A 115,660-nucleotide genomic window follows, 5' to 3' on the forward strand; every position below is an offset into this window, starting at 1 on the left:
CCTCGCCACCCCAGAGCTGTCCACACCAGAAAAGGTGGAGGGAGGGAGGGAGAGAGGAACAGGTCTTGAAGGATGCACACTATTCTCCACCCCAACTTCGGGTGCCCGAGGCAGGGTGTCCTCACACCCGCCGTGGAAAATGAGAACCCAGAACCAGACCCTCCCCCACACCTTCCGCCGCCCCCCCCCCTCCGCTGCGGCTTCCCCAGTGAGGCCCCCTCCCCCCGCCTGCCCCCCCTCCCCATGACAGCATCGCCCTGGGAGCCAAGGCGGATGCCAGCCAGGGACTGCTGCAGCCCGCTCTCCTCCGCCCCTCCCGCTCCCGCAGCCCGTGCCCCGGCTCCGCAGCCTCGGGAGCGTCCCCTTTCCCCCTCCGCCCGGCTCCTGGCGCGGGGCCTGGCGGCGGGCGGGCGCCGTGGGGACAGGTGGGGCCCGGCAGAGCCCGCAGGTAGAGCGGGGCTCTCCCTCCCCATCGGGGATGCCTGGGCCGTGAGGGCTGTGGGTGGGGGACGCCTGCCAGCGGCTCCGAGGCCGGCACAGCGCCCCGCACCGGCCGGGGCTGGAGCCGGGGAAGAGGGCTCCCGGACCCGAGGCCAGGCAGGCACCCAAGTCCGAGGCAGCTGGCCGGGAACCCCGGAGGGAGACCATGCCGGGGTGTGGGGGTGGGGGGTTTGGGGGGGGGGTTGTGTGTGACATTCAGGGTGCGCCTGCCTCGATGGGGCGCGAGGCCGTGTCTGTGACACTGCGTGGCCGTCTCCCCGGCGGCCCGCCTCCGGGCTCCGGTCGCCGCGCCTAGGTGGGCTGTGCCCGGCCCCGGGTCCGTCCCCGCGGGCCCTCCCCCGGGGGTCCACGGCGGGGCCTCCCCGGCGCCGTCCCCGGCGGGGCGTGCGCTCCTCGGAGACCCGGGCAGCCGCCCGCCCCCGGCGGCGACCTCGGCCGCCCGGGTCCGGGCGGGGGCGGGGACGCGGTCCGCTCCCCTCTCCGGGCTCCTCGGGCTCCTCCGGGCTCGGGCTCGGCAGCCCTGCGCGGGGGCGGGGGCGGCGGGGGCGGAGCGCGCGGGCGGGATCCCCCCGCCTCCCCGTCCTGGTCCCGGGAAATCCAGCCTCCGCGGCTTGGCCGCCTCCCGCCCGGCGCCCGCCGCCGCTCCTCCGCGCTCGCTCGCTCGCTCGCTCGCTCGGGGCTCCGCAGCCGGCGCGGCCCCTCCGCCGGGGGCTCCGCAGTGCCGGGCGCGTCCCTGCCCGCCCGCCGCCGCCGCCGCAGCGCCCCCGGCCCAGGCGCCGGCACCATGTAACCCGGCCGGAGCCCGAGCCGGGCCAGGTAAGCCGCGGGCGGGGTGGGGACGGGCGGGCTCGCCGCGCCCTCCGCAGCGCCCCCAGCCTCGGCCTGGCTGCGGCCCGGCGCCGCCCACGCCCCGGGCTCCCGCGGGCTCCCGCGGCCTCGGCTCCGGGCTCCCGGCTCCCGGAGGTGCGAAGGCTGGGCCTCCTCCGCGGCCCCCACCCCCCACCTCGCCCCGGCCTGGCGGCCCGCGGGCCTGACCCAAAGGCGGCGGGGGCACCGTGCGGAGCGAGGACCCGCTCTCCCGGGCAGCGCCGCGGGGGTTGGCCGGCCCCTGCCCGGCTTGGCCGGGGATGGAAGCCCGGGTCTGGGAGGGAGTAGCCCGCCGGGTTGTGGGGGGAAGTGGCGGTGTTGGGGAGATCCGGAGAGAAGTTTCCTCTGCAGGTGTGTGAGTGTGAGTGCATGTCACTGTGTCTGTGATGAGCGGGTGAGTGTGTCACCGTGTGGATCTGTGGGTGCATGTGTGTGCGTGTCAGTGAGTGTGTGCAGTGAGTGTGTGTGTGCGCGTGTCAGTGAGTGTGTGCAGTGTGGCTGTGGAGGGTGTTACTGTGCATATATCGGTGGACATGTGTGCGAATGAGTGTGTGCCTGTGTATGTCTCTGTGAGTGTGTGTGTGTGTGTGTGCCGGTGTGACTGTGTCTCTGTGAGTAGCTCCTGGTATCTGTGGCCTGTATGAGTGAGTGTGTGTGTGTGTGTGTGTGTGTGTGTTGGCTGTGTGAGACTGTATCTGAGGAGAGTTCACTCTGAGTCGCCCACATCTGGGCTTCCTTCTCTCCCCCCCCCCTCTCCCAGGGGATTTCAGAGGTCAGAGCTTCCCCTCTCTCCAGGGAGTCTTTCTCCCCTCTCTCCTCAGGCAAGAGCTGAATCGCATTTGACCCCACCTTCCCCTACCTCAGGGGTGCTTTCGGGATGCTCTGGTTGTGTCCTTGCTGCGTGCTGGGGCCCCTGGCGGTAGTGGGGCCTCGGTTGAGCTAGAGGATGTGGGCTTCTCCTTGGGGCTCGGGAACTAGTGTTGTCTCCATCCTGTTCCCCAAAGGGCCTTTAGAAGCGGGAGCGGAGGAGCCAGGTAGAAGCGTCTGCCCTGCTCCTAGTCGCCGGAGCAGGTGGATGGCCACCAGGCTTGGAAGCCCTAAATTTACAAGTTCTAGGTCATTGGGTCAGTCTACAGGCTCGAGGTGGGTCTGTCCTGAAGCTCTTTGAAGTAGTAGTGGTAGAAGCAAATAAATAAATAAATAATAAATAAATAAATAAATAAATAAAAACAGCGCCTTTACCTCAGTCCAGGACTTTTGAAAAAATGCTCCCCTCTCAAGTCTTTCTTTTTATCTCCCCAACAGCTCTCTGAACCAGAACCAGGTTAAGCCATGTGAAATTGCAAATATTCAACTGCTCTTGTTTTTTATTTATAAAAACAGCCATTTCATATAGCTCAGCCTAATAGAATGCCAATTTATAGATGAAGATGTTGAGGCTCAGAGGTAGAGTGTACGTTCTACAATCCATAGTCAGTGGTAGAGAATGGCTCCAACCGAGGCCTTTTGGTGACCAAAGGAGCTGTGTTGGGCTAGAGAGTACTCTCTTAATCCTGGGGGCACTGACCTCTGCCCAGCATTTCATGAGTGCTGGGGCTTCTTCTGCACCCAGTTGCCAAGGCCTAAAAGAGAGAAAGGGGGAGATGAGAGGAGAGAGGGGAGGGAGAGGATTCGTGAGCTTGCAGTGAGTCAGGGTCTAAAAAAGGGAGTTGGGAGGGCTAGAGTGAATGTTTCTAAAAAGAACATGAACATAGGATGAATATCCTTCCATACTACCCATGCATGTCCGACCCCCCACTGACCCACTCCTCTGACAGGCAGTGCCCACTGCATTGTATGCCAGGGAGCTCATGTCCAAGGAATGAGCTTGGATGTCACTATAAAATGATGGTTAGGGGAGGGAGCTTAGCATGAACCTGTCCAACCTCTTCATTAGAAAGTGAGGATGCTGAAACCCAGAGAAGGGAGGGGATTTGCCCAAGGTCACGTGTGGGTTCCTGGCCAGTCTTAGCCCAGGAACTTTATAACCCTCCACGTTGCTTTCTGTTCCCGGAAACCCTTTCCCTTCCCCATGCCCATCAGAACTGAGCAGAGATTTGGGGCGAAGCATGAAAGACTCAATAAACCTAAGACTGTAGGTCCTTCAACCTGGGACCCCTTTCCAAAGAGAGGGAGCTACAGATGTTTCCAGAGACGGGGATTCCTAGCCATACCCACCGTCAGTGTAGACTAGGGGTGTCGAACTCAATCAGAGAAGGGGCCAAAATCTAAAATCCAGCCTAAATCGCGGGCCGAATGGTTTACTGAACAGTCATAAACTGTCATTGTGATGGAAACGCAGAGGAGTGCAGTGATGACAGCGCGGTGCGGGCCACATTGCAAGGCCTGGCGGGACGGATTTGGCCCGCGGGCCTTGTGTTTGACACATGTGGTGTAGACCATAGGCTTGTCTTGATTCCTGCTGGTGAGGGGCGGGAGCTGCTGCGGGCCAGACTCCCAGACTTCATTCTGTGACAGCACCTGCTTTCTGCTGCTGCCTGGCACCTCACATCATCCCTCTCCTGCTGATGTTGATGCTTGAGCTGGCTGCTCTACGATTTCTTTCATCCCACCCAATTCCGGATGCAGTTTGCGTCTAGCTGGCCTGACAGTTCCTTACTTTCTGGGTTCCTGTTGGGTAGAGGAACTTCTGGGGCTTGTTTGATTTCTGAAAGTTCTGATGTTACCCTTCGCCTTTCCAATGAAGCCTCCCAGGAGTCTAGGGTAAATTAGAAGGGCAGTTGTTCCCATTTTACAGATGGGAAGACCGAAATTCAGAGAGGGGCCTCTTGTTCGCTTGGTTTTCTCTTATTCTACGAAGATCAGTAGTCGAAGAGGTTCCTGGAGCAAATGACAGCAGTAGCTTTTGTCTAGAGGAGCACCTACCGACAGAGACCCCTTCCAGTGTTTTACCATTCCCGAGGCCGGGAAACCTTTCCGGGATCTGATGTCTTTCCCACTTGGTGGGTTCAAAGCTTTGTCTCTAAGTGGGGGGTTGGAAGAACAGCGGTGAACCCTCCACTCTACAAGCATTTGTCTCAATTCCCCCTTTTCCCACCCTCCCTCCAGTCTGAAGGCTGCTGGCTCAGCGGGCCTTCTGCTGTCTGGGGAGTCTGGGTTTGAGCTGGGGTGAGGCACTGGCACCATTGTTATGGTAACAGGCCTGCCAGCTCATCGTTGCTAATAACTTGTCAAGTCCCTGGGGTCAAATGCAGCGCGCCTTCCCACCAGCCCTTCTCCCCATGTCACAGAAAGAAAAAGTGAGGCTGTGAGGGAGAGGTCTGTGAATAAGGGAGTCTGGGGAGGTGGGTGGCCTTGTTCTTGGGGTTTTAGCTGAAGAAACGGGGAGGTCACTTGGGGGCTGGTTTATGCATATGATTACATAATTTGCATACGTAATCGGCTGTTACATGTCACTACACTCAGAACATACTCGGATAAAGCAAGATGACATGTTCATTTGCTTTTACACAGCAGCCCCCATGCACACATGTTTCCAAGCATCAGAACATGCTTGTGTATGAATCCTGCCTCTGCCATCTGCACATAAGGCACCCGAGGAATCTGGGTTTGTGGGGGTGTCCAGGTATGTGGGCTGGGATCTGATCTTTTTCTGATGCAGCTTCAAAGTGTCTTGTTAACAAAAGGACAGAATAGTCCCAGGGTTTCTTCTTCCTTCTTTCCAGTCAGGAGCTCAAATGGGAGTGGGCTGGGGATGGTGCGAGGGCCCCAGCCTCGCTGCTCCCAAAGGCCCCAGCCTTTGTGCCCTTTGAGCTCAGGTCTCCTCTGCCCCCTCACTCTCTATTCTTTCTCATCCTCTCCTCTTCCTGTGTGTAAATATTAAAGAGCTGAGCCTGCAGAGCTGATGTAGACATGGGGAGAGGATGAAATTAAAAAGGATTCCCTCACCCCCATCCCAACACCCCCACCCTGCAGTCCCCCGCTCCTGCCTCCTTCCCTCTCCTTTTTCCTCTCCCCATCACTCAGTGCTTCCACATGTCTCTCCTCCCCCCAGTCCAGATGGGAGCTGGCTCCTTCAGAAAGGGGGCTTAGAACTGGGGTGTGGGGAGCTACCTTCTCTCTGACTCTCCTCACTGCATCTGCCTGCGGGGCTGGGAGCCCCCACGTGAGTATTTCTTTTATTTTGGGGGGTGGTGGCTAGGAAGGAAAGTGGTGTTTAGAACCAGCTGTGAGTGGCGTTAAAGAGGCTCAGGGCTGAAAGGAGGTGGGTGGGGTCCTGTCTCGAGGCTCCCTCAGGAAAGCCTCGTGTCTGGGTTTCTGTTCTCTCTTTGGACAGAGACTGAAGGGAGAGCTACCAGATGCCTCCGGTGGGTGGGAGCGAGTGTGGGAGGGGCTGGAGGAGAGGGGCTTCTGTTCTAAAGAGGTGTGTGCTAGGGCAAGGCTGTTCCTTTCTGGCAGGCTGGGTGTCTGGCTGGGAGTCCTGCGATCCTCGGGAGCTGTCCCGAGTGCTGAAAGGGACTCGGAGCGGGGTTTGCTTATTCGGAACTGTCCTGGGTCCTGAATAGCGCTGCGTTGGGTCCCGATGGTGGAAAGGCAGTGCTGAGGGCTCACTAGAAAAATTCTCCCGGATGACCCACTTTTCAAGGGCAGAATTCCTGGATGGGAACACAGATTTGGGGGTCCTCCCTCTGGCGTGAGGCCTCACCGTTATCAGTGGCATTGGGGAAAGGGACTCTTCTTTCCCTGGTTCAGTTCCCCCTCCCCTTTCCAAAATTACCCTACTGTTACTGTGGGGGTAGGGATGGAGGATGATATCGTGGCTGTGAGCAGTCTTCTCATAGAGAGTTTTAGTACAATAATCTTGGGGGTACTGGCACCAGCCTCTCTCCTACTGGGTCCCAGAAATTCAGGCTCAAGGCAGTTTTGGATTAGGAGAGCTTAGGTTTTGCTGGTTAGGCCTGGGGTGGTTAGAGGTCGAAAGTTTAGGATAATTTGATTGACTGTGTGACATCCCCCTGCCCACCATACTTTTGAATTTGGGACAGGGTACAGTAAATTATCCTGCAAGCCTGTCTTACCCTCTGCCCACCCCAACCACAGCTCAGAGTAGCATTTGGGGAGGCTTATCTTGGGGAGGGAGATTTCCAAGCAAAGGATTCAAGGAGTGGGTGGGTTAGTTCAGTGCCATGGAGCAGAGAAGGAGGAGGCTACTGGTGATGGGGCAATGGAAAAGAGGAAGAGCTGGCAGAGAAGGAAAAAAAAAATCAAATTTGGAGACAGGGTCTGGATTTTAATCCTAAATTCCCTTGTAAATCTTTCCCCCACCAGCCTAGGGTCAAGGTTATCTCAATTTTCTGGGGGTTTTATACACTGTCTTTGTAACTCTAAAGGGAATAGAGCAAGGACATTTCTCCAGGCCCCTTCCCTTGTCATCCCAGGGGGATGAGAGCCAAATGTCAGGACATGCAGATGAGACTGTGGGGGAACAACAGGCAGGATGGGTTGATGGCAGCTTTGCCTCCCATCATCATGAGCACAATCAAATATTCAAATGGGATCCTTCTTGAGGGGAGAGGAACGAGAGGGTTTCCAGATGATGCTGGGCACAATTAGGCGTGGCAGGAAGTTCAAGAAAGAGGTGTCTGGGGACCATCAACTGAACCAATTCATACCTTCCCAGATGTGACTTCTAGGTAATAAGGAACCCTTCATCCATCGTGCTTTTGATGCAACTCATCAAGTTAATTCCTTCCATTCTGTAGCTGCTTGGGAGGAGCTGAGCTTTCCTGTGCTGTGGGTGCTGGGAGGTGGTGGGCGTGGGTGTGGGTGCCTGTTTGGGGAGGGGAGGTGTTTGTGCTTCACTCAGCTCCCTTGGTTACGTAACAGCTCTGATAAGACTTTACTTTGGAGCTGCTGCTACTGCCTGAAGCAGTCACCCCTACACCCCCACGTGGAATGCTGGACGTCCACCCCCTTCTCCCTGGCCTCTCGGAGAGTCCTGCTATTCATAATCCAGTATTCCAGCAGCAGACTTCCTGCTGGGAGACGTCTTCTGCTTGCCTCCCCTCTCCCTACCCAGCTCCTGTTTTTTCTTTTTAAATACTTGCTTCTTTTGTTATCTTGAGCTCAGGTCATCCCCTTTACATTTTTAAGCTTCTCTTTCCTACCCTCTCCTTGGCAGGGCCCTTTGGGCTGGGCTGGGAGGGGTTCACTGAAAATCACGAAGCTGCCCTCTAGGGAAGAAGGAGGCATCCTAGGAGGTTTTAGGGCCCAGGGATAATTTTCTTACTGTTTCTTCCTTGTGCCCAGTTCCAATAACTGCTTTGGAGTCTGGGAGCAGTAGATCATACCCAGAGGGAGGAAGAACTCTGGCCTGCATATTTTCTCTTTTGGAATAAAAGAGTTGTGTATATAGGGGGTGGGGACTGCCTCTTGGGCACATTCTATTGATAATAGAAACGACTTTCCGGGTGGAGCAGTGGGAGACTGGCAAGAATAGAGAGCAAATGCAACTTGTGGTGTCACTGGAGAGAATATGGACTCCTGGCTGCATGCACAGGATGGAAGTCAGAGAGGGGCTGGGTATCTCTGCTATTCCAGTGCATGTGCATATGTATTTCTGCCTGTGAGTGGGTTTGCCACTGTGTATATACACATACATATGTATGAGGATGCTATATGAATGTGTACCAAAATACTTATATGTATGTATGGCTTATGTATGCATCCATGCACATATGTGATTGTGGAAGCAATTATTTAATTAAACCTATGTGTGTGGTGCTCACCCAGTGATGCATATATGTGAGTATAAGTATGCATGTGAACACACATGGGAACACATTTATGCACACATGAATATGTGCACCTAAGTTGAGCCATACATGTGAATTAATATGACAGAAAAAGAATGAGAGAGAGAGACAGAGACAGAGAAAGAGAGAGAGGTTGATTCTGACTGAACATTGAGGCTGTCCAAAAGTTGTTTCCCACAAGCTTGAACTTGATCTACTCTGAGCCTGTAGCTCTTCTTCAGAAAGCAGGTTCCTTGAGGCCTCTCAAAGTCTCTTGTCACAGGGACCCAGTTGTTCCCCACCACCATCTAATGAAGAGAGTTTACAGGGGAGAAACCTGTACAGCCTGGGGGACATCTGGGAAAGGAGCTGAGACTAAGACTGATCAGATATTGGGGTGCTCAGGGTTGTATATGGGGAAAGAGTTTGGGAGCTTAAACATTCACATCACTACAGAGGTGTTAAGAATCAAGCAGAACCAGTTGGGTTTAGTGGATGAAAGGGGCAGGCATAGTAGGTAGGCCCAAGTAGGTGCATAATCCTCACACATACAGGGCATGTGGCAATATGTGTGTACATATATGTGTATATTATTTATCAGTGCCTTAGTATGCATATCTCAAAGTAAATATACTTTCTAACATGTAAACACACGGAAAATCTATAAGATATGTTAACATGTACACATATGCTAGCACATATATCTGTTTGAAGAAAGTATGCAGAAATATGTGGGCATATGCTAACACTGGCCTGATTGTAACCTGTGACTGCAGACACCTGCACCTCACTCACCCTGCTTAATCACAGCTTGTAAATAGTCCTGTTTCCATCACATGTGGCTCACCCAGTGCGCCAATGTTTATTTTATGCCTGTGATGTGCCACATACCGTGCTGGACTCTGGGGATGGTCCTTCATCTCGGGTAACTTACAGTGCAGTGAGTGTAAAATACCTGGAACCAATAAGGAAGGTAGGAGGACATGTGTTCATCAGGGGCAGTGGGGACTGCTGAGGAATCGGTCAGTTCTGGAGTGGAGGCGGGCGGGGTTTGGTAAAGGATCTAGAGGAGAGGAGGTCTTTGAACCTAGGCTGGAAGGTTCAACAGGTGTTCTTCAGGTGAGCAACTGTAGGAAAAGGTGTTTCAGTGACAGGAAATGTCCCAAGTGGTCTCCCTACTTCCACCTTTGCCAGCCCCTCCTCCACAGATTCTCCCGAAGAGCAGCCAGAGTAAGATGAGGTAATGCCTTTCCATCTCACTAAGAGAGAAATACAAAGTGCTCAGTGGGGCCCAAAAGACGTACGTGCTGTGTGTAAAATGCCCCCAGTGACCTTCCTGGGCGCAGGTGCCATCCCGACACTGGCTGTCATTGGGTTCTACAAAGATGCTGAGCATAGTCCCACCTGAGGCCATGGCACTGGCTTCTCCCTCAGCCTGAAATGCTCTTCCTCCAGATACCCATGTGACTTGCTCCCTCACTTTATTCAACTTTTTGCTCAGAAGTGATTTTTTTGAGAGGCCAAAGTCTACCTCAATAGCACCTTATGCCACTTTAAAAAACATTTATTTTTAGCACCACCTCCATTATTTCATATATTTGTTTATCATCTTTTCCCACTAGAACATAAATTTCATGAGAACGGGAGCTTCAGTCGTTTTGTGTATTGCTGTGTCCATTGTGTCCAGAGGAGCGCCTGGCTTAGAGTAGGCGCTCAGTACACACTTACCGAGGATACACCAGTTTTAGGTACTGTACTTTCCGGCGTATAAGACGACCCCCTAATTTTTACAGTTAAAACATAGGTTTAGGCCTATATTCGCTGTATAAGACTACCCCCCCACTTCCGAGGCAACACCAGTTCTTTTTTTAATAGACCGCCTCTCTGACTCTGGCCAATCTGAGCAGGCTTTTCACTAGAACACAGTGTCGTCTTATACGCCGGAAAATACGGTAGATCACGCTGGTAGATCACACTGGTAGCCAGCGAAGAGAGCAGGTGGCGCTGGGCCAAGGTGTGACTGTGTTCTCCCTTTTGGATCTTGTCATCACCACCCCACATATGCTTACTCCTGCCAGCCAGGTGCAGAGGGCTGCCATGCCAGCTCCCTCTGGCTCTAGTCAGTTAATGATACAGGGCTTCCCACATAGGGAGCAGGGAACAGGGTCCTGAACAGTGGAAAGGTTTTAGGAAGTTAGAGCCACAGAGGCTTAGAGACGCACGGGCAGAGGCGTGCAGACCCTGAGAAGAGTGCTCAAAGTCAAGGCCCAGACTTCAGGGCCCAGAATTCTTGAGGCCAGACGCGGTGGGAGACAGGGCAGCATCCTCAGACAGCACCTGCAGTCTAGCCTCCATCTCCTTCGCCCCTCTGTTCCTCTCCCTGCCCCACGCCTGCTCCTCTCTCCTGATGGCGTGGGTGCCTTGGCCAAGTATGGGCTTAGTAGGGAGGGTGTGGTCCCCCTAGTCTGTGATGTGATGGGGGACACTCAGAGAAAGGGGACCCAATTTCTAGAGGGTAGCTTAGGAGTTTGGTGGTAGGGAAGGAATCTCTCTGAGTCTCAAATTTGGCTCTTTTCCTCTCTCCCAAGAGAACCTGCAGAATTGAACCTGTGTTTCAGAAGGAAGAACTGAGTTTAGATCCCAGGCAGGACCAGTCAGCTGAAGGAACTGAGCCTTAGAACGTGGGGAAAGCTAAGAGCAGAGTTGACAAGAAATGGAAGAGATGGGAATGATGGATCAGCCCCTCGCGCTGCCATTCCCTGACCTCTGGGGGATGGGGGACGCCACGACCTCAGATCCTCTTGGAGAGCTCCTTTCCCAGACCTCTAAGCCCGAGCCTGCTTTGCCTCGTCCCAAGAGTCCAGTGCGGGAGCCCCCCTTGCAGGTTCTGAGGTGTATGGGGGCCTTCTGCCAGTTTCTCTCATCCGGACTGGGGGCGGGGGCGCTGCAGCCGCTCCCCTCCCACCTGGGCTCTGAGCGTGGGGGTTGGGACCAAACAGCCGCCAGAGCCGCCCACCTGCCCGCGGTGTCATGGCAACGACTCTGTTCACGTGGACGATGGGGAAAGGGAGGAGAAGAGAGGAGAGGAGACATCAAGGCAGACGTGGAGATGGGAGGGGGCTCCTCAGGGGTCCTGCTTGCCGATCCCCCATCCCTCCAGCTTGGCCCGACCTAGCTCCTTTTCTACCCCAATACCCCAGGGCCTGGTGGGACGTGTGCTCCGTCCTGTGCTGGCCTCAGCGTGTGCGTGTCCTTGGGTGTCCTGAGGATGATGACCTTGGTCTCCTGTGCTTGGGGCCAGCAGAGTTCTGGGGGGAGATGGGGCTTCAGCCTGTGCAGACCTCTCCTCCTTTCCCCACCCGGCAAGTTCTGGATGGTGCCTGGGGCTGAGGGGACGAGAGCCCGACCTACTTCTCCATTTCCTCACTATTTTTCAAAAGGAAAACGACCCACTTTTCAGCCAATCGGACTGGAGCCCGTTCCCAGGCTGATTGCCTTAGCCCCCCTGCCCAGGCCTCTACCCCATCCTCAGCCCATGAGCCACGTGCTGGACCTTCCTGAGGGAAGCAGGTGCACTTATGTGGAAGGGCCCTTCCCTGCCACCTGCACCAGGCTGCAGAGGGGTCTGCTCTGACTGGAGCAGGCGTGGGCTAGGGCCGACTGATCCGACGCTCAGCTCCATTTGGGCAGATCCCTTTGAAGGCCACAGTCCTGGGCACTTTGAGTGTCCTGTCCAGCATCTCCATACTCTCCCAGGTCTGACTTTCTGGAGGGGCAGGCTGGGCCCCGGGTATGGTGGGAGGACTGTAGCCAGCCTTCCTCCCTCTCTCTTAGTGGATAGTCGTGGACTGTTCTCCCAGACTGCTCTGTTTCCACCTGGAAAAGGAGAGCCTGCAGCACTGGAGAACCAAGTGTGTCTGTCTGTCTGCCTGCCTGTCAGGGCTTCTCCCCAAGGGCCCTCCTGGAGGGTTCTGTCTGTGCTTCTTTTTCCAAGCCCCTCCCCCCTCTCTACGATATTGGTCTGGGCCTCAGAGCCCCCTCCCTCCCTCGGCTATATTGGCCTGGCTGGCTTGGGGGGTGATTAGGGATTTAATTATTTAGTTTCTCCAGCTCAGTAGATTAATTCCATCCATCACAGGCAGGCTGAGCCTTCTTTCTACCCCTCTCAGGGCTGCCTGGCTAGCCCCAGAGGGAGGGAGCATCATTGCTCACCTGGGCCTAGTATTGGATCTGGGAACAATGGATAAAGTTCTTGTTGGGGGTGGATTTGGTGTTGTGATATTGAGGAGATCTGAGTGCCTATGTGATGTGAAATGGAAATGTAGATGTGTTTCATGGGTATCCACATGTGGACATGTATATAAGGGTCTGTATCAACATGCGGACATGTATATAAAGTTCTGTAGCTGTGCAGTTCCTGTGTGCTCAAGCTTCAGTGTCCATTGGATGACAATGCACATGCATGGGAACCCCTTGGGAAGGTTTGCATTATGTGATGATGACTGTGTACGCGAGGGCAGATACCACGTGAGTTGTGTTGGGTAACTCGGCAAGGCTTTGTAATTGGCCTCTGGGTGAACACATGTGTTGGACTGAGAAGGAGCGGTTTGGGGAATATGTATGCCCATGGGTGAGGGAGGGATGGCAGGGGTGGAGGTTTCCAGAGGCTGAGTAATGAGTCAGGGCTCCCGGGGTGTCCATCTGGTGGCCTTTCAGACCAATTTGGTCAGACAGACACATTACTTTAGACCTCCAGGACTTGGTCTCTTAGTGCTGAGAGTGCCAGGGCCTATACTCAGACCCAGATTTAAATTCCTCTTCCATCACCTGTTGTAACCTGGGGCAATTTTCTTTACATTTCAAAGCCTCAATTTTCTCATCTATAATGTGGGAGTAATAATGGTATTTAATGATAGTTTGCAAGGATTTCACGAAAGAAGTGCATCTAAAGCATTGAGCATAATGCCTGCTCAGTTGTAGCCACTCTGAACCTTAGACTTCAGAGGTTGTCTGGTCTGAAATGTGCCCAATGCTTGAATCCATCCTATACCAACTTCCAAAGTGGTCTTCCAACCTCTGCTCCCATGCCTTCCTGGACAGGACACTCCCAGCTCTATGGGGAGCCCACATCACACTGGATCAGCTCTGCCTGTGAGGAGTTCTGGTTTAGCTGCAGGAAGTTATTTCCCTCCTGCTTTCTCCTATTTCTCCCCTTCTCCCTATGAGCCAGTTGAGGGGTACTGCTTCCTGATGGCTCAATCACTGATCCTGAAGGTATTGAGCCCCTACTATATGCCAGTCTTGTCCATACAGAGATAGATCAGATGAATACTAGTTTCCAAGGAGCTCATGACCTGCAAATATTTACCCGACTGTGTTGAAGAATGGGACCCAAGATGAGGTAGCAACTGCTGTGCCCTGGGGTTGATGGGGAGGGCACTGGTAGGGAAGCTTTTTTGGAAGAGAGAAAACCTGAACTGCATCAGAGGGCAAAGTTGGGAGGACAGGCTTGTCATTTGGAAGGATCTCACAGTCTGTGCTGCCTCCTCTCACCATGCTCTCTCCCATTGTGGTCCTGGCTACTGCTAAGCCTAGAATCCAGAGAGGAGAGCAGTGGCTAAGGTACACTGAAGGCTGGAGCAGGATCAGGCAATGCCAAGGGGTGGAAGTGCCACCACATAAACCTATCAGTCAGCCAACTCACTAGCTCCAACGAGTCCTGTGAGGCTTATCCATGTGCTTGATTCCTCTATGAGAGAAGCCCAGAGGAGGTGACAGGCCCTGGTGTAGGCAGCCTCTGTCCCAGGTCAGAAAGAGCTTATAGGAGAGTTGCTAACCCAGGAGGCAGTCTCTAAGCTCTGGACTCCACAGGGGAACCCCACATTTGGACCAGAGAATAGGAAAGGCCAGTGGCGTAGTCTGGATGAGAAGCTGCTGCCCAGTGGACCTTGCTGTTGACTTTGGACCTTACCTGTTTTTTTCTGATGATCCTGGCAGGTCTGGCAGCATCCTGGAAGCCAGGGCAGCATCAGCCCAAATATCATAAAATACATTCAAATGAAAGAAGGCACCAGGATGCTAAAGTCAGGAGATGTCAACATATGGAGATACGTGTGCTAGTTGCCTTGGGTAGATCAGTTTATTTACTCATTGCCACAAACTTAGGAGGTAGGTATTGTTATCCAAATTTTACAGATGTGAAAATTGAGGTTTAGACAGATTAAGCAAATTGTTCATGGTCATACAGGTAGACTGCAATGTCATGGTTGGAGGCAGATGATTGTCTTTCCAACACTCAGCAATAAGGTTGCTGGGCTTTTCCTTCTAGATCCCTGGAGATGTAAGAGGAACCACCAGCCCTGGCTGAAGGGGTTGGTGGGGTCTGCACATCAAGTTCTCTCAGATGCCACCATCTTTGGCCACCAGAGCCACTATGCAGTCTCTGGCATGCTCAAGGAGTGGGAGGTCTTAAAAGGAGTCCAGGCGAACAGAAACCTAGGCTGGATTCCCAATACGGAATCCTCCAGGGACTCTCTGTAGCCTCTAGACCAGTGTTTCCCAAAGTGTGGTACGCATACCCCGAGGGGTACGGGAAGAGTTTGGTGGGGATATGCACTTCGCCGTGCTTAGCTGCGCCTAATTCTACGTTCTCATGAGCACGAGGGGTATTCAGCGTTACGAAAATTATAGAAGGGGTGCATGCACATATGTCAGAAGTTTGGGAAACACTGCAGAGGAAAAGGAGTGGAGGTCCTTTCCGTGGGCCGTTGGGCACAGGAGGAGAGTAAATGAAGACAGCAAGCGAAGACTTTCATTCATGCAGTAGGTAGTTTTTAAGCACCTGTTCATGCCAGGCATTGTTCTATAATAGATACTGAGAACATACTACAGGCATGAGGCAGACATAGTTCCTGCCCTCCTGGGGCTTATATGCTGCCATGGGAGACACGTCAGAGATGAAGAAAATAATTTTAAAGAGCAGTCAGTGTTATGCAGGCAGCGGAACGGGTGAGGTAGAGAGTACATGGGGGATGGGGCTCGACTTTAGTGAGTGGTCAGGGAAGGCCTCTCTGTGCCGAGACCCAGAAGATGAGACAAAACGCCGCCATGGGAATATCTGGGGCAGAGTGTTCCAGCAGAGAGAACATCAAGTGCAAAGCCCCCTGAGGTGGGATTTTCAAAGAGATTATAGGTGGTGTGGGTTATTCACAGTCTGGGCGCTGTCCAATGGGTTCAGGAGATAGATTTAGATTTGGGTCTGCCTGAATTTCTTAAGTGTTTTGGAGCAGTAAGTCCATTTTCTGTGACGTTCTTACCCTAAACCCTTAGAAAGAATTGATTCAATACGGTAAAAGGATGGGTGAAAAAGACCTCATGACTCCCTCCTGTTTTGTTTCTCCTTCCTTCTCCATTTTCTGGGTGCAGTGAGAGTAGAAGGAGGTTTTCCTTTGGGGTCTTAGGGATTGGGGTTGGGAACAAGACATATAGAGTCTGCAGCAACAGGGCTGGATAGGGGAGTTGAGAGAGGCCAGGGGTCTCTGTAGCTAGCATGCCAGCTACAGAGATCCTGCCAAAGGCAGCTGGACAAAGCCAGTGTTGAAATGGTCAAGGGGGCTCAGGCAGAAGTGGATGCAGGAAGAAGAGGGGCTAGGGAAGGAGGATAACCCATGGGCTTAGGAGTGTGGGCTGCAGGTCAGAGGCTCTGTGTTCAGGCTCCCCAGTCACTAGCCCTTTCACGGTGGACATTCAGCCTCAGCCACTCCAGCTGCGTCAGGGTGGCCGGGGGTGGAGGGTAGAGGACTGGACAGAGAAACGGCAACAGAATCCTGACCATTCTGGTTAAGCCAACACAGTGAAAGGGGATGGATAGGCAAAGCCTGAAACTTTGGGGTCCCAAGGGCACACATGGCTCACCCACAGGCATGGAAGAGCCCAGGCCTGCAGCAGCCAGATGAGTTCCAGGCCTCACCTGCTCTAAGTTCTGCTATGTTGGAACTGGTATGGGGATGACCTCATAGGCTCCAGTGTGAAGGGACTAGATGGACTGATACCCAGCAAGAGAGCAACTGTACCCCTTTGCTGCCATCTGGACTATCATGTTCAGCTTATAGCTCTCCAGGCAGCTTCCTGAAGGAGAGTAAATCAGTTAATATCTCACATTTAAAATCTTTATCTCTGCCCAAGGCATCACTTTGCGTCAACCACTAAGATGCTAGCATTTGTCAAACACACCTTTGGTCTTATATGGCTGCCCAAAAGAGATTAAGTGATCTACCTGAAGACACACTATAAACCAATGGAAATCATAAACATGAAGTACAAATAATGATTGCTACCTTGATTGAGTATTCAGCATGGCACAGTACTAAGGGATTTATATATTTTACCTTGTTAACCCTCAGATCATTAGTACCTTTTTGATGGCTCTATTATTATCCCAATTTTATTTATTTTTATTAAATTGATTGGGGTGGCATTGGTCGACATGAACATAGAGGTTTCAGGATGTGGGTTTCTATGTTACAAGATCTGTGTATTGCACCATGTGCCCACCACCCAAAGTGAAATCTTGTCACCATATATTAGTGCCCTCTTTTCCTCCACCCCCTTCTCTCTGGAAGCCACCACACTGCTGTTTGTGTTCACAAGTTTCAGTTTTATATCCCACATATGAGTGAAATCATATGGTTCTTAGCTTTTTCTGACTGATTTATTTTGCTTAGCAGTGTTCTCAAGGTCCATCCATGTTATTGCAAATGGCGCTATTTCATCCTTTTTATGGTTTAATAGTATTCCATTGTGCATATGTTCCACATCTTCTTTATTTAGTCCTCTATCTCGAGACCCTTTTGTTGTTTCCATGTCTTGGCCACTGCAAATAATGCTGCAATGAACATAGAGGTGCATATATCTTTGTGAAGAAATAATTTTGAGGTTTTAGGGTATATACCCAGGAGAGGAATTGCTGGGTCATATGGTAGCTTTATTCTCAATTTTCTGAGGAATCACTAGACTGCTTTCCGGAGTGGTTGTGCCAGTCTACATTCCCCCAGCACTGGCTGAGGGTTCCTTTTTTCCCACAACCTCTTCAACACTTGCTGTTGCTTGTCTTGTTGATAACGGCCACTCTAACAGTGGTATCTCCGTGCACTTTTGATTTATATTTCCCTAATTGCCAGTGAGGTTGAATATCTTTTCATATATCTATTGGCTGTTTGCACGTCTTCTTGGGAGAGGTGTATTTTCAGGTCCTCTGCCCACATTTTGACTGGGTTGTTTGTTTGGTGTTGAGTTTTATGAATTCTTGGTATGTTTTGGAAATGAAACCTTTGTTGGAGCTACTGTTTGCAAATAACAGCTTCCATCTGGTTGGCTATTCCCATTTTACAGATGAGGAAATAGGCTAAGGGAGATGAATCATCCGCCCAAGTAAGTACACATAGCTAGTAAGTGAGTGGACAGGGACTTGACCCAGAGAGTCTACACCAATAACTGCTTTGATCCAGGGAGTTCGTGAGTCACCTAGGTCTCAACAAAGGAACATCAACTGATCTGGCTGGGCACGGGCCCCCGGGGGAGGAAACCGCCCTGACTCCTTCCTCTACAGCCCTTTTCCTTCTCTCATTTTCCATTCTTTTTCTGGAAGGTAATTGCTTGGGGCAGTGACAACCTCCTGGTGAATTACACAGCTGGTTTCCCAGCGAGATTTGTAACAACAACCCCGCCAGCTTGGCAGCCCCCAGCAAGTTCCGGTTTAGGAAATAATTGCTGGATTGTGTAGTTGGTGCTAAATTGGGTAATTTCTTGGTGACGGCATGTGTGCCACTTCTTCCATTCCCAGATAGATTCGAGCTGCATCAGATAATTTGTCACATGCGGCACCCTCCCAGGCGCCTTCACTCCCCACTCACCAGCCAGCCACCGACCGGCAATTACAGACGTGACTGCTTCCCTGGCCCAGAGGTTCACCATGTGGGCAGCGCTCTGTGTCCTGGGATGGTAGAGAGATGACTTGGAGCAGTAAAATGGGAAACATAACACCAGCACCCAGAGTTGTCACAGGGCTGCAGAGAGCTTCTTTTACTCTGTACTTACCTGACCTTGGACTTGGAACAAACTCAGTACTCACCACACAGGGGAAAAGGCTAAACCACACTCTGGTTAGCTCTAGAGTATGTGGTATGTGAGAGGTTTTTTTAAATTTTTTATTTGTTATTTGTTTCCTTTTCTTATAATTCATTTTCATTACTGTGTTTACTTCAGAATGGTGTTTAAATCGTCTGGCTTCTCTGGGCTGGCATCCCAGGTGAGAGAAAAGCTAAGGCGTGGGAGAGGCAACACTGGCTTTGCCCGCAACTCTGTGACCTTAGCCTCTTCAAGCCTCAGTTTCTTCTTCGGTAAATTGGGGAGGGGAGTAATACCTTTCCCTTGGAACAGTTGTGGGAATGAAATAAGTGTCGTAAGTGAGAGGATCTTGTTCTTGGTAGGCTCACGTTCACTCCACAAACACCTGCCACATGCCAGGCATTGTTCTAGTGGTTGGGGATGACGCAGTGAAGAAGATGGATGAAATTCCGGCACTTTCATGGAGCTTACATTCTAGTGGGAGAGACAGACAATCTCTGCATCACTCAAATTGAAAATGGTAATGATTTAAGAGCTATCCAGGCCCAGAGTGCCTTGAGAGCAAACAGCAGGAGGATCTGACCTAGTCAGGGAGGCCAGAGAAAGCTTCCCTGAGCAAGCAACAACTGGGCTGAGATCTGAAGCGTGTGTAGGAGTCAGCAAAGGCAGAGGTGGGCAGGCAAAGCTTTCCGGACAGGGGGAACAGGCCCCATGATGGGAGGGATCCTGGGACTGCAAAAGACTGGCCTGGCTGGAGCAGAGGAAGTAAGGGGGAGCATGTTGTGAGAGGAGGTGGAAAAGTAGGAAGGGCCAGACCCGCGGGCCTTGTTGGACAGGTTAGGGTGTTTTATCTTAAGAACATCAATAAGCCAACGAAGAGTTTTAAGCAGGGAAGTGACATGATCAGATTTGTGTTATCAAATGACCATTTGGATTGGATCAGGCCAAGAGCAGCAGCAGGGACAGCCATTTGGAGCTTTTGCAGACGTGCAGGCAGGAGGTGATGTTTCGGAGGTGGTTGGATTAGTTAGCAGTGCTTTCTGCTGCAACTACAGAAAACCTGGCCAACGTGATTTAAATAAAGAGGAGTTTGTTTCTTACCACATTTAGGCCAGGAGGAAGGGAACTGCTTGTGTTGGTTCCCAGGCTCAATGACTCCAAGACTAGCATTTCTGCTATTCTCTAGGCTTTTCTCTCCTGTTGTCAAGACAGCTGCCCTAGCTCTGGCATTGTGGTTGTATTCAAGCCAAGAAGAAAGGGGGATGAGCAAGCTTCACCCTTCTTATAACAAAGGCCAAATCTTCCTTAGAAAGACTTATTCAATTTTTATATACATATTATTAGGCAAATGTGAATGGTTCGTCCTCTGGTTCCAAGGGAGGCTGGGAAAGGAGGTTGAGAGTGAGTTTTAGCTACTCAGCTAACCAAGAATTGGTGGATAAGGAAATCAGTGGGCAGATCTATTGTTAGGAAGCAAAATCCAGAGGACTTGGTGATGGATCACATTATTAATCTCCTCTTTGTTTTTCCTTCTTATTGATTATGTTTAGTAATAAGATGGCATCAGAAGGAATGTGATTGTAAAACATAATACAAAGGAGAAAGCCTATATAATTAAATCTATATCATTTCAGTCTTTTTTTCTGTGAGTGTGTTAATTCTCACTCGAGGATATTTTTTTCATTGGTTTTGAGAGAGAGACAGAGACCAAGAGAAACATCAATGTGAGACACATTGATCGCACATGACCTCATCAGGGAATCTAACCTGAGACCCTTTGGGCTGACGCTCTAACCACTTAGCAACACCAGCAAGGGCTCTTCCACTACTATTAATCATGCCCAAAAAGCTAGCTCTTCTCCCTGATATCCCTGTGTCTAATAATGGCATCATTAGTCTTCCAGTCACGGCTGTTGCAAAATTTAGAGTCGTCTTTCTTTCTGAGTCTCTCTCTCCCACCTCTTGAAAGTATTTGCCATACCTTAAATATCTGCTGGAACCCTCCTACCCCATTCCTCAGAATTCCTTACTTGGCCTCCTCTTCTGCCTTTGTGCCTGTTGTTTCCACCAGTGGGAGTTCTGTCTTCCTGCCCCACCTATGTCTGTGGAACACACAGCCATCTGAGACTGAAGCTGGGAGAACCATCTTGTTCCCATATCAAACACAGTCTGCTGTGGGAAGTCTTCCTCAATTTCCCTCTACTGCATCCGGTCTTGCTCTCATCTGAACTATCCTAGCATCTTGGTACCTCTTTCCAGCACAGTCATTTATTCATCTACATAGTGAATGTTTATTAAGGACCTGCTCCAGGAAAAGCCCTGAATTAGGTGCTAGCGATCCAGAGATAAATAGCATTTGGTTCCTACCCTGCAGAAGACCACATTCTAGTTGGTGGGAGGGGGAGACAGAAATGGAAGCAGACAATTTCAATGTAGTATGATAGCTGCTTTCATGGGGAACCCGGGGTGTTATAAAAGCCCAATAGAGAGGCATAACCCAGAATAAGAGTACAGAAAGTCTTTGAGAGAAGGTGGGGCTTAATATGAGCAAGTGGGAATGGGGAAGGGTTGGGGGAGGGAGGTGGATGAAAGGAAATTCTAGGATGAGGGACCAGTTTGTGTGAAAATACAACGAACTAAAGTAACCCTGTTATGTAAGAGGTTGTTCCCCTGTTAGACTCTAAGCCCCTTGATGACAGGGATCACACTTACATCACCTTTATACACTTCTCACTCAGAATTTTGTTAATGGTAGCTGCTGAACAAAATTTAGTGGAATGGAATCATACTAGAGGGCAATGAAAATGCAATGGCTCAGCACCATGGACAGATCACTAAGGCACCTGCAGTTGGAGGTAGTCCAACCTGTAAGCTCATTTCCATGTATTTGCATAATGAAGCCAACCACATTTCCCTAAGGGTCCAAAGGCTCTGCATCATGGGGGATACAAGCAGTCCTGGTTTGGGGGGTTGGAAATGGAAATGGGCAAAGCCAGAGGCTGACTCTCTGAGGACTCTGGGAGACTCTCTCTCCTTTGCTCTCTTCACCATCCTTTTCTTCTTCATCAGGAGCCAGAGGTCCTGAGCCTTCTGAAGTTAGGATTCTGCCTGGTGGTGGGGATCCTGACACCAAGGATGGGACACCCAGGATGGTGAGTCTGGTGGGAGAGTCTGGGATATGGGGATTAGATTGAGGTTCTCAAATCAGAATTAACTTGAGTTTGAATCTTGATTTAAAGTGACTCACCCACTCACTGGCTTTGTGACTTACCTTTTGAGCTCAGTCTTCTCACCGATAGATGTGGATTTCAGTGGGATTAGAGAATATTATTATGCACAGCACCTGGTACATAGCAAGTGCTTGGGAAATAGTAGGAGATGAGCTATAAGTAGGATCTGGAGGAAGGCTTGAAACACGATGGATATTAGGAGGTGGTGGGTGGGGAGCAAGGGAGGATGAGTCTTGAAGGGGCTGTTGTCTGGAGTCTTTGATGCTGTCATCCCCTCCTGGTCAGCAGATGGCCCAGGAGCCTGGTCTGGGATGAGGGAGGGCGCCTTCTGCCAGCATCTCAGTCCCCATTCCTCCTGCTGTCACCCCCTCCTGCCATAGCTCCTGTCCTGGCAGCTCTGGAGTCCTGATTGGAGGCAGTTCTTGCTGAGAGTTGACCTCTCTGTCCTGTAGCTGTGGCAAGCCTGGGATGGGGGCCAGAGGCACTGCTTTCAACATTTTCTCTCCATCACTCCCTGCCCCACAAGCCCGCTGTTCCTGGGAGGCAGAACTCCTGGGTTCCAATCCCAGTTTAGGATTCAGATGTTGCCTTGTACAGCCAGCGTTCCTCCCACTTATGGCCTCTCTACCCTTCATGATTCCCCTTTAGTGGAATGGGGGTGGCAGATAGGGGTAACAGGCCAGAGGGGAAATTCCAGTGGGGAATATTTGAAATCCGGAGAAAAAAAGGAGTCATCTTAGGTTATTTCTTCCTACCTCAGTCTTGGGGAGAGGGAGAATGAGCCTGCAGCCAGATGGAAGAACCTGGGTGTGAAAGGAAGGGGAGGGGCTTTCTTGCATAATCAGGCTGGCTATTTAGATTTGGGTCTGTATTCTCTTTGGTTATTGCTGCTGGGCGTTGTGACCCTGGGGCCGGGCTCTTCACGGCATGGAAGTGGGTAGGGATGGGTTAGAGGGTGTGTCTCTGGATCAATTTACCTAAAATCAGCTTGTTAAAAGCCAGTTCACTTAATGACTGGTTTCTTTGAATGTTTTGTACATCTGTGTGGGTATCCTTTTATTTCTGGTAACCCTGGGATTAAAAAAAAAAAGCCACACACAGCCATTTGGCTGCAGGCATTTCCTTTTGTGAATAAATATTTATCAGATTTGCAGCATTTGATGAATGACAGTATTATTTTGTGCCCTTGTGAGTGTCTTTGTCTAGCATGGTTTTTTTAAAGGACTTTAAGCCCATTTGTGGAAAGATAGTACAATTAATCACCATAAATTGATATGCATTACCTAAAGGGATACCAGAATCCTAATAAAAGATAGTTTTAGGTAAAGTGGCCTATTGTTCAATCTGAATCCCTTCTCTCCCTGTCTCCCAGGAGGTTCTTGGGGCCTGGCCCCCAACACTATGAAGAGCCCTTGCTGAGGCCATGAGGGGTTACCATGGCGACCGAGGCAGCCATCCCCGCCCAACCCGCTTTGCTGACCAGCAGCATATGGACGTGGGCCCAGCTGCCAGGGCCGCATACCTGCTGGGCTCCGGGGAGACCTTCTCCACCGAGCCCCGCTTCTGTGCTCCGAGAGCTGGCCTGGGACACCTTTCTCCGGAAGGGCCCCTGAGCCTGAGTGAGGGGCCATCAGTAGGCCCTGAGGGAGGGCCAGGGGGGACTGGAATTGGGGGGGGTAGCAGCACCTTCCCCAGGATGTACCCCGGCCAGGGCCCCTTCGACACCTGCGAAGACTGTGTGGGCCACCCACAGGGCAAGGGTGCCCCCCGCCTGCCTCCTACACTCCTGGACCAGTTTGAAAAGCAATTGCCAGTTCAGCAAGATGGCTTCCACACGCTACCTTACCAGCGAGGTCCAGCAGGGGCTGGGCCCGGGCCTGGGCCGGGATCTGGCTCTGCCCCAGAGGCCCGCAGCGAGAGCCCCAGCCGCATCCGGCACCTCGTTCACTCCGTGCAGAAGCTCTTTGCCAAGTCCCACTCTCTGGAGGCCCCGGGGAAGCGGGACTACAACGGGCCCAAGGCTGATGGAAGAGGTGGCTCTGGGGGAGACAGCTACCCTGGCCCAGGCTCTGGAGGCCCCCACACCTCCCACCACCACCACCACCACCACCACCACCACCACCACCAGTCCAGGCATGGCAAGAGGAGCAAGAGCAAGGACCGCAAGGGCGATGGGCGGCACCAGGCCAAGGCTGGGGGCTGGTGGAGCTCTGACGACAACTTGGACAGTGATAGCGGCTTCCTAGCGGGTGGGCGGCCTCCTGGGGAGCCAGGTGGTCCCTTTTGCTTGGAGGCTCCAGATGGGTCCTACCGGGACTTGAGCTTCAAGGGGCGCTCAGGAGTGTCGGAAGGCCGCTGTCTGGCCTGCACTGGCATGTCCATGTCGCTGGATGGACAATCGGTTAAGCGAAATGCCTGGCATACCATGATGGTCAGCCAGGGCCGGGATGGATACCCAGGGGCCGGACCAGGCAAGGGGCTCCTGGGTCCAGAGGCCAAGGCTAAAACCAGGACTTATCATTACCTGCAGGTGAGGCTTGGTGGGGGTGGAGAACAGGGCATTAGCCCTCGTAGTGCTGTCACCCAGTAAGTTCTGGAAAGGGATGGATGGCAGCCAGCTGTTGCCATGATAGAGGGTTTAGATGGAGGGAGATTCTTCCCTGCATTGTTCTGTAAGACTCCGAGCCATTTTTGGGACCTTGGTTTCCCCATTTGTGCAATGAAGGGGCCCTTTGATTCTGACATTGTGTGGCAGTGCCAGGAGGGCTTCCCCTTGACTTGCTGTTTTGGACAAGCTGTGCCGGCCTGTCTTGTAAGGTTGGAGGCAGAATGAAGTTGAGGGAAGGCAGTGGACAGGACAGCATGGTGCTCCCTGGCTGTAACTTCCTTTAAGATTGAAGGTCAATAGTTGGAAATCAGCTCTCCTTCCCCAGGCCTTCTCCAGACCTCTTTCTTCTCAAATCTGGGTGGTCCAGATATTGTTTGAATATGAAGGTCAGTTCTAGAATGTCCCTCTGTGGAGTTTGTCATTCTGGGGTGCCTGTGGTAGGATACGCGTGAGGCTGGGGAAGAGCCCTGGGAGCCTGTCTCCTGGGTTTTCCTAGACTGGGGGCCACACTGGAGTCTGAGCTCCCTGGGATTGGAATGGTGTAGCTAATAGCTGGCTTGCTATCCCCATCCGGTCTCACCATTGTCCATGGTCTCTGCAGATGAGACTAAAAGCTCTGACATCTTCTTCTTATGGGGTCTTCATCCATCCCACACTGACCACTCCCCATATTCTTACTGAGATGGGGTCAGGGGCTCATCTCACCATCAACTTTCCTCTTTTCTGTCTCAGACACCCCTTACATATCCCTTGAGCTGTTTTCTTCAGCCTTCCCATAGTGTTAGGAGGAAAAGTCAATACAAATTCTGGAGTCTAGCAGACTTAGGGTTACCTCCCAAACCCACATTCCATATAGTTAATCCACAGTCATTCAGTCAGTGAGCATTTCCCGGATGCTGTGGGTACAAAGATGAAAACACAGATGCTGCTTGCAAGGAGCTGTTTAGAGGTGGGACAGATAAGGAAGCAGATAGTGTGCAGCGAAAGAAAGCTGTGATAGGAGAGAGCGGTGGGCACCATGGGAGCACAGAGGAGGCATCTCACCTGCCCCAGGATGATGGTGGCCAACCATCTTCTGGGAAGAATGTCCTCTAAGCTGAATCTCAGTGCAGAAGTGGATTGAGGGAGTTTCAGGAAGAAGCCACAGCACGTCCAGAGGGATGGGAATTGAGCTTGCATGTGTCTCTTGGGTGTCACTGGTCTTACTGGTAAGTTGTTCACACGTTAGGACTCTCCTGGGTGGGGACCTCATGAAAGCTCAAGGGGACAAATGGGTCACAGTGGGAGCAAGAAGGGGTGGGAGACAGAAGGGAGATTGGAGACTGCTAGGATTCAGGATTTCTGGGTTGGCCTTGGATTGCCCCCTCCCTGGGTAGAGAGGTTCTCTAAGCTGCAGTGGAAGGGGCCAACAAAAAGGGCTGAGGAGGGAGTACCGACCTTTCTCCCATAACCGAGCCCTGGTCGCTTCTGGAGCCTCACCGCCACTCCGCTGCTCCCTGCTGCTACTCCAGGGCTGCCCCAACCTCCCTGGGGGCTTCCTTGTTAATATGCACCTCACAGTGTCCTGCAGCAGCAGCTACGGAGTGGGAACCCTGCAGTGTGGCAGAGCGTGCCCTGGCTTTCCCATCTGCTAGCCTGCCTCTCTCTGCCTGCCTGTGGCTCGTCTCTGTAGAGTATGGAGAAGGGGGAAGGATCCATCAGGGTCTGGGGTTCTAGGGCATCTTAGGACTAGGAGGTCTGAACCCATTTTGGGGAGAACAAGGGGATGCAGGGACCCTTCAGACAGCTTGGTGTTCCCCTGACACAAAAACGGGAACCTGACCCCACCAGAGTAGGGGGTGTCTTTGATGGATTGATTCTCAATCCTTTTACTGAGACCCTGTTCCTCTCACCAGTCTCCAGCTCTCCCTCAACTCTGTCTCTGTGTGGGTTTCTTCATGGGGTCCCATCCCATCCCTGGTCTCTATCCCCTCACCTAGCTTCATCCCAGAGTCTGTGTCCCTCCCCTGAACCCTGACCCCTCAGACCTCCAGTCCCGCCCCAATTTAACCTGGTTTTTTTCTTCTTTTTAAAAATAATAACAGGTGTTTTAAATCTTCCCTCCCTGCCCCAGTTGTCTCCTCCATACCTTCATTTACACTAGTAATTCTTTACAGTGTAAACCAACCGGCATGGACGCCCTCACTTTTCTGTCAGCCCACTCATGTAGATCCCGAGCCACTCTCATCCCTTTCCTTCTTGGCTCAAGAGACGCCAGGACCACCCATCCCAGGCTGATACCTCTGGTGGGTTTAAGCCAGTCTCCCCAGGTTCCCCTCCATCCTTGAACTGTCTGTACACCGCCCCCCCCCTCACCCCCCAATTTAAAGACTATCTTTATGGGCTTTCTTACTGGTCCTGAAAACATGTCAAGTCTCTCATCCAAAGAAGAAATTTTCCATCAACATTATTCCCCCTTCCATCTCCTAACTTCCCTTCATATCCAGGTTCTTAGACCATATACCCCGTTTCTTCACTTCCTTTCATCCTTCCTTTGCTAGAGTCTGGCGAGGAATCCACTGACATCTAAAAAAGGAATTTAAATGTCCCTTTTGCCAGCCTTCCTTGAAAGGTACCTTCCAATGCTTATAATAATAATAGTTAACACATATTGAGCACTTACTAGGTGCTGGCATTCTATACGGCTCATTTATCCTTCCCACCAACCCTGCGATGTAGGCATAATTGTCATTACCAATCACGAATGAGGAAACTGAGGTCTAGAGATGGATCCATTTTGCTCAACGTCACCTACTCGGCAAGTCACGGGCCCAAAAATTTGAACATAGATCTAACTCCTGAGCTTGAATTACTAACCTCTGAATGCACTTGACATTTGACATTATCAGCTCCTTTTATTCTTGAAATGTCTCCTGTTTCCATGACATGTCATTCTCCTGACTTCCCTCCTACCCCTCTGCCCACTCCTTCTCAGGTGACTTCACAGGCTCCTCTTCCCTTCTTCGCAGCCCCCTTTTAAATGTCAGCGATTCCTCCCCAGCTCTCTCTTTTCCCCTCTGGGTACTTCCATTCACTCCTGTGGATTCAGCTGCTGCCCACAACTCCCACACGTCTGCCTCCATTCCAGATCTCCCCACGGAATTGCAGAACCAAACAGCCAACCACCTGTTCGACAGTCCTCGCCAAACTCACCATGCCCAAACCTGAGCTTTCACCTCCCCCCACCTGTTTCTCTGGGGTTCTGTGGCTCAGTGAGCAGCGGCACCATCCTCCAGATCCTCAGCCAGCAGCCTCCAGTCATCCCCGACTCTTCCCTGCCCCCTCACCCCCACATCTAATCAGGCTCACTGATGCTCCTCAGCACCTCTCATTTCCATCTCCTCTTCCCCTCACTGTCACTGTCTTAATTTAGGCCTCATCATCTCTTGCCTGGAGAACAGCATCAGCCTCCTAATTGGTCTCTTCTGCCACTTCCGCCCCTGCCCTGCTTCTGGCCCTCACAATTCATCCTCTGTTTGGACTGTTAAAATGTTCTTTCTGAAACACAAATCTGATGTCACTCCTCCCGCCCCCCCCCCCCCCCCCCCCTAAAACCCTCTATGGCTTCTCACAGAGGAAAGGAAGGAGAGGTGGAGATTTGGGGATATAAGCAGCTTATGAGGATGAAGGATGAGGAAGGGTGAAAGGTGACCGAGGTCAGGTGACACGTCCGCTGATGAGGGCAGGTTGACAGAGGTCACTTTGGCCTCTGATCTTTGACCTTTTGGCACCTACATGTCACTGCCCACCCAGACTCTCCAGGGCAGCGGTCGCCAACCTTTTGAACCTCATGCAGGCCACCTGTTGGCCACCGCTGCTCTAGCTTGCCCTCAGTTAGGTAGCACCAGGTCCATACAGGATAATGAGGCATCTCCTGGAAGGGAGGGTACGGTCCAAGCCCTGCCTCCAGCTCAATCTGCATGCTCCTGAGTGTGGCCCGTCCAAGCCAGGGTAGAGCGCCTCCCACTGGCAGTGGAGAAGAGGGTCCTGGCCTCAGGTTCAGTAGGGATGTGTCTGAGAGACAGAGGCCCCCTGTTCCTGCAGGTGCCGCAAGATGATTGGGGGGGTTACCCCACTGGGGGTAAGGATGGAGAGATCCCCTGTCGCAGGATGCGGAGCGGCAGCTACATCAAAGCCATGGGGGATGAGGAGAGTGGAGACTCAGATGGCAGTCCCAAGACATCTCCCAAGGCGCTGGCCCGGCGCTTTGCCTCCCGCCGCTCCTCCAGTGTGGACCAGGCCCGGATCAAGTAAGGACTGGGAGGGGAGTGTGGGGTGGAGGGCAGGGGGAATGGGAAGCTGATACCTGGTCCCTGTAGGAGGTGTGTGTGGAGTGAGGACCAGTCTGCTCCCAGCTTAAAGTTCAACTGGGGAGTATCAGTCCGCTTCATAAAAAAAAAAAAAAAAAAAAAAAAAAGGCCCTTCTAAGGAGACTTATATAATACTTTAAATAATAAAGAATTTAAATTAAATATATATATAATTATACTAAAAAAAGAAAGAAGAAGTCCTTCTGATAACTCCTATCTGAGTGCCTTTTTGGGAGAGTCCTTCTCCCCAGGAGTCTTTTGTGGGATCTTATCTGGGGGTCCTGAGGGGTAGAACCTGCTCAGGGTGCCCAATCCTCTCATTCCCCTCCCCTGCCTCCTCACAGACCCCCATTCTGAATCTGGAATTTTGACCTTTCTCAGCTGCTGCGTCCCACCCCGGATCCATCCCCGGAGTTCCATCCCTGGCTACAGCCGTTCCCTCACCACCGGACAGGTAGGGGGAGGCCCAGCAGCATGCCTGGAGGAAAGGGTGGGAAGGGGATTCAGTCCGTGCTCAGCCTTGGCCTTAAAATCAAAGGTCTGGCCAGGGAGAGTGTGCAGGTCTGATTCTGGGGGAACTGGGAAGCCGGCCTTGGGACTCCTGGAACTGACTGGGATCGGGGATCTCAGAGTCATTCTTAGAAACCAAGTGTCCTCAACGTGATGAGCATGTAAGGGCACCCTCAGTTCTCTCAGTTCTCCAGCACTGCCCTGGCCTGGTTGCTCCAAGCTCCCCCCCATAAGAGGCAGGATTGGCTGTACAGATGGGACAGGCAGAGCTGCAGTCTCAGATGGTCTGGTCTTGAGTTCTTTCCCCACTACCAGGCCCCCGTTTTCTCATCAGTAAAACGACAAGTGTAGTGGTATTTCTCTCGCAGGGGTTTTGTGAGTATTCGGTGAGGATATGTATGCAAACCCAAGGTACCTGGCCCCAAATTGCTATTGTATAATTTTGAGTTCTATATCTAAGTGGAGACTTTCCCTTGACTAAGGCAGTTTAGTAATTAAATGCATGAGATGGGTTTGAATTCCAGCTCAGCTACTTACCAAGCTGAGTGACCTGGGGCAAGTTAGTTGACTTTTTTGAGCCCTATTTTTCCTATTTAAAAATAGGCAGCATAATAGTGTTCTTGGCACAGAGCCAACAGCCCATAAAGGCCGGCTATTTCTACTGTTTGCTGGGGGGAAGCAATGCAAAGGCAATGCCAAAGGCTGTCCCATTGGCTCCTATTGTCGGCTGCTGCAGCCTCTCAGCGTCTCTTTGTTACATTTCCTGAATCAGGGAATCTGACTGGCACAGCTGTCTTTTCACATCCGACCAGCCTCTGTGGCTAAAGCCACTGGTTATTGCGCAGTTCTTGTTTCACTGACCCATCAGCAGCATCTAACACAGCTGATGGCTCTCTCCTTTCCCAAACACCTTACTCAGTTGGCTTTGAGGACACCACACCGTTTAGGTTCTTCTCAGCCTGTGCCTGCAACTCTCCAGGATCTGAACGTTGGAGTTTTTCAGGCCTTAGTTCTCTCTACACTTACTTCTTAGGGGAGCTCATCTCATCAGGCTCATGGCTTTGATTATTATCGAGAGCCTGATAGCTCAAACCCTCCCATAAATGCCAGGCATGTATGTCTAGTGGTATATTAAAATCTCATCTGGGTATTTAGTAGACATCTCAAATCAAGATGACTAAAACTAAACTGCTGATACTCTTTCCCCAAAATTTCCTGCTCCACCCAATGTCTTCTCCATTTCAGGTATTGGCAACTTTATCCTTGCAGGAGCTCTGGTCTGAAAGCTCGAGTCAGTCTTGACTTCCTTCTCTTTCTCCCATCCCACATCCCATCTTTCAGGGAATCCTTTTGGTACCACTCTCAAAGTGCATCCAGGATCCCACCACTCCCCACTGCCTCCACTGTCATCATGCCGGTCCAGGCCATCATATATTTTTTTTTGTCTGGACTGTTGGACTGCCTTCTAGTGTGTCTCTTGTACTTGTTCATTCTCTCTCAATATAGTCAGAACAATCACTTCAAAATAGAATTATACTCTCTCAAACCCTCATCTTACTTAGAGGAAAATTCAGGGACTTTACTATGATATATAAGGCCCTGCATAATCTGGCCCTTGCCACCTCTGAGTTCTTCTCTCACACTGTTCCCTCCCCTCCCCCACTCCAACCATACTGATCCCCTTGTTGCTCTTCTGACACCAGTCTTAGAGCTTTTGCATCTACTGCTCCTTCTGCCTGGATCGCTCCTTTCTAGACTCCCATGGATCTCTCTCTCAGTTCTTTCAAGTATTTCTTCAAATGTAAAATCTAAATTTTAGTTTTCTCCTACCCCAAAATTTCCTATTCTTCTTCTCTGTTTTTTATTTTCTTTTTCTTAGCACTTTGTGTATACATTTCATATTTCTTCTGGGAGGTATATCTTATAATCTTTGCTTTACAGAAGAAGAAACAGGTTTAACACACTAGAGATGTCATTCTATTATCTATAATAATTTTTTTTGCCCTTAAGTCTATGTTTTGGTTTAGTATTTTCCCAGAACATTCTTTTTTCATGTTTCAAAAGAATTTTGTCTTCTTATGTTTTATGTATATTTTTTGTAAATAGTTTATAGCTAGATTTTATTTTATCTACATTCTGACAATTGCTTGGGAGTGTAGTACATTTATATTTATTGTGATTTACTGATATGCTTGGATTTATTTCTGTCGTTTTACCTTGTGGCTTCTATGTATCCTGCTATTGGGCAATGCTTCTTTTTATTTTTAATATACTTTTATTGATTTCAGAGAGAAAGGGAGAGGGAGAGATAGAAACATCAATGAAGAGAGAGAATCGTTGATCGCCTGCCTCCTGCACGCCCTCTACTGGGGATCGAGCCCACAATCCTGGGCATGAGCCCTGACCTAGAATCCAACCTTGACTTCCTGGTTCATAGGTTGATGCTCAATTGCTGAGCCACACGGGCCAGCCGGCTGGTCTGGGCAATTCTTCTTTGCTCCTTTGCTGCCTTCTTTTGGGTCAATTTGAGTTTTCTTCATTTTTCTTCCCACCAAATATCACACTGGCTGGCAGTTATTATTCTATATCGATTTGGTAATGTATTTTTACTTCATTTTTAGAAGATAGTTTGCTGATATAGAATTACTGGATGACAGTTTTTTTTCTTTCTTTCTTTAAGCACTTGGAATGTACTATTCTACTGCCTTCAGAGGTCATAGCTTTTGATGAAAAGCAAGTTGCTAATCATATTGTTTTTCTGTATGTGATGAATTGTTTTTCTCTTGGCTGCTATTAATGTCTTCAACTTTCAACATTTTGAATGTAACGTTACTGGATATAGATTGCTATGTTTAACCCACTTTGGGTTCATTGAACTTCTTTGGCCATTATTTTTTCAGATATTTTTTCTTCCCCATTTATCTCTTTCTTTATCTAAAGTTCTCATTACATGTACACTGGTGTAATATTGTCTCATAGGTCTCTGAGTCTGTTCATTTCTAGTGTTTTTCCCCTCTATTCTTCAGATTGGATAACTTACACTGACCAAGCTTCCAGTTTACTGATTATTTATTATTCTGAGCCCTCCTAGTAAATTATTTTATTTCTGTTATTGTACTTTTAAGCTTCTGAATTTTTGGTTCTTTTTTTCTTCCTTTCAAAATAAGTTCTAGCTTTTTGTTAGGATTTTCTGTTCATTAAATCATTGTTGCAGTGCTTTCCTTTAAGTCTTCTTTACTTCTTCGGACATATTTATAATAGCTACTTTGTAGTCTTTGACCAGTCAAACATTTGGGCAAATTTTCTTATTTATTTGAATATTTCATATTTTTTTGTTGAATACTAAACATTTTAGGTAATATGTTGTAGCAACTCTAGATTCTTACTGTACCTCTTGAAGGTTGTTATTATTTTGTTTATTTGTTAATCTCAAGACTAAATATCTAAAATCCATCTTCCCTGCCAAATGCAAACTCTCCTGTCTCCATCAGTTTTATTCTTTCCTGTTTTTATTTTTAAGCCTGGCTTTCCAGGGGTTGCCCTTGTGTCTGCATAGCTTACTGTTCAACCAGAAATTGGCGAGAGGCTACAAAACCACAAGCCAGTAGGACTTCTCTCTGCTATGATTCTACATATGGCCTGGGAAGTATAATCCTCAGACTGTTTTCAGGTCTGCCCTGGCTTTTACTTTCCACCAGGCTCTCTTGTGTTTCCTTTGCCCATGTGCACAGACTCCATCGACTCAGGGCCTCTCTGGTTTCTGTTGTGTATGCACCCAGCCTCTAGTTAACCCAGGATATGTGCAGAGCTTATCAAACTGCTTTTGGCTATCTCACCCCACACCTGGAACTCCCCCTTAAATTCCTGGTTGGTCTGCCAGTCCATAGTCTGCCCCAAACATGCCAAAACCTCAGCCTCCCAATGCTGCTGTCTATGTTTTTGACACTCCAGTCTACAGACGATGCTCCAATTAGGTGAGGTCCCTTTGCCATTGGCACTGAAGCAGCTAGTTTTCACAGCCTGCTCCACCCTTGTTGAACTATTGCTACTAATAGAGCTGGGAGCTGGGGGTAATGGTGCAGCTCCAGGCAAGGCTACCACAGACTCATGCTGTTCTTACCCAAAGTTCAGCACTTTTCATTAATAAATGCTTCTTTGATTTTCAGGGTGATGAAATAATTGTTTTTTGGCAGTTTTGTCCATCTTTATAGTTGTCTTGGTGGGATAAGATTTGGTTTTCTCCTTTTCCTGTCATGCCTGAGACTGGAAATCTAGAAATTTCTCAACTACCACCATTATCTCTTCAAATATTGCCTCTTCCAAATTCTATCTAGTTTCTCCTCTGAAACTCCTACTAGCTTTATGTGGGACTTTTTTTTTTTTTAAATATATTTTATTGATTTTGTACAGAGAGGAAGGGAGAGAGATAGAGAGTTAGAAACATCGATGAAAGAGAGTCATCAATCAGCTGCCTCTCGCACACCCACTACTGGGGATATGCCCGCAACCAAGGTACATGCCCTTGACCGGAATCGAACCCGGGACCCTTCAGTCCCCAAGCCGACGCTCTATCCATTGAGCCAAACCGGTCTCGGCTATGTGGGACTTCTTATTCTTCCCTCCATGGGTCTTAACCTCTCTTTCATTTTCCCACCTCTTTACCTCTCTATGCTCCCATCGGGTAAGTTTCTCAGAGGTATGTTCTGGTACCCTAAATTTTTCATCTACTGTTTAACTCATTAACTGAGTTTTTAATTTCATTGACTTTTTTTTCTTCTTCTTCATTTCTAGAAATCTGATTTGGTTCCTTTTTTACATCTTCATAGTTTCCCCCCCAAAGCTTTTATTCTCTTCTTATATTTTCAGTTTTATCTTTTAACATGTTAAGCGCCCAGTCAGTCACCGGTGACTGGCACTCTACTTTCTGTCTGGAAGACAAAACAGGCTGGGCGCTTAATGTGTGAAGTTTTATAAATGTTAAGCATCGTTTAAAAGCTAATCTGTTTGAGCGAAGGTAACATTAGCTGATGTGACGGGTAAACCTTGAATTCGCAGGAAGTTTAGTTCTTGTTTGTGTCATAGTTTGTATTAGTTACCTCTTGCTATATAACGAGTTACCCCATGCATCGTGTCTTAGAACAACAAACACTTATTAGCTCACAGTTTCTCTGGGCTAGGAAGCTGAGCACAACATAGCTGGGTGTCCCCTGGGTCAGTGACTCACAGGCTTCAGTCAAGGTGTGAGCAAGGCTGCACTCATTCAGGGCTTGACTGGAAGAAGATCTGCTGTCAACAGGCCTCAGACCTTGCAGGCTGTTGGTCAGAGGCGTCGGTCGGTTTCTTGACCTGTGGGACTCACCATGCAGTTACTCACAACGTAACAGCTTACTTCTCTCAGAGCCTTTGCTCGAGAGAAGGTATCCAACATGAAAGCCACTATCTTTTTGTAATCAAGTCTTTGAAGCGACATCCCATTGTATCTGCCATATTCTATTAATTAGTAGTCGGCCAATAAGTCTGGTCCACACTCACTGGGAGGGGATGGACAAGCGTGTGAATGCCAGTAGTTGGAAATCATTCGGGGCCATGTCTGAGATCGTCTCTCAGTTTAATATTAGCTCATCTTTAGAAGAAAAAAAAAATTAGCTCATCTTCAGTGGAGCTTTATCTGTGAGAATCCTGAGCCTGGGTTAGAAGTAGTTGCCCCAGAAAATATTTTGGACTTCTATTTGACAAGTAGACAATGCTATGGGACCATCTTAATGTTTAAAAAAAAAATTTTTTTTAAAGGTCTTCCCACTGGAGAATTTTTTTTTCCCTTTAAATATGTTTTATTGATTTTGTACAGAGAAGAAGGGAGAGAGATAAAGAGTTAGAAACATCAATGAGAGTCATCGATCAGCTGCCTCTTACACACCCCCTACTGGGGATATGCCTGCAACCAAGGTACATGCCCTTGACCGGAATCGAACCCGGGACCCTTCAGTCCCCAAGCCCACACTCTATCCATTGATCCAAACTGGTTTCGGCTTATGTTAAAATTTAGTGTAGGTGGGTCTGGCCCCTGCAGGCCCAAGCAGACACAAAAGCCTGTGTCTGTGAGATTAGCGTATAGGTATAAATTCTTAAAAGGTTTGCTTCCTTTCCCTTTTCCACAGTGCCTAGACTATGGGCTAGCTTCCGTACTATCAGTCTGTGCTGATAATATCTTCCCCTAGTTTACTTTTCATCAAAGGTTTTCTCCTTTCCTACTTTTGTGCAGGTTCTCATTTGGTTTCGCGCTTCCTGTGGGCCTAGAGCCTTACAGCTGCCCCCAAGTGGGTGCTAAAACCTAAGCCCTTTGATTACTGAGACCAGCCACCTCTCCCACCCCTTCCACCTCCACTAGGCTGTTTGCAACAGTGGCTCACACAGTTAACATTCTGAATTTCCAGTTTCCTCTCTGCCTTTGTCCCCTGGGGACTTAGCTTGCTTTCTTGCGAGCTCAGCTATGCATATAAAGCAACGTTTGTTATATTTTATCCGGTGTTTTGAAATGGGAGGGTTTTTCAAGGTTATCTAAACTCTATGCCATATATAAAGCATACAGCCTAGCCCCCAGTTGGACAATCCACCACGGACAATTTCCAACAAGCCCCAACAAAATATTTTCTTCTAAATATCCTACACCCTTGGAAGTATGAATATTGAGTCTGAATCTGGGTTGGAGAAAAGCTCAGGTCCTTACTTCCCAAGAGGTTTTCTTTTGGCTTTGACTCCTCTGAAAGTGGGAGCTAAGGAGCAGGTTGGGAGGAAGGCAGCCCGGGAATAGTAGGAGAATTCAAAGTATAACATTACAATTTCGTAATCGTGATACAGTAAAGAGCAACTTGAGGTACAATAGTCCTCTGAGAGTCTGTAGGATTTTGTATTTCCCTCGGGTCCTGGTCTCCTGCTCAACTCCAGAAACTCCTCTTGGCCTGTGGAGACGGGAGGTGTGTGGCCCCAGGGAGCTTCTCACCCTTTCTGTCTCTGCCTTGCTATAGAGTTCATTGCGGGGGTAACATATGGTTGGGATTTCAAGAGCTTCAGAACCCCTGGGAAAGAGAGGTCTCCGAGAGGTATTTCCATTGCGATTTAAGAACCTCTTGCTACTAATAATAGTAGCTGATGTTCACTGAGCATCTGCTGCATGCCAGATATCATGCCTCGTGCTTTACACACGGAAGAGGGCTGGAGGCACAGAGATAAGCTTCTGAGTGAGAGTTCTTCCATTCCTGACCGGAGACCAGATTGCTCTCTGCTCCACGAAGGAGCCCTCTGGGCTGGGTCGGTTCTCGTGGGGGAGTATTCTGAGCCTGGCCAAGAAGTAGCAGGAGTTAGATCAGCTCCCGAGCCTCAGGAAATACCGTGCCACTGCTGGTCCTTGGTACCCTCTGAGGCCCACAGATAGGAAACTGAGAGGGAGACTCATAAGAGTCGTGGTGAAGCCACAGCTGCCCAGGGGCGGGGCTTAGGCCAGTCAAATGTGGGCGAACTTCCCAGGATCTTGGATTGATTTTTCCATGGCCTATGACTTCTGTACACTTGTAATAAAGTTCCTTCAGAAAAAAGCTGCCAAAAGAAGCCCAGACAGTCCTTTTTTAAATGACTGGCCCCATGTTGGAACCACTGAGCTTTGGATCTCCAGTTAATTTGGCTCTGAGCTCCAAAGCAGCCAAAGCGGAGATGCAGAGAGGTGAAGAGCCCTGGGCTCAGATCCTTGAGGTGCGGGCCTGAGTTCATGTCAGTTTAACAAGCTCTCCGGAAGATTCTGAGGTTCAGTCACCCTGGCATGAGAACCAGGAAACCTGGCATTTTACTGGGTTTTACCACGTACAAGTTGGGCATCCTTAGCTAATTCATCTGCCCTCTCTGGGCCTTAGTTTGTCCATTGGTAGAATGGGATAAAAAAAATGCCCCCTCCATTTGATCCTGTGGTACCATATTATGCTTTTGAGGCTCAGTTATGGAAACATTGAGCTGTATTTTACACATGAATCGAGCCACTCCTTTGGGCCTCTGTGGGCTGCACATAAATATGATGCCACGAGTCCGAGAGATGTCACAAGTCACAGCCATGGGATACTTGCTGTCACACTCACCGTGTGGGTGCTGCTGAGGCTCTGGTCCATGACTTCATTGCAGGGCCTCTGCATAATCACTCGTGGGGGGATTTCTCTTGGGCTCATGACAGGAAGAGTTGTGGTTCTCATGAACATTGGCCTGTGTTTACCAGATAGGCCCTGAGACCTTCGCCTGCCACTGACTGAGTGCTGACTGTCTGCCAGTATCTGCACATAGTGCCTCACAGGGTTTTTTGTTTTTTTTTTATCCTTCAAATAGACCATGAAGATAGTCCCATTATCATTCCCATTTGACAGAGGCCCCAAAACTTTAAGCAACTTTCTCTGGCCACACTGCTAAGAGGTAGGGGGGCCAGCATTAGAATTCAGCTGGTCTCCCACTTCATAGCTCGTGTGGGCAAACCATAGGCTATCCCCCTCGATGCTTTGGCTGCTCTGAAGCTCAAGGTCAAATGTGCACCCATCCTGTGCTCTGGGTGTAGAGCTTACCACTGGATCACTTCCTTTTCCTACTTTTATTTTATTTTTAAAAAAAATATTTTTTATTGATTTCCCACAGAGTGAAAGAGAGAGGGATAGAGAGCTAGAAACGTCGATGAGAGAGAAACACTGACCAGCTGCCTCCTGCATACCTCCTACTGGGGATGTGCATGCAACCAAGGTACATGCCCCTGACCGGAATTGAACCTGGGACCTTTCAGTCTGCAGGTCGACACTCTATCCACTGAGCCAAACTTGTTTCAGCTCTACCTTTATTTTTTTCCTTTGCTTTCAGTTTGCTTGTATAACGCAAACGAAGCTGCAGCCTCTGTGGTATATTTAGTCTTAGCGCAGTGTTGTGTGATAGGATTCTGTGAACAAAATTTTTGTTTTGCTCTTTTCTTAGTTGCATTAATTTTTTTTTTTGTAACACTATGGATTCTGCATTACAAAATATCAGAAGTAAAAGCAAGAACAATGCTCAGTGGATAGAGCATTGGCCTGCGAACCGAAGGGTCCCCGGCTGGATTCTGGTCAAGGGCTCATACTTCAGATGCAGGATTCTCCCTGGCCTGGGCCCTGGTTGGGGTTTGTGCAGGAGGCAACCAATCAATGTGTTTCTCTCACATCGCTATTTCTTTCTGTTTTTCCCTCTCTCTAAAAATCAATGAAAAAAAAAAAATCCTCAGATGCGGATTAAAAAAGTAAAAATAAAAACAAGAACCTCACCCAGCAATGGCTGAACTTCCCTTCGAGGTGGAGGGCAGGGAAGGAACCAATAGGCCAAACCAGAGCCCTAGTTCATGGGCAGAAGGTGGGGGAGTCCTGGAAACTTGAAAGTTAATAATTTTTGCTCCATCACTTACCAGGTATTTCTGTCCTGCCACGTGGTGTATATCTCTGTAAGTTGCTTTCAGTCAGTTTCACAATGGAGTGGATCATAAATAATAAAACAAAAGCTAGCCTTCCCTGCAGCCCGGCACCCCGATAGTGGGCAAGAGGGTGTGCCTGTCAAGTCAGGGTCAGGTGAGAGAAACGGGAAGGGCTAGCGCTACACCCAGAGCACAGGTGGAGAGGAAGATGGGGTGGTCTGGAGGCTGAGGTACAGCTCAGACATCTGGGAGAGGCATAGATGGGGCGCAGGGAGGAGTCTTGAGAGGAAAGACTGGCTCCCTAAGTCTGGCCTTAAGGTGTTTTGGGGGAGCAGCCCAGGGCAGAGATGCCTTCCTCTTTCTTTGCAGAGAATGAGGGTTTCTTTTAGTCCGAATGCAGAGGAGTCGCGCAGAGACGCCGCCTCTGCAGATCTAGACATAGCCCTATGGCAGAGTGCCTGAGAAGCACCCCCGCCCCACCACCACCCCAGTAACGGCCCTCTCGGTCCCTGTCCCCTCAGCTCAGCGAGGAGCTGAGCCAGCAACTGGAGGCTGTGTGCGGGTCTGTGTTCGGGGAGCTTGAGTCCCAAGCCGTGGACGCCCTGGACCTGCCCGGCTGTTTCCGCATGCGGAGCCACAGCTACCTCCGGGCCATCCAGGCCGGCTGCTCTCAAGACGACGACTGCCTGCCCCTCCTTGCTGCCCCTGCCTCTGTCTCAGGGAGGCCCGGCTCCTGTGAGTACGCTTCCCTGGCCCCTCCCCCAACCCCCCTTCTTCCCCCCCCCCCCCCCCCCCCCCCGCGCTGGGCCCTAGGTCGGAGGTGCTGGTTCTGACTTCCCCCTCCTCCCTCCCCCTCCAGCTGTGCGTTGTGACCTTGGGCAGGTCGCTGCCCCTCTGGGGCGGATGATAGGCAGCACGTGGAGTCCTGGGCGCCGGGTGGGTGTGTGGGGTGGGTTGGCGGGACACGGATGGATGCTAGCCGGGACGCATTTCTCACCCTGCTGCGTCTCTCTCGGTGTCCCTGGCCACAGCCTTCAACTTCAGAAAGGCTCCGCCCCCCATCCCGCCGGGGAGCCAGGCCCCGCCCCGCATCTCCATCACCGCCCAGAGCAGCACCGACTCTGCCCACGAGAGCTACACGGCGGCCGAGGGCCCCGCCCGGCGCTGCAGCTCCGCCGACGGGCTGGACGGCCCCGCCATGGGCGCGCGCACCCTGGAGCTGGCGCCTGTGCCGTCGCGGGCCGGCCCCAAGCCCCCGACGCTCATCATCAAGACCATCCCCGGCCGGGAGGAGCTGCGGAGCCTGGCGCGGCAGCGCAAGTGGCGGCCGTCCATCGGGGTGCAGGTACGGAAGGCGGATGGCAGGCAGACGAAAACTCGGGGGCCGGGTCGGTTGGGGATGGGTGGAGTGGGCCCTCAGGGCCTTCTGGGCACGTAGACCTTTCCCTTGGCTTACTCTGAGCTGCAGGTGGCCCCTAGGCCTGGTCACAGACAGGGCTGCTCCAGTCAGCCCCAGCCCACACCTTTGTCCTTCTTCCTGGCACCATCATCCACCCCTACTGGCGCGTGGAGAGTGGTTCCCGAAATTTGCCTCCTTGATGCCGCTGATTCCCGAGCCTCTCATCTTGTTCAGGCCGATTGTCTTTGCAGGACCTGCCAGTTGGCTTGGGGTGTGTGTGTGTGTGTGTGTGTGTGTGAGAGAGAGAAACATTGCTGGCCTTTCTCCCTGAGACGGGCTTGCGTCCCTGGTCTAGCCCCAAGCCACTGACTCCCCCACTTTGCCACCAGGTGGAGACTATCTCAGACTCGGACACGGAGAACAGGAGTCGAAGAGAGTTCCACTCCATAGGCGTCCAGGTGGAGGAGGACAAGAGGTAGGTCTGCACGGGGCCACCCTAAGCTGCCTTGGGGGAGAAGAGGAGAGAAGGCTGCCTATGGGCTTCCTTGGCCTGGTCTCCCTGGGCGCTCTCTCTTCCTGGCTGAGGCCAAGCCCCTGGTCATGGGGAGGAGTCAGAGCAGCCACTGGGGTTATCCACAGATACAGGCAGTCATCAAACCTAAAGGGAGTCCTCCTTATACTCGTGCCTGTCCCCGGTGGTCTGAGGTGGACAGGAGCTATACAGGGGTTGAGGGCAGAGAGTGGGAGGGAGAGGCAAGAGGTAGGTGCCAAGCAGGTCTCTAACAAATTGTCCTTTACAAGGGATAATAGGATTTTGCCAATTCCTTGTTAATTTCCTGTGGTGTCCAAGTATGTGAGCTCAGAGAAAAACAAATAAATATGAAGATGGCCTTTCGGGCGCCCCTGGCACACATAGCACTCCTCTTCTCTTGGCTCACACAGCCTTTGACCAGTTGGGGGTACCTATGATATATGTCTGAGTCATTGGTGTACCCGAGTCGGTGGCATTACTGACAGCCAGCCTTCTGGCATGAGGTGGCCTCAGAAACATTGCTTCCTTAATTTCTCATGGGAAAACTAGCATTGTGAGCTCTGGAGGGAATCCTGGGAGAAGTCCCTCTGTTGTTGAGCTCCTGTGGGGAAGATGCTTTCTTTGATGGCCAGGTGGCAGTGTCCATGTGGCCCATCGGCCCTCCGGGCTACAGTGCTACCAGGCCGGTGGCCCTAAGTATGGTTTCTGGGAATCTGCCTGAGGCTGGCTGTCAGAGTTACATGGTGATCCATGTTGCTCAAGCCATACCCACTGGAGGAATAAAACTAGAGTCCCAGTAGCAGTCCCTTGTAGGGCTATTCCAGTTGCCATTGTTGGGCCTCCCCTAAAGTTCCCCCAACTGTTTCTGGGAACTCCTGGAGTGCCCTGTGTGTGTGCCTGATCAAATGTTTTTCTCTACTCTTACTCTAGCTCTTCCTGCAGCTCGACATGCTCTTGAGGCTGTACATGCCATTCTCAAGGATGGCAAACATTTGTTTTCGTTGCCCCTGATCACTCCCGAAAGCTATTATCCTCCAAACCCTTATTATTGCAGAAAGATCTCAGAAAAGTAGCACTTTCTGGCCAACTTTATGGCCTGTGACTTGAGTTTCTTGAGAGGTGTGTGAGGAGGTATGGACGGGTGCAGCCCCCCTCTAATGCTGCCCCATGATCATAAACTAAGCCCGTGTGCTCCTCACTCCCTCCCAATGAGGCTTCTTGGTCCCTCATCCAGATCCACCTCTGGGGTCCTCCTACTCCTCCTAGCAAGCCTGAGTCCTAAGAAGAGTGCAGTAGGCATTCTACTGAGACTCTGGCTAAACCAGCAAATTCTGTCATTCATTCATTGAGTCATTCATTCAGAAAATACTTATTAAATAAATGACAGCTCCTGTTAACTGCTCAGGGAAATATCAAAGACCTGACTCTTGACCTCATTGAAGTTATGGTCTAGAGAGGAATCAAAGCAATGAATAAATCATCCATGAATAAAAATATGATTACTCATTGCAGCATAACAAATAATGGGGTATTATTTCACATTATGGTGGGAGTATGAAAGAACAAAAAGCAGGAGATGAGAGAGAAAGGACCTTATTTAAGTTCAGCAGGAGACATTGAAGCTGAGACTTGTGGATTGACTAGAAACACTCAGGTGATGAGGAGTGGTGGTGGTGGGGATCTTTCCTGGAAGAGGGAATAGCATCTGTGAAGGTGCTGGGGCAGAAAAGAATTTGACCTGCATCAGGAATTAAAAGGAGGTTTACGTGGCCGGTGTGGAATGGGGCAGTGGCAGGGGCCAGGTCATGCCAAGCATGGGTATGATAAAGAAGTAGAATTTAATTATAACTAATGAGTAGCTATTAAGAGGTTAAAGGAGTGTGACATGGTCTAATTTATGTTTATAAAAGATCACTAGCTGCTGAGCAGAGAATGAATTTGAGGGAAGTAATAGTAGATATGGAGGAGAAAGGTGATGGTCTTTTGCCTTATGGGAGAGCTTGTGTTGGGGATTTTTTTTTCTATTGTACTTTATAATTGGGCACTGCTAATGTATGGGGACACTGTTAAGTTCTTAAAAATATATTTTATTGATTTTTTACAGAGAGGAAGGGAGAGAGATAGAGAGTTAGAAACATCGATGAGAGAGAAACATCGACCAGCTGCCTCCTGCACGCCCCCCTATTGGGGATGTGCCCGCAACCAAGGTATATGCCCTTGACCAGAATCCAACCCGGGACCCTTCAGTTTGCAGGCTGATGCTCTATCCACTGAACCAAACCGGTTTTGGCAAGTTTTATATATTGGTTTTATATTTAGCAACTTCGCTGCTCTCTTTTATTAGGACTTTTAGTTTATCTGACAACCATGATAGATTCTCCATATGGTCAGTTATTTCCCCCCCCCCCTACAAATAAGGACATTTGTTAACATCTGTTTTTTGTTTTTTTTTTGTAATAGTGCATTGAATAGAACTTTTAGTTCGCTGTTGATTGTACCACACCTGTCCCAATCCTGATGTTAGTGGATATCTTCTCAGTTCCCACTCATAAGTATGATGATGTTTGCTAAAGATTTTGATGAATACTACTTACCAGGTTGAGGAAATTCCCTTCTGTTCCTAGTTAGCTAAGAGTTTTCATTTAATTTTTAAAAAGATATAAAATGAGAGTGGAATTTTATTGAATGCTTTTTTTTCAGAAACTACATAGATGATCATATATTTTTCTCTTTTCATTTGTAACATGGTGAATTATATCAAATGGATTTTTCCATGTTGACCCATTCTTTCATTCCTGGATAAATCCTAGTTGGTACTAGTATCAGTTGGGATTAAGTTTGGCTGTGAGTAATAGGGCCTCAATAATGTCTTAATGTTTTTCCCTGTCATAAAAAAAGAAGCCCAGCCTGGGCAGTGTTGCTCAGTGGTTGAGTGTTTGACCAATGAAGGTTGAGGGTTGATTCCCTATTAGGGCACACGCCTGGGTTTTGGGCTTGATCGCCATGTGGGACGTGCAGGAGGTAGACGATCAATGATTCTTTCTCATCGTTGATGTTTCTCTCTCTTTCTTTCCCTTCCTCTCTGAAATCAATAAAAAATATATATTTTAATAAGCCTGGATATAAAAGTGAAGTGTCAGACCTGAGGCTGCTTCTATCTTATGCGTTCCCACCCTTTGTGTATCATCTCATATCCAAGCAGCTATAGGTCCTGCTCTAGCCATGCTCTGCATTCTGAGCAGTAGGAGGGAAGAAGAGAGAAGGGGTGCAGTCTTTCCTTTAAAAAAAATAAAAATATTTTATTGATTTTTTTACAGAGAGGAAGGGAGAGAGATAGAGAGCTAGAAACGTCGATGGGAGAGAAACATCGACCAGCTGCCTCCTGCACACCCCCTACCAGGGATGTGCCCACAACCAAGGTACATGCCCTTGACCGGAATCAAACCCGGGACCTTTCAGTCGGCAGACCGACGCTCTACCACTGAGCCAAACCAGTTTCAGTCAGTCTTTCCTTTTTAATAAGACTTCCTAACAGTTACACATAGCACTTTCACCTACATCACATTGAAACCTCATCACCTGGTGGTATCTAGCTGCAAGGGAGGCTGTGGAATAGACAAAGAGAAGAATGGATATATTGAACTCCAGCAGTTTTGGTCACAGACTTGCTGGATTATTTTTATATACCTTGTTGCATTTTTGAATAGCTATTACTTTACTTAAGATTTTTATATCTGTGTTCATAGCTGACATTGGCCTATTATTTTGGTTTTATTGTTGTTAGTTCAGGTATTAAGGTTATGCTAGATTCCTAAAATGAGTTTGACAGCACTCTCTGTGTTTTGTTCTTTGGAACAATTTGTGTAAAGTAGGAATTATCTATTCCTTAAAGGTTTGGTAAAGGTTGCCCATAAAACTACCTCAGCCTGATGTCTTTAGGGGATAAGAAAACCATTAAAAAATACATTTTATTGATTTCAGATAGAGGAAGAGTGAGAGAGATAGAAACATTCACTGGCTGCTTCCTACTAGGGATTGAACCTATAAACCAGGCATGTGCCCTGACCAGGGAATTGAACCCGCAACCTCCTGGAGCATGAGGTGACGCTCAACTAACCCAGCCACACAGGCCAGCCAGGAGAAACTTTTTGAACTACAGCTTCATTTAAAAAAAATTTTTTTTGTGGTTATTGATCTGTTCTGGTTTCATTTTCCTTATTGCGTTAATTTTGGTGATTTATATTTTTCTAAAAAAATGGGCCAATTTTACAAAAATTGACAATTTCCAAAAATTTTGGCACAAATATTCTGTTATAGTATTACAATTTTATAAACATTTACTGTATCTAAAGGTTATGCCCCTTTTCATTCCTTCCTTCCTTTCTTGATTAATCTTGTCTGAGGTTTGTATATTTTATCATCCTATATAATAAAAGTCTAATATGCAAACGACTGAATTCTGGAACGACCAGTGGAACAACTGGTCGTTGTGACTTGCACTAACCACCAGAGGGGCAGACACTCAACACAGGAGCTGCACCCAGCCTGTAGGCCCCAGGCCAGCCAAGGCAGGTGCTAGTGAGGCCCCCTGATCACCCCGAAGAGGGAGGTGACTGGCGGCAGCGGAGAGCTGGGCTGGCCAGTGAGTGGAGCAGGTGGTGCCAGGCTGGCCAAGGCAGGTGTCAGCGGGGGCCTCCCAATCGTAGATGGGCCTTGATTGCCAGCCAGGCCTAGGGACCCTAGCCATGCACGAATTTTGCGCACCAGGCCACTAGTATAAATATATTTATTAAGTTATATTTTAGTAATCTTAAAAAAACTAGCTTTTGGTTTCAGTGAGCATCTCTATTGTTTGTTTCTATTTTGTCATTAATATTTCCTGCCATCTAGTATTTTTGTGTTATTATATTCTTTCTTCTACCTTCTTTGTCTTTTTTTCAGCCTTTTGAACATAATTTCTTATTTTCTAACATGTGCTTTTAAAGCTATACATTCCCTTGTAACTAACTGTTACAGCTGCTGTTCACAGGTTTTGAGATGCACTGTTTTCATCGTTTAATTTGAAATGGTTTGTAACTTTCATTATAATTTCCTTTTTAACTTGTGAATTATTTAGACTTTTTTTTTAGTTTTCAAATGTATTTTGGGGGGAGAGGGTCTACCTTTTCACTCTTGATTTCTAAATTTGCTACATTGTGGTCATAGTATGCCTTCTGTATGATATTTATTCTGTAGAGTTTGGCAAGGCTTCATCCCTCATATGCACATATGAGTACATATGATCAGACATGTAAACATTTTTCAAATGTTTATCCTCAAATTTTTTTGGTTTCTTTATTTTCAATTTTTTTTTTGTTTGATCTATCATTTCTAAGAAAGGTGTATTAAAATGTCTCCCCATTACTTTTCATGTTCCCTGGTAATTTTTAAAATATTTTTAGTTTGATAAAGGCTATTTAGAAGTGTTCAGGCTTATGATTGTTGTATCTTCTTGGTAGGTTGGCCCTTTTATTATGAAACTAGAGGCCTGGTACATGAAATTCATGCATGGGTAGGGTTCCCAGGCCTGGCTGGCAATCAGGGCTGATTGGGGCCTTCCGCCTGCTGGCTGGGGCCTTCCTTCATTCCGCGTCACCCCCTAGCGGTCAGGCATATGTCATAGCGAGCGATCAAACTCCCAGTATCCCTGTTTAACTCCAAAGGGGACAATTTGCATATTAAGCTTTTATATATATAGATAGGCTGCTTTTCATCTTTACTAATGGCTTTTGCCTAGAATTATGTTTTATCTGATTTTATTGCTTTGGCTGCTTTCTTTTGTTTAATTTTCCAATTTATCTTTTTCATCTTTTATTTTCAACCTCCCCCTGTCCTCCTGTTTAGATGTGCTGCTTGTAAGCAGTATGGACCTAGAGTTTAGTAGACATATTTCATCCACTTATATGTATTTTGATTACTGATTTGATTTATTTCTGCCATCTCTTTTAAAATTTTACTTTTGATATGTTTTTTTTCTTTTTTTCTTTTTCTTTTTTTTGCTGTGTCCCTCTCCTACTTTTCTGCCTCCTATTGAACTGATCAAATTTATTTTATCTCTCTTTTTTCCTCCTCCACTGGCTGGCAAGTACATTTTAGTGATAATTTTAATCAAAATTTTAACAAATATACTTAATTTATATTTTTCTAATAGTCTAAAATTTGCCATTATTTCTATCCTTCTTAGGTACAAAACAAGTACTTTGAACACTTTAATTTCCTTTTTAGCTCCCTCCTCCCATCTTCCATGTGATATATTTATCTAGCATTTTGATTATACCTCTTTTTAAAAAACTCTTCTAAATCAGTTGTTATATCTTTTATGGTTTAAGGTTTAGTTTTACAAACATGTTTTAACGATTTATGTGTTCACTATTGTTTGTTACTGCCCACTCCTTCCTCATGGGTTCGATTTCCTTTATGCTGAAGTACTTCTTGAGCTTGAGACCAGATTTAGAGTTAATATCTCAGCTTGAGATTTCTATATTTCACTGGTAGTACTCATTTGAATCTCACACCCCCACAAAATGCAGCCTTGATGTTTTGTTTTCTCAGCATCTTACGTCTTAGCCATTTTCCTGAATCATGATGTGAGTTTTCAAGTCCAAGTTTGTAAATGAAATGACCATTCTTGGCTGCTGGCTTTATTATCAGGGTCGCCTTCCAGCTCACCAGATGCACAGGTTTGGGGGTCTCTCCTCTTATTCTTCCTGGATGTCATCTTCCAGCCTCTGGCCTGTGTCTGGCCTGATATTCCTGTGGCTCATTTGGCTTAGATCCCCTCTCATTGCTCGTGTTTTTAATTTCCTTTTTGTTTCTAGTACCTGAAGATTTCTCTTTTCTATTTCAGGATTGGCATTATAGCAAACACAAATCTCCCACTTTATGTTAGCCAGCATTTCTAAATGTTTAAGGGGTGAGTGGGAGCTTCCTAAGTTGGTTCAATCTACATTATTGATCAGTTGTCTGGACTAGGCTATCAGCAGCAGATACAAGGAGAAGTGGACCAATGTGAGAAGCATTTGGAGTGAAGTCAGGAAGGGCAGGGACTGGCAGACCATGGTCTTCTTTGCTCTTGTGTAGATATTCAGGGAGCTCTTGGCCGTGTGGGCTGGTGTGATGGTGTTGGGTAAATGTGTAAAGAACTCAATTACTTGGGATGGTCATATTGGAAACTCAGAGGGGGTGACAGGTGGGGAGAGAAGAAATCTGGCACATCTTTCTGGCCAGGCTCCCTTGCTTGTTGGCTGAAGGCATCCTTAGTTATACACCTGCACTCTCCTTTCTGTCCTTCATTTCCCTGACACTTTCAGTCTGACTTACCACACACCATGTCCCAACTGGCACATAAAAGTGAACCATGAATACCAACAGCCTTTCTAGGCAAATATTGAAGACTAGCTGCCCCGCTCCCTGCACCCACTGCCACCCCATTTTCTTGGACTTTCTTGTTTTTGTTCTTATCTCACTGGTCCCAGCCTCCCTCCCTCTCTCTCTCTCTCTCTCTCTCTCTCTCTCTCTCTCTCTCTCCTACTCCTCTCTCTCTGTCCCCTTTGGTTTTAAAACTTTCCAGGGAGGCCGAAACCAGTTTGGCTCAGTGGATAGAGAGTCGGCTTGCGGACTGAAGGGTCCCAGGTTCGATTTCGGTCAGGGGCATGTACGTTGGTTGCGGGCACATCCCCGGTAGGGGGTGTGCAAGAGGCAGTTGATCAATGATTCTCTCATCGATGTTTCTAACTCTCTATCCTTCTCTCTTCCTCTCTGTAAAAAATCAATAAAATATGTTTAAAAAAACTCAAACTTTCCAGGGAGGAAAGATCTCTATTTCTGTCTTTCAGACTGTTCTTGCTAACCTATTGGGTAGGAGTTCAGAGTTATTGCCTCTGATACCTGGGAGTCCAACATTAGTGTTGACTTGGCTTAGAAATACACAGGGGTGGGAGCTGGTGCTCCTTCAGTTCCACCTCCACCCAAATATTTATTTTAACCCTATTATGTGTCAATTACTCTGCTGGGCACTGAGTATACAAAGGTGAGCAGAACACACAGCCCCTACCCTGTGAAGCTTATGGCCATGTTCACCTAAGAACCTCATAGATGAAGTAGGAAAAAATATTATGTTATTTATTGAAACTGAAATTTAACTGAAGTCCTGTATTTATTCTGACAACTCTATTTTACTGTACCTAGTCAGGGCTGTCTGGAGAGCTCTGTTTAGGAAAGCCATTCTACACCCATGATCTTTCCTTAGGATCATGGTCATTTCTGGCTTTGGGACCTTGAGAAAGGAATATGCTGAAAGAACAGAGCCCTTTGAGCGTTGGGGAGGAAGCTTGCATCCTCATGAAGCTACACTGATTGGCCAGATTATTATGATCTCTGAATGCATAATAATCTGGCCACTCAGTGTATATCCTATATAATAAAAGGCTAATATGCAAATTGTCCCTTCGACCAGGTGTTCGACCAGCAAGCAGGCCAGCCAGTCGCTCATGTTCCCTTACCCTGGCCAGGCTGGCTGCACTCCACTCATGCATGAATTCATGCACTGGGCCTCTAATATATATATATATATATATATATATATATATATATATATACACACACACACACACACACACACACACACACACACACACATTCTGAGTGGGCCAGATTACCATGCATTTAGAGATCATAATAATCTGGCCACTCACTGTATATTTCAATAATAGTCCTGCAGAAACAATGAGCTGCTAACTGACCACAAGCCCTGATAGCTGAAGAACGGACACTGCCTCCCTTCTTCAGCTATGAACTGCAAGATGGTTTCAGACTGACCATTACGGCTCTACTCAAATCTCCCACCCTATCATAGCCCCATAGGATGGAGTGGGGGGACTCAGGGGCCCCAATTGATTCTATGTTTAAGTTCCTAGATGCTTTCTCAAAGCAGGAGCCAGCACAATGGCTGAGCCTTGCTGAAATATCCCTGTGCTTACTCTCCCCCCTCCCTTCCCCGCCCCCCCAGCCTCTGCCCACTCCCTCACATCTCCTGTCAACCTGCTGCCAAGTACTCTTGGCAAAAGCTCTTGACAACTCCTGGATGTTAAGCATTCCTTAGACACTGTGTCTCCTGGGATGAACCAGTTCTTTCCCAGAGCCTCTTGTGCTTTCCCCTAGAGAATCACAGTAGAGATGTCTCCCTGAAGTAACCACAATAACAACTTTCAGAATAATCAGAAATGTGATCATCGTGGCCCTAAAGAACTTGAGGGGAAGAAGCCTCCTCAACTTTGTCAAAAAGCTTGGGGAGAAAATATTGGAAAAGGCATTGTTCTAAGTTAGTGACAATTCGTAACTGAAGCCAGGTTTTATTCTATGTTTACAGCATTGGTGAGGACCACAGTGGATACTGCCAAACTAAATAGGGACATAAGCCCTGAACTTCACTACCCTGAAAATGCATCTATTATAGTTAGGATTAGATTTGGCTGTGAATTACAGAAAACCCCCAAATGGCAGTGACTTAAATATAATGCAAGTTTATTTCTCTCTTGCTTAGAAGAAGTCTGGAGAGAGAGTCAACTGAGGGGCTGTTTGGTGCTCTACAGTATCAGAACCCAGGCTTCCGCTATTTTATTGCTCCTCCATCTTGATTTCCATCTCATGTCCTAAGATGGCTGCTTGAGGTCCAGCCAACATGTCTGTATTCTGGTCCAGCCAACATGTCTGTATTCCAGGAGGGAGGAGGAAGGAACAAAGAAGGGCATTTTCTCCTTTTAAGAACATTTCCTGGCCCAACCAGCATGGCTTAGTGGTTGAGTGTCGACCTAGGAACTAGGTCACGGTTCAATTCCCAGTCAGGACACATGCCTAGGTTGCAGGCTTGATCTCCAGTGTGGAGGGTGCAAAAGGCAGCTAATCAGTGATTCTCTCTCATCATTGATGTTTCTATCTCTCTCTCCTTCTCAATAAAAAAAAAATATCTATCTATCTATCTATCTATCTATATATATATATATAGATATATATATATATAGATATTTTTTTTAAAGAGGAACATTTCCTGGAAGTTGCACACACAATTTCTGCTAATATCCTACCTAGAACTTAGCCATACATGGTTACATCTAGCTGCAAGGGAGATTGGTAAACAAATCTTTATTAGAAGTGGCCCTGTGTCCATCCTAAAATCGTGGGATTTTATTTACTTAGGAAGAATGGATGGTGGAGCTTATTAGTGTCCTCTACCATCCTTTCTTCCAGCCAACCAGTCATTGAACATTTAAGGATGAGTAAGTGCCCTATTTAGTAAGGGAGATAAATATGCAAATAACTTACTGCAATACAATGTGATATGGAGTATAAAAGAGGTTTTATTCAGAGTGCTGTGGGAGAACAGATGGAAATGATCAACAGCAATCATAATAATGAACAACGACAATGCCCTTGTTGGGTTCTCAGTGCTACATTCCCATGATTTCCTTCCTTTTCAGCAAGAGCTACAATCCTCTCTGTCTCTCCATATAGCAGCTAACATTTACAATGGGCAGCCCAGGTGCTGCTCTGAGTTTCTTACAAGTATCGTCTCATAACAATCCTAGGAGCAGGTACTATTCTTCTTCTTTAAAAAAAAAAAAAAATTATTGATTTTTTACCGAGAGAAAGAGAGAGGGATAGAGAGTCAGAAACATTGATGAGAGAGAATCATCGATCAGCTGCCTCTTGCACATCCTCTACTGGGGATGTGCCCGCAACCAAAGTACATGCCCTTCACCAGAATCGAACCTGGGACCCTTGAGTCCGCAGACCTACGCTCTATCCACTGAGCCAAACCGGTTTCGGCATCTTCTTCTTCTTTATATGTGAGGAAACTGAGGCTAAAATCAAGGACTGATCCCCCTGGAGATGCAGTGAAGAATTCACTTAGTCACCTTTTCCAGTTTATAGAGATTGTTTGTGTTCCTTGGCTTGTAGCCCACTTCTGTCTTCAAAGCCAGCAATGGCAGGCTGTCCTCACATGGCATCCTTGATTCCATTGTCCCAACTTTTTCTCTGATTCCGACTTTCCTGTTTCCCTCTTTCATTTATAAGGACCTTTATGATTAAATTAGGCACACCTGGATAATCCAGTCTCTTTTCATCTCAAGATCCTTAAATTAATCTACATAGTCCCTTTGTGTAACATCCATAGCTTCTGGGAATTAGGGCATAAACCTCTTTGGACAGCCATTATTCTTCTTATTACCCCCCCCCCCCAAAAAAAAAAAATCTCCCCCCTTGAGATATGGCTTGTGAGAACCATCCTAAACAAAATACCTCTCTCTTCTTTTACCCAGATTTTTGAGACATAATTGACAAATAAAAAAATATTTCTCCTTTAAAGGTACACTGTCACCCTAGCCGGTTTGGCTTAGTGGATAGAGCATCAGTCTGTGGATTGAAGGGTCCCAGGTTTGATTCCGGTCAAGGGCATATGCCAGATTGTGGGTTCAATCCCCAGTAGGGATGTGCAAGAGGCAGCCGGTCATTGATTATTTCTCATCATTGATATCTCTCTCTCTCTCTCTCTCTCTCTCAAATCAATAAGAATGTATATATATATATATACACACACATATATATTTAAAAAGGTACACTGTCCTCTTTTCCTCCCTTTTCAACAAGCTATTTTCAAGAGCTGTATTGCTAGTTTTCTCCACCTCCTGACAACCTGCTATCTGTGTCTGCCCCCATACTCCACCAGACCGACTTGCCCTTATCACCATTGGCTTCTATATTGCCAAATTAATGGACACCTTTTATTCTTAACCGGCTGCATTTTCCATGTTGGTTGCTCACTCCTTCTTGAGACCCATCTGTTCCCTATCTGACTTTAAGTGTCTTTGTCCTGATTTTCTTCCTTGTTCTTTCTGACTTAGGCACCTTAGGTGGTACACTCTCTCCACCTACCCATGAAATGTCCTTCTTCCCTGGGGTTTTGGATCTTTGCTCCATTGCTCTTCCCTTGGGTGATCTTGTACCACACTTCTGGCTGAAAATGCCACTTGCACAAGGATGATTGACCCCTGCCTGTGCTGTGAAAATCTCTAGCTGGAAGTGTTGATGAAGTTTGTGCTTCCAGTAATCCCATAAACTCCTCAACTTTGTTGGTCTTTCTTGAAGTAGACCCAGTGAGAGAGCTCCTTGAGGTGGGTGCTGACTTGAGAACCATGAAGCCTGGGGTGCTTAGGCTTTTGTTCTAGACTATGTGGCCCATTCCGTCAAGAATGTGTGGTCCGCCGAAACTGGTTTGGCTCAGTGGATAGAGTGTCGGTCTGTGGTCTGAAAGGTCCCAGGTTCGATTCCGGTCAAGGGCATGTACCTTGGTTGCAGGCACATCCCCAGTAGGGGGTGTGCAGGAGGCAGCTGATCGATGATTTTCTCTCATTGATGTTTCTAACTCTCTCTTCCTCTCTGTAAAAAATCAATAAAAAAAATCAATAAAAGAACAACCATTATATATATATAAAAAAAGAATGTGTGGTCCTTTCAGGATGACCTGAGAGGACAGGTGAGAGTCAGCAAACCCAGTGGTGCCGAAGGACAGGCCCATGTTTCATGGGAGTAACAGGGAAGCAAACAGGGAAGGCATGTCTTCCATACTGTGTTTATGAGGGCAAACCCCACCTTTATCTGTGTGGTTTGCAACTGCTGGAGCTCTGAAGGAGCCAAAGGCTACCCGGAGCTCAAAGGCACAGAAATAGTCAAAGGGAGCCAAAGTGCATGCTAACAGTTCAGTTAGCTAAGACTCTCACCAGAAACAGAGAACAATGGGGATGCCTCCAAATGCAAGAAGATTGCTGAGGGAGGTACAGTACAGAGGATGGGCTTGGAGGCAGTCTGGAGGTTCACAGAGGAAGAGGAGACTTGGGCAGAGAACGGAAAGGGAGCAAGGAAGAGGAAGCCATTTTAGGCAGGGAAATAGCATGGGCAAAGGCTTAGAGTCAGGGCCAGTATAACCTACTTGGGGAACAAGGAGAATGCAGGGGAGATGAGGTTGGAGAGAACTGCATCCAGAGGAAGATGCTAACATAGGAAGCTTGAACTATATCTGGTTGGCATGAAGAGCTATGGAAAATGAATTGAACCGAGGTCAATTTTAGGAAGACTACTCCAGTCCTGGGTGGATTGATGAGGGGAGGGTTGAGTACCAGATCTTAAAATATGCAAGATGTAATCTTAGAGAGAAGAGGAATCTTGGCAATTACTGGTCCATTCCTATCATTTTATATAGTGTGGGTATATTTATATATCATATATAATCATGCTTTATGTATGCACACATGTATATATTAAATGGCCTCACTAGAGGGCGAGTGACTTCCCAAAGGCACATAGCAACAAGACCAGCATTAGTACTCAGGTCAGACTCCTCATGCAGTGCTCTTCCATGCCCTACTCAGTAGAGGCAGAGATGTATGAAAGGAGGCTGATCCACCAGTCAAGGCAGAGAGTGATGTCAGTCTTGACCAGGGCAGACACCAAGGTGAAGACCATGTGCGAGGCAAAGTGATATATTCTCTTTCTCTTTCTCTCTGGGTGGGGGGTTGGGACATAGGGCTTGTTGGAGACCGCACATGAGCGCATCTCTTTTTCCTGGGTCCTGCAGCATCCTTCTGGGCCTGGTTTCTATGGCAACAGCTTCCAGCAGGCAGCCTGCCAGCTGGAGGGAAGCAGGCAGGCAAGGCAGGCAGGGAGAGAAGGCCTGGGCAGCAAGAGGAAGGCTGGAGTTGTGGGGGTTGGGGAAACCTCCTGGGAAGCTGGAGGGGCCCCCAGAGCTGGTCCCCAGCCCCTCTTTTCTGATAATATGCTTAGAGTTTGCTTAGGACACAAGTGCCTTTCTTTTGGGATCCTTGAAATTCCAGACCTCAAACTTCTGTTCACCTCTTCCCCCACCCCTACATCTCCTGACTCCCACCTCAGGTATTGTCTGACCCCAGCCTCGTGCACTTCAGGGACCACTGATTTCTTCCTAGAACCCTGAGAGGAAAAAGAACAAGGCCAACCGACTTTCTGTTTTGCATATGATTTGCTTATCATTAACTCAAAGAAGAAATTTCCAGGCCTCGTGCCATTCCTGCCAACAACTTAATTCAACTCCGTTGGCACCGGCTGACTGCGTCTGGCCAGGCTCTGGGCTGAGCCACGGGGTCCCTAAAGGAGGAGAAGTCCTCCCAGCTGCTTCCACCTCCCCTCTCCCCAGCTGCTCCACGGCAGTTCTTCCTGATGCTCCGGCTGCTGGTGCCTTGGGAAGTCCTTGGGCTGTGGAGCAAGCAGCAGCCCTCAGTCCAAGTGCTGGCTCTGCTTCTTGAGAGCTGGGGACCCGTGGGCCTCTCTGGGCCTTAATTTATTCATCTCTGTGGGGCTGAGGACCTACCTGCACAGCTGGTGCAAATAAGCAGACACAGCATTTGGGAAAGTGCTGAAACACCTCTGTACTCACTGGCAAATACCTTCTGGTACCCCACCCCCAACCCAGCTTCTGCAGGGAGATGCTCTAGCACTTGGGCTGTGTCTGTTGGCATTGACCTATGCCAGCAGCTGTCCTGTACAGATTAACTGTTGTAAGACTCACCCTGTGCAGACGCGATGCAACAGGTAAGTATATGAAGTACCCCCCTGTTACAAGGACTCATATAGTTAAGGTCACGCAGGTTTCCTTTCTCATCCCTTTTCCTTTTAGCCTGGGGTGGGGGGTGGGGGTGAAGGCTGGGGTGATACTCAGTAAGGGCAGAGATAACAGCCATCTCTCTCACCAGGCGGGCGAGGTTCAAGCGCTCCAACAGCGTGACGGCCGGAGTGCAGGCGGACCTGGAGCTGGAGGGCCTGGCCGGCCTGGCCTCGGTGGCCACAGAGGACAAGGCCCTGCAGTTCGGACGCTCCTTCCAGAGGCACGCCTCTGAACCCCAGCCCGGCCCCCGGGCCCCCACCTACTCAGTCTTCCGCACGGTCCACACGCAGGGCCAGTGGGCCTACCGCGAGGGCTACCCACTGCCGTACGAGCCGCCGGCCACCGATGGGTCCCCGGGCCCTGCCCCTGCCCCCGCCCCGGGCCCTGGGGCAGGCCGCCGGGACTCGTGGATGGAGCGGGGCTCCCGTAGCCTCCCCGACTCAGGCCGCACGTCCCCCTGCCCGCGGGACGGCGAGTGGTTCATCAAGATGCTGAGGGCGGAGGTGGAGAAGCTGGAGCACTGGTGCCAGCAGATGGAACGCGAGGCGGAGGACTACGAGCTGCCCGAGGAGAGTGAGTGAGAGCCCTCTGCGTGGAGGGATCCGGCTGGACGTGAGGGGGCCGTCCTCAGGGTTTGGTCCTCTAGCACCACACCTTGGTGGGTCCCCATGGGCAGCGGGGCGATCTGGAGCTCCTGGCAGGAAGCAGGGAGCAGCTTCAGAGGCCAGGGCTGGGCCTGGGGACAGGGACCAGGCTGAGCCTCTAGGACAGTGGTCGGCAAACTCATTAGTCAACAGAGCCAAAGATCAGCAGTGCCACGATCGAAATGTCTTTTGAGAGCCAAATTTTTAAAACTTAAACTTCTTCTAACGCCACTTCTTCAAAATAGACGCGCCCAGGTATTTTTGTGGAAGAGACACACTCAAGGAGCTAAAGAGCCGCATGTGGCTCGAGAGCCGCAGTTTGCCGACCACTGCCCCAGAAGATAGCTGCCAGCCCATGGCAGCCAAGGGAATTGTTCCCATCTGTGCCGGTGTCGGGGGCCTGGGCCTGCTCCGGGACTTCAGACAGGGGTAGGCCATGCACAATGTCGGGGCGTGAAGATTAAGCCAGGAAGACATACCCTTCCTGCAAGCTCAGTCCGAGGGGAGATACAGTCTTACCCCAGAACCCCAAGGATGGGATAGTGACCCGTGAGTCAGGGGTCATACATGAAATTTAGTAATTCTTTTTTTTTTAATATATATTTTATTGATTTTGTACAGAGAGGAAGGGAGAGAGATAGAGAGTTAGAAACATCGATGAGAGAGAATCATCGATCAGCTCTGCCTCTTGCATACCCCCTACTGGGGATATGCCCGAAACCAAGGTACATGCCCTTGACTGGAATCGAACCTGGGACCCTTCAGTCCCCAAGCCGACGCTCTATCCATTGAGCCAAACCGGTCTTGGCGAAATTTAGTAATTCTTAAGGAGTCATGGAGCGAGTGCCTGCTTGCCATAGGGCTGTCGGGCTCGGCTGGGACTGGTGTTCTCAGTTCTCTGAGCCGGGAGGATAAGCACTTAGGAAATGTAGGTTGTATGAAGGAAGAAATGTCCATGTGAAGTAGGATAGGAGCTGCTTGTTAGGAGACCCGAGGCCAGGATGGGGAGGGGCGGGAGGAGGCACACCTAGAAAATGTCAGGAAACGGAGGGGCAAGAGTCAGTCAGGGCAGACTTCCTGGAGGCGGGGGAAGGAAAGTCACCATCCCCCTCCTTGAATCTGCTTCTGCTCCCCAGTCCTGGAGAAGATCCGCAGTGCTGTGGGCAGCACGCAGCTTCTTCTGTCCCAGAAGGTTCAGCAGTTCTTCAGGCTGTGTCAGCAGAGCATGGTGAGTGCCCTGGGTGCAGAGCCCATCAGACCTGTGTGCCTGGAAGGTGCTGTGTGTGTGTGTGTGGGGGTGTGTGTGTGTGTGTGTGTGTGTGTGTGTGCGCGCGCGCATATGTGCCTGGAGGTGGGGCCAGGTGTTTGTACCTAAGAGTGAGAAGCCTGGGCTTTCTCCTCCTGTCCCCCTAACCCCCACCCCCAACATGCCTCCCTGTCTCCCACTCCTCCCACCCCACCCCACCCCACCCCACTCTCCCAAGTTAAGCGTCCTGACAGGGAGGGTGAGTGAGGGTTTCCCAGGCCCTGGCTGGGGCTCAGACATTCCTGACTGGCTGTCTCTCCCATGTCTTCTTCCCCTGCAGGACCCCACTGCGTTCCCTGTGCCCACCTTCCAGGACCTGGCGGGTTTCTGGGACCTCCTGCAGCTCTCTATCGAGGATGTGACCCTCAAGTTCCTGGAGCTACAGCAACTCAAGGCCAACAGCTGGAAACTCCTGGAGCTTAAGGTGGGGGAGGGCCCTTAAAGCCAAGAGTCAGGCCCTGGAACATGCCCTTCCCCATGGAGGCATGTGGGGGGTGGTGGGTATGGGGACAGGAGGAGACTCGTGGCCAGTAAAGGCAGTGCTGGATGGGTGATGGTGACCACCTTCTTCCAAAGGGACCACCCTCGGGCCCTGCTGTCTGCTTGGCTGTAGTGCTCATCGCTGCCTAAGCTGCCAGAATCCGAGGTGGCAGCAGCCACCCTCAGCAGTTTCCCTCAGCTTGGACCTAGAGGGTCCCCTTATCGCACTAGACCTTGTCTAGTGATGGGCCCCGAAGCCTGGTGTGAACCCCCATGGCCTTGTCTGCGGCCCTCAGGACCAGGAGTGAGGCAAACACTGATTCGGCGCGGCACCACCAAGGGGCCGAATCAATATATATATATTTCTAATTACTTTATTGACTAAGTTACCACATATTTGTCACCATCCCCCGCCCCCCCCCCCATTCCCATCCCAAACCCCTCCCCACGCATGCCCTCACCACCCTGTTGTCATGACCACTGGTTGGGCTCCTATGCACGCACACAAGACCTTTGGTTGATCTCTCTCCCTTATCCCCACCCTCCCCTGCCTTCCCTCTGAGGTCCCACAATCTGATCGATGCTGTTCTTGTTCATCATTTCCCCTAGATGAGTGCGCTCCCGTGATACTAGAAATACACATATATATATATTTTTAAAGAAGAATGCAGGTTTTGACCTTGTGGGAACAGGTGCACCTGGGGCTTGGGGTGCAGAGCAGCTTCTAACCGCTCTCGGGTGGGTGGCCGGGCGGAGCCGGGAGCCTGGGGAGGTTCATCCTCCGGGTGGAGGGGGCGTGGATTGGGAAGTCCGGCGGGGACACCCCCAAACTCAGCGGCCCCTGTCCGCAGGAGGAGAAGAAGGTCCCTCCGCCGATACCAAAGAAGCCGCCGCGGGGCCGGGGCGTGCCGGTGAAGGAGCGCTCGCTGGACTCGGTGGACCGGCAGCGGCAGGAAGCGCGCAAGCGGCTCCTGGCGGCCAAGCGCGCCGCCTCCTTCCGCCACAGCTCGGCCACCGAGAGCGCCGACAGCATCGAGATCTACATCCCCGAGGCCCAGACCCGGCTGTGACCGGCCGCCCGGGGCCGCGGGCTCCCCGTACTGTACACCCAGCGTCGAGGTCACTGTGATCGGGCCGCCGTGCGCCCGCCCGCCCGCCGGTCCGCACGCCCGGCCCGCCCGCCGCGCGCTCTCTCTCGGGGGTTTTCTACTTCCCGACCCCACGCCGAGGCGCCGGGCTGGGCCGGACCGTGCCTCTCCGCCCTGCGCCCCCCGGACTCCCCTTTCTCTCCGTCCTACGCTTCGCCCCACCTCCTCCTCCCACCACGGGCACCATCTCTGCCATCCCTCCCTCCTCTCCTGCCCTCCTCCCCCCCACGGGCCAGGCCGGGCCAGGTCCCCCATCCGGGCTCTGCGTCCCCCCCCCACCCCGCGGGGCTGGGCTTCGTGGGGATCAGCTTCGTGGCTTTTTATGAAGAACCCCCGAACCCCGCCTAGGAGCCCGCCCCGTCCTCCCAGGGGCTCTCCTTCCGCCCTCCGCCCGCCGGGCCTGGGGACCGCAGTGGCTGGACCAACCCAGGACCAGGGCGCCTGGGCCTCTCTCCGTTCCCAGCTGCTGGGGAGGGGAGATGGGGGCTCCCCCCCGCCCCTCACCACACCTGTGGCTGTTCCCACACCCCCTTGAGTATCCCAGGAAAAATAAAACGGCAGAACTGCACTCCCGCCCTCTGTTCTCTCCTGAAGAAGCCACCTCTGCACTGCGCCTGGGGGGTGGGGGGCCGGGGTGGAGGGAGGAGGGGCGGGGAGCCGAGCTCTCCGTTAAGGGAGAGAAAGGTTGCCTGAGCCGGCTGGGGGAAAGGCTCGGCCCTCCGGGAGGAGCCCCTGGGGTGGGGGGTGGGGTGAGGAGGGAGGACTTCCACCTTTACACGCCTTTCCCTTTCTGCCTCCCAGTCCTCCAGGGCCCCCCAGGGAGGGCAGCCCAGAGCCCAGTGCCTTGGCGCACAGCATGTGCTCGGTAAACGGAGTGTGGTGATTCTTCCATACGGACCAGTACCGGTTTCCCCTTCCCCTGAGGGCCCGCTGTGCCCTCTGCCCGAGTCATTCCAGCCCAGCAGCAGAAGCACTCTGTTCCATTGAGTGCTGCCATGTTTTCTGATGCCCCGTATGGTTGGGCATTTCGGTGAGGGCAGAGAACAGAACTTTCCTTGGAAGCGAAAGGGCAGTCCGAACCTGGTGTGGATGGCTAATATGTATTGAATACTTACTGTGGGCCAGGCAAATGTGGCTCATCCTTATGACAGATGAGAGAGTGGAAGCTCAGGAGAGGTTAAGTGACCTGCCTAAAGTCATGGGGCTGAGGGTGGTGGACCTAGGTCTGGCTAATTATGAGCTTTTATTTATTTATTTATTTATTTATTTATTTATTTATTTATTTTTTATTTTTTATTTTTATTTATTTATTTATTTATTTATTTTTTACAGAGAGGAAGAAAGAGGGATAGAGAGTTAGAAACATCGATGAGAGAGAATCATCGATCAGCTGCCTCTTGCACAACCCCTACTGGGATGTGCCCACAACCAAGGTATATGCCCTTGACCAAAATCGAACCTGGGACCCTTTAGTCAGCAGGCCGACGCCCTGTCCACTGAGCCAAACCGGTTTCGGCTGATCATGAGCTTTTAGCTAGCCCAGAAAAGGTATGATGGGCTTGTCCACACAGAAGCCACCTTCTCAGTCCGTAAGTAGTCCTTGGAGTTGACGTGTCACCCTGAAGCAGGAGGAAAAGGTTCCCAGGGGGTTGGCAGTTCTTCCGGGCCACCCTGGAGTAACCAATTCTCATTCATTCATTCATTCAGCAAACGTTCATCAGGAATCACCATTGGGCCCTACTCGGTTTGGCTCAGTAGAGAGAACGTTGACCTGTGAACTGAAAGGTCCTGAGTTTGATTCTGGTCAAGGGCACATGCCTGGGTTGTAGGCTTGATCCCTAGTAGGGGGTGTGCAAGAGGCAATCGATCAATGATCCTGGCTCATTGATGTTTTTCTCCCTCTCCCTTCCTCTCTGAAAAAAAAAAATTTGTTTTTGTTTTAAATCACTGTTGGCACCCAACACCAACGAGTCAGCCTTGAACAAGTGTAGTTTCTATGCTTATGGAGCTTACAGTCTTATGGGAAAAAACAGTGGACAAGCAGATAATAGAAGGGTGAGTGGTGGAAAGATGATGAGGTATTAGCCACTCAAGGGGGGCTGAGGCTGGGAAGAATGTTCCAAGATCAGACAACAGCTATGCAAGGATCCAGAGAAGAAAGGGGCATTGGGAGTGCCAAAGCTTGATCATTCTGGGCAACTTGAGTAGGGTAGGCATAGATTCTGAGGGTTGTGGGGAGCCATGGGAAGGTTTTGAATAGAAGAGGGGCATCAACAGACATTTTTCAGGCTGGTCTGGGAGATCACCTGAAAGCAAGAGATTGTACACACACACACTCATGAGTCTTCTGGGCAGGAGAGGGCCCCCATGTGATCTGAATTTCCAAAAGTGAATCAACTTCAGGCTGATCTCAAACAGAGTCCTGGGCCCTATCCAAAACTTAGTGAATAGACTCTCTACCTTCAAAGGACTTTTTCACAAGAGCTCCAGGTGATTATGATGGGCAACTAGGTCCGGGAACACTTAAATTAGATGACTGTCCAAAAGATTCCACCAGAAAACCTCATCGGCCTCTTTCCTGTAGACTAGCCAAATAAGGCTTTGGCTGAGTCACTACCTCCTGATACTGTTTCTCATCTCTGAGTGTGGGTCATGGGTGAGGTTTGGGCTAGACAGCACTCAGAGCAATCCTGTGAAGCAGATATTGTCATCACCATCATCTTACAGTGAGAAAACTGAGGCGTATCAACTTATCCCAAAGCACAAAGCTGGGAAGTGGCCGAGTCTGAGTTTAACCATCCACATTATATAGTTTTGTGTGTGTGTTTTATTTATTTTAAAATTTTTTTTTATGGGTCTATATCTTTTCCCAGAAACTGGGCCAACTTTTCCGGGATGATGAAGTATATGGGAGTGGACAGGGAGAAGCAGGTCAGCATCTGCAATTGTGTGGGCATCCTTCTACTGACATGATGTCCCAAACCTCCCCACATGGGGCTGACGGTGGGGGGAGGGGAGTCTCCTTTGGGTATTGTGGCCTGGGTAGTTGTGCTGGATAAGTGACGGACTAGATCCCCTCCCTGTTCTTGAGTTGCTCCTAGTCCTGGCCATAACCAGTCACGGCACATAAACAGAAAGGGATAGTATAAACAGAGGCCTAGTCTCCCAGGGGCTGAAGAGACTAGTGGAGGGGGCCTCTAGCAGCCAGGGAGTCTGGAAAAACTTAAAAATTTTTTTTAAAATTGATTTTAGAGAGAGAGGAAGAGAGAGTGAGAGGGGAGGGGAAGGAAAGGAGGGAGGGAGAGAGGAAGGGGGAGGGAGGGAGGGAGGGAGGGAGGAAGGGAGAGAGAGAGAGAGAGAGAGAGAGAGGGGGAGAGAAAGAAAGAAAGAGAGAGAAACATCGATGTGAGAAAGACACTGGATCAGCTGCTGCCTCTTGCATGCCCCAAACTGGAGATCAAGCCCAAAATCCAGGTATGTGCCCTGACCAGGAATCGAAATGGCCACAGTGGTCTGGGAAAACTTTTTGTAAGCAGGACTTTTTGAACAGGGCTTTGCAGGATGAAGTGGAGTTTTGCAGTCAAGAAAGAGAAGGGAATGAGGGGTTAAGCTGGAGATTTTATTAAAAATTTAAAAAAAGAATAGTTTATTGATTTTTTTTTTTTATAGAGGAAGGGATGGGAGAAAGGGGGGGGGGAGAGGGAAACATCAATGTGAGAGCGAGACCCTGAGAGTAAAACTTGGGCTTGGGCCCTGACCAAGAATCAAACCAGCAACCTTTCAGTGCAGGGGACAATGCCCAACCAACTGAGCCGCACTGGCCAGGGCTCATTTAAATTTTATTTTTTTTAAAGAACCTTTGACCAACAGAATGGAAATACTCTGAGAGGGAAAAATGGACGTTAGAGAGACCATTGAGGGAATTGCTAAGGTGGACCGGGTGAGAGATAATGATTAGTTTGAGAGACATTCAGGAACTGTAGGTGCGATATACATAAACTGGATCTTGGGAATAATGCAAAGGCTTAGTGAATAAGTAATGCCAAAAATAGACATAGACTATCACAGAAGGAGAAATAAACTTGGAATATACTGGACATACCAGTGACCACTTACTAAGCATGTAGGAGATGCTGAGTGCTGTGCACTTTATACATGTTATGCGAGTTAGTGCTCACAACAGCTCCAGGGGGTGGGTTCTATTGTCTTTTTAAAAACTTAGTTCTTCTGAGATTAGCAAGAAGCAGAGGCAGGATTTTAACCCACATCTATCTGATTCCTAAGTCCTTTTAAAATAATGTTTTTATTGATTTTATTTAAAAATATATATGTTTTATTGATTTTTATTTATTTATTTTTTACAGAGAGGAAGGGAGAGGGATAGAGAGTTAGAAACATCAATGAGAGAGAAGCATAGTTCAGCTGCCTCCTGCACACCCCCTACTGGGGATGTGCTGGCAACCAAGTTACATGCCCTTGACCTCTGAATTGAACCTGGGACCTTTCAGTCAGTAGACTGACACTATCCACTGAGCCAAATCGATCAGAGCTTTTTATTGATTTTTAGAAGGAGGGAAAGAGAGAGGGATAGAAAAAATAGAAACAATGATGAGAGAGAAAAATCATCAATCTGCTACCTCCTGCATGCCCTCTCTGCCACTTACCTAGGGAGAGAGCCCACAACCAAGACATGTGCCCTGACCGGGAATCAAACCGAGACCTCCTGGTTCTTCGGTCGATCCTGAACCACTGAGCGACACCGGCTAGGCTGATTCCTAAGTCTTGAGCCTCACTCAATTCTGCCTGATGGAACTACTAGCCATCACTAGGGACTCAGCTCAAGGGCAGGTAGCTCTGGGGAACCTTCCCTAATTCTTCCTGGGATTCCTTCTCTTTGCCACTTTTGTATACTTCTATCACCACATTTTTCACACTCTTGACTTTTTTTTTTTTTTTTTTTTTAATCCTCACCAGAGGATATGGCGATTGATTTTAGAAATTTGGGAGGGGAGAGAGAAAGACAAACATTGATCTGTTGCCTCCCGCATCCACCCCAATTGGGAATTGAATCCGACACCTTTTGGCGCACAAGACAATGCTCAACCAATTAAGCCACCCAGCCAGGACACTCATACTGTTGATATTTTATAAACCAGTCTGCTTCCCCATCAGTCAGAGAACCGAGGGCAGGGATGGTCCCATTTGTTTTTTGCATCCCTGATGCCTCACACTTATTAATTAACTGGCTGGCTGAATGCTGGTTATTCTATCGATAGGTAATTCTGTTCCCTTTTCCGTGACTACTCAATTAGTGAACAAGTTCTGTTAATGACAGTTTCCTGCACATTTCTTTATACTATTCCTTTCTCTCCATCTGCACTGCTAGATATTAGCATTGAGTTCTTAGAGATTCTAGAGGAAGGGTAGGTAATGACCAGTCCAGGATGCTTCTACAGTGGTATTCCTAAAGCTCAGAAAATGAGCCAGAGATACTTGGTAAAGAAAGGTGGGAAGGGCACTGCAAGCAGATGAAAAAGCATAATTAAAGGCACAGAGGTGTGAAACAGTTAGGTCTGCATGGAGGAAAAGGAGGGGTTAAGCATGTGTTACTAACGATAGATATGCCTGGCTGAGACCGGTGGAATGAGAGTAGAAAGACAGGGGTAGGTGGGAGCATTTCAAGCTTGAGCTGTAGTGTTTTTTTCTATATGCAATAAAATAAATGTCTAGCCTGGTTTATGTGGCTCGGTGATTGAGCATCTACCCAGGAGATCATGGTTGGATTCCCAGTCAGGGCACATGCCTGGATTGGAGTTCAATCCTCAGTAGGGGGCATACAGGAGGCAGCTAATCAATGATTCTCATATTGATGTTTTTCTCTTTCTCCTTCTCCCTTCCTCTCTGAAATCAATAACAATAAAACAAAAATATCAATAGATAGTCTGTACAGGGAGCAGTGGGGACATGGGTGTGTGAATATTTGTACCTGAAGGGTCAGGTAAAACTTAGGTTTTACTATATTTGTATTATATGTAAACTAACCATTTATTTCTCTGCTTGCTAGGTGGCTGGGATAGCACTTTACTCACATGATCTTATCTACCCCTCACAATATCCTGTGAAATAGGTGCTATTACCTTTGCACAGGAGCGGGAAAGGAGGCTAAGACAGATTTATACTGTCCCCAAGGTCACAGTGAGAAAGCTAGCCCAGATCTGAAGCCTCCTCAAGCCCTAGATGATAGTCCGCTAAGGAAAGCTTCTTGAGGTCAGCGATCCTGTCTTTGTGCGCGCGCGCCCGGACCCAGGTCTTGGAAGACGCCAATTGAGTAAAGGAGTGGATGACCTTTTCCTTTCTCCACCCGAAAGGCACGTGGTCACGGCACTGGTGAACCTCCCAGCCGCTAGGGGGCGTGCGTCCACTTCAGCGCAGCCGGGCTCCGTGGCGGGCGCCCCGCTTGCTCCGCGCCTTGGACTGGAGCTCAGCCAATCGCTGCTCTCCGAGAGAGCCGGGCCCGGGGGGCGGGGTCCCGGGCCTGGCCCCGCGGGCCGCTGGGAGGGGCGGCGGCGGCGGCGGCGGTCGGTGGAGCAGGCGGAGGGCGGGGGCCGGACGCTGCGGCTCCGGTGAGCACGTGGGCCTCGCCGGCAGTTCCCTTCCGCGGGGCGGCGGCCGGGCTGCCCGTGGTCCGGGCGACGGCTCCGGACTTTGACCTCTGAGTTCCCGGAGAGGTGATCGCGAGTGTCCGCGGCGGCCTTGGCGGCTCTCTAACCCGGGGTTGGAGGCCGAGTCTGGGCGCCCATCGGGCCCTCGGGGCCTGGGCTTCTTGGTCTCGGGCACGTGGCTGAGGACGGAGGCCGTGAGCGTGGCGGGCGAGGGGCTAGGCCCGGGGGAGCCCAGCGGAGGGAGACCTCGGCTGGATACTTGGACCCTGACCTCCCTTGCGCCCCCATCCCTGGACCGGGCTCGAGTCCCGGTTAGGGTTAATCTTCAATCCCGTTAGGTATCCTCTGCCCTTGTTAGCAATTCTCCAATTGGGGTGTTGCCTTAAGAGAGAGATCACACGTTTAGTTCCCTTCAGTTTGACCTCAAGCTGAAGCGCATGGGATTGGGGTGTTGCCTTAAGAGAGAGATCACACGGACTTGTGCTTGGGCTCTCATGGGGCCTCCGGGGCCCCCGGCACAAGGGCAGGTATGCCCCCGGCCACCCCGTTGACCTTTACCTGCCATTAGGCTCCCTGCACGCCGAGCTGGAAATCCGCGCCACAGTGTGTGCCAGACCCTATTGCTACCTCGGGGGTAACTTGTTAAGAGTCTTGTAATCATCAGAGGCACCTGCGGTGCTCCTGCTGCCTTTTGAGGGCGGGCGGGCGGGCGGGCGGGTGGATGACTGCTGTGGTTTTACATGAGTGTATTGCTCCAGCTTTCGTTCGCTCATTCAGCAAACTTTCCGGAGCATTTTATGCCAGGCCGGGCAAGGGTGGGTGGGAGGTGTTGGGGGACGGACAGGGCCCAGTGGGCCACAGACATTGGCCTTGCCCTGTGGGCGCTTAAAGTGTTTTGAGGCAGACAGGTGGGGTAAGCCAGCACAAGGTATGACCCAGAGGAAATGGTTGTAAATGTTAAATAAATGAATTCATTGACTTATTTGAAAGTGATTAGCATGTGAGTAGGAGGACGGGGAGACCTGGTGCAGCGTGTGCCAGGTAATACTTGTGGACTCATACTTTAAGAAAAATTGGAAACCTGAATGGAGAGTTACTGTTTGGGGAAGGCGTTTGCTTATCAAGAGAGAACTTGTCCCGGCTGGACATGGTAGGGCATCAGCTCGTGCTTGGAAAAGTCTCAGGTTCGATTCCCGGTCAAGGGCAGGGACCTGGGTTACAGATTCCTTCCTAGGCCAGGTTGGGGAACTGGAGAGAAAGACTTCTTTCCCATTCTTGAAAGGTCGGCACACCCGAGGGCAGGCCTACGGTCAAGGTAAGGCTTGAAGCCTGGCTGGCGTAGCTCAGTGGTTGAGCATCTGTCTACCTGTGAACCAGGAGGTCACCTTTTCGATTCCCCGTCCGGGCACACGCCCGGTTGCCGGCTTAATTCCCAGTGCAGGAGGCAGCCTGTAAGTGATTCTCTCTCATCATTGATGTTTCTCCCTTTCTCCCTCTCTCCCTTCCTCTCTGAAATCAATAAAAATATATTTTTAAAAAGAAGTAAAGGTGCCCTCTTAGCACAGTAGGCAGCACATCAGTCTCATAAAAAAGGAAAAAATAGACTTGAAGTTTTATTAGGTAAGCCCAGAGGCCCACTCATGGGGAACTCTGCTATACATGGTTGCATAATTGTCAAAAAGTACGGGTCATAAAATGGAGTGTCTTGTCCCCTTCCCTAACAATGGGATCTTTTGAAAATTTCTGGGTTGTCTCAGGGACCCAGCTGTTGCATAAAGCAAGGTACTCTTTTTTTTTTTAATTATTATTATTTAATATATTTTATTGATTTTTTTACAGAGAGGAAGAGAGAGGGATAGAGAGTTAGAAAAATCGATGAGAGAGAATCATCAATCAGCTGCCTCTTGCACACCCCCTACTGGGGATGTGCCGGCCACATGCCTTTGACCAGAATCGAACCTGGGACCTTTCAGTCCGTTAGGCCGATGCTCGATCCACTGAGCCAAACCGGTTTCGGCAAGCAGGGTACTCTCTTGCATTACTCCGAGAGGGGTGGGTGCTCAGTGAATTGTGCCAGGTGCCTAGGAAGTGGGAAGCTCCGGAGTGATCCATTTGGTGGGGAGGGGCAGCTGGTGTCTCCCTAACACTGCCTTGTGCTCTTCTGCAGATGTCATGTGGCCTGTGTTTTGGACCGTGGTGCGTACTTATGCTCCCTATGTCACATTTCCTGTGGCCTTCGTGGTCGGGGCTGTGGGCTACCACCTGGAATGGTTCATCCGGGGAAAAGACCCCCAGCCTGTGGAGGAGGAGAAGAGCATCTCGGAGCGTCGGGAAGACCGAAAGTTGGATGAGCTGCTAGGCAAGGACCACACCCAGGTGCTGAGCCTTAAGGACAAGCTGGAGTTTGCCCCTAAAGCTGTGCTGAACAGAAACCGCCCGGAGAAGAATTAATAGAGGACACAGGGCCTTAGGCTGTGACTGGTCCTGCCGCCATGTTGACCCAGCTCCAGAATCCACATCTGACTTGCATTGTTGCTTATTCTGGCCCCTCGGGCACCGCCCAGCCACACACATACTGGGGGCTCTCCTGCGTCAGGCGCACGGACACACTAGAAGCTGAGGGGCCAGGCAAGAGGAAGGCCCTGGAGGGTTCTGGCTGCAGGCTGCATCTGTTGTAGGGTGGCCACAACCGCCCCGGCTTCTGGGCGCACTTCTGGGAGTAGTACCATGAAATGAACCTTAGCTGTCAGTCCCTTCCGGGAGGCAGTTTGACCTCAAGCTGAAGCGCATGGGGTTGGGGTGTTGCCTTAAGAGAGAGATCACATGTTTAGTTCCCGTTTGCATGGGAAGAATTCAGACCTCTACCTGGTTCCTTCCCTCGTTTGTCCAGCCCTTTGTGCTCACTCTTGCTGAAATCCTGTCCACCGGCTCAGGACAGGGTGGGGCTGGCTGGGGACGGGCTGTTCTTGGCAGCCCAGGCTGCTCACTTGGGGTAGGTGAATTTGCTTGGAAATCGCCACCATCTTTCATCCCCCATCACTGTATAGTGCAAAACTCAATTAAATGGCATCTGAGAACCACATTGATCCAATTCTATCTTCCAAATGGTGTGTGGGGTCTCCTTAGGAGTTATGCAAGTGCAAGCATTTCAGGATGGATAACGTTGGCCTTTATCTAAGGACTCCAGGGTCTTGGAGGCTTTGTTTTGCTAGTGTGGCTGCACTGGGTCCTGGGGTGCTGAGTCCTGGAGGCCCAGCTTCCCAGAAGCTTTTCTGTCATGGTAATAAGAGGCTTATGGACCTTTCGGAATCTAAATTAGAATAGACCAGGGTGCTTAAGAGTTGCTATCAAGTTTTCCAATTTCACACACACACTTTTCCCTCTAAAAAGAATCGATGTACTTAAAAGGACAATTGGTAGGGATTTTTAAAAAGGGCTCTCATACAACTGAAAAGCTAACATTTTGTTACGTTTTTAACAATTTCCCTATTGCTGGAGGACATTTAGGTTGTTTCTGGTTGTTCACCAGTATAAATAGTGCAATGAATATCTTATATAAGGCTTTTCCTGAATTTTGGGAAGAGGCACAATAACCTATTGCCTCATGTGGTTTAACCTAATGGTCGGAATAGTAAATGGCATTTTGGGATGAGCAATTTTAAGGATCTCAACACATAATATAAAAAAGCTTTCCTAAAGAGCTGTAGATTAGGGGTGTCGAACTCAATCAGAGAAGGGGCCAAAATCTAAAATCCAGCCTAAATCGCGGGCCGAATGGTTTACTGAACACTCATAAACTGTCATTGTGAAGGAAACGCAGCGGAGTGCAGTGATGACAGCGCGGTGCGGGCCACATTGCAAGGCCTGGCGGGATGGATTTGGCCCGCGGGCCTTGTGTTTGACACATGTGCTGTAGATTATACTAAAAGCTACCACTTAAGATGCTACTGGGCCCTGGCTGGTGTGGCTCAGTGGATTATCTCATACACAGAAAAGTCAGTTTCGGTTCCCAGTTAAGGCATATGTCCAGGATTCAGGTTTGATCCACACAAAGGAGGCAGCCGATTGATATCTCTCTCAAGCTGATGTTTTTCCTCTCCCTTTCTAAAATCAAAAACACCCTCAGTGTGAGTGTTAAATAAAAATAATAAAAAAAAGATGCTGCTGGCTGAAACCGGTTTGGCTCAGTGGATAGAGCGTTGGCCTGTAGACTGAAAGGTCCCAGGTTCGATTCCAGTCAAGGGCATGTACCTTGGTTGCAGGCACATCCCCAGTAGCGGGTGTGCTGGAGGCAGCTGATGTTTTTCTCTCATCGATATTTCTAACTATCCTCTCTTCCTCTCTGTAAAAATCAATAAAATATATATATAAAAAAGATGCTGGTGAGATTAGAAGGGGTGTGAGCAGAGGGCAGGAAGAGGCGCAATAACCTATTGCCTCATGTGGTCAACTGACGTTTAACCTATGTGAGCAAAGGCATGTAATGCCCATTTGGTGAAGAACAAACTGCCTTTGATGGTGTTGACAGGTGAGGAAGGTAGAATTCCTGAACAGGTAGAAATACCAGCTGTGGAATGAGAGGAACTGGGAGATTGTGGGAGGTGGTGGCCAGAGAGAAGAGAACAAGTCAGGTTGCCCAGGCCTAGAGGGAATGTTGACATGAGCTGCTCTTAACTTCTCAGGGAGCAAATCTGATCGGGAATATGGAGGAGTGTCTGCTACTCAAGTAAGGATGGGATTTCTGATTACCAAAGGCTATGCCAAGTTCAGCTTGGTTACAGGCCTCATTGACAGACTAGTGCTGCCACCTGGTGGCAGTCCTGAGCATGTCCAAGTCTGATCCCTTCACTGGGCTTTGGGAGTAACAAACCCGGATGCCTACAGGGGTCAGTCAGGTGGCTTAAATAATTGCTCCAGGCCAGGAACTGGAAAGCTCAGGCCTGCCTAAAGGGGGCAGTCGCTACTCAGCATCTTCCAATTTGTGCTGCTTGCCCAGTGATACCAGATTTTTCAGGTTTTCTAAAAAAATGGTAGAAATTCAGGTTTTTGTGTGTGTAATCTTCTGATTAACCGATGACTGTTCATTTTCTAAAAAAGTTCAAAGCAGGCTAACCCACCCATGGGGTTAATTTATCTCAATGGCTGCCAGTTTTTGACTTCTCAAACTGCCCCTCTCCTTTTAATGAATGAGTTGCCCCCCCTGTGGCTGATCTGGGCATAGTCAATAATTAGTCATTAATAAATTATTGGAAGTGAATAAATTAATAACTGACAGTTACCAGTTAATTATTTTGGCAGCCTAACAATTTGTAGCAAATATTAGATCCCAGGAGTGGTTTCCCTTGAAACAGTTTTGATCATTCTGCGCATATGTAGTGTAATGTCGGCCTAAGCAAATCATTAGCTGACAGAAGAGATACAGAAACACCAAAATTTTTTCCCAGAGACTTAAGATATTTTTGGATTTTCTAGAATAACCCTGTCACGGCTGGTGCACCTCCTCCCAGTGCCTGGCCGAGGAAGAAGCCCTCCCTGTGGAAATCCAAGCTGCTCCCTTCTTCCAGGCTCACTTTAATTGTGCCCTCTTTTAAATAATTTTACTTCCTAGGGCTTGCCCTCACTGAATCGCGCCTCCGGCAAGTCTATTAATATCTGAGTTAGCTTTCTTTCCCACGGGCTGGCTGCGGCCTGCTGCCGCCGTGCTGCTATAGGACCCTGCGTGCTCTCTTGCAGGCCAGGTGACGGTAGGTTGCAGGGTGGATGTGCGTGGGAGCAAAGGCAGGCAGGTCAGGGGTGCTGGTTTTCTTCCATGCCTGCTGGTTGACTTTGGGGCCATGTGACCCCCTCTTGGAGTGGCCCCATCGTCATGTTCAAGGAAACACTAATAAGTGGACGTGCTTGGGGCTCTTTGCTTGCCCTGCCTTGGGGTCCCTTCCCGGCCCGGCGATGGTGGTGGCAGCGTTACCCTGTCTGAACACGGCAGGAATCACTTCTCTCCCCTCGGAGGCCCAGTGTCTGGTGCTTTTCCATTCTCTCTGGAGCCTTTCCTGTGCCTGCTGCCGTGTTAGCACAAGTCTGCTGGCCAGCTGCCAGGACAAACCTGCCTGGGGGCCCTTTGACTCTTGTGAGCCTCCCAGGACCCCAGCTCATGGGGCTGTTGGTTGAGTTAAACACGGTGGGGGTTAGGCTCCCCTGAGCCACTTGGGAGCCAGGCCGCAGCAATGAAAGGCTCACTTTTCTTTTTCCACGTGGGCGTGGGTGTCTAGGCCCTCGTAGGGTGGTGAGCCAAGGCAGTGTGGTAGAGTAAAAATAAAGTGGGATCTGGAGTGTGACAGACCTGTGTAGTGAATATTGCCTCACCAACAAGCTGATTGACCGTGTGCAAGTCACTTAGCCTTTCTGAACCTCAGTATCCTCGTCTGGAAAATGGGGGTGAGAATACCAAGTTTTGCCTGCCCCCTGGTGGTCAGTGCTTGTGAGAAGGTAACACGTAAAGTTTCTAGCAGAGTCCTCGGCACCCACTAGGTGCTCAATAAATATTAGCTGCTTAGATTTTTTTTTTACAAGAAAATCCTACATTTCCTGCAATGGTGGCGTGTGTCCTTGTGACCCTGGGGAGGCAGGGATCCCGTGGCGAGAGTGACGTTGGCTGGGAGAGTGAGCTCACAGGCCTGGTGGTTGAGGGCTTCCTTGGGGTGTTTTACAGAGAGGACTGCCTTCTATGACAACTAAGCTAGCCAAGGGCCAGCAAGCTCTAGACCTGTGTGGCTAAGCAGTCGTGCCATTGGTGGTGTCTGCAGGGTCAGAGATGAGAAGTGGGGAGGAAGGCGTGGGATGTCACCTGATGGAGGATGGGTAGGGGCGAACCTTGGACTTGGAGGCGAGAGAACTGGGTGACCTCAGACATGTGCCTTCACCTCTTCTGGCCTTAGTGTCCCCACTGCAAAATGGGGGCACTCATGTATTCCTGCTGATGATATAAAAAGCGTGAGAAATCAGAAAGCGCTGAAAACAGGCAAGTGCTATGTTACATCCTGGTAAAACCTGGCTTTTTATCCACTTGGGATGCCAGCCTATCTGAATAATGAAATAGAAATAAATGCTCTTTTATTCCTATTCTACACACAGTCTCCCAAAGTATTTGCTAAATAGGAGTTTTGGGAGAGTCAGCTTTAAGAGTAAAGAGGAGTAATTAGTAATTAGTGTGTCAGTCCCAGTGGTGCCTCTGATGTATTTAAAAACTTCATTCTTTTTGAATTAAATTTGTTAGCATTAGTTATCTGTTTACCACATTCTTCCAAAAGAGGAAGGTAATGCAAAGGTAAACCCTGGCTTTGTTTTTGTTTAAAAATTCCAAATGGGTCCTCCAAATATTTGAGATTTTAAAAGATCTTTGCTGGCATCCCAGCAGGGGCAGCTCTTCTGTCTAGAAGGGCCCACAGCTCTTTGTGCCTGCATGCCCCTCTCCACTGCCCCTGTTCCCTCATTGCCAACCCTGGCTCCACTGTCCATTTATATTTGCTTCAGGACCTGAGGTGCCAAGTGCAGCTGGAAATATTTGCATGACCCTATTGCCTGGTTCTCTCCATATATGGCTTCTGCATGCAGTCCTCAAGATCAGCAGTTGCCAACTGGTGGTCCGCAGACCACTGGTGGCCCATGAGGTCCAAAAGGTTGGTGACCACTGTTCAAGATGATTGATTAGACTGGATAGAACAGATATCTTCTGGTCCTTCTTCTGGTCAAAGCCACCATGGCTGGGGCCAAGGCAGAGGCGGTTAATGGCGATCAGGCTAGCAGGGGAGCAGTTAGGGGTGATCAGGCAGGCAGACAGGTGAGCAGTTAGGAGCCAGCAATCCTGGATTGGGATTGGGCCTAAACTGGCAGTTGAACATCCCCCAAGGGTTCCTGGATTGTGTGTGTGTGTGTGTGTGTGTGTGTGTGTGTGTGTGTGTATATATATATATATATATATATATATATATATATATATATATTTGAAGCCTGGTGCATGAAATTCATGCCCTGGAGGGGAGGGGTCCCTCAGCCCGACCTGCGCCCTCTCACAGTTTGGGACCCCTCAGGAGATGTCTGGGGCTCTCACAGTCTGGGACCCCTCACTTCTTACCACTTGCCTGCCCCTGGTGGTCAGTGTGTGTCATAGTGACTGGTCAACCAGTTGTAACGGTTGCTTAGTCTTTTATATAGAGAGATATACTAGAGATCTGATGCATGAAATTTGTGCAAGGGGCTCAGCCCTTGCAGCCTCAGCTTCGCCAGAAGGTTGTTAGGCTGTTGGATCTAATTAGCATATTACACTTTTTCTATTATAGATGTATTCCAAGTGCCTTATGTTCCCCACCCTATCCTTGGACTCCTCCACCCTTTGTTGTTTGCTCTCCTCCACCCCGACTGTGATGAAGCCATATTGGCTAAAAGCCTTTGTAGCTTCTAATGTCCTAGCTTCATGCTCCCTACACATATGATGGCTCTTTGCAGTATTCAGCACTTTCTATGGAATTCATCTCAGTCCTGTCCCAGCTCTCTCTACTCTTCCAAATGTGAGTGTTTTCCCAGCTTCACCCTGGACAGTTCATCTGTGGCATCAGCCACTAATATTTACCTTGACAACTCCTAAGTATCTCTCTCTAGTTATGAATGTCCTCCTAAACTCTGGGTAATTCTCTGAAACAACTTACTACACATTTCTCAAATACTGTGCTGGTTAAAAGTGTTGACCCAGGTTTGAAGTTGAACTCTAATTTAGTGTGACTAGATAAGTAATTTACCTTCTCTGAGCATCATCTGTAAAATGGGGATAATACACCCACCTCACAGAGTGATGACGGCTGAGAAGATGCTCATAAAACATCCAGCGCGGTGTTTGGCACAGGTCTGTTTCCTCTGTCCTGTTGCCCCGCCCCCTCTCCTGGGTTCCGTCACCCACCGTGGTGACTTCTGTATCTGGAATTCCTCCTCTGTTCACCATCTCACATCCCTGCTTCATGCCCTCATCATCTCTTGCCTGAATTTTTAATCTCTTCCTAAAAATTCTCCCCATTTCTGCCAGCATTTTCTTTCTAAAACACATCTTTTATACAGACCTCCGTGGCTCCTCTCACCAAAGCCCCTTGCAAGCCATGTGGGATCCTTCACCGCCTCCCGTTCTCTCCCATCATCCCATCCAGGACAGAACCTAGTTTTGCCATCTCTTGAACGTGTCGTGCTTCTTCAACTCCAGATGCCTCCGTGTGCACTGTGCCTTGTGCTACCTGGGGAACTATTATACTGCAGGATTTAGCATCCGTGGGTCTGTAATGTCATTCCCTCCCTGTGTTCCTTCTTTGGTAGCATTTGTTTCAAGGCTCTGTGATGGGTGAGTCCCCCACTCGTCTGGCAGTTCCTTGAGGACAGGGACTAAGTCTCATTCTCCTTTCTGCTGTTTGCAGAAGCCTTGCACCAGAATCATTCCCAATAAGTGTTGAATGAAATAAAAGGCCCCTGTGTGTGATTCTGAGGTGGCACAGTACTGGGGCTGGGTGCAGAGACGAGCCTCTTTGGAAGACAGGCCTACCAGGTGCTTTGAGGGGCCAGTGGCCTCAAGCTCAGGACAGCTGCGTTTTGCGGCAGCTTTGCCTTCCCTGAGGCTGGCGAAGAGCTGAACCCCAAAGGACTGCCTTCCGTTTCCCAGGGGAAGTGGGGCTTGGGCAGAGGGCTGGCTTTCCCCACCGGGTAGGTCCTGCACTAGCAGAGGCCGTGATGAATTTGACCCTGATGACTCTGTGGTGGGGAACAATGTCCTCAGGAAAGCATTCAGGAAGCCCTTCGTGTAGCGGTGATCAAAGCCCTGCAGCAGCCCAGTGGGTGGAGAGGAGTGCTCCAAGGAATGGGGCGAGGCCCTGGGGACCACTTGAAGCCCTTACCAGGTGGGGCACGCCCTCAGCTCAGCGGACCCCAGGGCTGACCTCGTGAGATGCGGAAATCCTGAGGAGGCGTGGGAATGCCTGGGAGCAGGAGACTCCGCTGCTTCTGGAGTCTCTGCTTTGTCTCCACTTTCCTTAGTGCCTTCCCTCTGGCCAAGGCTGGAAGGATGAGGCAGAAGGAATCCTTGCAAACAGACAGGGCAGGCTTTGCCTTCCTCGTCTCATCAAGGAGCTGATGTAAAACGTCTTGCATTTATATGAAGCCCTTTTTTCATTGGTCCCTCCATCCCTGATGACTTCTACTAGAAGGCTAAAGAGCATTGGTTCTCCTTATGCTAACAACGGGGATCTGAGGCTCAGAGCAGGAAATGGCTCACCCAAGATAACACAGGGAATTCTTGGCAGAGCTGGGCCTGCAGCCACCCTGGGCCCGCCCCCGCTTCCCAGTTTGCATCTTGTCTGCACCCCAAACCGAGGTCGGCTGGCCTGCAGACTGGTTGACTTGATGAGGGTAAACACCCTCGAGGGCCAGCTTGCCAGTGGGCACAGACGGGCACAGCTACAGCCCCTCTGCTGGCAGCTCCCATGAGATTGAACCTGTGGTGGAGGCTGCAACCTGCTTTTCCGGCCCCTTCCTGGTTGCACTTAGTGCACAGACCAAAGCTAAAGCTTTCGGGGTAGCTCTGTCCCTTTGATGCTCTCCAAGCTGTTTTCCCCACGTGTGGGAGGGCAGGAGGTCGCAGTCTTTCCCACAGATGCAGTCCTGTGTGTTTATAATGTGGCCAATTGATGACAAGGTGGATTGTTCAGCTGCTGTTGTCCCTAAAGGCCTGTTCTTGGCTGGCGTCTGCCTTGCTGACATATGCTGGGGCCCCAGTGGGCTCAGATCCCAGCCCTCCCTCTGCCCCTCCGTGAAACTCGGCTGTGGAGTTAGACTGCTTGGGTTCAAAGCCCACACTGCCAGTCACCGCTGGGTGGCCTTTGCCAACCTCCTTAACCTCTCGGTGTCTCAGTCTCAGGTGTCAGATGGGGCGAATACATTATCTCATTGTGAGGATTAAAAGGAAAACATGCAAGGCATTTGGAACAGAGACTCAATATAATTAGCGCTTAGGAAGAGTTGTTTTTTTTATTAGTATTTTTCCATCCCATGGATTAACCCACCCTTCACGACTCTGGTCTCTCTGGGCACTAAAAGGGTGGCCCGAGTGTGGAAGGGAAACCGAGACCTATAGCTGAGGCTGGGGAGTGGTGCGTGCTGATTCTCAGCCCCGAGGCCCGTTGGCTCTGCCACCACCCCGTCCCTCCTGCGCTGCCTTGGAATCTTGTGGCAGCCCCAGCCCCAGCCCCAGCCTCAGATGCGTCCTGTATAGATAGATGTAAACCAACTCCATCTTTGGTCCCTGGAGTTTCCATGCTGTGGCTTTTGATCAACCTTAATGTCCTTAGCAAAGCAAACCCCTCGAAAAAGCCTTCCGGTTGACTGTGTTTCTTAAAACAGGTAGCCATAAATATTTTTGTTAATAATAGTTGGAATGGCATGACAACCGAGCTACATATCAAACTGTATATAGTATCGATTATAAACAATCATCTATTACAAGACCACCAGGAGGTATGGCTCCTGCGTTCTTGGTCTTGTCAATCGTTAGTACCTGAGTTATACTATTTAAAAAGCTATTTTAAAAAGCACTGTAACAGGGGTCTGTTAGCAAAAAGTAATTTCCACAGAACTGCTGGTCACCTGTCCACCCTGACCCTACATCCCTATAAGTAATAAAGTTGTTATAGTCTATGGAGTTGCCCGCTTTGTTTGTTGGTCTTAAGATAACCTTCTCCCCCAGGTGGTGTGGCTCAGTGGTTGAGCATTGACCTACGAATCAGGAGGTCACAGTTCGATTCCCGGTCAGGGCACATGCCTGGGTTGTGGAGTCAATCCCCAGTGGAGGTCATGCAGAAGGCAACCTATCAGTGATTCTCACTGATGTTTCTAACTCTCCTTCTCCCTTCCTCTCTACAATCAGTAAAAAATATACATACCGTATTTTTCGGACCATAAGACGCACTTTTTCCCCCCCAGAAGTGGGGGGAAAAAGTCCCTGCGACTTATGGTCCAAATATAGCCTACACATATACTTTAAAAAAAAAGTTTTTTTACTTGCCCGGCTCTGTGTGGTCTCTGTGTGCTTGCCCGGCTCTAAAATGGTTCTAAATGCTGCTGTTTACTTTACAGGGTTGATTACATGTGTTTATGACTGTGATGTTGGGTTTTAATGCACATAAAATATTTTAGGACACTATTTGTTTCAGAATCTTTTTTTCTTCATTTCCCTTCTCTAAAAACTGGTGCGTCTTATGGTCCGGAGCGTCTTATGGTCTGAAAAATACGGTATATTTCTAAAACGATACCTTCTTGTTATGGTAACCATTATGCTTTTGCCCCATTGGTGGACAGGTCCCCAGCACCCACTGGGCCCTAGTTTGGTTAGCTCACTGATTGGATTTCTGGAGGAGGCTGTAGAAGTTGGGGTGAAGGGCCCTGCCCGGTCATTCTGGCCCTTAGCGTACCAACCCACTGGGAGGCTCAGCTGAGAGGGTGTGAGGAGGAAGTCCCTCAGACCCCTCCCCGTGATCCCCCGGATAGGCCAGGAGGTGTCTTAGCTCATTAGGGCTTCGGCAACCACGGGCTGGGCTGCCCAAACAGCAGGACTTGACTTTCCCCCAGTGCTGGAGGCCGGAAGTTAGGCAGGGCTGCTTTCCTCTGAGATCTCTCCTGACTTACAGATGGCCATCCTCGGTGCAAGGGCCCTGTCTCTCTCTGTGTGTCCAACCTCCTTATAAACACACCAGTCAGACTGGATTAGGGCTCACTCTAACGGCCCCATTGTAACGTAATCACCCTATTAAAGGGCATATCTCCAAACACAGTCCTATTCTGAGGTACACAAGGATGGGGGAGAGGATGATTCGGCCTGCAAGACAGGACAGAGTCTGGAAGGGACTGCCTCTGGGGAAATCCCAGGAAGAGTGGCCCCACTCTTGGACATGGGGTGCCCAGCCTCTGGAGGTGAAGTCCCGCTGGTCCTGGGCCGCCTGCCCAGTCCTGGGCTGAGGCTGGTGCTGGCTCCTCTTTCTTCCTCCTCTCCCCAAGAGACCTTAGGGTGGGAACTAAACTGCAGAGGCCGGAAGGCTCTGGGAGCTGATTATCCCTGTGGTCTCTGGGGTGAAGGAACAGTCAGGGCCCCAGGCGTGGGTCCTGTTCCTCCCCGGCCTTATCAGAGCCTGGATGCTCTTCCTCTGGACAACCCCGTTGATAGGCTGGTCGTGCCCCAGGCTCTCCCTGTGGGGGCACAGGACTCCGCACGGGCCGCCCTTGTGTTAGCTGCGCTCCCGAGCCTCTGCACCCTGCCTCTCTCGGTTCTCTTCCAGACAGGAGTGATAGAAACAGCACCAAGAATCCAAACACCACGTTCGCTATTTTCCCAGAAGATGTATCTGCCTGAAGGGGTTGGTTCAGGATGGCATTCTAGTCCAGCCTTTCCCCGATGAGCAGAAGGCAGGGTGGGGAAGTGGCTCCCAAGTGGTTTTCTGGGATTCTGCATTGGCCGCCTGGGTCTCTCTGGCCGCTGGTTCCCCCAGGGTCCAGGCCAGCCGTGGAGGCAGGGGAGAAGGTTGCTTTGGGTCAGGCTGCCATGGAGGAGCGGCCAACTTGGGAAAGGGCTGGAGGGCAGCCACCTCTTCCTCCCATGGACCTTCTTAGTTTCAGGAAACTGAGGCAGACCAAGCCTAGGAAAAAAAAAAAAAAAAAAAAAAAAAAAAAAAAAAAAAAAAAGGAAAGCCTGCCTGCGCACTGGGTTTCAGCCTGTGTTGGGCTGGGTGCTTTATAATCTTTCATTTAATCCTCCCCAAATCCCTGCAAGGCAAGGAGTGATGTCTCCGTTATTGTAGATGAGGAAACTGAGACTCACAGACCCTCTTGGGGGGGGGGGGGCGGGGAGATAATGGTGCTGGAAGGCTAGCTGAGCTTTGCAGCGCCCCTTTTCCCCCTTCCCCCCCCCCCCCCCCCCGCTCCCTCAGGCTGTCCCTCTTGGTTTCCCCGTGCTCTTTGCCTTTCTTCCCCTGTGACAGTGGGGGGAGGAGGCTGGGAAAGTGGGGGAGGAGGCTGGGAAAGTCTGCGAGGGCTCTTTGTTTTATTCCTGGACACTGGGGCCTGTGGCTCCTAACTGGCTGGGCTGCGGCTCTCCGGTCTCCAGTGGCTAGGCGGGATGAATGGGTGGTCACCTATTGACCTTCCACACCGGCCCCCTATCCCCAGGTGACCACAATGGCCCAGGCTGCTTCACTGCCTGCTCTGTTGAAAGTGGAGAACAATACTCACAGAGGCAAGCCGCTGGCAGGGTGGGTGCAGCCAGCTCCCCTCTCCAGGGTTGCTGCTCCAGCGCCAGGAAGTTGGCGGGGAGGGTGGGGGGGGAGGGAGGGTGGGGGGGGTGGGGATGGGGGGGTGGGGGGGTGGGAGAAGGAGGAGGCAGGGGGGAGGTTCAGTGTCTGGGATCCTTAAGGGGGTGTGAGAGGAGGAGGCGAATGGTTTCCTCCCCGTTTCCCTACATCTATTCCTGTCTCAGTGCCACCAAGCATCACTGGGCCCCTGCCTCTTGTTAGCTGGGCAACCCTGGGCCAGTACTCGGTCATCACCTATGTCACCGGGCAGTGGAGGGAGAGGCCTAGTCCTGACTCCACAGACACTCAGTACATTAGCTCCCTTCCTGCACCCGCCTCCCTGCTGGTTGGTAGGGGATCTTGATCTTCTCAACCAGCTTTTGCTGGCAGGCAGGGTGCATGGGGAGGCATAACCTGGGAAGCCTGACCCCGTGTCCAGCTGGAGGAGAGAGAGAGGGCCCCCTGTGTTACAGAGCAGAGAGAATGTCTGCCTGGTGCTAGCAGAGCCAAACAATAAACACCGGGAATTGCTGTCGGAGAAACGTTGGCTATTTTATTATGGATGGCGCCACCCAGGAAAACAGGAAGCGAATGCTCAAAAGCCGGAACTCCCCCTGGCATGTAGGTACAGATTGTGGATGGCAAAATCACAAGACAACATCGGTTAGGGGTTCAAAAAGATTGTGCTGGGAGCCGATTGGTTGGAGATGAGGTAATGGCAATAAATCATTTCTTCAGGTCTGAGAACAGCTCTGAGGTCTTTTCCTCTCTTAAGATCCACAGGGAAACAGCAAGGGGGGCATTCCACCTTTGGACCGGAAACATAACCTAAGATGTTTCAGCCGCCAGAGGTCCTGGCCTTGTGTTCACCCATCAGGTCCTGGCTACCATCTGCTTCTCCGGGATGTACACAAGATGGGCAAAAGTAGATTTACAGTTGTGAGTACTCGAAACACAGTTTATTCTTTTATTATTAGTTATTAATTATTGTATTATTTCCAATACTGTATATAGAGATATGACTTCTAGGGCTAGGCTTTCAAACTAAATTTAAAGTCATAAGGTCCGCCGGAACTGGTTTGGCTCAGTGGATAGAGCGTCGGCCTGTGGACTGAGGGGTCCCAGGTTCGATTCCGGTCAAGGGCATGTACCTGGGTTGCGGGCACATCCTCAGTAAGGGGTGTGCGGGAGGCAGCTGATCGATGTCTCTCTTTCATCGATATTTCTAGCTCTCTGTTTCTCTCCCTTCCTCTCTGTAAAAGATCAATAAAATATATTTTAAAAATAAATAAATAAAGTCATAAGGTCTCTCAGTTTCACCTGCTTCCCTGCCGTCTTGCTGTGCTTTGCTTTCTGTGACAGGAGGAAGCTGAAGGATCTGTGACTGTCCACTCTGCGGAGATAAGGCCAAAGGGGAGGCTCAAGAAGCATCAGTAAGCCTGTCGGAGGTTATCATTCAGAGTCCAGTGACCAGTGGACACCAGGAAGTGCGTTTTATGTGCAGAGACCAATGCCCGTAGACATGGGAAAGCCTTTCCCAGCAGCGAGGGAGGGGGCACTGACTAATTTATCGATAGGTGGTGGAATCTTTAAAAATAGGTCCCTCAGTTCTGACTGGGCTGGGGTGGGGTTGGTCAGGAGGTGGAGGGACTGGTCTGAGGCCAGATGGGAACTCACTGTTGAAGTAGACATCAGGTGGGACTGTGGCATCCTTGGGGACGTGAATAGTTGAGTCCTGTAGGCGAGCCTGGGGGGCAGTAGACAGGGAAGCCCTTGCCCCTGCCCCCCAGTTCTGGCTTGCTGTATTTTCGGAGACAGCACAGGAAGTGGGCCTTCACAATGTCAGGATGCAGGAAGCTATCAGACTATTGAATGCCACTTCCCGTGAGCTGGTCACTCACATACATTTGTCACCGGCTATCAGGCCTTTCGGGCTCTCCCATTGTCTGGAGGGGCTACAAAAGTCTGGGGGCGCCAGCCGAGGCTGTTGGACACAGAATGAACTATTGTGCTCAACTGGCAGCACCCCGTGGGGCGGGGAGGAAAGTGGTGGGTAAGACGGGGACGCCTGCCTCTCATTGTCATTGACTGCACAATGGGGCTGGGGGTGGGGGTCCTCTCCTGTGCATGGGAGCCTGACCTGGGAGAAGGGAAGGTTGCGCAGGACTTCTTTGAGCCATGGTGGGTTCTCTAGATCTCTGCCAAAGCCTAGCCAGTTTGGCTCAGTAGATAGAGTGTCGGCCTGCAGACCAAAGGGTCTTGGGTTCGATTACGGTCAAGGGCTCGTACCTCTGTTGCAGGCTCCTCCCTAGCCTGGGCCCAATCACTGTGTTTCTCTACACATCAGTGTTTCTCTCTGTCTTTTCCTCTCTCTAAAATCAATGGAAAGCCCTCACTGGTTTGGCTCAGTGGATAAGAGTGTTGGCCTGTGGGTTGAAGGGCCCCGGGTTCGATTCCTGTCAAGGGCACATGCCTGGATTGCAGGCTTGATTCCCCAGTAAGGGGCATGCAGTAGGTAGCTGATCAATGATTCTCTCTCATCATTTATGTTTCTATCTCTCCCTCTCCCTTCCTCTCTGAAACAAATAATATATTTTTAAAAATAGTAAAATAAAGTAAATGGAAAAATATCCTTGGGTGAGGATTAAAAAAAGGGGGGAGGGGGTGCGCTTGACGTTGGGCTGACCACATTCCGCTACTATCAACTGCATGTGTGACTTGGGCTCACTTCTCTGAGCTTCGGTCCTGTTCGGTCCAAGTCATAGTTACCTCCTAGGGGTGATTGTCACTTGAGATAATCTGTTGAACTACTTAGCTTGGTACCTGGCGCACAGCAGATATCTAAGAAATGGGAGTTCCTTCTCCACCCTCATCTCCTTCCCTTCCAGCTCACTTCTGACCCCGCTGTCCGGTCCTCCAGTGAGTGAGCGAATCAGCGTGTGTAGGGGGATGAAGAGGTGTTTTAATATCAGCCCAAACAAAGCAGAGCTCTGCCTTCCTTATGCCAAGAATATCAAATCAACAGTTAATTATCTGCACTAATGGACGGCCAGACGCAGATAATTTTTCTTTGGCCACGTGCCTTTGGCCTTGTGTGCATCTGGGTGTGTCCGAGTTCTAGAAATTCACATTTAGCCAAATAACGAAGTTGTGATGGGGCAGACTTGACTCAGTAAGAGGTGAGTTGGAGAACTGTCTGACAGCCCTGGTGTTGCCCTGCGCAACCCTAACCCGGTGAAGCCAGGAAGAGGCACTTTCTTCCTCAGCTATGAGAGGAGGTAGAAAAGCATGGGCTCTGCAGTCAGGCACTTGGGTTCAAACCTGGACCATGTCTCTAACTAACTGTGGGAACTCGGACACGTTATTAGACTCTTCTGAGTCTCGGTCTCTTCCTTTGGAAGGTGGGATTCATCGATTTGCTTTGCAGGGTTTCTGTGGGGATGAATAAGGTCATGCATATGCCCACCATCTCTTCCCCTACTGTCTCTGTCACATCAGCCCCATTCTGAAGACAGAGGCCTTGGTGATGCTTCCTGGCACTCGGAAGTGGCTAAGTGCCTGGTCCTCTGAGGGTTTTACTGCCCCTCCCACCACATGGAAGAGCCAAGACTGTGCTGTCCAATATGGTAGCTGGTAACTACGTGCAGCTACTAAAAGTAAAAATGAGCTGACATGAAGCATCCAGTGTCCAGTAGCCACATGTGGCTGGTAGTTACTGTTTCGGACAGTGGCAAGAGAATGAGTCCATCAATGCAGATGTTCTATTGGCCAGCGCTGAGCCAGATCGTGGGTGCAACCACGGAATCTGATAAGCATCAGTGAAGGGGAGGCAGGATCTGGGGAACCGAGAGCTGAGTTAAATAGTGGCCCCTGCTGCTTGAAGTGTCTGTGGTGTTTGGACGCTTCATGTGTGCTCTTCCTCCATCCGTGGAATCAATCTAGTGGACACTTGGGCCAACATTCCCATGCCAGGGACCGCTAAGAAAGCTGCCCCCGGAAGACCCTGTGCTCCGGGACTGGGTCATCCCCAGGCCTTACAGATGAACACAATTTGCTCCCTGTTCCACGACCCCATGCAGCTGTGAACAGTGGCTTCGGGAGGCACAACCCCCATAAGACCCTTTATTCCTAAGGCTGCTGCTCTAGGCTTTCTACCCCTTTGCCTCCCATTCTTGGCCTAGAAACTAGAGCCATTCACATGGATGTGCTCAGACATACATCACACACGCTCCTCCCCAGTGTGACGGTGGTTCTTGCCCATAACTCTAAGTCTCTCCTTAATCCCCGTGTGTAGCCACAGGTGCTAATCCCCCAGCTCTGGCAGGCCTCTGGGCTCTGGAATTAGCTTTGTTGCCAACAGCCTGGTGGGCACGAGGCCCTGGACTTAGCCGTCTAGTCCCAGCTGCAGTTCCCCAGTTAATACAGTTTGTAAGCTCTGCTTCGCTCTCTGACATCCTGACTAGCCTCATTAGTGTCCTCTCCTCTCCACTTAGTCCTCCTACATCCTTAGTGCCTGGGCTGGCTTTCTGAGCTCCTAAGATGTGGACTGCCGTCCTGCTCTGAATACACCCATCTCCTGAGACTCCAGATCTGAAATGTGTCTGTCCTGAACATCAGGTGTTAGTGTTGGGCTGGATGTTACCTTGGAGTCGCTTACCCTCCCTGCCTAGTTAGAGTCACAGCTTCCTGTCCTTTCCCAATAGTGAAGCCCCCACATCACTGGCACCTGAGGCCTTTGCTGTTGGCCCTAGGCTTGCCCACCTTGGGCAGGTGCACAGACAATCCCAGCAGTTAAGAGTTCAGAGGAGCTGGGCAGGTGCTAAGGGCAGGAGCGGGCCTGGGATTCCACAGGAGGCCAAGTTGTCCCCACACGTGAGAGAAATCAATGTTCTCCAGCCCAGGACCTGTTGCTTGCTTCTGTTGGGGACCCTGCGGGAAAATAAAGAGAAATGGCTGACTCAAGGTCACAGCGAGGGTCTGAGTCGGATCAAGCATCCATCTTGCTTCTATTATTAGTCAGAACTCTCCAAGCCCCTCTCCCCCCCCCAGGCCTGGGGTCACTCCCTTCCTCCCTAGCACAGAACAAGTTGTTTGCTTGTTCCCCGCCTGAGCTCTCCTCCTTCCACCCCTGCCTGTGTGAGCTGTGATCACAGAGAGGTGGTCCCCAGGCATCAGAAGGTTTCCAAAGATCCTGGCGACGGCCCCTGCCACCCATTCCCGTCTCTGCCTCACTTGACTGCCAACTGCGGGGTGGGGGTATCCGGGGAGGTGTCTCCACCCAGAAATGAACAATGTGCTGCCCACGCCATTGTTGGGGGAAACCCAAGGGACAGTGCGACTGGTGTACCCACCTCCCTCTCTTCTTTTCCCTGGAGCTGCGGCTCTTTGTCCTGCCTATTCTGGGATGGATGGGAAAGGGCACGTGGGGGCTGGCCAGGGAGCCTTGGGCAAGTAACCAAAATCCGACTTATACTTTCCAGGCAAAAAAAAAAAAAAAAAAAAAATGTTCAGAGTTCATAGAGCAGCCCCAATAGGGACACTGGTACTCACTTTCTTTGTCTTTCACCGCTGTGTCTCTCTCTATGGTGGCTCCATCCAACCCTCACTGAAAACCTGTTTCTTTTTCTTTTTAAAATATATCTTTATTGATTTCAGAGAGGAAGGAAGAGGGGAGAGAGAGAGGGAGAGGGAGAGGGAGAGGGAGAGGGAGAGAGAGAGAAACATCAATGATGAGAGAGAATCATTGATTGGCTGCCTCCTGCATGATTGGGGATTGAGCCCATAACCCGTTTATATGCCCTGACTGGGAATTGAACTGTGACCTCCTTGTTCATAGGTTGATGCTCATCCCCTGAACCACCGCGGCTGGGCTAGGCCTGTTTCTTCCGTGGGAAGAAGACCAGGGACATTGAAAATTTCTGAGTCTGTCACAGGACGAATGTTGATCCTTGGTTTCCAATTTCAAGGGACACACTGGCTCTGTTACTTGCCCTTAACTAAGAGGCAGTGGCTGGGGAAGAAGTGTTAGGTAAGAGCACAGCCACTCTGCAATGGCCTGTGGATGGGGCCTCAGTTCCCAGAGGAGGTACACAGCTTCTCAGATGACATTACAGGAGGACTAGGTGTGGCGATGTCTCTTAGGCAGGACAGGGGTTGGCAATATGGGTTGGTCTTCTCTGCTATGGTGGGGTCAGACAAGAAGTGCATGGGCTTTAGAAGTGGAACTGTGGTGGGAGTCTCCAGGAGGATTCTTGGGACCTTGGCACTGAACTAGGCATTGGAGGTGGCCCTTATAGACTAATATTTTGGAAAGAACAGCTGTGGACCCAGGCTTGGCAGTAGAGCTTCCCCCCCCCCCCCCCCCCAAAGAAAAAAAAAATGACTTGGCCTCTTTGAACTTGACCTCCCTATAAAAATGCATGAGATGGGACTTTTTCTGGCCTCATCAACCTGTGGCTACAAATGAAATCATTAATATTAATGCCCTACTTTTTCTGCCTTGTAAACCCCCCCTCCCCTTCATAGGACCACAGATTTCTACCTACTCAGAGAGTCCCTAGGATATCTGACATGTGTTAGTAGCCCATTAATTGATGACTGGCCCTGGCCTGCAAGCCACAGATTGGCTTTGGGGCCCCTAAAAGATCCCCTACTTCATGTCCAGTCCCATCCCCAAACCCTCAAACCCGCAGACAGACTAGGCGCCAGGTCCCATCAATGATGAGAGAGAATCATTCACTCGGTCTTTTCTGAACTGGACCACTGGAGTTCTGTGAAGAAGTGGGGAGAGGGTTCCCCTCACCAAATCCAGATCATACCTTGTCACCGTGCTTCACAGCAGTGGGTGTGTGAGCTTCTCTTACATAATCCCCAGGAAAGAAAGCTCCTTTGCTGGTGCACTCCCCCTCCCCCACCCCCACCCCCTATCCAATCCAGTCCTGGGAGCTGGGCTGGGAAAAGCTCACCTTGCTCTGGCTCTCCTTCTGCAGAATCCCACCTCCTATATGCCTCACCCCTGAGTCAGACCCTCCCCCTGTGAGATGAGGAATGCTGGGAGGAGGGAGCACGGAACTTTCCATGTATCAGACACAGCCCAACTCTGAATCCTCACTTAGCATTGTCTAGAAAAATCCCTTCTTTACCAGGATAGCAATTCCCTTTTAGAAGGGTTGGGGTGTCAGGTAAAGGGGATACATGACAGGAGCTCAACAAATGTTACTTCCCTTTCCTTAATCCAGGAATTCACTGGTCTCCTTTGGGGAAGGCAGGAATGGTGGCACCTCTGATTTGTGTAGCTACTTGGGGAACCAGGGGAGCAGACCCAGTGAGGGCCAGGAGGGCCTGGAATGGCCCGGCCAGATGAAGCCAATGTACACCCAGCCCAGCAGCCTTTTTGTGGTCTTCTGGGTGAGCTCAGTGGATCCCAGCGTAATGGAATCAAAGGTCCTGGCTGGTGGTTAGGTGTGTCAGGGTTTGAGCCCATAGGACGTGGGACGGCAACCAGACTGACACCTCAGACTTAGAGAGTGGAGGGAACATACATTGTGGGGTGTCCTGAAAACCCCCTTCTCACCTGGAATACCTCCTGCAGTGTGCATGCCTGCCTAGCTGAAACGGAAGCCAGTGTCCTTCCCTGGCAGGCGTTCCCTGGGTAGCAGTTTCTCTGCGGCAGCCCCACAGGATGGCCACTCAGTCTCTGCTGGAATGTTTCTGGAAGCAGGTCCATCCAATAGGGAAAAGGGCATGCTCTGGATCCAAAGACACCTCCACTTATGGGAAGGTCTCAAAGGGATACAGGGTGAGAGAAAATGCATAAAGGCAGGATGTGCAGAGCTGGTTTAAAGATAGTCAGTCTCAAAACCAACCTTGAACATGGTGGGGACAGGGACTCAGTGGGGAGGTTGGGCAAGGGGCTAGGCTGAGGGTGTGGAGAAGTCACTGGGAGATGTTTGGGATCTCCTTGAGAGGAGGTCTTCCCCAATCAGATGCTCTGGGATTCAGGCCTGTCTCCCAACCTCTCCTCTGTTTCCCTGGGAAAGGCCCTCAGAGAAGTTTCAGCGAAAGCTGGGACCAGGGAATGGCCTGTGGAGGGAGCCTGCGGGGGTGGTGTCCTTGCGGGCCAGCAGGAGAGAGCCCACTGGAAGCTGCTGTGCGACACGGGAGCTGGCTGCTTCCCAGAGGAGTGACTCCTGCACTTCAAAAGGCTCCGGGAGCTGGAGGCGGCCACCGTGACCGGCTGTGTGTCCATCGAGCCTGCATTTTCCATGAAGAGACACAGAATTCCAGGTTTGGAGGCACATCACCCTGCTGCGCCTTAGGCACCCTCATCTCCTGCGTACCCAGCCACATCACATCCAAGGACCCCAATATGTGCACACCACTTTCTTCCCATCTTGTCACTCGATTCCTGGAGAATTCATCCAGTCCCGGGACTTCTTGTCCCCTCCTTCTCTGCCCTCATACTCCCTCCTCTACCCCCCCCACCCGCCCCACCCCTGAGAAAGTACAGCTCAGGGGTCCCCAGGGCTGCACAGGAAATGCTTTGCACACTACGGGTCAGCCAGGCTATTTTCTGTCCCAGAGCTGGAGGAAGGTCAGGCCAGGAGCAGTCAGTCACGACACAGTCAGCTGTTTTCTGCCTCTTTCCCTGGGGCTTTTTCTCTGCCTCTGCACACGGCAGTCAGTATTTCTCCGTCTCGCAGTGTCTCGTCCTGTCTCTGTATTTCTCTTTCAGTCCTCAGGGTCTTTTTTACCCAATGCTCTTTGCTACCTCTCTCTCTCCATGCCTGCCTGCCCACATACCTTTTAAAACTCGGGAGTGGTGCCACCTCTGCCAGAAAGCTTTCCCTGACCCCTCCTGTCCAATCTGACACCCTTCCCCTTTGTGCCCAGAGCTCCACAGGGGATGCTCTCAGGGCAGTGGGCTGGGAGGATGAGCTGTGTCTCTGCCTCCCTGCTGGACTGTGAGAAACGGGAGCCAGGTACCGGCCTTAATGACTTTGTTTCTCAGCATCTGCATCCACAGACACACACCACCCATGCACCCATGCACATGTGCCTCGTTTATTTATTTACTCGTGGACTGGGAGACAGAGTACTGCAGTGGTTAACAACCTAGACTCTGAGGTCGGATTGCCTGCATTGAAAACTCAGCTGTGTGATCATGGGCAAGTTACTTAAAGTCTTTGCGTCTCAGTTCTCTTGACTGTGAAATGGGGCTGAGACTAGTACCTGCTTCAGTGAGTGGTTGGGAGGATGAAATGAGATAACACATGTAAAGCCCTAAGAACAGTGCCTGGCCCCTCGTAAGTGCTCCCAAATGACACCTATATTATTATTTTCACTTCTGGTAGTGTTGAACGAACTCCAAAAGCAGCTCAGGAGAAAAGGTTTCTTTATACATATCTGTAAGCAAAAAAAGAGCCAGTAATATTTCAAATAAAAAGTTATAAAAATTACAATTACCCTCATAATTTCATTCAGTCCCATGTTACTAATTTTTATTGGTCTTAATCTTTTTGCTTAATCTTTATGAATCTAGTTTTTCATGGAGTTCTGCAAATCCTCACTCCGTTCAAGGTTTGGTCTGAAAGTTGATCAGAAATCTATATTTTAGAATAAGTGTTAGAATCCTCTAGGAATCTCTGTGAAGATGAAATGTATTTGTGAAAAGTGTCAGAATAAAATAATGACTCTTAATGACAAAGACTCAAATTGTCATGGTTAAAGATCTGATTTTCATGCAATTGACTAAAAATTTGCTTTTTTCTGCAATACACAACATTTTAAGATTGTAATTAAAATTACAAATAAAAGCATTATATTAGGCCATCGTAGATTCTTAGAAATTTTATGTAATTTCTAGAACATTTATTTTTAACAACAATAATATATGCATACGAATACAACATAATTATTTCTTTTTTTTTTTTTAATTCTCTTTAAAAATACATTTTATTGACTTTTTACTGAGAGGAAGGGAGAGGGATAGAGAGCTAGAACCATCAATGAGAGAAACATTGATCAGTTGCCTCCTGCACACCTACCCACTGGGGGTGTGCCCACAACCAAGGTACGTGCCCTGGACTGGAATCGAACCTGGGACCCTTCAGTCCACACGTTGATGCTCTATCCACTGAGCCAAACGGTTTGCGCTAAAATTCTTTATTGTTTAAAGTATTACATGAGTCTTCTTTTCCCCATTGACCTCTCCCCCATTACCCTATCTCCCAAGCACAAGCCCTCATCCCTGTTACTGTTTGTGTCCATTGGTTTTGCTCATACGCATGCATACAAGTCCTTTGGTTGATCTCTTGCCCCCTCACTTCCTGCCTTCCCTCTTAGGTTGTACAGTCTGTTCAATGCTTCTATGTCTCTGGTTCCATTTTTGTTTATCAGTTTATGTTGTTCATTACATTTCACAAATGAGTGAGATTATGTGATATTTATTTTTCTCTGACTGGCTTATTTCGATTAGCATAATGCTCTCTAGATCCATCCTTGCTGTTACAAATGGTAACAATTTTTTCTTTTTTACAGCAGTGTAGTATTCCATTGTGTAGCTGTACCACAGCTTTTTAATCCACTCATCTGCTGATGGGCACTTAGGCTATTTCCAAATCTTAGCTATTGTAAATTATGCTGCTGTGAACATAGGGGAGCATATATCCTTTCTGATTGGTGTTTCTGTTTTCTTGGGATCCATTCCTAGAAGTGGGATGAGTGGGTTAAATGGAAGTTCCATTTTTAATTTTTTTAGGAAACACCAAACTGTTCTCCACAATGGCTTCACTAGTCTGCATTGCCATCTGCAGTGCAAGAGGGTTCCTTTTTCTCCACATCCTCACCAGCACGTGTTTGTTGATTTGTTGATGATAGCCATCCTGACAGGTGTGAGATGATACCTCATTGTTAAAATATTTTGATTTTCATCTCTTGGATGATTATTGACTTGGAGCATGTTTTCATATGTCTTTTGGCCTTCTGTATGTCCTCTTTCAAAAAGTGTCTATTTAGGTCCTTTGCCCATTTTTTTTTTTTATTAGATTGTTTATCTTCCTTTTGTTAACTTGTATGAGTTCCCTGTAAATTTTGGAGACTAGACCCTTATCGGAGATAACATTGGCAAATATGTTCTCCCATGCAGTTGGCTTTTTTGTTGTTTTGTTGATAGTTTCTTTTGCTGTGCAGAAGCTTTTATTTTGATGTAGTCCCATTTGTTTATTTTCTCCTTAGTTTCCTTGCCCTAGAAGCTGTGTTGGTAAAGATATTGCTACTACATATGTCTGATATTTTGCTGCCTGTGGACTCCTCTAAGATTTTTTATGGTTTCCCATCTTACGTTTAAGTCCTTTATCCATTTTGGGTTTATTTTTGTGTATGGTGTAAGTTGGTATTCTAGTTTTATTTTTTTGCAAATACCTGTTCAATTTTCTCAACACAATTTTTTGAAGAGACTGTCTTGACTCCATTTTATGTTCTTGCCTCCTTTGTCAAATATTAATCGATCTCTGGGTTCTCTGTTCTGTTCCATTGGTCTATGTGTCTGTTCTTGTGCCAGTACTAGGCAGTTTTGAGAACAGTGGCTTTGTAATACAGCTTGATATCTGGTATTGTGATCCCTCCAACTTTGTTCTTCTTTCTCAATATTGCTATACCTGGTTTGGTACTATTTATTTATTTATTTATTTATTTATTTATATAATTCCAGATGAATTTTAGGAGAGTTTGTTCTAGGTCTTTGAAATATGCCATTGGTAATTTAATGTAGATTGCATTGAATCTATAGATTGCTTTGGGTAATATGGACATTTTACTACTACCAATGTAAATGATGTTGATTCTACCAATCCATGAACATGGTATATTCTTCCATTTGTTTATGTCTTCCTCTATCTCTTTTTTCAGCATCCTGTAATTTTCCAAGTACAGGTCCTTTACCTCCTTGGTTAAATTTGTTTCTAGGTATCTTAATTTTTTTGTTGCAATGTTAAATGGGATTTTTGTTTTTTAGTTTTTCTTTCTGTGAGTTCATTATTGGTGTATAAAAAAAGCCATAGATTTCTGGGTGTTAATTTTGTATTCTGCTATATTGCTGAATTCATTTATTAAGTTTAGTAGTTTTTTGATGGAGTCTTTAGGGTTTTTGATGTACAATATCATGTCATCTTCAAATAATAACAATTTTATTTCTTCTTTTCTAATTTGGATGCCTTTTATTTCTCTTCTTTCCTAATTGCTATGGCTAGCACTTCCAATACTATGTTGAATAGGAGTGGTGAAAGAGAGCATCCCTGTCTTGTTCCTGTTCTTAGGAAAAATGGTTTTAGTTTCTGCCCATTGAGTATGATGTTGGCTGTAGTTTTGTCAAATAAGGCTTTTATTTTGTTTAGGTATGAACCTTCTATTCCCACTTTGCTGGGTGTTTTTATCAGAAAATGGTGTTGGATTTTATCAAATGTCTTTCTGCATCAATTGATATGATTATGTGATTTTATAGATTCTTAGAAATTTTATGTAATTTCTAGAACACTTATTTTAAAAATAATATGTGCATACAAATACAACATAACTATAATTTATTATTTGACAATGCTTCCCATGTAATTTTAGTATATCAGATAAGCCTAATTAGTTTAATTTTTCCATTTTGTAAAGAGAGAGAGCTATCCTTTGAAATGTTTTAGGGACGCTTCTTAAAAATTTTAGTTATTTTTCAGGTTAAGAAAAAGACAAGTTAATTATGGGGAAGTTTATCAAACATATAAAAATTTTTTAAAACAATCAAATAGGTGAGACATATAAACGAGGGGAAAATTACACAATTCAGATGCCCTGGGAGAGATGCAAGATTATAATGAACTGAGATGAGTTTTGGATCATATGTTGCTCATGATCTGTGAAAGGAATTTCCAGTGATATTAAGTTGAAGTTGTCCAAAAGGATTGAAGTTAGTATGTAGTCATAAGAACCCAGTTCAGATTTTACATCTGAATCTGCCTAATACCACAAAATGGAACATGCATTTCAAGGCCCAGTTAACAGCCTCAATAAATTTAGCTCTGCCAAAGCACACACTGATAGGTATGTTCAGAAGGTGGCACAGGAAGGCATATAGCATCCTTAATGGAAGCAAAAAGAGGGCTTACTTGTCACAAGAGGCAGATGATTTAGGCTAATGATTTTCTGGGTCACCATGGATAAAGTATTTAATTTTTGTGGGCTTTTGTCACCACACCCTACACCCCCCAGCAAGCTCTTCTGGCTCTGGCTATTGGCATTGCTTACTCAGACTCAAAATGAAGTTACTCTTCCATTTCCTGAAAGATCACTGACAAAGCCATAAAAAGGTACAATCTAATTAAGAAATGCTGCCAGCCAGCATGGCTCAGTAGTTGAGCATCAACCTATGAACCAGGAGGTCATGGTTTGATTCCTCGACAGGGCACATGCCTGGGTTTCAGGCTCGGTCCTGACGTGCAGGAGGCAGCAGGCCAATGATTCTCTCTCATCACTGATGTTTCTCTCTCTCTACCTTTCCCTTCTTCTTTGAAATCAATAAAAAACAAACAATAAATTTAAAAAAACCAATCAAATAGGATCATAAGTCACTGTGAAAAAGTATTTAGTGGAGATCCAAGATGGCTGCGCCCAGGTGAACACCTAGCCGCAGCCGCACACAACAATTTCAATAAAATACAACTAAAATATAAAACGGACATTGCCCAGAACTACAGGAAGGTTGACTGACTGGAAATTCTACAGCGAGAAGCAAGGAGAAAACCAGAAGGAGGCACGGAGGAGCTGGAAAAGCCCAAGGTACGGAGACGCGGAGACGCGGCGCGCAGAGAGGACAGAGCCGGAGAGGAGGGAGGCCGAGTGCCTGGCGGGCGTTCCCTAGCGGAAAGGAGATAAAACTCCGACTGTGCTGGGCCCCCGACTGCTCTGATCCCCAGTTTTAAGCCAGACCCCGGGGACTCAGGCTCAGCCATAGGGAGCCGGGCTGTAAGGCAGAACCCCGGGGAGCAGTGAAAGGAGGTCCCGGCAGCAGCGCGCACACTGCGCACAGAGAAGGGACAGTCGGCTGTGCCGCGGGATTGCCCTGACGGGAAGGAGACTGGGGCTCCAGACTGCTCTGAACGCCACCTCCAACTCCACTTCCAACTGAACTGAACCCCAGTTCCGGGCTCATTGGGGGAGAGCATAGACTGTTTGGCAGCAGGCGAAAATCGAGGGCACCTTTCTCTCAGAGGCGCCGGCAGCGAGCACTGAAGGACCCACATAGGGCGGGGCTGACAGAAGCCAAGGCTGTAGGCTCCACCCTGAAATCCCGCCCCATCTGTAACTGCGAAATGCGACAACAAAATAGATCACAAACGAAAGAAATGGAGGACAAAAAGCGTCTGGATATAGAGTTCAAATCTACGCTTACAAGGTTTTTCAAGAATTTCCTAGAAAAGATGGATAAGGCCTATGAGGATATGAAAAGAGATCAACTAGAATTAATAAGGAGTCAACAAGAAATGATAAGGGATCAACAAGAAATAAAGAATACATTGTCTGAAATAAAAAATATTTTACAGAGTCCTAAAAACAGAAGGGAAGATCGCAAGAATCAAGTCAAAGATTTGGAACATAAAGAGCCAGAAGACACTCCTCCACAGAAGCTAGAAGGCAAGAGAATCCAGAAAATTGAAGATAATGTAAGAAACCTCTGGGACAACTTCAAGCGAACCAACATCAGAATTATGGAGGTCCCAGAAGATGAGAGAGAGCAAGATATCGAAAACATACTGAAAGAAATAGTGATAGAAAACTTCCCCCATCTGGTGAAAGAATTAGACTTACAAGTCCAGGAAGCACACAGAACTCCAAACAAAAGGAATCCAAAGAGGACCACACCGAGACACATCATTATTAAAATTCCAAGAGCAAAAGACAAAGAGAGAATATTAAAAGAAGCAAGAGCAAAGAAGGTAGTAACCTATAAAGGAGCACCTATACGATTGTCAGCTGACTTCTCAACAGAAACCATGCAGGCCAGAAGGGAATGGCAAGAAATATTCAAGGTGATGAATAGCGAGAACCTACAGCCAAAAATAATCTACCCAGCAAAGCTATCACTCAGAATCGAAGGCCAGATAAAGAGCTTCACTAATAAAAAAAAGCTAATGGAGTTCATCACTGCCAAACCAGAATTATATGAATTGCTGAAGGGGGTTCTTTCAGAAGAGAAAGTAAACAAAGATAAAAATTATGAACAACAAATACACGTAACTATCAACAAGTGAATCTAAAAACCAAGGAAATTAAAAAAAAAAAATCTGATGAACAATAGTAACTGTTGAATATAATAGAATCAGAGGTATGGAAGGGGAGTGAACTGACGATTCTTGGGGAAAAGGGGAGAGGGGGGCGTGGGAAGAGACTGAACATAAACTGTGCACCTATGGATGAGGACAATGGGGAGAGGGGAAAGGGCAGAGGGTGGGGTGGGAACCTGGTGGAGGAGAGCAATGGTGGGGGGGGGGGAAAAGGAACATTTGTAATAATATGAACAATAAAAACTTATAAAAAAAAAAGTATTTAGTTATCTATTTAATCATAGTGATAATAAAGACTTTACAGGTAAACACAGAATGTTAAATAATTACAAGCAAAATGTAGCTCTTTTAATATTAAAAATACTTGATTTATATAAACAATCAAAAACTAATGAAACAGAGCACAAAAATAATTTTAATAAGACACACAAATTTTGCTTTCCTTTTATAATTGCTTCTTCATTTAAAAAAATATTTATCTTATTGATTTTTTTACAGAGAGGAAGTGAGAAGTATAGAGAGTTAGGAACATTGATCAGCTGCCTCCTGCACACCCCCTCCTGGAGATGTCCCGACAACCAAGGTACATATGGGAATTGAACCTGGGACCCTTCAGTCTGCAGGCTGATGCTCTATCCACCGAGCCAAACCAATTAGGGCTATAACTGCTTCTTAAGAGCATAGGAATAATACAAGAAAACTTTGTCCTTTTAACAGAAAAAGAACCAAACTCTAATTTTGCATCAGCTTACTTTTGATTTTTCAATTTGATTATTTAATTAAATTCACTTTAATCTTATTTAGCTTAACCACACACAAAATTCATTTCTCAAGATTTCTTTTTCACAAACCGGTAATTTTTCTGTACCTTTTAGTTTGTCTCTTCTTATTCAGAAATAACCAACTTATTTTAGGATAAATAATTTTCTTTTAATTCCATTAAAAATGCATTTCCATTCCTATATCTTCTTTTACTGAATATTTTAAAATACACTTGTCATATAATTATTGCAAAAAAGTTTTACCTGAATATGTTTAGATTACTCATGATAATTCCATGAGATGTTATTAAACTCCAAAATATTACTTTTTTCCATATTACTTTGAATTTTTAACCCTTAAAAACTTTACTTTATAATGACAACTAAAAAGTAAGCAGTCAGCTTTTTTTGTTGTTGTTAATCTTCACCTGAAGATACTTTTCCATTGATTTTTAGAGAGAGTGGAAGAGAGAGGGAGAGACACAAAGAGAGAAACATCAATGTGAGATAGACACATAGATTGATTGCCTTCCACATACACCCTGATCAGGGCTGGGGATTGAGCCTGCACAGAGGTATTGTACATGCCCTTGATCAGAATCAAACCTGGGACCCTTCAGTCTAAGGGGTCTATTCACTGAGCTAAACCAGCTAGGGCATCAGCATTCTTTAGATTGGCAAATTTATGAATATATTTAATAATCTCTGGAAATATATTTAATACACTATGGATTCTTTCACTGGCGTGCTCTAGGCATAATTCCTAATTTTTATTTTATTTTTAAAAATATATTTTATTGATTTTTTACTGAGAGGAAGGGAGAGAGATAGAGAGCTAGAAACGTCGATGAGAGAGAAACATCGACCAGCTGCCTCCTGCACAGCCCCCCACTGGGGATGTGCCCGCAACCCAGGTACATGCCCTTGACCGGAATTGAACCTGGGACCCCTCAGTCCGCAGACCGACGCTCAACCACTGAGCCAAACCGGTTTCGGCAATAATTCCTAATTTTTAGAAACATATGTTTCCTCACCAAAGTACAAAACATTTATTAAAACAGATTCAAATTTACCTTTTAAGTTTCTCTGTAAGAAAAGAAAAGTAGATCAATGTAGACTTATTTAACAATTAATGCTTCAGTATTTTATCTTATTTGGAAATTAGAAGCCTGGTGCATGAGATTCATGCACTGGGGGGGGGGGGGTGGATGGGGTGGGAGGAGATGTCCGACTGCCGGCTCAGGCCCTCTCCCCTCACTGGCTAGCCCTGGTGGAGAGCGGGCCTAAACCTGCGGAGAAGACAATTAAGATTTGTACTAGTCCTGGGCAAGAAGCCTTGGAGCCAGAGCTGCAGTTCTGCTTTTTACAAACATCCTTGTTTCCTATTTCTTTCTCTCTGCGTAATTGCGGTTGTTGGTGAAGGTAGGTGACTTTGAACTGCTTCTAGATTTGCATTTCTGGTTTTGAAAAGGTTCCTAATAAAGGACAGTTGTTCTCAATTGCTGAAGAATTGGTTTGTAACTTAAGTGACACCATAGGTAGATCCACCCATCCATCTTCCTAATGGGTTTCTTTCTCTCTGGGCACATAGTTTTAGGTTAGGAGGGGATGAGGCTTTAAAAAAAATTCCTACCAGACTCTGAATATTTAGCTTCCAATTTGGCCACATTTCTTTCTTTCTTTCTTTCTTTCTTTCTTTCTTTCTTTCTTTCTTTCTTTCTTTCTTTCTTTAAAAATTTGTTTCCTTTTTAAAATTTTTTATTTTAAATTTATTTTTAGAGAGAGAAATATGGATGTGAGAGAGAAACATCGATCATGTTAACATAAGAAACATTCAAACCTGTGAAGAATTTTTGTCAGTATATTTGATCCAAACTGTTGACAAATGCTGGGAAGCAGAATCTCAATGGACTGAGATAATGCTTTGGAGAAAAATTTGGGGATCTCAGACTGTGTCCCCAACCTGGTGGGACTTGATGGAGGACCTCAAGGCATGCCCCCCACCCTGGGGCTGGGCTTGACAAGGGTGGGACTGGCCGGGTCTGGATCTAGTCCAATGATGTGGGGCCGGCCAGGTCTGGGTCTCATGCAATTTAGAGGGGCATGTGGGTGGGTGGAGACTTGACTCTGGGTCCTATGGTGAGCCCCAGACTCTGACAGGAGGAAGGTTTTCATATACATTTTACTAATATTCTTTCATCTCTGACACTTCTATAATAGAGAAAGGGCAAATAGTAATATTACAATAAATTATTTCCTCTAATTAATCCCCTTTTAATGGGCACAAATTTCATGCACTGGGTTACTAGTAGACACATACTTCTTTTACTTAGATGGGTGCAGGATAGTTAGCAATTAACTCAGTAACAGCGAGGGGATTTGTTGTCTCTGCAGAGTGGTGTCTGTGCTTTGAAGGGTCCAGAAAAAGGAAAATCACTTTGACATTCCAACGACATGTTATTGTAGATGCAAAAAGACAATAGACAGTCTCAGTTAAGGTAAAGATTGACCTTTGTCGGAGACTATACCAGATACTAGGACATGACTGCCCACCATCAACTGCTTCTCAGTTAAAAAAAGTTTTAATTTTAGACCATCCTTTATGATTATGTTAGGGGCAGAAATAAAATCATGGGGACAAGCTATAGTCATAAGAAATATTAATCACCCTAGCCAGTGCGGCTCAGTGGATAGAGCGTCCGCCTGCTCACTAAAGGGTTCCGGATTGAATTCCAGCCAAGGGCAGGTACTTCGGTTGCAAGCTCTGGCGTGTGCGGGAGGCAACCAGTTGTCGTGTCTCGCTCACGTCAGTGTTTCTCTGTCTCTCCCCTTCCCTTCCACTCTCTCTGAAATCCAATGGAAAAATATCCTGCGGGGAGGATTAACAGTAACAACAACAAAAAGCAATATTAATTTCTGTTATCCGTGATTGCTCTGATTGGAGAAAGCACATTCTAACCTGGCTGAGAGTTGTACATAGGACACGGGAGCCAACATCGAATGCAGTCCATCCTCCTTTTCTGAGTCATTAGGAAAGGTGAAACAATTGAGCCTGGAGGTGCCCTCCCTTTGCCTGCCCTTTGCCACCCCCAGCCCCTGTTACCTGTTATCTGGCCCTGGAGGTGTCTGGAAGCGCCTGACCTCTGTGACCCCCCCTTCCTCCAGCCTGCATTGCCTGTAACCATTATACCTTACCTAAGTCCCCATTCCCGTAATTCTCCCCCATTTAATCTTTGTCCTTCTCTCCAATATAAGCAGCTGGTTTATGGGGAGGGGGAGAGCCAATTTTTGTGGCTGACCTGCTGCTCTACCATACTGCCGGCATTACTGGCATAATTGCTCATATATGAGTCAGCCCTGTCTCTGCTTAACTGGCTCAAATGGCTACAGGAAGCCCAGACCCATTGTCTGTCTTGTTTCAGTTCCTTTGGATCTCTGAGTTTGCACAGCCGCCATGCAGGCCTTCCCTGAGCCAGTCAGGTTAGCATGCAGCCCCTTTTCTTTTCTTTTTTAACTGATTTTTGATTTTATTGATTTTTCATAGAGAAGAAGAGAGAGGGATAGAGAGAAACATTGAGAGAGAGATGAAAAACATCGACCAGCTGCCTCCTGCACACCCCCCACTGGGGGATGTGCCCGCAACCAAGGTATTATACATGCCCTTGTCCGGAATTGAACCCGGGACCTTTTAGTCTGCAGGCTGACGCTCTATCCACTGAGCCAAACTGGCTTTGGCATGCAGCCCCTTTTCACCCCCAGTTTGTTGCCTCCCGTACGTGCCCTGTCAGGGGATAAAACCCACAACCCGAGCATGTGCCCTGACTGGGAATTGAACCCAAGACCTTTCAGTGTACAGGGCAACACTGCAACCAACTGAGCCACACTAGCTAGGACAATTTGGCAAATTGTCTGATAAGGAGTTATTAAATCCTTTTGTTGTAGGCGGTGGGAACAGCACCAGGTGTCTGACCTGTGGGGTCAGACCAAACCTGGGTTCAGCAGCTTTGATAGGTGGGTCCTGGCTAGGAAAGAATTCAGAGCAAGACCCAAACTGTAAGAAGACATTTATTTGGTTAATAACAGAGGAAGAAGACGTGACTCCTGGAAGAAATGGGCTTAGGGAACAAGCTGTGAAGGTGAAGGAAGGGCCCCTGGAGCTTGGGAGTGAGGAAGCTAATGGTAAGGTGCTTGGGGGAGAGAGTTGGAACGGGGCAGGGGGTGGGGGGGAGAAGGGGGGTGTTGTGGGGTAGAGGGGGAAGGTATGAGCATGCTCTCAGGAGGGAGAGCACTGGGCCCTCCATCCTAAATGTTTTAGGGAGAAGATTTTAGGGGAGGTCCCCAAAAAAGATCTCAATAGAATACTCAGTTGTTGAGTGTCAACCTAGGAACCAGGAGGTGTCAGTTCTATCCCTAGTCAGGGCACATGCGTAGGTTGAGGGCTCAGTCCTCAGTGCAGGGCATGCAGGAGGTAGCGGATCAGTGATTCTCTCTCATCATTGATGTTTCTCTCTCTCCCTCTGTCTTTCTCTCTGAAATCAATAAAAATACATTTTAAAAGGAGAAGTTTTCCAGGTGTGTCCTTTCGGGTTGTGGTCTCTACTGATTGATTGGCCGGCACCAGGACTAGGGGTCTTATTCCAAGCAGCTGGTCCTGACATCAGCTGTGGCTGGTTTTGTTGCTTATCTGGGCCTGGAGCTGAAATACAACTTGAGGCACAGATGCTATCTCTAGGGAGGAAAAGGTCAGGGGGTCCAAACTGCCAGATTAGGGATGAGCGAGGGGAGGAAAAGGCACGCTGGGGGCGACGCCCCACCCTACAGTTGGTTATCTGTTGCTAGCCTCAGCTGTTGCTAGCCCCCCTGAGGCTTTCTACCCAGGTGGTCCCTCTGACCCATCCTCCTGGCTAACGTCTGTCTAACCGCCTACAGCACTTTCATATACTATATCTTGTCAGGTTTCAGGCTGGAGAGAAGGAAATTTTAAAATGCATGTGCCAATGTTCTTTTAGGATCCTATTAGAACTTTTATTATTTTTTTTTGAAATTTAATAAATTTTATTTATTTATTTATTTTTAAAATATATTTTATTGATTTTTTACAGAGAGGAGGAGAGAGGGATAGAGAGCTAGAAACGTCGATGAGAGAGAAACATTGACCAGCTGCCTCTTGCACACCCCCTACTGGGGATGTGCCCGCAACCAAGGTACATGCCCTTGACCTGAATCAAACCTGGGACCCTTCAGTCCACTGAGCCAAACCAGTTAGGGCCTTTTAGAACTTTTTTTTTTGTCTTCATTTTCCCTAAAGTTACTTTGTCTTTTAAAATGAACCCCATTGTCCTGGAAAGGTTTGGAATTCTCTCTTTGCTTTAAGTCCCCTGAGGTGGACTTAAAGCAAAGTTTTTCCTTAATGGCCATTAGAGGTTTAAATTATTTTGACTAAGTTGATCCATAAAAGAGTATTATGCTAATTCGACTGGATGGACGTCATTACAGATGTCCTTCCTGACAAAGCTGAGGATGTGGCTAGCCTGCAAACTTCCCGAGGCCCCTCACTCAGGCCAGCCCTGCCCCCTATTGGGGATCTCCACCCTGATCAGGAACGTGGCTGGTCTGCAAACCCCTCGGCCCTTCCCCCCACTTGCCCCACCCCCCAGCAGGGACTCCCCCACTCCAATCCAGATCCAGGGCCACCTTCAGGACAGTCAGCTGGCCTCCACCCATGCACCAGGCCTCTATCCTATATAATAAAAGGGTAATATGCAAATTGACCCTAATGGCAGCACGACCGGACAACTGCTGGACTAGTCACTATGAGGTGCACTGACACTTCTCAGTGTCGTTCCCCCCCCTCCCCCATCAGGCACCAATCACCGGACAGGGAACCAGAGGTGAGTGGCAGCAGAAAGGGGGCGTGGGTGAGGAGGAGAGGGGGAGGGTGGCTGCAGGCAGCTGGGGAAGATGGCCCTGATTGCAGGCCAGGCCTAAGGACCATACCTGCACAAGAAATTCATGTGCCGGGCCTCTAATTTTATTATAAATAAAAGAGGAGGGACCAGATGTTTGTATACATAACTAGCTATAGTTTCTGAGGAAGAAGCTTTTTGGAAATTTTTAGAGGCTGAACAGCCCATGCTAAAGATCAGTTCCCCAGGAAGTTGTCATCGCTGGACAAAAGGACAAGAGGGACATTAAGACTATCCTTGGGAAAAAAAGACTATCTTCGGATCATTTAATTTTTTAGAGGCCTCTAATACCAATTGAAAAAAAGCCTCCCATAGACATTTCTAAGAGTATCTAACTGTGCATGTAAGTATACTAATTTCAGTCTCAAAAGATCCCCAGGGTGGCCAATGCAATTCCAGATTGTCCTTTTCAGAAGTCCAGCAGGACAAGTACTTAGCAGGAGATGCATCATCAATCCAGCTGGCCTTCCAGTCTGGGGTTATCCCTCTGTAATGGAGAGAGAGAGAGAGAGAGAGAGAGAGAGAGAGAGAGAGAGAGAGCGAGCGCGAGCGAGAGAGAGAGGAAGCCCTGTTACAAAAACTGGTATCAGAGGACCCAAGAATAAAAGCTCTGACCCTCAATGGAAAGAGGGAGGTTAGGAGCCTGGACAGCTCATCACTGGAGTCCCAGGGTCCTCTGGGAGATGACAGAGCATAAAGGGCTGTTTGGAAGGAATATTTTGACCAGTTGCTAGGTTGTGAGCCATCTTATCAGAGGATATATCTTTGTGTATAAAATTGCTAAATTGCCTTTTTAGGAGGATGGGTTTGGAGCCAGTCTGCGGTCACTGTGGAACTGCTTGAGACAGCAGCGTCTGGGCATGGTAAGGGGCAGGGCGAGAGGATGTAGCCTGTCCTATTGCTTGTCTAACAAATCCCCACACATTTAGCGACTTCACACAACACAAATGTGTTCTCACAATCCAGGACTTAATCGGAAGTCTAAAATGGGTCTCATTGGTCCAACATCAAGGTGTTGCCAGGTTACGTTCCTTTCTGGCAGCTCCAAGGGAGAATCCAATTCCTGGCCTTTTCTGGCTTCTGAAGGCCGCCTCTGGTCCTTGGCATGTGGCCCCCTTTCTCCTCTCTGCATCTGTAGAGCCAGCTCAGGTCCTCACGTCACATCACTCTGACCACCATTCTGCCTTCCTCTTCTGCTATATAATGACCCCCTCGATGGCCTAGGCTAACTTCCCCACCTGACTGTTAGATGACAAGCAATCTTCATTCCCTCTGCAGCTTTAATTCCCCTTTGCCACGTAACCGGACATAGTCACAGGCTCTGGGGATTCGGATGGGGACATCTTGCAGGGATTGTCAGCATTCTGCCTACCACTGAGGACAGCTGGTAGTGAGGAGGAGACTGGGAATAAGCGTGTCTGAGGAATAGTTGGGGGCACTTGCTGTGGGGTGTGCATGACTTCTTTCTTTCTTTCTTTCTTTCTTTCTTTCTTTCTTTCTTTCTTTCTTTCTTTCTTTCTTTCTTTCTTTCTTTCTTAAAATATATTTTATTGATTTTGTACAGAGAGGAAGGGAGAGATAGAGAGTTAGAAACATCGACGAGAGAGAGTCATCGATCTGCCCGCAACCAAGGTACATGCCCTTGACCGGAATCGAACCCGGGACCCTTCAGTCCATTGAACCAAACCAGTCCCGGCTTTCTGTCTTTCTTTACAAAATCTCCAACATGCCAATGCTTTGTGGAATGTGTTTTCTTTGGGGCAGATGTGAAAGCATGTGGGCTCTTGTTTCAAAGGTTGGTATGAAGAACACCACCCCCACTCCCCGGACTTCCAAGGACAGAAAGCACTGGAAACTGGGTTACACATTCATTCATTCAATCTGGATAGTCCCATAGCTCTCAAGTCATACATAATCTCTTGGGGCCACAGGTAAGATTCATCTAGGGCCAGAAGATCAGTGCTGAGAATCTGAGGATCTGCGCACAGTACAGAGGAGGCATCCAACTTGTCCAGGAGGGAGGGAGAGGCCTGAGGAGGTGACACCTCATCTGAGGTTGGAAGTATGAATAGAAATTCACCATGTGAAGATGGGAAAGTGTATTCTAGGCAGCCTGGGCCATCATGCCAAGGGCATGGAGATGAGTTGCAAGCTAGCATGAGGCTTGTTTGTGTGTGTGTGTGTGTGTGTGTGTGTGTGTGTGTGTGTGTAACACGCTATAGTGGCACTGGGAGAATATATGTGGAATGCATACTTCAGTGTTAATGCTCTTTTATGTCTGCCAGATACAACCGACTTGGGAAATTTGCAATAGATGATCTCTAAGGTCCCTCCTCACCTCCTTTAGTGGGAAGTTCCCTCCAGTGTTTCATAACTGGTCTCCAATATAACAGCAACTCTTCATATCGGAAGAATGCTTCATGTTTTACTGAATCATTTATAATGTTTCAACTGATCTTTCTTTTTTCAGCTACTGAATGCAAGGCTCAGAGAATTAACTCACCTTTCCCAGGGCTCACAGCCTTGTGGCAGAGCTGGGGCTGGGCTCCAGCATGCCTGCTCCCCAGCCAGGCCCTGAGGTCCTAATTGCTCGGGGTCCTGCCCCCTCTCCTCTGGTGCTGAGGAACCTGGGGGCTGGGCCTTAGTTGCCTAATGCTTCCCTTGACTGTTCTCCCCCTCTTCCCCAGAAGAGGTTTCCGGAGGGTGGAAGTGGATCCTGAGGCCTAGGGGGTGTGCATTGTTCGGCTGCACCTGGAGGGTGAGCTCATATTGGTAGCACCAGACAGAGGAGGGCCTCGGTGAGTCCCTCGGCCCAGGTTCCTGCCTTTATGTTTGCCTCCTCTTCCTTGGAACGAGTCCTTTCCCTAAATCCTGGCTGACAGTCAGGAGGCCAGGGCCCCAGTGGGGCCAGGAAAGTCCCTCAGTTTCCCTGATTGACACTGAGGGTTGACTTAGATTGGGGTTTCCCTGAGTGTGGTCTGCTGTGGTATCCAACAGAATACTCCCCAAGAAAAGAGTTGGGTGGGTAAATAAGGGCAAAGTTGATGACCTCCCCCACTCCTGGACTTTCACAGGGCACGTTGGCATAGCAAAGGCTCCGAGAAGTCCTGAAATAAAGAAATCTAAATTAGCCAGTGTCGCTCACTTAATCTTTCTCTTACACCTGTCCTCATAGTGTTCTGTTGAGAACACCTTGGGAAATGTCGCAGTAGATGATCTCTAAGGTTCCTCTTCCCCTCTGCTTCTGGAATGCAAGCTCCTCCTGATGAGCTCCCTGGATTCCTAGTGGTTTTCTGAATGTTGTTGTTAAGTCTATATCTCCTTCAATAATTTTTTCATGCATGTTTGCCAGGATTGTTATCACTATTTACAACCAAGAATCCTGACTGAGCACATGGTAGGTACTCAATAAATATTGGTTGAATGAATCTACACAGCCAATTTCTGTGATGTGATTGAGCCCACTTTCTATTTTCAGCAAACTGATCCAACTCTTTTTGTATGGTTCCACAGCTACTGAGTGCAAACCATCAGTGGACTGCATCCAGAGAGCCCATAGATGGTCAGGCACAGTCCTTGTCTACACGGACCCCTAGGTCTGCTGTGGGAGACAGGGCCAAGGAAACATAGGGAGGTCCTGCTAGCTGAGGAGAAGGCTTCCTGGAGAAGGTGCATCAAGCTGGGTCTTGAGGAGTGGAAGGGATATGAGGGAGAATGACCCAGGCAAGAAAACAGAACAAGCCGAGAGGTGGGCAAACTGGACCATGATGGCCTGATGTGGGCATAGCAACAGGTGAGGCTCCAAAGTTGGTGCTAAAGAGATTGGCTTTTATTCTTTTAGACGTGGGAACTGCTGAAATTTTGAGACGGGGAGAAACATGATAATAGCCTGGAAGGTAGTTTGGTGCCATAGGAAGAGCCTGCATTTGGGGACCAACAGCCAGATGTTGCCACCTATGAACTAGGGCTTGAGCAAGTCACTTGAACTTTCTAGGACTCAATTTCCTCATCTATAAAAATGGGGTACAGTAGAGTTGTTGGAAGGATTTGAGCTATTATCCTATATAATAAAAGGCTAATATGCAAATTATCCCCTCGGCCCTGGGAGTTCAACCAGGGGACAGGGCCCCCTTTTCCACCCACTTCCTCACCACCCACAAGCCGGGCCTGGCTGAACTGCAATTGTGCATGAATTCATGCACCGGGCCTCTAGTATGATATAAAGTACTTGGTATATAATAAGCATCCAATAAAGGATAATATTATCAGCACTCTCCCTCCTGGGAGCATGCCTTTCCCCTTCTCCACTCTCCTCCCTAGGCACATACCTTTACCTTTCTCTCTCCCAAGCTCCAAGGGCCCTTCTTTTGCCTCTGCAACTTGTTTCCTGGGTCCATTTCTTCTAGGCTTAAATTTTCTGCCTCTGTGGCTTTCTTAACTTTCTCTTATTGTTCAAAAAAGAATAATATTATCATGATCACACCCCTGTGCCAGAGAGGTGAGCCCTGTCACTAGATGAGCTCCTTGAGAATAAAGCTTGTGCCTTTTATTTCGTCATCACCGTTCGCAGGACAGAGTAGGTGACATTCTTTGAATGAAAGGCAGCTGCGTGGCTGCTGCAGCTGGTGTGGAGGAAGGAGCGGTGGGCAAGATTCTCTGCTGGCAGGAAGGCAACGTTGCAGGGCTCTAGGCCAGAGCTGTAAGGCCAGCACTGGAGACCGATGTGTGCCTCTGAGGAAATGGAATTGTCATGATGTGGCAACAATTTCACTGTAGAGCAAGATTTCAGAGATTGCCTGTGCAAAGCGGAGAGAGAGAGGAAAAAGCAGCTTTTCATGTTGGACATGCTGACTTGGAAGAGGTTGGATGACATCCATATGAATTTACAGATGGACCCAGGAGAGAGATGGGGCCACTTTTGTGTGGATCTAGAAGTTTGTTTATATGAAGAGATGTAAACCTCAAATATGAACAGATGTTGGGAATAGGCTGCCATTGAAGGTAATCAGATTCCTGCTGATGGAGGCGTGTGAACAGAAGCTGGTCAGCCATTGTATGCATAATAACCATACAATCTCAGGGTTGTATGACAGTGAAAATTTATGGGTCACAGGTTGGGAGTAAACTGGGGGGCTGGCTGGCCAGGCAGTTTTGCTGGTCTTGGATGGGCTCATTCACATGTGAGGGATTAGTTGACTGTTGGCTGATCTGGACTGCCTCTGTGAAGTGACTGGTGGCTTTGCCCTGTTCCACATGCCCTCATCCTTCCCTAGGCATGTTCTCTTGAAGGAGAGCAGATGCAACCACGCAAGGCCTCAGAGCCTAGGCTCAGAATGGGCCCACGGTCACTTCTGCTGCAATCTTTTGGTCAAAGCGGGCCACAAGTCAGCCCAGATTCAAGGGATAGGAAAGTAGGCCCATCTCTGCAGTGAGAAAAGCTACAAGTCAAATGACGAAGGCCATGGGTTCAGGGAGGGGTGAAGATTCAGGGCCATTAAAGCGATGCGCAATGCGTGGTGCTTGGATTTGTGTTCAGTCTGAGTTCTGTGCAAACCTAGGTTTTGGACATTTCTGCAGTGATCCACGGAAGGCTTGGGGGAGGCTGTGCAGGTTGTGCTTTCTCCTCCGGACTGCTAGAAAAGCCTCTTCACCTGATCTTAAGAACATATTATTAATTTATTAACTCAGGGCGATGCTCTCTGTTGTACTAGTTGCAGCAGGGGCTGTCAGGTCCCCTTGACACTTACTATTCCTGCGCCTTCTGTCATGTCAACTCGCATCTTTCTGCCTGAGGAGCAGGCCCCAGCTCTGGCTTCGGGAGCACGCTCAGCCCCCTCACAGCGTGGTCCGGAAGCTTAAAACATTAAGGTGCCAGGAGCAGTACTTCTCTAAGAATGGGGGCGGGAGTGGTGGATAAATATTTCAGCTTCCTTGCCTCTCAGGGGACAATTCTGTTCTCTGCTGTGTCCCAGAGTTCCCAGCGGTCCGGCCCACGGATGCACCCTGTGTCAGATTCCTCCCTTTCTTATTTCTCTTCCCCATGGGAGCTCCTAGGATCCGCTCCCGAATAAAAATTACTTTGGACTCAATTTTTATTCTACTTTTGGAGGAGGAGGTGTTTCTAAACTAAGATATTAACTTAATGGGTTTGTTTTGAGTTTCCTGATTTAAAAAAATGAGGGGTAGCGATGGCAGCAGTCATTGGAAATGAATGCAGTAGCCTACAAACATGAAGAGCTAGAGCGTGAAGCAAAGAACGCGGACTCCGCAGCCTGGGAGGTGTGAACAGCTCGCTGTGTGGCCTTGGACAAGTCACTTTGCCTCCCTGAGCCTCAGGCTCCTCCTCAGTCAGAGGCGAGAGGCAGCAGTCTTTACCTTTCATCCTCCCCGGTGATGCCTGGAAGGGGCCTGGCATAGAGATGACTGAGAAGCAGGCCCCAGCCCAGCTCTCAAAGGTCAGCCCACTGTGCATTGAGGTCAGCGATGGTCCTTGGGGCCTGGCAGCCAGCGGGGCCTTCGTTTTCAGTGAAGGGAGACTTGGGGTTGGGTGCTTTATCGCCCGCGTAGCCAGGACCTTGCTCACTGTCCCCACTCCAACCCTGAGCCTGGCATTCTGGCCTGAGTGACCTTCAGGGTGGGCTTGGCCGGGCCCTGCCTGGGCAGACCCAGCTGGCAGCCTGGCAGCCGTGCTCTCCCTGCTTATCAGCTCCCATGTTTGCTCAGGATGGGTACGGGCCCCCTCCTCCCGCTCGGAAAACAAGAAAACATGTTTTGCCAGTGGCGGGGTGGAGCGGGTGGCCTCTCTGGCTCCGGGCCGGCCCCCCAGCAGGGCGGCCAGCGGGCGGGCAGCCTGTTGTTGTTGGATGGCGCGCTGGCTGCCCGGCCGCCTGTTTCCTCCAGCTGTCCAAGCACAGCCAGCCGGGGAGGAAGCCCCTGGTCTGCGCGCAGCGAGCCGAACCCCCTGTCACAACAAGGGAACAATGGCCTGGACGGGCTGGAGGTGGGAGGGTGGAAGGGCAGCCCCGTTTGTTCTCCCACTCCCACCAGGGACAGGGACAGGTTGCTGGGAGGTCTGCTCCCTCCTCTCTTCCCCTCCCCGACCCCCGTCTTGTTTTCCACCTTGTCGGCCACTGTCTCCCACCGAGGGGCCAAGGAAAACAGAGGCCTCAGGAAACGCTTCGGGGCTGTTGCTGGGGATCTGTGGCTCTGGGAGGTAGCAGAGCCAGGGGAGGGGACTGGCATCGCACAGGCTCCACTCTGCCTGGGGCTGTAGCTAGTGAGTCCCAGGTCTGTTTCCCCACCAGCACCCAGAAGACTTTGTCTCCCTGCACCTTGGAGTCTTCAGGCCCAGCGCAGGGCCTGCCACAGGGCAGGCGGCAGAAATAAGTTGTTGGCTAAATAAATGGAAGATCAAATGTATGGATAAGTTTCATTTCTAGCTCTGCTATCTGGTGGCTGTGTGGTTTTCAGCAGGTTGCTTAACCTCTCTGAACCTTATTTCAGAAAGAAGTACTCAGTATTTCAGAGTTCTCAGAGCAGGAAGGATAAGGATAGACAATATTGTATATGGCTCTACATATCTATGGGTGTATATATGTACCCAGGGTGGGGCAAAGGTAAGTTTATAGTTATTTGTATGAAAAAGATACAATAAATAATAAATAATAATAATAAAAGAATAGCCTAAACTGTTTTGCCTCAATGGATAGAGCGTTGGCTTGGGGACTGAAAGGTCCCGGGTTCGATTCCAGTCAAGGGCATGTACCTTGGTTGTGGGTATATCCCCAGTAGGGGGTGTGCAAGAGGCAGCTGATCGATGACTCTCATCGATGTTTCTAACTCTCTATCTCCCTTCCTCTCTGTAAAAAATTAATAAAATATATTAAAAAAAGAATAGTTTTTGTGTACTCACAACTAAAAAGATACTTTTGCCTCACTCTGTATATGTATATTGGATTAGTTAGACTAATGCTGTAACAACAATACTAACCATAAAAACATATCCAACTCATCCTAGCCAGTTTGGCTCAGCTGATAGAGTGTCATACTGAAGGGTCCCAGGTTCGATTCCGATCAAGGGCGCGTACCTTGGTTGCAGGCTCCATCCCCTGTCCTGGTCAGGGCGTGTGTGATATGTTTCTCTCACAATGATGTTTCTCTCTGTCTCTCACCTACCTTGCACTCTCTAAAAATCAATGGGAAAATATCCTCACGGGAGGATTAACAGCAACTACAACTTTATGGTTCTTTATGGCTTAATGCAATAAAGGCTTATTTATTTTTGCTTATTTCACAGTCCAGCCAGACTCCTTCCATGTTGTGGTTCCATCATCCGCTAGGGTAGTGGTGTCGAACTCAATCAGAGAAGGGGCCAAAATCTAAAATCCAGCCTAAATCGCGGGCCGAATGGTTTACTGAACAGTCATAAATTGTCATTGTGATGGAAACGCAGCGGAGTGCAGTGATGACAGCGCGGTGCGGGCCACATTGCAAGGCCTGGCGGGACGGATTTGGCCCGCGGGCCTTGTGTTTGACACATGTGCGCTAGGATCTCAGAATCCTCCTCTGGATCCTCTCTGTCCTCCGGCAAACAGCGCGTGGAGGAGGCAACCCATTCTCAGCTGCCTTGTGCAGCGATAACTCATCACTTCCATTTTCATTCTGCGTGAGAACGGGTTGCATGGCCCGACCTAGACACAAGGAGACTAGAAGTGGGGTCTACAGTGTGTCCAGGAGGAAGAGGACAGCACGATGGGGGTGAGCTCCAGCAGGCGCTGCCACCCACATATCGATAATTAAGTGAATATAGCTAAGAACGAATGAACTCTTCCCGTGTGCTAGGTACGGTGCTCATTTAATTCTTGCAACAACCCTTTGTGGAATGTACTCATGGAGATGATTCCTAGGTTGCAGTTCAGGGAACTGGCAACCATCAGTCTGTCTTCCCTCACTGAAGTTTCGTCCTTTCTAGAGTTTCATATAAATGAAGTCATGTATGATATTGTCTTTTGTGTCTCCCCCCCATTAGCATGTTTTTGAGATTTATCCATGTTATTGGTATGATCAGTCTTTTTTCATTTTAGCCTTCCTAGTGTTTTTTTTTTTTTTTTTGTAGTGGTATTTCATGATGGTTGTAATTTGCATTTCCTTAATTACTAATGGTTATTGAGCGTCTTTGCATGTATTTTAGTTGCTACTTTTTGATGAGGTCACATTTATTGCTTTTTTCCCCTCTATGGCTTGTGCTTTTTGTGTTCTGTCTAAGAAATCTTTACCTAACCTAAGTTCACAAATCTTTACCCAACCCAAGAATTTATCTTCTTTTTACTGGGTGTCTCTCTATTGTTAATTTCAAGTTCAAGTCCAAAACATATTTTATATGGTTTCGGTCCTTTTAAATTTATCGAGATTGGTGTTATGGTCCAATATATGACCTATCTTGATGATGTTCCATGTGCACTTTAAAAAATACTGTATTCTGTTCTTAAGAGAAGGAGAATTATATAAATGTTAATTGGGTTAAGCTGCTTGATAATGTTGTTAAAGGCTTTTATATCCTTACTAGAGGCCTGGTGCCTGAAATTCCTGCATGGGTAGGGTCCCTAGGCCTGGCCAGTGATCAGAACCAATCTGTGGGGCAACTGGCAGGGCAATCGGGAGGCCCCCACTGGCACCTGCCTTGGCCAGCCTGCCACCGCCAGTTGCCTCCCTCTGTGGGACATCTGGCAAGGAAATCGGGGGTTGGGGGGCCCTGCTGGCACCCACTTTGGCTGGCTTGGGGCCTGCAGGCTGGGGGCAGCTCCTGCATTGAGCATCTGCCCCCTGGTGGTCAGTGCATGTCATAGTGATCTGTCATTCACTGTTCAGTCAATTTGCATATTAGGCTTTTATTATATAGGATACCTTTTTGGTTTTATTTGTTCTATCAATTACTGAAAGAAGACAGTTGGAATATTCAGCTGTAACTATAGATTTATCTGTCTCTTCCTTGTTTTAAAAAAATACCCAGAATTCAATGGAGTAAATTTTAATCAGCTTAACAATAACCCACAACCTTCGGACCAACTCAACGGAGTAAATTTTAAAGATCTTATTGGTGTTGTTTTAGGATTTATGAGAGGGACAGCATCCAATCTAGGAGTCAGAAAGGAGTTTGGAAGAATTGTACAAAATGAAAGACTTTTATAGGAAGAAGGGAGTGGGAACAAAGAAGTGATTCTAGGCAAAAAAAAAGCAGGTTGGTTATTTCAGCTTACAAACCATTAGGCAAAGGTGGGGAAACTTTTTTCTGCCAAGGGCCATTTGTATATTTATAACATCATGACAGGCCATACAAAATTATCAACTTAAAAATTAACCTTCAATATTCGGTCAGACGGTTATTTATTAATTAATTAATTATTAATTTTATTTATTTTTTGTTTTTGTTGCTATTTTTTAAAAATTATTTTTTTATTTTATCTTATTTATTTGTTTTTGGTCAAACATTTAATTAACTTACCCCTAATGCCTTGGCAGGGCCAGACCAAATGATTTCACGGCCCTTACACAGCCTGCGGGCCAAATCTTCCCCACCTCTGCTTTAGGGAAAGGTAGGGGTCTATCAGGTTGATTACTTAAGGAGCACTGGGTTGGGCAATTCATGATTGACTAGTTAAAGATTCCATTTCTGAGAGAGCTGAAATTGTAAGTTTTGGTTTGGTGATGTATGTCAGCATAAGGGACTCCATGTTAGGTCTGTTGTCTTGTTTTTAATAGTTGTGTCAGCTTTTGCTTCATGTATTTTGAGACTCTATGAGTAGGTGCATGCACACCCACTTAGGATCCCTCTTTTATCCTGAGATTAGAGATGTCTCTCTTATCCCTGGTCACATTCCTTGTTCTAAAATGTGTCTTGTCTGATAGTCATATGGCCACTCAACTATTTGTATTTGCATGGAATATTTTTTCCATCCTTTTTACTTTTATTTTTAAAATAGACTTTTTTTTTTTTTAATGAGTTTTAGGTTCATAGCAAAATTGAGCAGAAAGCACAGAGAGCTCCCATATGCCCGCTGCTTCCTTCTCTACCGCCCACTCCACCAATAATATACAACACCAGAGTGGTACATTTGTTACAGTCGATGGACCTACATTGATACATCATAATCACCCAAATGTGTAGTTTAGATTAGGGTTCATTCTTGGTGTTGCACATTCTATGGGTTTTGACAACTGTATAAGGGCATATGCCCAACATTATAATGTCATAGGAAATAATAGGGAATAGTTTCATTGTCCTAAAATCATCTGTGCTATACCTTCTCATTCCTCCTGCCTCCCTATCTCTGGCAACCATTGTTTTTTTTAAAAAAATATATATTTTATTGTTTTTTTACAGAGAGGAAGGGAGAGGGATAGAGAGTTAGAAACATCAATGAGAGAGAAACATTGATCAACTGCCTCCTGCACACCTCCTACTGGGAATGTGCCCACAACCAACGCACATGCCTTTGACTGGAATTGAACCTGGGACCCTTCAGTTCGCAGACCAACGCTCTATCCACCGAACCAAACCAGTAGGGTTGTATTTTTTTTTTTTTTAATGTCTCTATAATTTTGCCTTTTCCAGAATGTCCTATAGTTGGATCATACAGTATGTAGCCTTTTCAGGTTGGCTTCTTTTACTAACCAATATGCATTTAAGATTGCATGTCTTTCTTTTTTTTTTAAAAAAAATTCTTTATTGTTGAAAGTATTACATATGCCTCCTTTCCCCCTCCTCCATGTCTTTTCATGGATTGATAGCTTTATTCTTTTTAGTGCTGAATAATACTTCATTGTCCGAATGTACCATAGTTTATTTACCCATTCCTTTACTGAAGGATATCTCAGTTGTCTCCAAGTTTTGGAAATGACGAATAAAGCTGCTGTAAACATTTGAGTGCACATTTTTGTGAGGCCTTAATTTTCAACTCCTTTGAATATAGCAAAGGAAGTAGTAAGAGGGGACATCCTTGCCTTGTTCCTAATCTTAGTGGGAAATCTACTTTCTCACCATTAAGTCTGGTGTTAGCTATTGTTTTTCCTTTTTGTAGGTATTCTTTATCAGGTTGAGAAAGTTACCCTCTATTCTGAGTTTATGGAGAGTTTTTTTCTTATCATGAATGGGAGGTTGGACTTTGTCAAATGCTTTCTTTGCACTTATTGATATGATTATGAGAGAAAAATGGTCAAAAAACATACAGAAAAAACACAAGTACTGAGGAAGTATATGTTAAAATGCTAGCCTCACTAAAAATCAATGCTTATGCACTGAAAGATGATCCCATATTTTTACCTGCTTAATAATGAGTAAACAAAGGAATTTAAACATTTTAATAATGCTGTATGGATGCCTTGACATGGGCACTTTGGTACAGTGCTATTGAATGCACAAGTAACTTTTTTCTGGAAAACCTCTTGTAATTCATATAAAAAATAATCCTGAGCAATGAATATAGTGAGCCCCTTCCTTCTTTTTCAGAGCTTGGGAGGATGCTGTCACTCTGCTGAGATGCTCTTTCCAACTCTGCCCTGGATCCTTCCTCTTCACCTTTCAGGTGTTGAAGCTTACATCCTCAAGGCAGCCTTCCACAAACTACTGTCTTGATTAGATCCTCTTTTTTTTTAAAGTATATTTTATTGATTTTTTACAGAGATGAAGAGAGAGAGAGAGAGTTAGAATCATCAATGAGAGAGAAACATCGATCAGCTGCCTTCTGCCCACCCCCTATTGGGGATGTGCCCACAACCAAGGTACATGCCCTTGACGGGAATCGAACCTGGGACCCTTCAGTCTGCAGGCTGATGCTCTATCCACTGAGCCAAACTGGTTTTGGCTAGATCCTCTTCTTAAAAAAAAATATATATATATATATATATATATATATATATATATATATATATATATATATATATATATATATATATTTTTATTTATTTATTTATTTTTTTATTTATTTATTTTTTTTTTTACAGAGAAGAAGGGAGAAGGATAGAGAGTTAAAAACATCAATCAGAGAGAAACATGTCAGCTGCCTCTTGCACACTCCCTACTGGGTATGTACCCGCAATCAAGGTATATGCCCTTGACCAGAATCCAACTTGGGATCCTTCAGTCCGCAGGCCGACGCTTTATCCACTGAGCCAAACCAGTTAGGGCTAGATCCTTTTTTTTTTTTTTTTTTTTTTTTTTTTAAATTTTTTTCTATAGCCTTAACCATCAACCAACATTCCTGGGCCACTTGGGGAGAGAAGGCTGAGGGTCTCACCATTCAGTATGTGAACTTTCAGTTCATTTCTTTACTGTCCATGGCATTTCCCAGGGAAGAAGCTTCAATCCCTCCACAGGGCAGGGAAGGTAGTCACCTCGCGGCCAGAATGGAGCAGGGGATCCATGGGTTACTCTCAGCTCTTCTGTTCTCACCTCCACCCTCTCTCCCACTCTCAGAGGCATTGGTGCCTTCACTTCTTGTAATTGACTTGTGCTTTTCTGTATTTCTGAATCACCCAACAATGAGTTTCTTTCACAATCAGAAAAAAGCCCCTAACTTTTTTAAATTTAAAATTTCATACCTTTTGACCCAGTAATTTTACTTCTTGGAATGTTTGTCTTTTAAGGAAAGGCAATTTGGAAAACATTTATGTACAGGCATCTGCACCCTAGTATAATTTGTAATAGAGGAAAATTAGTTGCAAACAATCTAAAAATTCAATATCAGGATTATGGTTAATGATACAGCCATTAAGTGGTGTTTCCAAAGATTTATGATAGGAGAGAAAAGTTTATAATTTAATGTAAAATGAAAAAAGCAGAATATGGAATTATAGGTACACCTTTACTCAGATTTTATTTAAAAATATGTATGGAGGAGGATGGAAGGAAT

The 115,660-nt window shown here is 48.4% G+C and overlaps 2 protein-coding genes across 3 annotated transcripts; both read left to right on the forward strand.

The window, feature by feature from the left end:
* Window positions 1–975: 975 nt before the first annotated feature.
* DLGAP3 (DLG associated protein 3) lies at window positions 976–59,249 on the forward strand. The gene is made up of 12 exons (XM_036444384.2): window positions 976–1,317; window positions 21,357–21,439; window positions 22,890–24,047; window positions 28,209–28,414; window positions 28,856–28,928; window positions 38,963–39,176; window positions 39,473–39,786; window positions 40,230–40,315; window positions 55,192–55,676; window positions 56,884–56,975; window positions 57,334–57,477; window positions 58,385–59,249. The coding sequence occupies exons 3-12, from the start codon at window positions 22,941–22,943 to the stop codon at window positions 58,601–58,603; spliced, it is 2,940 nt and encodes a 979-aa protein (XP_036300277.1). The 5' UTR covers window positions 976–1,317; window positions 21,357–21,439; window positions 22,890–22,940; the 3' UTR covers window positions 58,604–59,249.
* A 5,932-nt stretch (window positions 59,250–65,181) lies between these two features.
* Window positions 65,182–68,423, forward strand: SMIM12 (small integral membrane protein 12). 2 transcript variants are annotated; one of them, XM_036444391.2, is made up of 2 exons: window positions 65,182–65,304; window positions 67,511–68,423. In XM_036444391.2, the coding sequence occupies exon 2, from the start codon at window positions 67,516–67,518 to the stop codon at window positions 67,792–67,794; it is 279 nt and encodes a 92-aa protein (XP_036300284.1). In that variant the 5' UTR covers window positions 65,182–65,304; window positions 67,511–67,515; the 3' UTR covers window positions 67,795–68,423. The 2 variants fall into 2 exon arrangements, with proteins under 2 accessions (XP_036300284.1, XP_036300282.1); XM_036444389.2 differs by having other exon boundaries at window positions 65,254–65,409.
* The last annotated feature ends 47,237 nt before the right edge of the window (window positions 68,424–115,660 follow it).

The sequence above is a fragment of the Pipistrellus kuhlii genome, unplaced genomic scaffold (genome assembly GCF_014108245.1).
Source record: "Pipistrellus kuhlii isolate mPipKuh1 unplaced genomic scaffold, mPipKuh1.p scaffold_m20_p_2, whole genome shotgun sequence".
Classification (NCBI taxonomy): Eukaryota; Metazoa; Chordata; class Mammalia; order Chiroptera; family Vespertilionidae; genus Pipistrellus; species Pipistrellus kuhlii.

Excerpts from the sequence above, each read along its gene's own strand:
- DLGAP3 (XM_036444384.2), top strand. The coding sequence starts at position 22,941 with ATGAGGGGTTACCATGGCGACCGAGGCAGCCATCCCCGCCCAACCCGC. Across the intron at positions 39,787-40,229 it reads GGCCGTCCATCGGGGTGCAG|GTGGAGACTATCTCAGACTC; the intron begins GTACGGAAGGCG and ends CTTTGCCACCAG. Across the intron at positions 55,677-56,883 it reads CTACGAGCTGCCCGAGGAGA|TCCTGGAGAAGATCCGCAGT; the intron begins GTGAGTGAGAGC and ends TCTGCTCCCCAG.
- SMIM12 (XM_036444391.2), top strand. The coding sequence starts at position 67,516 with ATGTGGCCTGTGTTTTGGACCGTGGTGCGTACTTATGCTCCCTATGTC.